The sequence below is a fragment of the Geotrypetes seraphini genome, chromosome 6, assembly GCF_902459505.1.
Source record: "Geotrypetes seraphini chromosome 6, aGeoSer1.1, whole genome shotgun sequence".
NCBI lineage: Eukaryota > Metazoa > Chordata > Amphibia > Gymnophiona > Dermophiidae > Geotrypetes > Geotrypetes seraphini.
The window spans coordinates 9,349,937-9,471,832 of NC_047089.1; the positions used below are offsets into that span (position 1 = coordinate 9,349,937).

General features: G+C 45.6%; 2 protein-coding genes across 3 annotated transcripts; one reads left to right on the top strand and one right to left on the bottom strand.

Moving 5' to 3' along the window:
• Positions 1-31,358: 31,358 nt before the first annotated feature.
• Positions 31,359-43,464, bottom strand: LIPT2 (lipoyl(octanoyl) transferase 2). The gene is made up of 2 exons (XM_033950619.1): positions 42,935-43,464; positions 31,359-31,715 (listed from the first exon to the last, which is right to left on the bottom strand). Exons 1-2 carry the CDS (start codon positions 43,452-43,454, stop codon positions 31,483-31,485), a joined length of 753 nt encoding a protein of 250 aa, XP_033806510.1. The 5' UTR covers positions 43,455-43,464; the 3' UTR covers positions 31,359-31,482.
• A 10,730-nt stretch (positions 43,465-54,194) lies between these two features.
• On the top strand, positions 54,195-118,017 carry POLD3 (DNA polymerase delta 3, accessory subunit). 2 transcript variants are annotated; one of them, XM_033949621.1, is made up of 12 exons: positions 54,195-54,439; positions 57,769-57,824; positions 58,544-58,646; positions 68,649-68,688; positions 69,567-69,699; positions 74,421-74,679; positions 87,815-87,881; positions 89,932-90,088; positions 92,329-92,441; positions 109,745-109,830; positions 110,246-110,324; positions 116,270-118,017. In XM_033949621.1, exons 1-12 carry the CDS (start codon positions 54,383-54,385, stop codon positions 116,458-116,460), a joined length of 1,341 nt encoding a protein of 446 aa, XP_033805512.1. In that variant the 5' UTR covers positions 54,195-54,382; the 3' UTR covers positions 116,461-118,017. The 2 variants fall into 2 exon arrangements, with proteins under 2 accessions (XP_033805512.1, XP_033805513.1); XM_033949622.1 differs by lacking the exon at positions 54,195-54,439 and adding an exon at positions 55,213-56,066.
• The last annotated feature ends 3,879 nt before the right edge of the window (positions 118,018-121,896 follow it).

Consider the following 121,896-nt stretch of genomic DNA (forward strand, 5'->3'; position numbering starts at 1 on the left):
TATATGGCAGTGAAAAGGCATGTGCTAAGAAGAGGCTGTACATTTACAGCGATGTTACAAATTATAACGGTGTTACATTTACAGCGTTGTTGAATATAAGGCCGTGAAAAGGCATATGCTATGGATGCCTGAGGGGCCTTTAGATCAAAACTGAGATTGGGTAAGAGGGTCATATCGAGGTAGGGAGGGAGCAGGGAAGGAGGGAAGGCAGAGTTAGCGGAATTTGTCGAAGAGGAAGGTTTTTAGTGACTTCCTGAACAGGTGATAAGGCGGGGAGTTGGAGATGAGGTCAGTTAGGCAATTGTTCCATTTGCCCGCTTGGAATGCTAGGGTTCTATCAATGAATCTCTTATAGAGGCAGCCTTTTAGGGAGGGAAAGGTGAATAAATGAGTGTTTCGTGTGCGAGAGGGGCCTGCTATTTCAAGATGCTCAGACAGGTAGATTGGGGAGGAGCCAGTTAGAGTTTTGAAACAAAGGCAGGCGAACTTAAAGATGATCCTTGCCTCAACTGGGAGCCAGTGGAGTTTGGTGTAGTAGGGGCTGACATGGTCATATTTTTTGAGATCGTAAATGAGGCGGACGGCTGCATTTTGGACTATTCTTAGACGTTTGATGGTGTTTTTATAGGTTCCGAGGTAAATAATGTTGCAGTAGTCTAATATGCTTAGCACCAGAGATTGAACGAGTAGTCGGAAGGCTTGGTGGTCGAAGTAACGTTTGATGGTGCGCAGTTTCCAGAGGGTGCAGAAACATTTTTTCACCTGGGCACTGGTATGGTCATCGAAGGTTAGAGTGCGGTCCAGGATGATTCCGAGGATTTTTATGGTGGGTAGGATAGGGTAATCTAGTCCATTCAGTTTGAGGGAGGTGTTTGTTAATTTATGGTTTGGACTCGCTAGGAAAATTTTGGTTTTTTCAGGGTTCAGTTTTAATTTGAATTTGGAGGTCCATATTTCTAACTTGGTGAGGATGGAAGAGATGAGTTGTTCCGTTTCTAGAGTGAGTGAGGTGATGGGAATAATGATGGTGATGTCGTCTGCATATATGAACGATTTTAGGTTTGAGTCGGCTAGGGATCGTGCCAGAGGGGCCAGGTAAATATTGAATAGGGAGGGGGAAAGAGGAGAGCCTTGTGGTACTCCACAAGGGTTACGCCAGTGGTGGGAGAAGGCTCCATTACTATGGACCTGGTAGGTACGGTTAGTTAGGAAACCTGTGAACCAGTTTATTACTGGGCCAGAGATGCCGATGGAGTCAAGGCACCAGAGCAGAAGTGGCATATCAAGGGGAGGGGGTGATCCTTCCTGGGTCTAGCCTATAAGGGGGTGCTCCGAGGGCTGGCATCATTGTCCAGGAGTTTCTTCTGGCAGCAGCAGCGTTCACAATTCACTGCTCTGCCGACATTGGGCCTTCCTCTCTGCTGGGTCCTGCCTTCGTGGAAACAAGAAGTAGGTAGGACCTGGCAGAGAGGAAGGCCTAACCCCGGCAAAGCAGCGAGATGTGAAGGCTGCATTGCCAAGGGGGGGGTGACAAAAGAGAGAGAGATATAAAAAGAGAGGGGGAGGGTGGGAGGGGACGGGAAGAAAAATACTGCAGGGAGAGGGAGGGAGGGAGAAGGAAGACCAGGGAAAGGAGAGGAGAAGAGAAGAGAGGAAAGAGAGATGCCAGACCATGGGGAAGGGAGGGAAGATGGGAAAGTAAGGAAGGAAAGGAGATGCCTGACCATGGAGGGGGAGGGAGAGATGCCAGGGAATGGGGGGATGGAAGGGAAGGACACATAGATGCCTAACCAGGGGGAAAGGAGGGAGGAAGGAGAGGAGATGCCAGAGCATGGAGGGGGAGGGATAGATGGAAGGAAAGGAGAGGAGAGAGATGCCAAGGCATGGGGGGAGGGAAGAAGACAGATGTCAGTTCAGGGGGAAAGGAGGGAGAAATGGAAAGGATTGACAGAAGATGCCAGAGCATGGAGGGGAAAAGGGGAGAGGGAGGAAAAGATGGAAGGGATGGGGAAAAGAGAGATGTCAGGGCATGGGGGTATGGAAGGGAAAGAGACAGATGTCAGACCGTGGGGTGGGGTGGGGTGGGAAGGAAGGAAAGGAGAGGAGGGGAGGGGAGGGGAGAAAGATGCCACAGCATAGGGGAGGGAGTGGAGATAGAGAAAAAAATGAAGAGGGGTGAAGCTGAAATGAATCATGTAAAAGGAAAAGAACCATGGGGATGACGCTGGAGGACCTTTCTGGACTAGCAGAAAACCGATTTCTTTTTAGATCTGTAACTCATCAAGCCACTAGGACTCGAACATGAGTCAGTGGCACTTAACCCACGTTACAGTGCTGCGTAGATCTGGCAGTGCTATAGAAATGTAAGTAGTCCTAGCGGAAGTATTGGTAGAGGAGGACTGAGTGTATATGATCTCAGAAAACACCTTAATCACTTACAATTATGAATCTACAGGCAGGTCTCAGAGAGATAAATGTAAAATAGGATTTATATCATAATGCAGTTTATCTTTATCATAACATTCAGCCTTCCACTTAGAGCTTCAGAAGGGCTCCTTATGGATTTTGGTTTTCTTTCCGTAAGATATAGAGTAGAGAATGACATGGGACAAATTTTTCCCCGTCCCCGCAAGAACTCAATTTCCCCATTTCGTCCCCACGAGTTTTGTTGCTGTCCCTGTCCCACTCCTGTAAGCTCTGCCTTAACTGCACAAGCCTTGAACACTTACGATTTTAAAACGTTGAGACTTGTGCAGATGAGGACGGAGCTTAGGCATTGGTGGAATGAGGCATTATGACATCACAATTTGAGCTCTAGAATGTTGCTACTTAGGATTCTAAAGTGTTTGAGGCTTGTGCAGATGAGGACGGAGCTTAGGCATTGGTGGAATGAGCCATTATGACATCACAATCTGAGCTCTAGAATGTTGCTACTTAGGATTTTAAAGTGTTTGAGGCTTGTGCAGATGAGGACGGAGCTTAGGCATTGGTGGACTGAGGCATTATGACATCACAATTTGAGCTGTAGAATGTTGCCACTTATGATTTGAAAGTGTTTGAGGCTTGTGCCGATGAGGATGGAGCTTAGGCATTGGTGGAATGAGGCATTATGACATCACAATTTGAGCTCTAGAATGTTGCTACTTAGGATTCTAAAGTGTTTGAGGCTTGTACAGATGAGGACGGAGCTTAGGCATTGGTGGAATGAGGCATTATGACATCACAATCTGAGCTCTAGAATGTTGCTACTTAGGATTCTAAAATGTTTGAGGCTTGGGCAGATGTGGACGGTGCTTGCAGGAATGGGGCAGGAACAGGAAGAGAACTCACAGGGACAGGACAGGAAAATCAGTTCCTGCAGGGATGTGGAAAAAGTGCCCCCGTGTCATTCTCTAATATATACCACTAACTTCATCATGTGATCTCAGGCTTTTTTTTATGTACCGTACGAGGGTGAATCAAAAATTAAAGGCAATTGTAAAATTGCACAATAACCAGAAAAGAGCTAGCGAAATGCAACATTTGTACTCATCCCTTCCCTGTTGGATAGAGGAGCACTCAGCCTTTAGTCATGTGGCAATCACAAGGTCAGAAACATGGATGCTCCACTGCGAGATTGCACCATCGAAGAACAACGTGGAGTAGTGCGCTTTTTTTTGGGCAGAGGGAGTGAAACCTGTGGAAATTCACCGTCGGATACTGACTCAGAGCAACAAAAGGTGTATGAGTGGATAAAAAGGTTTAAAGCGAAGGTTGCTCTGGTTACCCATCAAGTTCGCATACTCAAGGGCACATTGACAGGGTGGATGCCTGGATTAGAGAAGACCAACGGATAACGGTGTCTCAATTGGCTGCAAATTTACATTCACATATCATTTACATAGACGGTGCTCCTATCTGTAAAGTTAGGAATTTCTCTCCTCTCCACTCCTTCCTGCCCTCCACAGTCATCCCTACCCTCTTCTAACCTTCCTCTGTGACGTCGCCTAGAGCTTGTATAGGTATGAGCGACGCACAAATGGAAGAAATAAATAAATTTGGATACTAGCTATGGATCTGCATTAATCCCAGGCTCAAATACCTAATTTTAACCAGACCTTATGTATAGGTCACAACCTCCCCTATCCTCTTTTTTAGGCTTTTTTAGGCTTTGTCCCTTTCAATTCCCTCCCTCCTTCCTTCCTATATCCTATGCCCCCAGTGCCTTCCTATGTCCTTAGTGTCCCCAGAGCCTCCTTCCTATGTACTTAGTGCCCCCAGTGCCTCTTTCCTATGTCCTTAATGCCCCCAGTGCCTTCTTCCTATGTCCTTAGTGCCCCCAGATCCAGTGTCAGTTCTCCTTTGTACCTTTGTTCCAGGTCTCCCTCTCTCCCTCCTCTGTTATGATCTTGCCTCTCTCTGCTCTTCCTCAAGGGCTCTCCCCCTCTGTCTGCACCTCCCAAAGTCCTGCTTCTGCCTCCTGTCTTTCCCCTTTGGTCCAGGCCTTTATCTCTCTAGTCTTTCTTCTACTTACAACCCCCCCCTTCTCTGCTGTTTTCTCTCCTTCCTATGTCCCCTCACTGCATCCTAGCCTTTGTCCCATCCCCTCCCAAAATGTTTTTAAAACATTCTTCATCAAAGAAGCTTTGGATAGGTACTTGGAAGACAAAGGGATTGAGGGGTACAGATATGAGTAGAGGGAGATTATAGGGATGGGATTAGAGGTAAGTTACAAAATTAATCAGGGACCACTGTTCAGGCACTAGGCCCGAAGGGCCGCCGCGGGAGCGGACCGCTGAGCAAGATGGACCTCTGGTCTGACTCAGCGGGGGCAACTTCTTATGTTCTTATCACCCTCCTGATGTTGTTTTTTCCCTAAGTGTTCTCTTACTTTCTTCAAAGATTGTAGTTCACCCCTCTTCCCTTTTGTCTCCTAATTTTAAATTGTCAAACGCATTGAAGTATTTGATATTGCGTGTACAACAAACTTGGGACACAGGAAAGCCTGCGCGTGACGGGTCTCCAAACAGCTGACTGACCTGCTCAAGCAACAGCGTGTGGAGGCTACGACCCAATTCCTGAGAAGGTATGAAGGCGGTCTGAGTCTTCTGGAGAGAATTGTCACCGGTGAAGAGACACGGGTACGTCACTGCAACCCGGAGAGCGAAAGACAAAGCAGGATGACTTCGGGAGCAGCTGAAAAACGCCTTCTCTGCAGGAATGCAGAAGCCAGTTGAACACTACAACAAATGCATCGTCTTGCAAGGGGACGTGTTCAATTGCTCACAGTTACTTCTATTAAAGCCGTTCAATGGATTTTGCCTTTACTTTTTGATTCACCTTTGTATGTACTTAATAACATTACAATTGCTCTATTGATATAATCCAGGGGTCTCAAAGTCCCTCCTCGAGGGCCGCAATCCAGTCAGGTTTTCAGGATTTCCCCAATGAATATGCATGAGATCTATTTGCGTGCACTGCTTTCAATGCATATTCATTGGGGAAATCCTGAAAACCTGACTGGATTGCGGCCCTCGAGGAGGGACTTTGAGATCCCTGAATAATCCAATAAATTTATGAAGTTAATGGAAAATTTAGCTCATAGTTCAACGTCGGGGGGTGCACTGGTGCTTCCAACATGTTTCTCCCTCACGGCTTTTTCAAGGACGTCCCTCCAATTCACCACATCTTTCCATCCCATATGGAGCACTTCTGAAGATCTAAGGCCTAGATTCATTAAACTTACCGTTCGGGTACCGATGGTTTTGCGATCATTTCCTGACCCAATTGTTCCCCGACCCAATTCACTAAACAGCTGTGCGATCAATCTCCGGTCCGATCCGCACATGCAAATGAGGGGAAATTGCCTGCATAAGTAGGAAGGCAGCGATTCACTAAACAGAAGAAGGAACACCGATTGGGCTTGCCGATCCAAAAAAGAAGCGACTGCTGAGGACAAGTCGCTCACGTCCTTGCCGGCTGTCCTGCTCTCTGCCGCCCTGAAATCCCAGTATCAAAAATAAAACCATCAAAAGAAATCATCTCCCTTGTGCAAAAGGCACCCTGCTCTCTACCGCCCTGCCTCTCTGCGAGCCCGTGGTTTTAACCTGCGGGTTTAAAGCGGGGCTGCACCATGGCGTGTTCTGTCCTGTGTGTTGTTCCAGTCTGGCTGCAAAGCGTGTTCTGTTCCATTGAAATGATTCTCGTGGGGCCAGCGAGGGCAGCCACCCCTCCCCCTTTCGTCTTGACCTCAAGCTTGTGCGGAGAGCAGGCGCGGATCACATCTACAGGCAAAGAGGATAGTGTGCGCGTGCATCTGGATCGCTCTGCAGCGATCCGTGGGGGGGGGGGGGCGGCGCTGTGGGGCGTATGTCGTTTGCATGTGGACGCTGTAGTGAGTCGGTCGCCCGGCAAGACTCGGCCACAGATCACCCAACAACGGTGAGTTTAGTGAATCTAGGCTTTTGTCCAGGGATGTCAAAGTCCCTCCTCTAGAGCCGCAATCCAGTTGGGTTTTCAGGATTTCCCCAATGAATATGCATGAGATCTATTTGCATGCACTGCTTTCATTGTATGCTAATAGATCTCATGCATATTCATTGAGGAAATCCTGAAAACCTGACTTGATTTTTCCCTCATGGAGGGACTTTGACATCCCTGCTTTAGTGGAAGGGTGAATGTTAAGATAATGATTTAACACTTCTCCCTCTGTATTTGCGATTTCAGCATTCGCGGTTTCCATTATTCACAGTTTTTAGCTTGCTGGCTCCTCCCCCCAAATTAGATCAGCTTGCATAGAGAAATCGCTGATTCCAAGCGTTTACAGAGAAAATCGCTGATTCCCGGCACTTTCTTCACCGTGTTTTGCCTCTCCTTCGGGAACAGGCCAGGTCTCCCACCATGTTAATCGTGGTTTCACCATGATCACGATGGTTTTTAATAGAAAACAGCGAATAACATATGAACAAGTTATTTGCGGTTTTTCAGTATTTGCGGTTCTGTTAATCCCCTATCGCAGCGAATACGGAAGTCTCACCTGAGTCTTGCACAGGGGCATCATTACCTCCTTTATCCTCTCCCTATGCACCCAAGCATCCTTCTAGCTTTTGCCATCCCCACTCTGTTTAATCTGTTGTGCGATTCCCGGCGCTTTCTTCACCGTGTTTTGCCTCTTCTTCAGGAACAGGCCAGGTCTCCCACCAGGTTATTCGCGGTTTTACCATATTCACGACGGTTTTTAATAGAAAACAGTGAATAACATATGAAAAAGTTATTTGCGGTTCTGTTAATCCCCTATCACTGCGAATACGGAGGAAGAAGTGTACTGCATTGTGATATACACCATCTTTCTAGATAGCAGCATTTGTTAAAGTTTTTGGCTTGAGAAGAAAGTGAAGTCAAAACATAAATATAGCTCAGAGACATATAGCGAAGGAAACAAGATTTTTTTTTTTTTTTAAACAAGGTGCATTTGGCTGTAATAAACAGATAATTATTTTTTTTCTCCCCCCCTCCCAAAAAGAGAATAAAATCCTGCCTAACAACTAACATAGCTGAAAGAAGCGTCTGCTAATAGGAGAGGAACGGAGACTCAAGAGGAAGAATTAAAAAGGAAGCCACAGGCAGATCTGAGCCCCTGATGATTTTCACATTGCGGTTGAACATGGGGCAATCGTTCCTCCATCAGTTGAAAGCAGAGGTAGGCGGTTGCCTTGCCAGCTCATCTCACCACATGGTACTTACAGTTTGCAGCATCCTCCCGTCTGTGAGGGGGAGGCAGGGAGTGACCCTTGGGGCCTTCCTTTGACAGCTCTATTTGTAGAAGTGGGGGAGAAAAAAAAAAAATAAAACCTGGCTGAATTTTTTATTTCATGGAACTGCAAAAAAACTTTTCAACTGGAACCATGATCCAAGTTTATTATTTCCTTGATATACCGGCGATCAAAAAAAGTATCTCGACAGTTTACAATCAGTAAAATGCGATTCAAACAGAAATACAGTATAAGCAATTAAAATTTACAAAAAAAAATCCCCAACAATTAAAATTTATTTAAAAAAAAAAAAGATGGGATTATAAAACCAAGGGGGAACTAACATGACAAGAAGGAAGGAACAAGAGGTAGCATAAAACACATCGAGATTAAAAAAAAAAAAAGATAAAATAATGAAGGGGGAGGGGGAGGGGGAGACTTTTGGTGAAAAGAGCCTGATCCACCTTATAAGATTGTTTCTGTGCATTTTTTTTTGCACACATGTAAACCCCAACGCAGGCGTATTCAACGTAGCTTTTCTTCTTGGAGGCTACAGGTGCCACTACACCCCTTGGCACATCCCTCCCCCATCCCCTCAGCCATTTGCCCCCGCAGCCGGGAAAACTCCTTTCCAGCAAAAATCTGCTGCCTAGGCAAGTCACGGTGATGCCTAGCATGTTTTCCGATCCCGGGTGTGTGTGTGGGGGGGGGGGGGGGATTTGTGATTGTTTGCACCTCCCTTGACTCTGTATTTCCCCTTCTTGCTCCAAAAACCCACAACAACCCCCGAACGTCAAATAGAATTCTGAGTTGAAAGTTTAAGTCTAAGACTAAGTTGGAGGCAGATTGCTTCAAGAGCCTAACTCTGCTCAGCTCAGACCGACACCCTTTTCCTTCCACTTTCAGCGAAACCCAACCCCGAGTTTGCAACTCGCCCCTTACCAGCAGATGGGTTTGCAGAGCTTCTGGCCGCTCCGTCTGGAGAGAGAGAGAGAAACCTGCACTCCAGACTTTCCCCAAAGTGCTTAAAACCCCGCCTTGGGCTCCCTGCCAGGGAGGAAACACTTCCCCCTGCACTTAACCGCGGTATAGGCCTCCTACTGCACTGTTATACTGAAGGCTCTGCCCTGGGATCCTCACTGGGGCTGCTGGGATTTAGTGATGGTAGAGAATGAGATGGGGACAGGTAGAGAGCCCACTGTCATTCCTTAGCTAAAAACTTACATTTTAAACAGCAAAACTGCAGAAGCTGCTTTTGGATTTCAATGAACTACTGTTACAAGACATCATTTGTGCCTTATCTTTATCTAAGGTTTTGATTCAACGCTTATCCAGGAGTACAAAGCGTTGTACAAAATATTTAAAAATAACTGGAAGATAAACATTTCAATGTATTAGACATACGTAAACTAATTATTGGACATACATGAACAATGGGAAAAGGGGAGGGAGAACCCCAATTTTTATAGAAAGAACACATAGAAGGAAAATACGATAGGAGATGCCTTTGATGTGACAACGAAGGTCTTATCTGCTGATCAGACTCCCACCATCTGCAAGGTCCTTCCATCATGTGCCCAGCTGCTCAAGCATCTTACTGTTACTGCAACAGATTCATGCTGGCATCAAGGAGCATTTCATAGGCACTTATTTTCCTGTTCATCCACCACGCAGTTTAGGTTCTCTTCTACGCCCATGTCCGAAAGACAATCCTATTACCTTCCCAGATGATGTAAAAACGTAGGCAACTGAATCTTTGGGAAGGTTGTACCAAAGCCAGATCAAAATGGAAGGCTTTATTTGTGACTTGCACAGAATATTGTCCCTTTTTATGCTTTAATAAAAAGATTTAAATACAAAATCATAAGTGTTCGAGGCTTGTGCAAATGAGGACAGTGTTCATGAGGTTGGGGGCAGAGCTCACGGGGAGGGAGTGGGAACAGAGACAGAGCCCGCAGGGATGGGGACAAGGACCAACTTTGTCCCCATGTCATTCTCTAAAGCAGTGGTTCCCAACTCTGTCCTGGAGGACCACTAGGCCAATCGGGTTTTCAGGCTAGCCCTAATGAATATGCATGAGAGAGATTTGCAAATAATGGAAGTGACAGGCATGCAAATCTGCTCCATGCATATTCATTAGTGCTAACCTGAAAACCCGATTGGCCTGGTGATCCTCCAGGACAGGGTTGGGAACCATTGCTCTAAGGCAGTGATTCCCAACCCTGTCCTGGAGGAACACCAGGCCAATCGGGTTTTCAGGCTATCCCTAATGAATATGCATGAGAGAGATTTGCATATGATGGAAGTGGTAGGCATGCAAATTTGCTTCATGCATATTCATTAGGGCTAGCCTGAAAACCCGATTGGCCTGGTGTTCCTCCAGGACAGGGTTGGGAACCACTGCTCTAAGGGACGGATATTCAATAATACCTGGTTTTACTATACACAAGGCTTTGAATTTTCAGCTAAAACTTCATCAGAAGAAAACAAAATTTCTATGATTAGGTCCAGCTAAAGAGATCTTTTCAATTAGAAACACTTGGAAAGACTTTTGGACTTTCCGCACATATTCTTGGGGTAGAGGTGGATAATCAATTTACTGTAAATAAAATCGTACAAACTTCCTTTTTGCTATTAGGGAAACTGAGATCAATTTGAAAGTATTTTGAGTTATCAACTTTTTGGCTTGTAGTGTAATCACTGTTACTCTCAAAGACAGATTCTTGAAATGTTATCTAGACCAGTGATTCCCAACCCTGTCCTGGAGGAACACCAGGCCAATCGGGTTTTCAGGCTAGCCCTAATGAATATGCATGAGAGAGATTTGCATATGATGGAAGTGATAGGCATGCAAATTTGCTTCATGCATATTCATTAGGGCTAGCCTGAAAACCCAATTGGCCTGGTGTTCCTCCAGGACAGGGTTGGGAACCACTGATCTAGACAGACTGTAGAAATCTGATTATTAAAAAATTCAGAATTTAGCAATTAGGGTTATATACGCTTTGCAAAAAGATGACTTAATCAATCCTTGTTTTGGTTGCAAGAGCTCATTTCTAATATCTTGCCTTCCTTGCCCTAATATTTAATTTTTTGTAAACCGAATCAAGCCCCATCGTCGGGATGAATCGGTATATAAGACCAAGGATTGGACTGCACTTTCTTTTTTAAAATTCCTTTATCGGAATGCCCCATTATACTTGACAGAGCTTTTTCCATATTTACCCAAGCAATTATTCCAGAAACAGGTGATATTAAGTTTTCCTGCAGTGAAACTGTAAAAATTATGTACGTTGATTAAAACAATATGAGGTAGAATTATATATTGTAATTCCTGGATGAAATAAATGTTTCCAGTCTTTGCTATTGCAATCTGCATGGAACTGAATAGGAGTTTGCGGACCATGAATCTGAAAAGTAATGTAAGGCTGCCAACTGGGTCCAGATTCACAGGTCAGGGTTGATCCAGTCCTGGGTTTATCCCAATGCATGCTGGGACTTGTAGTCTTGCTTTTTTCAGGGCATGCAATGGGGAAATCAGAACGGCAAGTCGCTGCATGCAACGGGCTAAAGCCTAGACTGGATCAACCCAGCCCTGAGGTCTGAATCCAGCTGGCAGCCTTATCTAAAAGACTTCAGAGTCTCTATAGCAGCAAACAGCTGTAGTCCTTCCTTTCTTTGCATAAATTTGGGCTTCTTGAGGCTGCAATCTTTCTCCCTTGGCGTGGGCAATGTGGGATGAAGCAGCTATCGCCACCTTAGAGCAGAGCTCCTCCGAGGTGTGGTCAGCTTGCTCTTTTTCTCAGCAGCTGCATTTTGGGTTGTCTCACTTCTGGAGGGTTCCCTGAGATTGGCACAGGTTGGGAACCCCAGGACTAAGAGAAAGCCACTCCTCTGTGCCACATGATGGTAGCACAGTTCCCTGATAGGCCTCCTTTTCTAGTTAAAGAGTGGAAGTAGGTGTTACATATACCAAGTCACACACATTTGAGGTTTAACACACGCATCCAGGCCCCGTTTCTAGCTTACACGCATAACTATGGTGATCTCATTCATTGCGGAGGTGGGAAATTTCATGGCGATACCAGAAAATATTTCTTCACCGAAAGGGTGGTTGACCGCTGGAATAATCTTCCACCACAGGTAACTGAGGCCAGCAGCATGCCAGATTTTAAGAAAAAAATGGGATAGGCATGTGGGATCTCTTCATGGAGGAAGTTAGGGGGTGGGTCATTAGAGTGGGCAGACTAGATGGGCCGTGGCCCTTTTCTGCCGTCATTTTCTATGTTTCCTGCCCCCTACTCCTGCATCCTGGTCCAGCATCTTCCACTTTCCTGGCTCCCATGGTCTGCCAAATTTGCTTGAGGCCACCACCAATAGCACTGAACAAATGCTGCTTCCGGCCAGTGAGAGGCCTTTCTTCTGCCACTCCCACCTTCTCCGCCACTCCTTCTGGTTTCTGAAGGCAGGAGGGCAGGCCCCGTGTTGAATGGAACAGCATCTGTTCAGCATTACTGGCGGTGGCTTCGAGCAAGTTTGGCGAGCCAGGAAATTGGGAGATGCCAGCAAGGGAAGGGAAGGAGAGAGAAAGAGTGTCAGGGGAGGTGAGAAGAAAGAATGCCAAGATGGTGAGGGGGAGAGGGGAGGAAAAGATGCCAGGATTGTACTGGTGGAGGGGCAGTTAGAGAGAAAGCGATGCCAGGATGTGGGAGAGAGAAGAGAGAGAGCGAAAGAGATGCCAGGATGTGGGGGGACAGGAAGAGATGGCAAGATGGTGAGGAAAGATGGAAGAGGGAAAAGTGTTGGACCTCCAAAGGAGAGACATAACAGGAGCAAAAGAAGAGAGAGGAACACTTTGCTGAATCTCTGGGGAAGGGGGTGAGGAGGGAATCATGCTAGCCTGATAGGGACAGGAGGGAAAGGGAGAGATGTTGGGGGGCAGACATAAGAACACAGAAGATTGTTGGATTTTAAAAAATCTCTAGCTTTGGGATGGGCTACCCTTGGCATCTCTGTATTTATTTACTAAATTTTCTATACTGTTCTCCAAGGGGATCTCAGGATGCTTTATATGAATTTATTCAGGTACTCAAGCATTGTTTCCCTGTTTGTCCCGGTGGGCTCACAATCTATCTAATGTACCTGGAGCAATGGGGGGATTAAGTGACTTGCCCAGGGTCACAAGGAGCAGCGTGGGTTTGAACCCACAACCTCAGGGTGCTGAGGCTGTAGCTTTATCCACTGCACCACCGTAGAAATCAAAATGTAGCAAAAGTGAGCCAAGTCTAGGACAAACCAGCCATTGTGACATCACTGATGAGGTTGGCTCTTATTGGTGGAATGAGGCATTATGATGTCATAATAGCAGCTCTGGTTATCAGAGGCTGAAACTTTTCACACCATTTCTTTATTCATTCAATTTTCTATACTGTTCTCACAGGGGAACTCAGAATGGTTTACATGAATTTATTCAGGTACTCATGCATTTTTCCTTTTCTGTCCTGGTGGGCTCACAAATCTATCTAATATACCTGGGGCAGTGGAGAATTAGGTGACTTGCCTAGGATCATGATGAGTAGTGTGGGTTTGAACCCACAACCTCAGGGTGTGGAGGCTGTAGCTTTAACCACTGTGCCATGCTCTCCCCTCTCCCCTCACTCTATGAAGCTACAGGGAAATACTTTTAAATCCAATAGGAGGAAATTTTTTTTCACTCAGAGAATAGTTAAGCTCTGGAATGCATTACCAGAGGTTGTGGTAAGAGCAGATAGCATAGTTGGTTTTAAGAAAGGTTTGGACAAGTTCCTGGAGGAAAAGTCCATAGTCTGTTATTAATCTTTTCCTATAGTGTGTCCCGGATGATGGGACATTCCAAAAATGACATAGACAGTGGATAAACAGTCTGTATGGACTAATAAAGAGCCAGGAACACAAAATATTTGAATTTACAGACTTATGACTTATTTACATTATGTTTACAATAGCCGTAAATGATAACAGTGAATAATACAAAACTTTGCTAAACTAATTACGATTGGAACCAGCGTAACGTAAAATTTATTACGATAGGAAAAGGTTAAGACATGGGGGGAAGCTTCTGCTTGCCCTGGATCAGTAGCATGGAATGTTGCTACTCTTTGGGATTCTAGAATCTTGTTACTCTCTGGGATTCCGGAATGTTGCTACTCTTTGGGATTCCACATGGAATGTTGCAGTCTTTGGGGTTCCGGAATCTTGTTACTCTCTGGGATTCTGGAATCTTGCTATTCTTTGAGATTCTGTGTGGAATGTTGCAACTCTTTGGGATTCTAGAATCTTGTTACTCTCTGGGATTCCGGAATCTTGCTATTCTTTAGGATTCTGAATGGAATGTTGCTACTCTTTGGGATTTTAGAATCTTGTTATTCTCTGGGATTCAGGAATCTTGCTATTCTTTAGGATTCTGAATGGAATGTAGCTACTCTTTGAGATTCTGGAATCTTGTTACTCTTTGGGATTCCGGAATCTTGCTATTCTTTGAGATTCTGTGTGGAATGTTGCTACTCTTTGGGATTCTGGAATCTTGTTACTCTCTGGGATTCCGTAATCTTGCTATTATTTGAGATTCTGTGTGGAATGTTGCTACTCTTTGGGATTCTGGAATCTTGTTACTCTCTGGGATTCCGAAATCTTGCTATTCTTTGAGATTCTGTGTGGAATGTTGCTACTCTTTGGGATTCTGGAATCTTGTTACTCTCTGGGATTCCGGAATCTTGCTATTCTTTGAGATTCTGTATGGAATATTGCTACTCTTTGGGATTCTGGAATCTTGTTACTCTCTGGGATTCTGGAATCTTGCTATACTTTGAGATTCTGTGTGGAATGTTGCAACTCTTTGGGATTCTAGAATCTTGTTACTCTCTGGGATTCCGGAATCTTGCTATTCTTTAGGATTCTGAATGGAATGTTGCTACTCTTTGGGATTTTAGAATCTTGTTATTCTCTGGGATTCTGGAATCTTGCTATTCTTTGAGATTCTGTGTGGAATGTTGCTACTCTTTGGGATTCTAGAATCTTGTTACTCTCTGGAATTCTGGAATGCTGCTATTCTTTGAGATTCTGAATGGAATGTTGCTACTCTTTGGGATTCTAGAATCTTGTTACTCTCTGGGATTCCGGAATCTTGCTATTCTTTAGGATTCTGTATGGAATGTTGCTACTCTTTGGGATTCTGGAATCTTGTTACTCTCTGGGATTCCGGAATCTTGCTATTCTTTGAGATTCTGTGTGGAATGTTGCTACTCTTTGGGATTCTGGAATCTTGTTACTCTCTGGGATTCCGGAATCTTGCTATTCTTTGAGATTCTGTGTGGAATGTTGCTACTCTTTGGGATTCTGGAATCTTGCTACTCTCTGGGATTCCAGAATCTTGCTATTCTTTGAGATTCTGTGTGGAATGTTGCAACTCTTTGGGATTCTAGAATCTTGTTACTCTCTGGGATTCCGGAATCTTGCTATTCTTTAGGATTCTGAATGGAATGTTGCTACTCTTTGGGATTTTAGAATCTTGTTGTTCTCTGGGATTCAGGAATCTTGCTATTCTTTAGGATTCTGAATGGAATGTTGCTACTCTTTGGGATTCTAGAATCTTATTACTCTCTGGGATTCCGGAATCTTGCTTTTCTTTGAGATTCTGTGTGGAATGTTGCTACTCTTTGGGATTCTGGAATCTTGTTACTCTCTGGGATTCCGGAATCTTGCTATTCTTTGAGATTCTGTGTGGAATGTTGCTACTCTTTGGGATTCTGGAATCTTGTTACTCTCTGGGATTCCGGAATCTTGCTATTCTTTGAGATTCTGTGTGGAATGTTGCTACTCTTTGGGATTCTGGAATCTTGTTACTCTCTGGGATTCCGAAATCTTGCTATTCTTTGAGATTCTGTGTGGAATGTTGCTACTCTTTGGGATTCTGGAATCTTGTTACTCTCTGGGATACCGGAATCTTGCTATTCTTTGAGATTCTGTGTGGAATGTTGCTACTCTTTGGGATTCTGGAATCTTGTTACTCTCTGGGATTCCAGAATCTTGCTATTCTTTAGGATTCTGAATGGAATGTTGCTACTCTTTGGGATTTTAGAATCTTGTTATTCTCTGGGATTCCGGAATCTTGCTATTCTTTAGGATTCTGAATGGAATGTTGCTACTCTTTGGGATTCTAGAATCTTATTACTCTCTGGGATTCCGTAATCTTGCTATTCTTTGAGATTCTGTATGGAATGTTGCTACTCTTTGGGATTCTAGAATCTTGTTACTCTCTGGGATTCCAGAATCATGCTATTCTTTGAGATTCTGTATGGAATGTTGCTACTCTTTGGGATTCTAGAATCTTGTTACTCTCTGGGATTCCGGAATGTTGCTATTCTTTGAGATTCTGTATGGAATGTTGCTACTCCTTGGGTTTTGGCCAGGTACTAGGGAGCTGGATTGGCCACCGTGAGAACGGGCTACAGGACTTGATGGACCATTGGTATGACCAGTAAGGCTATTCTTATGTTCTTAATTATTAGGAAAGGGATGGTCAATAAGATCAAGAATATCATAATGCCTCTATCGCTCCATGATCTTACCTTGAGTGATACATTCAGTTCTGGTCACTGTATCTAAAATAAGTCATCACAGATTTAGAAAAGGTACAAAGAAGAGCAACAAAATGATAAAGGGGATGGAACTCCTCTTGTATGAGGAAAGACTAAAGAGGCTGGGGCTCTTCTGTTGGAAAAGATACGGCTCAAGGAGGATATGATTGAGATCTACAAAAGGCTGAGTGGTGTGGAATGGATAAAAGTGAATTGGAGTTTTACTCTTTCAAAAATTTCAAAGACTAGGGGACACTCCACGAAGTTACATGAAAATACTTTAAAAACATACAGGAGTAGTTTTTCACTCATTGAATAGTTAAGCTCTAGAACTCATTGTTAAAGGAGTTAGCGTAGCTGGGTTTAAAAAAGGTTTGGCCAAGTTCCTGGAGGAAAATTCCATAGTCTGCTATAGAAACAGATGTGGGGGAAGCCACTGCTGGTAGCATGGGATGCTGCTACTATTTAGGTTTCTGCCAGGTACTTGGATTGACCACTGTTAGAAACAGGATACTGGGTTTGATGGACCACTGGTCTGTCCCAGTATGGCTGTTCTTAATCAGTACTGCCCAAAGCCCTATTAAAAATCACAAAACCTGGTATGAACTGCAGGAAAAGAAAGATACCTGTGATTAACTTGTCTATGATAATAATACCCGTCTCCGACTCCACTCTCACACACAGTGATGATCTCACCCAAACATCACACGATGGTCTCGGGACAACAGATACTTCGGCCCTAACCTCAAAAAGAAATCCATCATCTTTCAATTTCTCCCTATTGACAGAGGGAGCTGTCTGTGGAGGAACAGCAGCTCCTGCAAAACAGACCCAAGCATTTCCGCATCCAAAATACATAAGAAGCAAAACTCATCTCGTTATCCAAAGTACACCATGAGTGAACCCTTGGTCAGTAGCAGGCAGGAGGCTCACATCTGTCTTTCCCAAGGGGTTTGTGTATCCCTCCAAGAAAAACAGATTATAACCTACTGTGACAGAGAGAGAGTTTGACATATCAGCCATATTATTTTACCAACACAAACTTCAATAGCCTTTTTGAGGGGCTGCCAGTAGCAAAGGGTAAGGATAGCCAATTCTCTTATACCCGAGTCTCCAAGAATTCATGGTAACATAGTAAATGACTGCAGATAAAGACCTGAACAGTCCATCCAATCTGCCCATTAGTTAGATCCATTAAAAATACATGATTAAATTGTCTCTTCTTTGATGTTTCTGGGTCGTAGACTATAAAGTCCACCTGGGATTGTCCTAGGTTCCAACTGCTGAAGTTTCCATCTAATCAAGACAATGTGACATCACTGCTGAGGTTGGCTCTTGGGCACTGGTGGAATAAGACATTATGACATCACAATCTCAGCTCTGGAATGTTGCTACTCTTTGGGTTTCTGCCAGGTAACATAGTAAATAACGGCAGATAAAGACCTGAATGGTCCATCCGGTCAGCCCATTAGTTAGACCCATTAAAAATACATGATTAGATTAAACTTGTCTGATCTTTGATATTTCTGGGCCATAGACTGTAAAGTCTGGTATTGTCCTAGATTCCAAATGCTGAAGCTACCGTCCCAGCTCACTCCAACCTATCCAACCATCCCGTTGTTTGCAGGATGTCTACCGTAAAGTCTGGCCAGAAACATCATCATGTTCCATATTAGTGGAGTTCCCATTGATGCCCGCCCCAGCCCATCCTACACCGAATCACCATATATGGGACAAAGAGTGCCCCCTTCTCCCCACCCGCCCGCAACTCTACAAGCAAGGCTAGAGAAAAATCATAGGCAGGAGTCCTGGGTTCTTGTGACGGCAGAGGGCAAATTCTCTAGCAAGAGTCAGAATATCCTGCTGTATATTTGCATAATTTTGCACACTGAATATCTGCTTTATTCTAGCTTACATAAGGTACTACATTTATAGTTGAAGAATGCTTCCGTTTATACTGCATTTGCATGCATTGGCGTAAGTGTCAGCGGCACCCAGGACGATGGCGCATCTCCCCTGCCGCAGGCATGCCCCCTTCTTGTTCCCCGTACTTCTCTGGAGTGAGCAGCATGCTGCCCATGTCGGTGTCGGCTTGCCCTTTAACATCACTTCCTAGGTGCAGGTCCTGGAAGTGACATCAGAGAGAACGCCGATGCCGGCAGCAACCTTGCACTGGGGAAGTAAAATGGTTACAGAGGAAGGCAAGGAGCACACGCGGAAAGGAGAGCAGCAGGGAGCGAGCAGACGGGTAGAGAGGAGGGATGCCACCGTGCCCTTGAACACTGACAGAGACGGAGCTCGACGTACCAAGTCAGGCAATTTGTTCCAGACATACGGTGCAGCAAGGTAGAAGGGACAGAGTCTGGATTTGGCTGTAAAGGAGAAGGGTACAAGTAAGAGAGACTTACCCAGTGAGCAGGGCACCTGGGGAGAAATGAGAGAGGAGAGATACTGAGGAGCTTAGGTCATTAAGAGGAGTTGGAACACCTGGCCTGTAGGGTTTTCAGGATCACAATAAATGCACATGAGAAATATCTATATATTTTTTTGTAAATCTTTATTAGTTTTCAATTATTAACAGTGCAATACAGTGAATTTAAACATAAACGAATCAAACAAAAGCACTTTAAATATACAAATATTTCAACAGCAAACATTTTCACCCCTCCTCCTCCCCTTACCTAATGAAAATAAAACCACACGTATAATTTCAATAAAATTGATCTAATGAAGAATAATTATAATGTTTTCCCACCCTGGATGTGTAAAGAGGACAGATAAAAAGAAAAGGTACACGACAACTATTGTGACTCAATAAATGATGTCAATGGGCTCCCCACCCTTTCAAATGCATTACTATAGCCTCAAATTTCAGCATTCATTCTAGAGAGTTGCGCGGGGACAGAAATCCCACCCACCCCCGCCAGGATCCTCTCCGTCCCTACCCGTCCCCGTCAAGATCCTCTCCGTCCCCACCCATCCCCGTCAGGATCCTGTCCGTCCCCACCCATCCCCGTCAGGATCTTCTCCGTCCCCACCAGGATCCTCTCCGTCCTCACCCATCCCCGCAAGGAATTACCTCCATCCCCGCCTGTCCCCATAAAAAGCAGCAATTACTTCTGACAGGATCATCAATTCCACAGTTTCTTTTGTGTTTGTGCTGCTGTTTTCCTTGTGGAATCTCTTTGGTGGAACCCTTTTTTTGTTTTCTGTTCAGGTAATTAAATTATAAATCCCCTCTTTTACTAAGACTGACGTATCCATTATATTATATGGACGAACCTGCTTCCAAAGCCTTCCATCCCCGTGGGAGTCCCATTGGCTAGAGGAGGGTCCCCGTGGGAGTCCCGTGGGTTAGGGGGGGATTCCCGCGATCCCCGTTCCTGTGCAGACCTCTAATTCATTCTTTCATATTGTAGCCATTTCTTTCTCATGGACGCTCATTGTGCTGGTCCATGAAAACCCAACTCACGTGTGCCTCCGGGAGAGGATTGAGAACTCGGTCCTGGAGTCCCCCCTTGCCAGTCGGGTTTTCAGGGTATCCGCAATGAATATGCATAAACTTGATTTGCATACACTGCCTCCATTGTATGCAAATTTCTTTCATGTGTATTCATTGTGGATATCCTGAAAACCCGACTGGCAAGGGAGGGGGGGGCAGTACTCTAGAACCGAGCTGAGAAACACTGCTCTAGAGGTCTTTTAGATAATAAAGGATCACGTTTAAATTAGGCATCACTGCCTTCAAGATCCTGACAGGGAATGCCCCCCCCGACATCCTACTCCAGGGTGCCTCCAACAGATATTCCACCAGAAATCCTTTCCACTTAAAATTCCCAGCATGCAACAATATAAAGCCTACCAGGCAAATTACCGTATCCATCCCAATACTGGAACCACCTACCACTTACACTACGATCTTGTGACCACGATCTCAGGTTCAGAAAACTTTTTTAAAAAGCATTTCTGTACCACGACAGAGAAGTAACTCAAATGGCAATCGTAAAAGCCCATTTCTGAACTGTCCAATGCAACTCCTGGGACATAACAATGAGCCAACGATGACCTAACTGTATTAATGGTGACCTGTCAAAAACACACAGGACTTTGGCGCACCGACAATCCCGCGATGGCACTTGCGCAGACATATGCGCCGCCACTTCTGCCGCTTTCAAGCCTTTCCATTAGCGCTCTGAGGGGGAGTGTGGGGAGGAACCCCCCCACTACATTTACAAGTCCTCGCGCTCCCGTTGGGGGGGGGGGGCGTGGGGAGTACCCCCACACTACTGAAAACTCCTGAACAGCAAAATCGGAAAGGAGAACAGGAGTTTTCAGTGTACTTGGGGGGTTCCCCCCCCAAACCCCCTCCAAACGGGAATGCGACGACTTGTGAATGTATTGGGGGGGGAGTTCTCCCCCATACACCCCCTCACAGCGCTAAAGAGAAAGCTTCAAAGCAGCAGCGCGCATATGTCCTGCACGCAAATGTCACCGCGGGATTGTCAGCGTATCACAGTCCTGTGCGCTTTTGACGGTATGCCATATTAATACAAATTATGTACAGCTGATGAACTGAAGTCAAAATCAATACAAGATGAACACTATAACCAGGGATCTCAAAGTCCCTCCTTGAGGGCCGCAATCCAGTGGGGTTTTCAGGATTTCCCCAATGAATAGGCATTGAAAGCAGTGCATGCACATAGATCTCCTGCATAGTCATTGGGGAAATCCTGAAAACCCGACTGGATTCGGCCCTCGAGGACCGGAGTTGCCCATCCCTGACATAGACACTCTAATCCAGGGGTCTCAAAGTCCCTCCTTGAGGGCTGGAATCCAGTCGGGTTTTCAGGATTTCCCCAATGAATAGGCATTGAAAGCAGTGCATGCACATAGATCTCATGCATATTCATTGGGGAAATCCTGAAAACCCGGCTGGATTGCGGCCCTCAAGGAGGGACTTTGAGACCCCTGCAACGATACTGTCCTGTAAAGCAACAGTAAATACCTTTAAAGGCTGTTGGTTGCCAAAACTCAGTAGGAAAGGTGGGAGAAAAAAGCCTCAGAAGTTACGAAGGAACATTCCAACGTAAGTATGAAGGAAGAGATTAACTGGCACACCTTCACTTATCTTTCATGGGCATAAACAAAGCTCCCAACTATGTCCAGCAATTCAAAGTTCCCGAGTATTTTTGGAAACTTCTAATAGAATTGTTGGACACAGCTGGGAGGGTTTTTCTATGCCAGTGTGTTACGCTCTTCCTTCATACTTACATTGGAATGTTCCTTCGTAACTACTGAGGCTGTTTCCTCCCACCTTTCCTACTGAGTTTTGGCAGCCAACTGCTTTTAAAGGCATTTACTGTTGCTTTACTGGAGGGTACAGTGTATATCTTGGATTAAGAACGGATTTACCTATCCTAGCAACTCTGTTGCATGTCCGTAGCTTCCTGGGTAACTGACCCAACCTCTCGTAATATAATCCAACCTTGAACTGAACAAGGAGAAGCAAAATAGAAAACCTGATTAACATAGCAGAACAAAGAGCTGTAGATTTTTTTTTTGTTTTTAAATAGTAAGAGCATAAAGACTTGATACTAGCTGGAAAGCAAAAAAGATGCCAATCTGTTCTAAGATTACGATCCTTAGAACAGATTGGCACTTCCGGCAAACTAATTCCGGAAGCGGCGTTAAGACGCCTTGAAAGAAGCTTCGGGGAAGGATCTCTTTAGGATTCTTTGAAAAAGTTGAAATCCCTCACGGGGGCCTGAAATTTGGACGGTGTTAATAAGTATTAACCACTCTGGTCCTAATGAAGCTCTCTTACTGTAAATAAGAGTGAAACGGAGATTTTCCGTCATTGTGGTCAGAGGGCCAGGTAAAAAAACGTACACCCGAGCTAAGTATCATTATGGTTACATTATAAAGTTGAAATAAGGATAAAAAATGGACTTAAGAAGTTGAATTACCAATGAATGGCATAAAAAATGATATAAAAAGTAAATGGTACAAAAAGAAAGTTTCCAGATACATTAAATTGAATAACAAAAAGACTTAAGGACCGATGATAGCTCGCAAAATAGTTATGAGCTAAGACTAGTTTTACCAGCTTATAACTGCGGGCACTTGAGATCCAAAGTCACTAATTCAATTTAATTCAAATCAAGTATATGGGCTTTGGGGTCTAGCATTAGCCTATCTTTTGGAAGGGAGTAGTGGGTTTCACAAGTCTTTTGAAGTGGCGTTGTACAAAGCCAGATGCCATCTTATAAACAAAACACAACATTTTAACAAGAGTTACAGGACCTTTTATTACGCTGTGGAAAAAGTGACCACGTGGGTCTTTCCCACACCCACAGGCCATTTTTTTACCACAGCCAGAAAATGGTCATTTCCATTTTCTCAATTAACGGTGATGCACTAATTTTGCCATTAAGAATGACTAGCATGTAAGCATTTAGTCTACACCTACTTTGTATGTGGCAAGGACTCATGCGCTAATCCTGTGCTAATCAATTAGCTCGTGATAATGTAGCTCTGTTAACTGATCCAGAGTCGGACTTAGGCGTCCTATCGAAAAGGGCCATCTAGAAACATAGAAAAAAGCGGCAGAAAAGGGCTATAGCCCACCAAGTCTGCCCATTCCAAGTATTTCAAGTTTCAAGTTTATTCATATTATTTGATTGAACGCTTTTCCAAATTACAAAGCGTTGTACAAAAGATAAAATAAGATTTAAAGAAATCACGTATCCCCCCCCCCCGAGTTTATTCCCTTAAAGATCCCACGTGAGTATCCCATTTTCTCTTAAAATCCGTCACGCTGCTGGCCTTTATCACCTGGAGTGGGATATGGGCTAGATTCACTAACCTGCCCGATCCGTGTCCGATCCGGGCAGGGCCGATCGATTCAGGAACCAAGAACATTCAAATGGGGCGATAGAAGGCACGCCCCCATCCGCTGACCTGGATCGCTAGGTAGTGATCCCGACGCATGCGCAGACCATGTACTTTGCCTGTAGATGGTCTGCGCATGTGTTTGCTGTCTGGTTTGTTTGTTTTTGTTTACTTTTATTACTGGCCCCGACTCACCTGCTCTCTACCACCCTTCCCCACAGCGCGAGCCCATGGTTTTAACTCGCGGGTTTAAAGCGGGTTAAAACCACTGGCTCATTTTGCAGGAAAAGGCGGCAGAGATCAGGAGAGTCGGGGAAGGCAGAGAGCAGGTCGCAGAAGAGAGCAGGAGAGCCGGTGAGCCAGAGACAGGGCAGGCAGTATTCCGAGTGGAGCCTCACCAAACACAGACAGAAAAAAAAAAAAAAAAAAATTAGCACCTTTCTATGCATAAGCAGGGCAGAGATCAGAAAAGCCTGATCGGAGCAGAGAGCAGGGCGGCCAGAGCAGGAGAATTGGGGCCGAGAGCAGTTTTTTACACAAGCGACTGCTTGTTCTTGATCGGCCAGCCAGTTGGCGTGTCAGGAAAAAAGTATAGTGAATCCTTCCTACTTTGCAAGCTGACTCCCCTCATTTGAATGCATGGATCGGGATCGGGATCGGATCGCTACACAGGTTAGTGAATCGGATTGGAGGGAAATCATGTCGCAAAGGGCTCGCAAACTGATCGGTTTGTTTAGTGAATCTAGCCCTATATCTTTTTTGAGATGTGTTCTTTATTAAATAAGCTGCTAAAACTAGCCTCCTCGCCCACTTCAAACTGAAATTTGAGAGGTTGGTGACCAATCAGAATCCAGCCCTAGCAACCAATCAGAAAAGCTAATTACATTGCAGTTGCTCATTGGCTACTAACACCCCCATGTATGTAATAAAACTGAGCCAAGTATAAGACAATGAAGCCACTGTGACATCACTGATGAGGTTGACTCTTATTGGTGGAATGAGGCAGTATGACATCACAGTCTCAGCTCTGCTTACCTAAGCTTGGAACTCTTCACCCTACCAGCGGGTGCTGAAAAGTTCTCAGCCCAACCAAGTCTTCTTGACGTGGATATGGTTCAATCAATGATCTGAAACAATGTCAAAAAACATAAAATTTAGTTTCTGCAAACTGGCACTTAACGAAATAAGATAACACTCTTCAGCTACAGTGGCAAAATAACGCTCAAGAATTTAGGAATTTGGGTGGTTGGGCTGAGAACTAGAGCTTTGGATTCTTTGCCCAGAAATAGCTAAGAAGAAAAATTTAAATGGAATCAGGTTGGGCAGACTGGATGGACCATTCGGGTCGTTATCTGCCGTCATCTACTATGTTACTTCTGATCACAGCAAAAGCTGAAACTTGGGATAGCCCCCCTGGTGCCCCCACCCACTGCACCAAGGCCATGAAGAGGAGACAATTTTGATGCCCCCCCCCTCCCTTGAGACATGGGCAGCCCCTTCACTTCCACAGATCTGGGTTTGGCCCTGGAGAGACCAGAAAACGTTTCCTTTTTCGCAAGGTATAATAATAGACCGACAGCACTGATTAAAGGAAAAATTAAGCATTTGTCCCCAACTTAGATCTCAACTCCAAAAGAAATCACAGTAATTTTTCTCTCTTCAGCCTCATAATTTAGAAAATAACTATGTTACCCTACAAGTGTTACTAGACTTAGCTTTAGGTGGTTTTGAATTGCTAACGTGAAGCCAGAAGCTAAAATCTACAATGAACATTTGAAAATCACTCCACCAAAACAATCTCTCGCTTACGGCCTCTTTTACAAAGCCGCGCTAGCGGCTGCAGCGCGGCAACGGCCCCGAAGCCCTTTAAATCTCTGTGGGCTTCGGGGCCGTTAGCGCAGAGCAGCCCCTAGCGCAGCTTTGTAAAAGAGGCCGTTCGTTGACACCCTTCAAATCACGTGAATTGTTTGTATCTTTACTTTGCTTTCTCATCAGTTAGTCTGAGACTGAAGAATCCGATTGGGTCGGAGAAATAGATGACCTTCTGCCCAATGTGCAATGTGCAGCGGCGGCCATAGAAGCAAACAGGATAAAAACATAAGAATTGTCGCTGCTGGGTCAGACCAGTGGTCCATCCTGCCCAGCAGTCCGCTCACGTGGCGGCCCTCGGGTCAAAGACCAGCACCCTACTGAGACTAGCCCTACCAGTGCACGTTCTTGCTCAACAGAAACTTGTCTAACTTTGTCTTGAATCCTTGGAGGGTGTTTTCCCCTATATCAGCCTCTGGAAAGGCGTTCCAGCTTTCTACCAGTCTCTGGGTGAAGAACATCCTTACGTTTGTACGGAATCTATCCCCTTTCTACTTTAGAGAGTGCCCTCTTGTTCTCCCTTTGGTCAAAGACCGGTGCCCTAACTGAGACTAGCCTTACCTGCATATGTTCTTCTTCAGCAGGAACTTGTCTAACTTTGTCTTGAATCCCTGGAGGGTGTTTTCCACTATTTGAATCCCTGGAGGGTGTTTTCCCTTATAAGACTCCGGGAGAGCGTTCCAGTTCTCCACCACTCTCTGGGTGAAGAAGAACTTCCTTACGTTTGTACGGAATCTATCCCTTTTTAACTTTAGAGAGTGTCCTCTCGTTCTCCCTACCTTGGAGAGGGTGAACAACCTGTCTTTATCTACTAAGTCTATTCCCTTCAGTACCTTGAATGTTTCAATCATGTCCCCTCTCAATCTCCTCTGTTCGAGAGACAAGAGGCCCAGTTTCTCTAATCTTTCGCTGTACGGCAGCTCCTCCAGCCCCTTAACCATCTTAGTCGCTCTTCTCTGAACCCTTTCGAGTGGTACCGTGTCCTTCTTCATGTACGGTGACCAGTGCTGGACGCAGGTGAGGGCGCACCATGGCCCAGTACAGCGGCATGATAACCTTCTCCGATCTGTTCATGATCCCCTTCTTCATCATTCCTAGCATTCTGTTTGCCCTTTTTGCTGCTGCCACACATTGTGTGGACGGCTTCATCGACTTGTCGATCAGAACTCCCAAGTCTCTTTCCTGGGAGGTCTCTCCAAGTACTGCCCCGGACATCCTGTATTCGTGCATGAGATTTTTGTTACCGACATGCATCACTTTACACTTACCCACATTGAACCTCATCTGCCATGTCGATGCCCATTTCTCGAGCATGATTTTGTCACGTTGCAGATCTTCGCAATCCCCCTGTGTCTTTACTAGGAATTATTTAAAAAGGGATGGTTAACAAGATTAAGAGTTTTATAATGCCCCTGTATCGCTCCATGTTGCAACCTCATCTGGAGTATTACGTTCAATTCTGGTCTTCTTATCTCAAGAAAGATATAGTGGTGCTAGAAAAAGTTCAAAGAAGAGCAACAAAGATGGTAAAGGGGATGGAACTCCTCTTGTATGAGGAAAGACTAAAACGGTTACGGTTCTTCAGCTTGGAGAAGAGACGGCTGAGGGGAGATAGGATTGAAGCCTACAAAATCCTGAGTGGAGTAGAACGGGTACAAGTGGTTCGATTTTTCACTCTGTCACAAATTACAATGACTAGGGGACACTCGAAGTTACAGGGAAATACTTTTAAAACCAATAGGAGGAAAATTTTTTCACTCAGAGAATAGTTAAGCTCTGGAACGCATTGCCAGAGGTTGTGGTAAGTGCGGATAGCGTAGCTGGTTTTAAGAAAGGTTTGGACAAGTTCCTGGAGGAAAAGTCCATAGTATGTTGAGAAAGGCATGGGGGAAGCCACTGCTTGCCCTGGATCAGTAGCATGGAATGTTGCTACTCCTTGAGATTCTAGAATCTTGGGATTCTGTGTGGAATGTTGCTACGCTTTGGGTTTTGGCCAGGTACTAACTAGGGACCTGGATTGGCCACTGTGAGGATAGGCCATTGGTCTGACCCAGTAAGGCTATTCTTATATTCTTAATTTCTGTGCTCAAGGTGGCAGTTCCATTAATGTTGATGAGCAAAAAAAAAATCGTGAATATCATTCATTTATAGACTCTATTTTCATTCTGGAGACAATATGAGTGCTCCGAGTGTTTGCAAACTCCAATTTCTCTACTTGCCAGGATTGCATCTAAGCACCACCTGCTGGCTACACCCTGAAGAGTGAATTTAGGGCTTTTTTTTTTTAAAGCAGCAGTAGCGATTCTCCCGCAGCAAATGCCCCAAAGCCCAGAGGAACTGAAAGCGTTTGCCACGGAAGACTCGCCACAGTGGCTTTGTAGAAGGAGCCCATAGTAATGATGTGCTTGCAGCCAAAATAAAAGATTCTTCTTCTATTACATTTTGGAACGAAAGCTGCAAAATGACCTTTTCTTAAGGTGCACTAAACTCTAAAGAGTCCTGCAGAAATTTTCCCGTTTGGGCATGGTAATCGCATGTAAACTATTTTTTGAATATTTTTAAGGGGATGTATAATGGGGCAGAGGGTGGGTATATCTGCATTAACCAGCTAGCATGCTAACATTACTATGCACTAACCGGGGAGGGACATAGCCTACTACTACTGTTATTTCTATAGGGCTACCAGACGCACGTAGCGCTGCAGAGACTCACAAAGAGTAAGAAAACAGTCCCTGCTCCAAAGAGCTTACAATCTAGACAGACAAACAGGATGTCAAGGAGAGAGTTAAAGAGAACGGTTAATCTTCTGTCTGGGTTGGAGGGCAGAGGGGAGTACAGGACAATCAACCATTGTGACATCACTGATGAGGTTGGCTCTTATTGGTGGAATGAGGCATTATGACATCACAACCTCAGCTCTGCTTCCCAAAGACTGAAACTCTTCACACTACTATGAATTATTTCTATAGCGCTACCAGACATACGCAATGCTGTACTAGAGTCACAAAGAAGAAAAGTGTCCCTGCTCGAAAGAGCTTACAATCTAGACAGACAAACAGGATGTCAAGGATACAGTTAAGGGAAGCAGTTAATCAGCTGGCTGGGTTGGAGGGCTGGGAGGGGAGCACAAGACAATGAAGCCATTGTGACATCACTGATGAGGTTGGCTCTTATTGGTGGGATGAGGCATTATGACATCACCATCTCAGCTCTGCTTCCCAAAGACAAACAGGATGTCATGGATACAGTTAAGGGGAAGGGTTAATCAGCTGGCTGGGTTGGAGGGCAGAGGAATAGGCTTAAGGATTGAAGGCTATATCAAAAAGCTGGGGTTTCAGTCTGCTTTTAAACAAGGTCTCAGCACCCCGAGGTCGCAAGCTTGATCCCAGCTTGCTACCTGTGACTATGGGCATGTCATCCTATGCACCATAGCCCCAGGCACCAAAATTAGACAGTGAGCTTGCCAGGACAGATAGGGAAAGATACCTGAGAAACTGATTTCTGCTATCGTACCAAGCAGCCACATGGGGTAAAGAATTAGAAAAACTAATTGCACACACAAACAACTATGGAGAATTTAGGAAACACCTAAAAACCTACCTGTTCTTAAAATACCTAGAAAACGAACCAGGACATCAACCCTCGTAACACCATCACAAACCTGATCTTGTAAACAGCTAACCCTAACTCTATTCAATTCATGGAATATTCAATTCAATTCATGGAATATTCAATTCAATTCATGGAATATTTCTACTTCTCTGTAAGCAGCATGGCACTTCTTGGCCTTGCAGCCCACAAACTGTTGTTACTACTATTAATGTTGATACTATCAGATGTACACTGCAATACTCCTTAATTCGTTGTATGTACAGCTTCTATTTATTGTATTTACAGTTTCCCTTTATTGTTAACCGCCTAGAAGTTGCAAGATTGTTGGCGGTATATAAGAATAAAGTTATTATTATTATTTCTATTCAATGTACTGTATACCACATTTATTTATTCAATTTTCTATACCATTTAAAGAATGACATGGGGACTGTTTCTCACAAGCTAACCTGCAGAAGAAGAAAAAAAAAAAAATCAGCCCTTTTCCACGGGTACAAGTGGAGCAGTAAATGGCCTTGTCCCCTGCAATGGATATACCACAAGTCGCCTCCCTTCCCACCCTTCTCGGCCTCTAGCCCCCCCTTGCAATCGTGGGTTCAGCAGCCCCTGCTCCCTCCCTATCACGGGTCCAACAGTTCCCCTCTCTCACTCACTCCCGATCATGGGTCAAAACCAGCAAAAAAAAAAAAAAAAACAACAAACAAAACCGGTGACTCCCATGGGTCAGCCCCTTTGTGCCTCCTGGGGTGGGCCTACCAGTCTCTTAGAAGCTTCATAGAAGAGGCAAAAATCACATGCAGGGCTGCTCCAGGACCTTCTTCCGGCCAAACAGGGGTTTTATTGATCCTTGCTCTGTATTATTTGTTTATAAAATGACAGTTGTGCAGAATATTGTTTCTTTTTATACTTTAATAAAATAAGTTCAATATAAAATCATAACTCTTCGAGGCTTGTGCGAATGGGATCATACGGTTTATGGCACAGGTGTAAAACTCAAGGCCCGCCTGGTTGTTTTATGCCGCCTGCGGTCCGATGCCCCCCAGTGTTACCTTGTGGCCAGCTCCCTCCTCCTCACAGCCATAGTAGGCACGGAGCCGCGTGCAGCGGTTCCTCGCGCGTCCCACACCTCATCCAGAAGCATTCCCTCTGACGTTGTGACGTCAGAGAAAAGGCTTCCAGCTCAGATGCTTACTACGGCTGTGAGGAGGAGGGAGCCGGCTACAAGGTAACACTGGAGGGCATCGGACCGCGGGCCATATGAAACGGCCAGGTTTGAGCCAGCCAGAAGGTTAGACACCCGCCGGAGAGAGGCACAGCATGGAGGGAAGGAGACAACAAAGGTAGAAGGAATGATTTTATTTTCAAATTATTTTAATCTACTGTCTATCTTTTGCACTGCTCAGGAAGAAATACATTTGTTTCTTTTTCTCTGGGGGTTGTTCTGCATGCAGAATCTTGAATCTTAGGATTTATTTTTTTTAAAATATATTAGTACTTTTAGTTTTTAGTCCCGTATTTGCATAGGAGTTATCTGTGTTGGAATGAATGTTGAGAAGCATACAGTGTGTTTTCTGTAGTTTAATTTTGTGTGTGTATATATGAAAAATGGTGTTATCATTAGCATTATTATGGAGGTGGGGTCCAGCCCGCAACTTAGCCTGTGTTTTGGATTTCAGTCCCTTAATGTGATCGAGTTTGACACCCCTGATTTATGGGGACGGGACCGAGCGCACAGGGACAAGGCGGAGATGGGGACAAATTTTTTTCCCCCATGTCATTCTCTAATATCGTTCTCCCAGGGGATCTCAGAACGGTTTAAATGAATTTATTTAGGTACTCAGGCAGATATATCAGCCCAATTTTTTAAAAATATTAAAAGCCCCCCACCCCTTTCCGGCAAGTGCCCCTACCCCGCCGCTTCAAAATTATGGCAGGAGGGATTCCCACTTTCTACTGCTATCGGTCCCACTCTCGACTTCTCCTCCCCCCCCAAAAAAAACCAAATGGCAAGGATGCCGACTCCCTCCTGCCACAGATGCCCCCACCCTGGTCCCCTCCCCACACCTGTAACAGAGCAGGAGGGGTGCTCAGTCCCTCCTGCTCCAATGTCTCCCGCAACGCATCTGAGGCATGGGTCAGGAGCATAGGAAAATCACCGCTGGACCACAAGGTAGGTTTTTTTTAAAGTCTGGGATGTCTCAGAGGCCGGGACAGAAGATGGGAGGGAGGTGAGATACGTCAGAGTTGGCCAGGACACAAGGGATTCCTCCTGTGCCAGCCCACTGCTAGAACACCAGGGCTTACAGCAGGTCTGGGGGAGGCCTGCAACAGGTCCGAAGGGGGAGGGGGAAGCGGGTGGGCGCTGACCCGACTATAAACCGGGACCCCCCATTTTGGGGCCCCAAAATCTCCGTTTCTATTCGAGTATATGCAGTAGTTTCTTTCACGCGCTTATTGAAGCCTGTTGCAAATAGAATTCTCTTGACCTCAACTATTGACTGTGAAATTGTTTCAGTTCTTTTAGTTTGATGATTTCATTTTTATGTGTTTATTATTATGTATGTATGTAGCATTGTTTCCCACTATGAGCAAGAGTAGGTTATAAATTAATGAACCAAACCGAGTAAAGAAAGAGCCAAGGTGACCAAAAATAACACATTTTGTTTAAAAGTACGTAAACACATTTACTAAACACTTTCCTCACAGGCACAAAATAGGATAATAACTTTAGTAAACAGGTTTCTAATGTCCTATGACATTCTGAATTAACTCATCTTTTCTTCTGAAAAGGTTAGAGTGCACTGGAATTGCTCTTCAAAAGCTTCAAGGAAAGGCCCGGTGGCTTCCTCGACTGTGACATTCCGGCCCAGCTCTCGGCTCAATGAAGTGACACCTTTCCCTTCTAGTCCACATGGAACAATATGCTCAAACCATGTTAAGTCTGTATTGCAATTCAGGGCTAGTCCATGAGAAGTTATGTATCTTCCACAATGGATACCTAAAAAAAGAGCAAGAGATCCAGATGTCAGTGTCACCTATAGAAGGATTAAGTTCTTACCTTACTAATCCTCTTTCCTGTGGAACAGCATATGATTCCAATTCCTGGTTGCATACCCCAAATTGCAAGTTGAATTGTAGAAGGCATCAATCATTTCTCTCAGCTCTGCCTCCTCACCTCCCTGGACACTGCCTTCTCTCTTCAGTCCGTACCAAAGCAAGCAATAACCCCTAAAAGAGGAAACAACAAGGAGGGGCTCAGGAAACTCCCTATTAACTTTGCTCTGCTCTGAAATAGGAACAAAAAAACAGTAAACAAACATTGCAACTGTAAAACTAAAGGTGGAACCAGCATTAACACTTATATAGCTCTGTGAAAGCAGTGTGCACAAGCAATGGAACTCTAACCCACTGCTTTACAATAATTTTCTTTTCTTCTCTTTTGGCTGCCACAAACCAAGCCACTGGAAATTCAACCCAGACTATTAAACAATGCAAGCTGTGTCCATCTCTTACAGGGCAGGGCATAAGGAATCATATGTTGTTCTACAGGAAAGAGGATTATCAAGGTAAGAAACTAATCCTTCCTTCTTCCACAAACAGCATACGATTCTTTATGGATGGCGTGGTCATCGCGAGGGTCACCCAGTGCAAGGCCGATGGTTGCCATTGCAGAAAACATGGTCCATCAACAGACTGGAATTGAGAGCCATTTGGTTAGCTCTCTGCTTTTTCCAGACAGGTAAAGCAGTCCGAGTATTCTAGGATAATGCTACAGCAGTGGCTTATGTCAACAAGCAAGGAGGAACCAAGAATTCTTCTCTGAAACTGGAAGCCCAGTTGTTTTGGTTGGCGGAAGTCCATCTGTAGGCGATAACAGCGACCTCCACCAAATCTCCCACCCAGTTGTAGGGTCAGCCTGTGCTCAACTGCCCGTGCTCCAAGTGTTAGAGCAGGCTGGTCAAGCAGGTGCTCTTTTAAAAAAGTGTGGTCCTCCTGGCTTCAGACTAGAGAATGACACGGTAGATGATACCCACGGCTAGCCATGGGCAACCAAAACTGTGGAGGGGGGAAAGGTGCTCACCACAGGTGCGGAGACAAGGCCATCCACCGCCCCATGGAGCAGTAAATGGCCTTGTCCCCGCAGTTAAAGGAGGGAACGCGCGTGGTCACCGATCGTGCGTGGCCCCCTCCCTCCTTCCTACAAATCTATCTCCCTCCCTCCTCCCTTACCTTTGCGGCGCGTTTTAAGGTTTCGGAGTACTTGTTGAAAGCCGCTGGAGCCTACGTGCATGTGTGGGCAGAGGCTTCTCCTCTGACGCAACTTCCGGTTGTGTCAGAGGAGAAGCTTCCGCCCACATGCGCACGCGATGCACGTAGGTTCCGGCGGCTTTCAACAAGTACTTTGAAACCTTAAAAAGCGCTGAGAAGGTAAGGGGGAGGGAGGGAGATGCACAGATCGTGCAAGGGGTGCCGAAGGGCAGTGAGGTGGCGAGAGGGAAGGGTGGATGCTATGGAGACATGGACGTGAAGGGGATGGCAGGGATGGAGCGGTGAAGGGGACAGATATTTTACCCGTGTCATTCTCTACTTCAGACCCCCAACGTCTGACCATTCTCCCAGGAAGAGCTGTCCCAGGACTACTGGGAACCTCTTAGCACATGGAAACCTCAAAAAAGACTCGATTAATACCCTAAAACAGAGAATGACAAGGTGACAAAATTCATCACCGTTCCCATCCCTGCGCATAACCGTGGTAAAAACCATCTCCATGGCGTTCTTTAAGGAGAGGGAAGAATCAGTGTATGAATGGGCCCAGCCACTGACCCTCAAGCCTTGCACTGAAGAATGCTGGTGTAGAAGGACTGAGATTAAGACAGACACTAAAGAATGAGCACGGGATTGTTTCCCACGGTTATGGGAACGGTGATTAATTTTGTCATCATGTCATTCTCTACCTGAAAATAACAAATCTAGTGAAGAGCAGAGAAAAAGGCAACTTCTCAGTTCACTTGTAGAAGTTAAGATTGAAGAGAAAGGGCACTGCCCAGGGAGGTAAGGAGACAGAGCTGAGAAAAATTATACCTACTACAATCCAACTCGCAGTTGGGGTACACAACCATCCGTAAAGAATTGTATGCTGTTTGCAAGCTGGAATTACAAGCAATAAAAAACATGAGGGCAGATAAAGGCCAAATGGCCCACCCAGTCTGCCCATCCACAGTAACCATTGCTCCCTCTAAGGACTGGCTGAGTGCATGCAAGTCTCCCAACTCTGGAACCAACTCCCCCCCCCCCCCCCAAATCAGACTACAGAACTCATTGATGACCTTCCGGAAAGCGGTAAAGACCCTCCTCTTCAATTAAAATTCAACCACAGTCTACGCCTCACCCCCCCCCTTAAACCCACCCTCCCCGCTAACCTCTCTTCCCCATTCGAAACTTCTACTTAAATTGCTGTACAGTCCATTTTTAACCTGTACTTAAATTAATGACTGTCTGCCAAGTCTCTTCCCTGAAGAAGCCCTTTCTGGAAACGTCAATCGCTCCTCCTAAACTTACTTGCTCCACTTCATCACTGACGCTGAAACCGTGGATTGAAGACAAAGTTTTATTATATTTTTCTTTCCAGCTTATGATTTATCTTTAATCTTATCTATTGTTTTGCCTTTTGTCTTTGTTTTGTTCTATTTCTATCATTTAAATTTCTCCAGAATTCTACTGTTCAACGGCTCCCCTTCTGCTTCTATTCCTTTCTCTCCTCTCTTCTACCTTCCAAAGTATTTAGATCAATGCTGTCTTGTTAAAATGTTTATTTTATTTTTATTTTTCCTCTAACTCTACTTTTCACTTCTCTATTACCCTCCAGGTACTTTAGTTAGATTGTGAGCCTTCGGGACAGTAAGGGAATTTTTCAAGTACCTTTCTTATTTCTAATCTTAATGTATATTTTCTGTAAACCGCTTAGAACCTAACGGATGTAGCGGTATATAAGAAATAAATTACAATTACAATTATTTAAACTACTGTATAGTCTTTGTATTGGCCAAATGTACTCCACTGTGAATGTTTGCTTGTAGACCGTTCTGAGCTACTGGGAGGACGGGATAAAAATCGAAATAAATAAAAAAAAAAAAATTATTTTTCATGTAAGCAACAAATTGTCCAGATTTGCATGCACTTTTTCTTAGCGACCTGTAAAATCTGGGAGCAAAACTCCTGGAATGGATGAGCGATTTGCTCACGTGCTCTGCTTAGAGGGAACACAGATTACAAGTATTTTGTGTAGAAGCTAAAAATTTAACAAAAGACAGCAAACACAAGGCCCGTTTTGCCTTCCTAGACCAACCTCTGCGTCATCGGTGGGCTTTCTCCTGACCTGCACACAGCTGTGGATTTCCTTACCCAAAGTTCTAAAGAGAATCTCGATCTGAAGCATTCTTCTCAAAGCAATAGGGATGAAATGCAGGGGCCGTTTCAATAAAGCTTAGTGCACGGATAAAAAACTAAAATGTGCGCCATTTTAGTGCACGCTAATATCCATTAGCACAAGCTAAGCCTTAGCAAAGGGGCCCCATAAAGATAAAATCCAATATACTGAAAAAATCCTAAATTAAATTTTGAGACCTACAAGCAATATATGAGCTCGATATTGTTATCTAGCATATTGCTTACAGATTTCAAGCTGTACACTAAGACCCACGATGCATTCTGAAAATCTATCAAAACCACTATGTTTGACAAATTCATCACCTAAACAGACCGATCCGCGCTCTCTACACTTTTTCCCCCTACAAACCCGAAGCAATCTTCAGGCAATTCTTACCCCTCTCACTTTCCTTCCCCCTTTAGAGAATGACACGGGGAAAAAATCTGTCCCCGTCACCGCCCCGTCACCGGCCCACCATCCTCTGCACCGCCCCGTCACCGCCGATCCCTTCACCGCCCCGTCACCGTCACCGCCATCCCTTTCACCGCCCCGTCACCGCCACTGCCATCCCATTCACCGCCCCGTCACCGTCCCCGCTGCATCCATATAAGCCTTTTTCCTTTCACTCCCTCCTTCCAATTTGAGCCGGGAACACTAGCGATCGCACGGTCCCCGCGGCCACTACCTGCCTGCCCGGTCCATCCTGGTGTTTGGCCGGCTCTCTCCCTTCTCCTCACCTTGGTTTGTGGGTTTTCTTTTTCGGCAACCTGCGCGCTTTCCCAGGGAGCCGCACACGCGCGGCTGCTCAGTGTTCGATCTTCTGCTCTGCTGCAACTTCCTGTTTCCGGTTGCGTCAGAGCAGAAGATCGAGGCTGAGCAGCGGCGGGTGTGCGCGGCTCTCTGGTAGCGTGCGGGTCGCCGAGGAGGAGGATCTGCGGACTGGGGTGAGGAGAGGGGAGAGAGCTGGCTGGACACTGGAATCGATTGGGCGGGCGGGTGTGAGCTGCGGGGACCGCGCGATCCTTCATGCCTCACTGCGGGGGACAAGACCATTCACCGCCCCGCGGGCGGTGAATGGCCTTGTCCCCGTCGCCACAGCAACTGCTAGTTTTCTTCCCCGTTTTCAGTGGGTGACCCGCGGCTAAAATGCGGTGGCCACGGGTAAACCGCCACCGTGTCATTCTCTATCCCCCTTTCAACCCCTCTTACATTCCCTCCCCTACAACCCTTTTCTTCTGCAACTTTCCCCTCATGCATTTGTCCAGCCTTCTTTCGATGTGAACCGCCTAGAAGTCGCCCGACTATGGCGGTATAGAAAAATAAAGTTATTATTATTTTACTAAGGTGTGCCAGCGTTTTCAGCGCACACACAAAACTACCACGCGGTACGCTTCTAGAATAACATCAGCTCAATGCTTCTAGCGCAGGGGTGTTCAACCTGCGGCCCAAGGGCCGCATGCAGCCGCGTGAAGTATTTTGTGCGGCCCCGGTTGAGGGCGAAGCAGTGTTTTCCTCTGCTGCCCCTGGGTGTTTAACCTCTTGCCGGCTCCTTCCTCTGTCTTGCTGCAGCGTTTGCGCAGCCCCAGAAACATTTTTTTCGGCCAACGCAGCCCAGGGAAGCCAAAAGGTTGGACACCCCTGGTCTAGCGCGTGCTATTCTGCGCATTAAGGCCCTAACGCACTTTAGTAAAAGGAGCCCTAAATATTTCATTGCAGTTACTGTGATCTCTGGTGTGCCATCCACATTAAAAAAAAAAAAACTCCTTGAAATTTTAGCCACAGCAATGTTTTAGGGAACACAGCCACAGTTCTTCCTGTTTTTAAACAAGTTTTAATACAAACGCCATGATGTTGCAAACCCGGAAAAGTAATAGAAGCAATACATACAACAACCCTGAGTGAGATCTTTGAAACAGAGCATGCCAGGCCAAACTGGACCCCTCCCCCCTCAATTATAGAAGATTTCCGACATAAGAATCTCAGATTAGTTCACACTTTGCTGCTCTGTCAATACTGTCCTGCTTAGCGATACTATCTAGGCCAGGGCTACCCAATTCCGGTCCTTGAGATCTACTGGCAAGCCAGGTTTTCAGGATATCCGCAATGAATATGCATGAGAGATTTGCCCGCACTGCCTTCTTGGTATGCAAATCTCTCTCATGCATGTTCATTGCAGATATCCTGAAAACCTGGCCTGCCAGTAGATCTCGAGGACCGGAATTCAGCAGCCCTGATCTAGAGTTACCCTATGGCTCCAGAAAAAGGAAGATGGATTGAGACATCCGGGTTTTACTTCCATTGCTTTTTTTTTTTTTTTTTTTTTTATAACCTAGCACCATCTATCCTTATGAATACCACCAACCGGGATAGCCAGCAGCTCTTACAATACAGTATCATTACTAGTTGCCTCTGCACTATACCACAGAAGCCAACTGTGAAAGTGCTGAACACTCCCTTATATTGAGCAAGTTCCTTGTTCAGGGAGGGTTGTGTTTGGCACCTATGCACTATTCAAATATCAATAGAAGTTGCTTACCTGTAACGGTAGTTCTCCTTGGACAGATGGATCTTACAGCCACACAAGTAGGTGACGTCCCCTTGACGGAGCCGACCCGGCAGTCTAAAAGCTGCAAAGCTAAAGAGCTTTGCACATGTGCCAGCCTTCCCCCCTACAGGGTCCCACCCCGTACCTATATAAGCCCACCCCCAACCGGCAAAATCCAGTTAGGTATAAAGCTGGCGGCAACAATAGGGGAGGCTGGGCGGGATTGTGTGGCTGTAAGATCCATCTGTCCAAGGAGAACTACCGTTACAGGTAAGCAACTTCTATTTCTCCCTGGACAGGGATCTTACAGCCACACAAGTAGGTGCCTCCCGAGCTGAAGGTAACAGAATAGCATCATGCTATTATAATAATAATAAAGATCTGTTACCTGAGACGGAGAGGAGGAGGGAAGTTGACGCCTCATACAGCCGCTTGCAGGACCGTAGAACCCAGTGATGCATCTGCTCTGGATTCCACATCCAGGCCGTAGTGCAGGCAAAGGTATGAATCCTGGACCAGGTAGCCGCGGCAGATCTCTTGGAGAGGAGCGCGGCGAAGGTTAGGCCAGGTGGTAGACATAGCTCTGAGGTCATGAGCCATGACATGAGGAGGGATTTCCTGAAGGGCCGGACTGGAGGCCGAGGCGTAATAGTACGCAATGAGCTGGGTAAACCAAGAGGACAATGTCCACTTCGAAACTGGTCTAGGAGATGAAGATGGCCGTATTGAGAGGAACACTGAGACGGGCGTTGGGGAGTCGCAGTTCTGTCCACAGTCCAGAATGTGGAATCTCGCCTCCTCTGGTGAAGAGTGAGGGGGTGGATGAAAAGTAGGCCGCACGATGGATTGGTTCAAATGGAAGGCCGAGACCACCGTGAATTTTGGATGTGTGCGTAACAGCACTTTGTCATGAAGCAATTGGGTATAGGGACTATAGAATACCAAGGCGTGGAACTCTCCAATGCGGCGAGCAGAGGTAATCGCAACCAGGAATAGAGTCTTCCAGGTAAGAAATTTGAGTGGTATCCCAGACCTGCATAGGAGGTCGGAGGGGAGGATGAAGATGAAGAAGTCCTATGAAGTAGCGTTTGACCACTGGATGGAGTACTAGAGAGATCGTGTCCACTGGAACATGATCCACTGAGATGGCCACCAGATGCAGGCGAATGGAGGTGTAAGATAGCCCGCAGACCTGCAGAGAGGTAAGGTATCGGAGGACCTGAGCCAAGGTAGAAGTGCTGGGGTGCACCCGATGGGTGGAGCATCAACTCTTGAACCGGGTCCCTTTGGCGTTGTAGGACCGTTGAGTCGCCGGAGCTCTGGAGGCAAGAAGGATGTGTAGAACCTCCGGCGGGAAGGCAGACTCCCCCGTCAGCGTGGGAGCAGTAGCCAGGCTGTCAATCTGAGAGACGTAAGATTGGGGTGTAGCAGTTGACCGTCGTGTTGTGTGAGAAGATACGGGAACTGCGGAAGAATCCAAGGAGCCTGAGACGTCCGGTTGAGGAGGACGGGGAACCAGGCTTGTCGCGGTCAATACGGCTTGATGAGGATCAGGGCGGCATTGTCTGCGATGGCCATTTGAAGGACTTTTCCAATCAGAGGAATCGGAGGAAACGCATAGAGGAGATGCTGGGACCAGTGTAGGAGGAACGCATCTTCTGACAGACAGGTTGGCTCTCCGTACCTGTAGTAAAATCTGGGACATTTGGTGTTCGTCTGGGATGCAAAGAGGTCGATGTGAGGAGTGCCCCATTTTGCAAAGATTTTTCGCGTAACTGTGACTCGAAGCAACCATTCGTGAGGACTGAGTTGCCTGCTGAGTCTGTCTGCGAGCTGGTTGTCCCTGCCCGGAAGGTAGACAGCCTGCAGGGTGGAGTGGAGCTGGTGAGCTAAGTTCCAAATGGAGACTGCTTCGCGGGATAGGTGAGCGGAGCCCATCCCTCCCTGTTTGTTCACATAGAACATGGCAACTTGGTTGTCGGTGCGGATTCGTATGACCTGATTGTGTAAGTGGTATTGGAACACTTGCAGAGCGAGATGGATGGCATGCAGTTCCAGGAAGTTGATGTTGTATCGAATCAATGCAGGGGAGCAAGTGCCCTGCGTGGACCAAGTGAGGAGATGAGCGCCCCAGCCTTTCTTGAAGGCGTCCGTCGTGATCGTGAGAGTAGGCTGAGGAGGATGAAACGGAATCCCGTGCGATAGGGGATCCACGTGCATCCACCATTGCAAGTCCTGAAACACTTGTGGACAGAGGTTGAAGGTACTGATTTCAATGGTTCTTGAGAAACCATTGGATTGGTCTCATATTTAGGCGCGCAAACTGCAGCACTTGTACTGTGGCCGCCATGTATCCTAGCAAGGTGAGAAACTCCCTGGCTGTGACCCAGAGCCCTGGGTACCAGGGGGACCTTAGCTGTTGGATGACGTGTGCTCGTAGATCCGGAAGGAAAGCTATAGGTTGCTGAGTCTGAAACATTGCCCCGAAGGATTGCTGAGATTGCGATGGAAGGAGATGAGACTTTGGAAATTGAGAAGAAACCCCAACTGTAGAAGGAGGTTGATGGTTCCGCTCAACGCCTGGATTGTGAGGCAGGGCGTCATAGCTGAAATGAGCCAGTCGTCTAGGTATGGGAAAATTAGATAGGTCCTGTTACCCATGGTAATGACGACTGTGATGACACATTTGAAGACCCTTGGTAATGACGATAGGCTAAAAGGGAGAACAGTGCATTGGTAGTGCCGGTTCTGAAACACAAACCGGAGGTACAGTCTGTGTGAGGGATGTATGGGAATATGGAGATATGTATCCTGAAGGTCAATGGACGTGAGCCAAGCACCTACTTGGATCAGAGGAGTGATGGCTGATATCGAGAGCATGCAGAACTTCTCCCTCAATATGAATTTGTTGAGGTTCCGTAGGTCTAGGATTGGGCAGACGTCTCCCGACTTCCTCGGTATGAGGAAGTACTGGAATAGAACCCCTGGCCCCACTGGTGTTCGGGGACCGGCTCTACTGCTCGAATGTCCCGCAACCGAGCCAACTCCTGTTGCAACGGAATCAGGTGAGAAGGTTGAAGTGAGTGGTGTGCACCACGGAGGAGGAGTCAGGAATCGAAGGCGGTATCCATGTTGGATGATGCGCAAGACCCAGGTGTCCGTGTTTATATCTTGCCCGGCTTGAAGAAAAAACTTCAACCGACCTCCCACCGGAACAGCTGGAAGAGGAGGGTTGTCAAAGGAGGGTTGGGGCTACTGGCCCGTAGGTTGAGATTGTATTGGTGCCGATAGGGTCGAAACTGCTTCTGCGTATGTGGAGTAAACTGTCTAGCAGAATAAAAACGACTTCCTGGGATTGAACTGCCGTTGAGAGGGTAGTTGCTTCTTGAATGGCTGTTTTGAGTGCGCTGTATCTTCCTCCAGAGTATCCAGTGTGGTGCACTCCTCGTTAAGTCCTTCGATCAGATCCTTCACCTTGTCTCCAAACAAGTTGTCTCCGAGACAAGGAGCATCTGCCACCTTCGCATGAATATCCACCCCTAGTTTAGAGCATTGTAACCATGCCGGTCTGCGGGTGGAAATCCCTGTAGCCTGTTCTCCGCATGGCGGTATCAAAAGGCATCGTCGGCTAATCGGATAAGGTTCTTGGAGCAATCTTCGAAGTTGGAGAGGACGGCAATAAGAACCTCCTGCGTGGGCACCGGGAAGGTCTCAACCAGGTTTCTCATACCCTCCATGTTAGAATAGAGGCATTGGGTGTATGGATAGTAATTCGCCCAGACAGCCTGGAGTTTTGGTAAGCTCGTTAACCAATGGAGTCCGTGATGCACAGCTCGCGGACCAGTTGAGTCGGTGCAAAGTATTTGTAGGATTGTGAATATCGGCAAGGCAGAGCGGACCACCAGGGATTGATGAGGGAGTTGAGATGCCCACCCCCGTCACTTCCTGGACTATGTAGTTAAGTTCCAAACTGTCGTGACCCGGAACGAGTAGGGCTTGTTCCAGATTGCTGTCTGAGAATCAGTCCCAGTAGCATGCAGGGGCAAATAGACCACTTCTTTAGGGATAAGAAGATACTTAAGGACCTGAAGTCTCTTTCCCGGTGGTCCGGCTGGGCCGTGTGACTCCCAGCTTCGGCACCGTAGGAGGCAGACCCTGCGGCTCCGATGCCCCTTGCAACCAGGCGGAGGGGAGAGCGGAGGCCGCGGAGGGTGTGAGGCAGTCCCTGCGGCTCCGATGCCCCTTGCAACCAGGCGGAGGGGAGAGCGGAGGCCGCGGAGGGTGTGAGGCAGTCCCTGCGGTCCCGATGCCCCTTGCTAACAGGCGGAGGGGAGAGCGGAGGCCGCGTTAGGGAGTTTTGCTTCCTTTGTACTTCGCGCAGGGAGCGCAGGAAAACCTCCGGTGGAGGGGACCCAGGCAACGGACCCCCCAGGAGTCGTGCGGTTCCGTCGTCGCACGTGGAGCAGCTCCCAAATCCATTTTTCATATTTTTTAAAATCGTTGGAATAAAAGTAAGTAAGTAAATAAAGTTGAAGCGATAAGAGAACGGGTGGACCCGTTCAGACTACCGAGTCGGGTTAATCGCGGAAACTTTAAAAACTGGATTTTGCCGGTTGGGGGTGGGCTTATATAGGTACGGGGTGGGACCCTGTAGGGGGGAAGGCTGGCACATGTGCAAAGCTCTTTAGCTTTGCAGCTTTTAGACTGCCGGGTCGGCTCCGTCAAGGGGACGTCACCTACTTGTGTGGCTGTAAGATCCCTGTCCAGGGAGAACTAACTACATAGAGCCATTACTGGCTATGGCCAGTGATTATCTGGCTCTTCTTTAACCACGGTGGCCTATAGCTTAAAACACAAAAACAGATCGCCATAGCTCAATATCAACCAATAAAGGTGGTAGAAACAGAGACGGTCTGAATTCAAGAGGGCCTGGGATAGGCATGTGGGATCTCTTGGAGAAAGACAGAGATAATGGTTACTGCGGATGGGCAGACTGGATGGGCCATTTTTTATCTGCCATCATGTTTCTATGTTTCTAGAACCATAAAGCTCTATGACCTCACAATGCAGGTGTAAAGAGTCTTAGCCAATAGGAAGAGGAGATGCAAATGTTAGGAGCCTTAGCCAATAGGGAGAGGAGTGGATGGGCAGACTGGGTGGTGCCGAGTTACCCAGTCCTGGTTTTCCCTGAACATCGCACAGCACTATGGGACTTGTAGTGAAAGCAGCGCTCGCAAGGGCTCACCGATGGCGCCGATCTTGTCGTCGCGCACCCAGACGCCCGTGTGCGCGCAGCGGCGGGCCTGCACTCCAAAGCGGTTGCACAGGCCGATGGCGGCGGCCTCCAGCTCGGCCACGTAGAGGCGCAGGGGCCGGCGGAGGGCGCGCAGGTCCAGCAGCGGGTAGCAGACGAGCTGGCCGGGCCCATGGAAGGTGGCCAGGCCGCCGCGGTCGGTGCGGTGGAAGGCGGCGCCCAGGCGGCGCAGCCGGGCCTCCTCGCGCTCCGGGTAGGGCCCGCGCCGCAGCCCCACCGTGTACACAGGCTCGTGCTCGCAGAGCAGCAGCGCGTGAGGGGGCGCCTCGCGGCCGTCTCGCGCCTCCAGGTGGCTGCGCACGCGGCGCTGCTGCTCGCTCAGCGCCTGCGCGTACGGGAGGCGGCCGAGCCGCAGCACCTGCACCACGGGCCGCGGCGGCTTCATGACGGGCGCTGGACGAGGGGGCGGGGACGGCCCCGCGCGCGCGCTCCTATTCGTCAACGATTTCATGTAGGGAAGCAGCACTTTGATCCCTGACCAGGATTTGGTCCCTCTGCATGCCGGGAGTCGTAGTTCGGAGAATGGATTGTAACTAGACACAATGACACGGTGACAAAATTTATCACCGTCCCCGCGGATAACCGCGGGAAATAATCCCATTTCATTTTTTAGTGTCTATTTCAGCCTCAGTCCTTCTACACCAGCATTCTTCCCTCTCTCCTTAAAGAATGACATGAAGATGGTTTCCCACAATTATCCGCGTGGACGGGAACACTGATGAATTTTGTCACCGTGTCATTTGTAACCAATGTAGCTCCCTGCATGCCGTGCAGAACCGGCTCATTCTGGCTGGTGCTTGGAGCTACATTAGGTAGAACATAAGAATTGCCGCTGCTGGGTCAGACTAGTGGTCCATCGTGCCCAGCAGTCTGCTCACGCGGTGGCCCTTAGGTCAAAGACCGGCGCCCTAACCGAGACCAGCCCTACCTGCATACTTTCTGGTTCAGCAGGAACTTGTCGAACTTTCCCCCTGCTTTATGAAGCCATGCTAGTGGCTGCCGTGCAGCAAAGGCCTCCAAGCCCTTTAAATCTCTATGGGATTCGGGGCCATTACTGCAGCACAGCCGCTAGTGCAGCTTCGTAAAACAGGCCCTTTGTCTTGAATCCCTGCAGTGTGTTTTCCCCTATAACAGTCTCCAGAAGAGCGTTCCAGTTTTCTACCACTCTCTGGGTGAAGAACCTCTTTACATTTGCACGGAATCTATCCCCTTTCAACTTTAGTGAGTGCCCTCTCGTTCTCTCTACCTTGGAGAGGGTGAGCAACCTGTCTTTCTCTACTAAGTCTATTCCCTTCAGTATTTATAATGTTTCGATCATGTCCCCTTTTTTCAAGGGAGAAGAGGCCAAGTTTCTCTAACCTCTCACTGTACGGCTACTCCTCCAGCCCTTTAACCATTTTGGTCGCTCTTCTCTGGACCCTTTTGAGTAGTATTTAGCTCCTACAGCAGGCATTTTAAAAAAACCACCAACTGCAGCGGCAGAATATTGGCCTTTGTATTTTTTAGATAGCAGAATGTGAGAAATGTACAAGGCACTATACATCCAGGTATACTACGAGTTTTGCCAATCAATTTGTTTATTGATTAGCTGCCTTGACATCAGGACCCCTGATCTCCTGTCTTATGGCTATGGCAAGGGTTCAGTACTTTGGCTCTTGCTTCACAACTGCCGTGTCTCACGGAATCATGTGAACTAGGAATTTTTTCTCACCCTCAACCCCTCTGCTCCTTCCTGTCTCCTATTGCCAACTGGCAAAAGGAGGAGAGCAGTTGTGTCTTAGGCTGCATCCTTTTCTGCTATCCAAAAGTCACAGCATCAAGGTTTGACTCCTGAATCACTGTGGTGTTCCTCATAGTTCAATGTGTGACTATAGTTTCTGATGGAGAAGGGAGGCATGGTCTGAAGCACTTCTGCTCTCCTTTTTCCTTTGTCAGCTCCAGCTGGCCGTTGTGGCAGTGAGTGCAGTGGGGTCAGGGAGTAAGGAAGGACCTAAAGCGGGAGAGGTGAGGGAAAGAAGAGGACTGATTGGAAAAGTTGAGTGAGGAGTTGAATAGGGGAACAATAGGACATCAATTTACCAGAATGGGGTTGTATATGAGAGAGATAATTCAGTACAATGGGATGAAAGCAGCTGAGACAAAGAGGAGACTTTGTGCGTACATGTGTCTGTGTAAGAAAGGGAGAGGGAGAGCACATGGAATTGGAGGAGGGGTTTGAGGTGAGGACCCAGGATGGAACTGCAGAGGGAAATAATAATCTAATATAATAAAACGGTAAGCCGCGCATGCGCACTTACTATGCGTGCGTCCGTTTTCCGTGAGCTGTAGCACACATAGGAAGTGTGCATGTGCGGCTTACGGTCTGGCCTCACGCGAGGCAAGACAAGTGGCATGTGTGCCCTTCCCTGCTCTCCACCGCTGCCGGCCGCTAGCACCCCCTGCCCTCTCCGTCGCCTCCCGGCTCCAGCGGCGTAGGCAGCACTATAAACACGCTGCTTTGCGCCCTTCTCTGCCGATTTCCTCTGCCGCGTATCTGATGGCATCATCGGAGACAGACGCGGCAGAGGAAATCGCCAGTAGAAGGCCGCGAAGCAGCGTGTTTAAAGTGCTGCCTACGCGGCTGAAGTCCCAAGGTTTGTCGGCGGTGGGAGGGTCAGGAGCAGGCCGGATCGACAACGGCAGTCAAAGAAGGGGGAGGGGCCGAACGGAGCAGGTAAGAAAAGGGGGAGTGGGGGAAAATGCTGCTACTGTTTCTATACAGGAAAGGGGGGGGGGATAGGAGGGAAATGCTGTTGCTGCTGCATAGGGAATTAGGATGGAAATGCTGCTGCACAGGGAAATGGGGAAAAATGACAGACAGACAGCGGGAGGGAGGGAGACAGAAAGAAAGAAAGACACAGGGAGAGGGACAGAAAGACAGACAGAGAAAGGGGGCCAGAGAGAGAGTCAGCGGGAGAGGGAAAGGGGGCTGCTTTGGGGGGAGGGGTGTGCTTGGGGCAAACAGCTTTGCTCTGGGGGGGAAGACAGAAGGGGTCATGGAGAGACAGGGAGAGGGATAGGGGGCTGCTTTGGGGGGAGGGCTGTGCTGGGGGGAGGCAGAAGGGGCCAAGGAGAGAGAGATAAAGAAACACAGACAGACAGACATCTATTCTAGCACCCGTTAATGTAATGGGCTTAAAGACTAGTAATAATAATAATAATTTATTTCTTATATACCGCTATACCAGAAGTTCTAAGCGGTTTACAACACAGGACTACTTCCTGCTCACCAATCTAGAATCCACCCTTCCCTTATCCTGCCTCCCCTCCCTTTCCTCTCATCCATTGATCCTGGATCCTCTCTCCCCAATCTTGGATTCTTTCCTATCTCCTGATCGCGAGTTATTACCCCCCCTCCCCCCATTCAAATCTCAGCATCTCCTTCCTTCTTTCAGAAACTCTGCCACTGAATTTTCCAATTCTTGCTACAGAATCTACCCCTGATTTGTTGCAGGATCCTGGGGGGGGCTAAGATGACGACCTCTTAGCTTCTTTCCTGTGTGGTGACTGTTTTTAACTAATAGCTGTCCTGCAGAACGGTATTTCTGACAGCAGCACAAAAGCACTGGGATCAGTAGCACTATTTTTGAGCACTGATTGCAGTTATTTTTATTGATTGAGTCAAATTTATATGTTGCCTGTTTCTCAGATCATAGGTAGTTTACAATATAAAATGAATCACAAAAATGCATCATGAAACACAGGGGACCTTTTACTAAGTTGTGCTAAAAAGTGGTCTACTATGTTATGACTATCTAGGGTTACCACACATCCGGATTTCCACAGACATGTCCTCATTTTGGACGACATGTCCGAGGGTCTGGACAGGAGGGCATCTGCGCATACATATTTGCCCTCCTGCCCGGCAAAAGCAGGCAGTGGGGGCAGGGCTAGGGGGGGGGGGGGTCCAGATTTTACTAAAGCAAAATCTGGTAACCCTATGACTAGCGCATTATTTTCCCCACACACTGCTTTTAGCGTGGCTGTAAAATGGCCACGTTTCCTATTGCTCCCATTAAGGGCTATGCTCTAATTTCCCAATTAGCGTGATCATTAGCGTGGGAGACCTTATTGGCACCTGTTGTATTTTCTAGATGGCAAGGGCTTTTGCACTAACCACATGTGGCGATACAACTGCGATAACCAATTCGCACTGGGTACGCCTACTCTCCGTCCCCAAACATGCCCCTAGTGTTAAAAAAAAAAAAAAAAAATTAAAAGTGTTTTTTTAATGCGTGGGAAGTACTTTCTGATCTGAAAACTACCGTGGGACACCTGTGATGAGCATGTGTCAGTCCTTACTGCAGCTTAGTAAAAAGGACCCAGAATTTTCATGGAACCCCTTCAATATCTCTCTGCATGATTACGTTATTTTTGCAAGGTGGAACCTTAATCAGCACATATATTTCTGCAAGACAAGGAGAAGAGGCAGCAAATAAAAGCAAAAATAATGCACATGAAATATTTGCAGTGGATAGGGAAGTCAGGAAATGTTCGGCATCTGAAGCTCATAACAGGAAACTAATGTGAGAGAAAAAAACCCAAAACAAAAGATGGCCAAAGAGGGGTTTTTTTTTCCTTCAAATGATGAGCAGTTTAAGACATAGCGCTTCTTCCGTAAACTAAGTAGCAACTGCTTGCCAAGGGCAACATTCCTCAGTGCCGGAAAAAACTACAGAACAATATAAACAGCAGGAGGGAAGAGGACGTCTAGCCTTTAATGTGCAAGCAAACAAACAGGAGTTCTGTTTAGCAAAGGAATTGTTGTTTCCACCAGGGAGACAGCATCTACCTCATGCTCCAACTGACCTGCGTCATGTAACATATCTTGAATAGGCTGGAGAAGTGACTGCAACTTCCTCAGTGTGAGATAAACATATCTTGGCCTTTGCTTGACCAGTGGGCACGTTATTAGGGAAGACAGCTGGCCTTAAAGTCACTTGCACCTGCACTTACATACCAAGGACACAGCAGTGTAGGAGTTTGTTTATCCAGCAATGACTTCCAATGCATTGGCTTTAAGCAGGTTTAATTCCAGGGATATTTGTTCTGATCTCAGTCAGAAAGGCCTGGGTCCTAACCCAAGTTTCTTTTCTCTGCAAACCTCATCTGTAATTTAACAAACACTGCTCGTACTTTTTCCCTTCTCCCTCCCTGAGACCTTGCCATACATAATGAAGCATGAAACGGTGTGGTCCAAATGAGCTGCAGCTCTATTTCTGAACATATTCAGCTCAGCCAGTAAATAAACACAGACTGATTCCAGAGCTTTTACTGCCCCCTAGAGGTCAACTGAATTTCGGTTTTGGTTACTGGATCAAAACTGGCTCCAAATTCTTTTGCCTAATTTTGGTTTTGGCCAAAAAAGGCAACAGCCATGGTTTCAGTTTCAGTCAAAAATCACTATAGGGATAATTAACTAATTCACTGTTAAGTGACTAAAGGTGCAACTACAAATCTTGAAGAAAGTCACTCCATTAAGGTCAAAAATGGATTAAACCCAAATTTAATTTGTTTGCATATCTGATGGAACTCTGCTCAGAGACATGAAGGCTGAAAACTGCCTCACCGCCCAATCATCGCAGTGTTCAATGCAATTTCAAATTGATACTCATAGTAGTTTATTATACTGTCTCGAGCTATAAAGGAACGTCTCTTTTTAAATCACTTAAAAGTATTGAAAATGCTGAGACTTAGCTTGGACTTTTTTCTAGTTCCGACGTGCCACGTAGCATACAATGAAAGCAGTTCATGCAAATAGATCTCATGTATATTCATTGGGGAAATCCTGAAAACCCGACTGGAATGCAGCCCTCGAGTAGGGACTTTGACACCCCTGAATTAGACTCTCTGTGGAGATACAATATCAGATGTCACTCCAAATGTGCAACAAAGTCAGCCACTGTAAAAGCACTGTTGCTTTTAGTTTCAGTTTTCATAAGCTAAGGTCCATGTGGGTGGAGGCTATTTTGCTTGAAAATACAATACAGTATTTCATTATTTAAATTATTATTTACATAAGAACATAACAATAGCCTTACTGGGTCAGACCAATACATAGAAACATAGAAATAGACGGCAGACAAGGGCCACGGCCCATCCAGTCTGCCCACCCCAAAGACCCTCCCCTACCTTTCTTTGTGAATAGATCCCACGTGTCTGTCCCATTTGGCCTTAAAATCAGGCACGCTTCTGGCCTCAATAACCTGAAGTGGAAGACTATTCCAGCGATCAACTACCCTGGCCCATCAAGCCCAGTAGCCTGTTCTCCCAATGGTCAATCCAGGTCATTAGTACCTAGCCAAAACCCAGAGTCCATGCTACCGATCCAGGGCAAGCAGTGGCTTCCTCATGTCTTTCTCAATAACAGACTATGGACTTTTCCTCCAGGAACTTGTCCAAACCTTCCTTAAAACCAGCTACGCTATCCACAAAACCCGAGAGGGACACAAGAGTGGGGAGTGTGTGGCACAGTGGTTAAAGGTGCAGCCTCAGCCCCCTAAGGTTGTGGTTCAAAACCAGACTGCTCCTTGTGACCCTGGACAAGTCACTTAATCCCCCCATTGCCCCAGGTACATTAGATAGATTGTGAGCCCACCGGGACAGACAAGGAAAATGCATGAGTACCTAAATACATTCTTGTAAACCATTCTGAGCTCCCCTGGGAGAACGGTATCGAAAATTGAATGAATAAATAAGAGTGGCTGTGAGGGACCTCAGGGCATCTTGGGCATGGTTTTCTCCAGAATTCATCAATATGCTGTATGAAGCATATTTAACAGCGGTCGCATGGAACCCGCAAAGTTCTCAGCGATGCTGGTGCCAGGGGTCTCTCCCCATAAGGATGCAGTTCCCCTTCAGCAGAACCATGCACAAGAGATGGGAGTTCAGTCAGAGGAGGACTGGGATGATATGGATTCAGTTTCCATGCCTTTACTTTCCCAGTCTGGGTCCTCAGTAGTAGAGGATTCTGCATCATGTCTGGGACAGCCATATCCTGAACAGGTGGAGGCTCCGTATTCTGGAGAGGACCCAACTGTATGCAGGCTATTTAAACCCTCAGCATTTTTGGAGATAACTATGGAGTCTTTCCAAGAGTTAAAGATAGAGACTCCACAGACCTCAGCTACGCAGTGCTCACTTATGAGCAGCAGTAAGGCTAAGATCACATGCATTCCCTCACATCGGGACATTTTTAAAAGATTAACAGACCTTTGGGAGGTCCTGGAAAGGGTCCCTTTGGGCGGCCAGGGCTATAGCAAAACTTTAGCCAAAATACGGCGGCCAAACTGATTTTTGGAAAAAAGAAGTTTGAACACGTCTCACCTTTGTTGAGGGCACTTCACTGGCTGTTCATTTTAGAATTGAATTCAATGCGCTAGTATAATTTTTAAAATTGTACACGGTACGTAGTTTTCATTTAATTCCCTATGACTTACAAGATCAAGATTATCTCAAACACTGAAACTCTCATTTCCTTCTGGCAGAGGTGTTAAGCCATGGGATATATTTCCCGTTCTTTTACATACATTTGTGCGACTATCTGGAATACACTTTCTTATGAAATCAGATCGGATACTCTCTCTTCATCTATTTAGGAAATCCCTCAAAGCTCTTCTCTTTCAGTAGGCCTTAGAAGAGCACATGACTAATCTAAATTAGTATTATGAGTGCCAAATAACTTGGGACTCCTTTTCTGTCCTTTTGTTCCTTGCTTTATAACAATAATGTAAACCGAGTCGAGGCCCAGTATCTGGGGATGATTTGCTATATAAATGTAAGGATTGGATGGTGATTTTAACCAGCTATTTATCCCACCAAAGGTGGATTCCATGGTGGTGAAAGTAGCCAAACACCTCTCTCCCCAGTGAAGATGGAGTGGTGAAAAATACCCAGGACCACAGGCTGGATTTTGTTCTCAAGAAACAATTTGAGGCCGCAGCTGTGAGATTAATGGCAGCAGCATCTTACGTAAGTTGCGCCATGATCCGGAAGCAGATGCCGGAAGGGATCAGTGGTTTCTCACATTGGGAGTGGATTATGCTCTATATATTTTCAGGGTGTTGAGCAAAGTTTCTACATATGCCATTTCCGCCCAAAGAATGCTGTGGATCAGAGGGTGGGCTGAAGACTCATCCTCCAAGGCAACACTGAGCAAGTTACACTTTGGAGAGGATAATCCTAATCATTTTATAAAGCCAGTAACATAGTAGATGACGGCAGATAAAGACCCGAATGGTCCATCCAGGGCAGGATTAACCAGTAGGCACATGCCTAGGGCCCGAAATGGTCGGGGGGCCCGATGAAGGAGGGCATCAACATTGTTTTTTCCAAATGGCAATGGACCCCTCCATCGATTAAACTAAACTAAACTAAACCTTAAGTTTGTATACCGCATCATCTCCAGAGAAGTAGAGCTCGATACGGTTTACAGGAGTTGGTATAGAAAGGAACTACAATGAAAAGTAGAAGGACTTAGAGAGAGAAGTTTAGAGGGACTTCGTATATCAATGAGGGAGGGGTCATTGCACTTTAGAGAAAAGCCAAGTTTTCTAATGTTTTTGGAAGAGTTGGAGGGAGGTCAGGCTTCGAAGCGGGGTAGTGTTCATCTGTTTGAACCTAAAAGAAGGCTACATAAGAAATCTAATAATGCAGTAGGAAGGAAATGAAAATCAAGCAAGTATTAAAGATGCAGAAAGACAGTATATCAAGAAACTAATAAACACAAATATCTCCCAGAAATCACTTGTGAACATTTCTTAGTGTACATAGAGCAATGTTTGTGGTCAAGTGATTTGTGAAGTGTTCATTTCTGTTAGAAAGATGATTTAATCATCTTCAATCACCCTTTGGAAACACTAGGTTCTTCAGGGGCAGGAAGGATCAATCTCCGATCTCACTCTCTACCTATTGATGCTATGGTGGGCAAAATACCAGTAGGGCCATAGCCCCAGTGACTTACCCCATTCCATTTTTTTATGAGCTCTGCAATCCAAAGTAGGCTGTTATATGCCATCCTGTGATAATAAAGATAAGGGCACATACCCTGTACTCCTGCACAGCCTCTTCTCAGGACACGTTGCGATAATGAACATATTAATGCACAATGGGGATCGCAGCGTAAATCTGTGAATCCGGACTAGGGTTACCATATGACTCCAGAAAAGGGATGGATTGAGACATTTATTTATTTATTTAATTCATTTTCTACCCGTTTTCCCCAAAGAGTTCAGAACGGGTTATAGGTTAAATATACATTTAACAGGTTATGATTTCCACTAGTAGTCAGGTACACTGTGTTTATTGCTTTCTTTGACGCATGTGCAGCCTCTCAGCGTCTTTCAGTTTCGGTACGTCGACCTGTTCTTCAGCAAGACAAAGAATAATGCGCATGTTGTCCCCTGAGGAAGGCAACTTAGTTTGCCGAAACCCGGATCCTGGTTGGGACTTTCCTAGAATCCCTTTCATCTGGGACTCCTAATGGTCTTTTTAAAGACTTAGGACTTTTATTCTGTTTATACATCTTGTTGTTTAAATAAATGTAACTATCAGTTGGTTCAGACATCTCTGTTGCCTCTTCTGTTGTATTGTTGCACTACATTTGCCATAAATTACAGTACAAGTTTACGATACAAGTTTTCATCCTAACTTGACACATACTAGGGGGTCTAATACTAATATACATAATATTCAGTTTACAGGTTACAATTTGTCATAGTTATCTTTATACGGTGCAAGTTTTTTCCTAATTTGACACACATAGGGGCTCATTTTCAAAGCACTTAGACACACAAAGTACCATAGATTTTAATGATACTTTGTGTGTCTAAGGCTCTCTTTTACTAAGGTGTGCTAAGTGTTTTAGCGCATGCTAAATCAAAGCGTGCGCTAATGCATCCATAGGATAACATGCACGTGTTAGCGTTTAGCGTGTGATTAGCGCGCACTAATATTGTGCACTAAAAAGCATAGCGCACCGTAGCAAAAGAGGAGGTGTTTTGAAAATGAGCCTCTTTAAGTGTACAGGTTAAATCTGCCATAGTTAACAGCGCAGGATTTTGCACGTTTTCCTAATACGACACATACTGGGATCCGGTACCAATATACATTTCTTTGTAATCCATCGGTCAAGGGATCTGATCGGCGGGGGCAGTCGATTCCAGTGGCTGGGTATGGAAGTAAAACCCAGATGTCCCAATCCGTCAGAACATGCTGTGTTAATATTTATTTTGATTTCTATCCTGTTCTCCCAGAAGCTCAGAACGGGTTACAAGTGGATATTCACAATCGTTTGAAGACAGACTAGTCATGACAACAAATAGGTTACAGTAGACAATAACGGAGCTTATTCTAGAGACCAGACTAGTCATAGCGAAGAGTACTAGGAGAAGTATATTGAGGAGGCAATTTTTAATGGCCCGGTGGGTGGAAGAGGAAGGTCTTTACTGCTCTGCGGAAGGTCATTAGTGAGTCTAGCGACCTGTGTGGGTAGTCGGTTCCATAGCTGAGGTAGGAAATGGCTATAGGATCTTTTGTACGCCGTAGTCATTTGGAGGAATCTCCTTGTGGGAATGCTGAGTCTTTGTTCTGCTTTGGGGTGGTTAGGGGTGTATAGGCGTAGCTGGGATGCTATGTAGGCTGGGTTTTTTTGGTGGAATCTCTTGTGTGTCATGACCAGGGCTTTGAAGATGCATCGCTTTTTTTTTTTTCTTTATAACATTTTATTGAAGAAATGCAATAAATACATAATATATAATACAGTAAAATAGTCATTACATTTAAATTTACCATATTAACTTCTAATAAATGTTTATCATTCCTTCAAAATAAATTTTTCAAATTACCTATTACATCTCTCAACATATTCCCTCAATTTCCGACCCCCCTTATCCTCTACCTCCCCCTTTCCCATTGTTTTAATATTATTACAACATTATAATAAATGAATTAAACAGAAATACAGATGATCACACACACTTTGCATTCCCGTGCAACCTCCTAGGTGAGAAACCACGTGGCCCCGTCCTGCCCCCCCCTGCATGGATCTGAAAGTTGAAATATTTGACACATCCCGTCATGATCACGGCTGTTATCAGGGCCACTAATAAAACGACAGCAAATGGTCCAGGAAAGATGGTGTCGGGCCTCTGCGCATGCGCACCCCCCGTCGCTCACCGCGCGCGAACCCACCCGGCAACCGTAGCGCTCCGGCGTGCCGCGTTTCCATAGCGACGCACTGCGACCCCTGACCCGCGCCGGGCCGTTCGTCAGGCCGCCCTTTCCCGCCAGCGACGGGGCGACGCTTCTCCCGAGCGGGAAAGGCGCGAACTGGCGCCGGCCATGGACGAGCTCTACCTGGAGAACCTCGACGAATTCGTCGCCGACCACAACAAGATAGTTGAGTGGCGCGAGGGGGGGGGAGGAGGGGGAGCGCGCGCTATAACGAGCAGAGCGCGCTCAGATGCACGCGCAGGGGCGAAGGACCGACGAGCAAATGACCAGGGGGGGGAGGGGGCAGAGAGAGGCAAAATAAACTGAGGCGGGATAAGAGGCCGGTAGGAAATAGAGTTTGTGAGGGAGGATCCGGAGGATCCGGGGTTTTCATGATACTAACTAAAGTTTCTGGAAGGGCTGGAATTGGGCTTTTCGCATTGAGCAGAGTTTGTTGACTTAACCCTGCGTTTTGTTATGTAGGCGAAGTGGCACAATGGCCTAGTGCCGTGTTCTTCAACCTTTTTACACCTATGGATGGAAATAAAAGACCGGCAAACTACTAGGACTGAAATTTTAAAAAAACCATCTTCGCCCCCATCCCCACAGCTCAGTCCCCATCCCGGGCCAGCCGCGGTCCCCACAAACAAGTGCAGCTGGCGCTGAAGATAAGGAGCAGCCAAGCCAGAAGGAAGATGGACACTGATTTTCACGGACCGGGAGGAAATCTTGGTGGACCAGCGCCGGTCCATGGACCGGTGGTCGAAGAACACTGGCATAGTGGTTAGCGCTGCAACTAGACAATGATACGGGGACAAAGTTTTCCCCACGGAAACTCATTTTCCTGTCCCTGCCCCATCCCTGCAAGCTCCGTCCTCATCTGCACAAGCCTTAAACACTTTAAAATCATAAGGCTCAGCTTACAGGAATGGGGCAGGGACAGGGACAAAACTTTGGGGACGGGGAAATTGAGTTTCTGCGGGGACGGGGACAAATTTGTCCCCGGGTCATTCTATGGTTATAACCTCAGCGCTGCAACTTGTGATCCTGGTTAACACTCTGTTGCCCTAGATATGTTCGCCAGTGTTGAGTAGCTTGAAACCTCACAAGTAACCTCCTTTTTTTTCATTTGTTGATATTTTTTCGTCTCTGAGCTACAGCAGTTTTTGTAAAAGTGTGTTTTCGTGATCAGCTATTTTTCATCATGTGCAACCTCAACGAGCGGCGCTAAAGCGTGAAATTCTGTTTTAAATTGGGTAAGACCACTACAGAAAGTGGCTTATGGGGAACATGTTATGAGTTGTGGAAGGTGTTTTGAATGGTATTCACTCTTCAAAATTGGTCATGAATCAGTGGAAGATTATTCATGAACTGGAAAGCCATCAATGTCAACTGATGCTGATCAAGTGAGGGTTCTTGTGCACCCTAATTGGCAATTAACTGTTAGAGAATTGGCCGAGGAATGCAACATCTCCATTTGTTCTTGCCGCAACATTCTAACAGATAAGTTGGGGATGTCTTGCGTTGCAGCAAAGTTTGTTCTACGGTTGATGACTGATGACCAGAAGAACAATTGCAAAAAACACAATGACTGTTCTTCCCCAGCCACCTTACTCTTCTGACTTGGTCCCTGCTGACTTCTTCTTGTTTCCTAAACTTAAATCCATGCTGAAAGGAAAGCGATTCGACACAATTGAAGACATAAAGCAAAATTTGATGCAGCTACTTTTAGCAATTTAAGGACTGTTTCCAGAAGTGGAAACTACGTCGGGAAAAATGTTTACGTAGGGAAGGCGACCCAAAGGAATAAGTTGTAAGATTGTTTAATAAATTTTTATAAAATCAGCCCTGGAACATTTTGAACAGACCTCGCAGGTGGGATGTGTTGTCCCGTATTTTAGGTGTGGAAGTAGATAATCAACTCGATATGAAAAACAGATTAATAAAGTAGTGAAGAACTCCTTTTTGATTTTAAAGAAATTGTTTGAAGCCATTATACCTCTTTTTATGTAGCAGCATTGGCTGCTAATTGACTCAGATATATTTTAAGCTTTGTATCTTTGTTTTTAAATTTTTGTATGGTGACTTGACTTCTTATATGCAAGCTCAGTTTAAACAGCTTCAGAGTATATCTACGAACAGGAAGGCAAAAATATTTATTATGGTTTCCTTCCTTTTAATGCTATTAGATTTCACTGGGTGCATAGTACTTTATCTTATCATGCAGCATCAATGTGGAATTTTCTTCCTTTATTTTTAAGACAAGAGTCTAATTACTTTACATGTCAGAAATTGATGAAGACATTTTTATTTATAAAGTTTGTGCTGTGAATAATTTGATGCGTTCTATTTTTATATTGATGTCTAGTTACTTTTTTTAATTGCAAATAGGTATATGTGGGTTATATGTTTCTTTTAATGTAATACAAAAATATTATAACTTCAGTCATTGAGATGCCCAGTTCCTACTCATAAGAACATAAGAATAGCCTTACTGGGTCAGACCAATGGTCCATCTATCCCAGTAGCCTGACTTAGCAATTTTGAAAAATGCCATTTTAAAATGTAATCATTTCACTTGTTTGTTTTTCCAGTTCCACTGCAGATCATTGGGGCTTTACACTGTATTACATTTTTCCATTGGGAAAACTGACCATTTAATCCTATTCTCTGTTTTTGGTCCTTTTAACTGGTAGGACATTACCTCCTAGCCTATGGCTTTTAATTTCCTGAAGAGGTTTACGGATAAAGAGACCAGAATTGAACGCAATACTGCAGATAAGGTCGCACCATGGAGCAATACAGGGGCATTATGACATTATGATTATAAAGGAGCTTGTGGAGGATTAAAAATATTTCTTTTTTGCTGATGCCTATTCTAATAGATAGTTGGCCAGTTCCTGGGAGTATTCTGCAAAACAGGGAAAGTTCTAATCCTAACTTTCCCCCCTACTTTTCTATCATAATTGTGCTTCTACCTCTTACCTTATATATTGATGTAATATCATTTGACATTAATGGAACCCATTTTAGATTGTATGCCACTCAGAAGGTTATTACCCATGGAGCGGGATAGAAAGATATTAACAAACTTGGAAACTTGGACTTGTTTTAAGATTTAGCTCGCACCTTTTCAGTAGTAGGTCAAGGAGTGTTATATTCAGGTGCAGAAGGTAATTTCCCTATCCCTGGAGGTTTGACATTTAAGTTTGTATCCGAGGCAATAGATGGTTGTGACATGCCCAAGGCCACATAGACCTACAGTAGGATTTGAACCCTGGCTTCCCTAGCTCTTAATTATTACGCTGCTATTTTGCTGAGCTGGATTGATTTGATTTCTTTTATTTTTGTTCTTATTTGTTTCCATATAAACTGCATTGAACAGCCCTGGAGGCTGGATTTATGTGGCATATAAATAAATATAATTGTTCAAACAAAGTGAAACCATTGAATTTTCTTGGTGAAAGTATGTTTGGTAATGCAGACTTTTAATACAATCTCTTTCTCTGTTCCAGGTGACATACAAATGGCTAAGTCATACACTGGGTGTTCATGTAAACCAGGCAAAACAGTAAGTGTTATCAAAGTATGTTAAAAGGACAATTTTCAAGACCCTGGTGTCGAGGTCTGTTCAAGCAATCACTCACATACAGACATGGAGTGCCTCAAATTTATCTTACTGCAAAGCAACAGAGAAGCTCTCTTACCTAAGGTTCTATAGCATGGCATAAACGTGTAATCTTCAAAATTTTCCTCTCTGTGTCTGTGATCTGTTTTGATAATAATAGGTCTTTTGGAGTAAAGAGTTTCTCATATATCAGGGCAAATCTATTCCCTTCACAGTAAATGACAAAAGGGACTTGTTATTAAAGTGCACTAAACAGTTAAAGTTTGAATTACATTACATTACATTAGTGATTTCTATTCTGCCAATACCTTACGGTTCAAGGCAGATTACAAAAGAAGTTATCTGGCCATTTCCAGAGGAATTAAAGAGTAGAGTGAGTTGCTTCAGAGAATTGGGATGAGTCTTGCAGTGTTAGTTTGTCTTCAAGATGTCTTAAATAGGATGGTTTTTATTTCTTTTCTAAACAATTTGTAGTCTGGAGTCGTTATCAGTAAATTGGAAAGTTGGTGCTTTGACACAAGTTCATCATAATGGCATGACAGCTAGCATTTGGAGAAGGCTTGCAGCATGCAGATGAACTAATTTGTCCCTGCCCATGTGAATAGAGTGCCGGATGTCTTCAGTATGATGCTGTAAATAAGCAGTTCTTCCTCTCTTTGCAGGATGCTTTATGAGTATGTAGAAAGGAAGCGAAAGGAGAATGTGGGAGTTCAGCTGCATGTCACCTACTTGGTGACTGGGAAGCTCATTCAGAATGGATATACTGTAAGTGCCTGGGCTGTCACAGGCAGTCATTGTAAAGCCCTGTGCCTGTGGCATGTGTGGCTGATGTCTTATACTGTATAAGTGGGAGGGTGCTGGAGAAAGTTTCTTACATATCGATGCATATTTAATATTAGTTTTGGATCTTACTCAGAAGAGGCTCTCAATGCTTGCGTAATAACACTCAGTGCATTGCATATACATTGTTGATGCTGACACTCAGAAAATAAAGTTAAAGGAATAATGGCTATCATAAAACAGGTTTTTTTCTTTAGCACCAGTTTCTAAATTTCTACTTATAATGAGAACATTCAATAGAACCGAAATGTATTCAGTAGACCAATCTCTTTTTGCTCTACTTCCGGTTCTCATTCATATTTCTTTATATGACCCTCAGAAACACTATCTCAGACTCCATTAGTTCATTGTCCCAGGCTTTAAGTGTTGTTTCCTCAGTGGACCCTTTTGATTTTATAATCAAAAGTATTTAATTAATCCTGTCTTATCCCTCTCATCCACATTACAACCCTCATTACAGAGCATCTTTTCCTTTTGAAATTCTGCCTCCTGTGCACAAGGCCATTCAAATGGAGTAGTGTGAAGCTTTCTTAAGGAATGAACAGCCTTGACAAAACTTTCCAGTGAAACATGTTAGCAAAGTTATCCCTGTAATGAAGACCACATATAAATAACTTCAATAAGAGTAAACGCTAAGTCACTTATTTTTATATTTAAACATTCATTCATTGTATCTGTGTACATATTTGATATTTTTACTACTGTTAAGCTGTTAACAAAATGTAAGTCTTATGTTGAATTACACCTGCTGTATACCACCTTGGGTGAATCTCTTCATAAAGGTGGTTAATAAATCCCAATAAATAAAATAAAATATGGGAAGATACTGATGCAGTATGTATAGTGATCACTAGGTGGTGCAGTTTCTTCACAAAAGAGCAAGTGGCTGCTCTCAAATCTTTGCTCTTCTGCCATCTGCTGGCTTAGGGACATATTGGTCTGATGGATGATAAGGAATATTTCTTAACCTTTGCTGATTATCCCCTTCCCCCTTCTCCCCCTTTTTTTGTCAACTGATCTAAACAGACAGGAAAAGCTGTATGCTAATGACATTAAAATACTTCCATGGCCTAAGTGCACAGGAGGCAGAATTTCCAAAGGAAAAGATGCTCTGTATTGAGGGTTGTAATGTGGATGGAAGGGATAAGACAGGATTAATTAAATACTTTTTTTTTACAGATAGGGTAGTGGACATATGGTGCAACTTCTCAGTGGAGTTGTTGGACACGGGGACAATATTTGAATTTTAAAAAGCATGGGGTAAGCACAGAGGATCTGAACAGTTGGTGTGGATGGGCAGCTCAAATAGAAAAGAACAGCAGATAAGAAGCATATTATTGCCTATGTTTCTTTTTTTTTTTTTTTATTTAAAATATGTGTTTATTAACAGTGAAGCAACACAAACAGCCAGGATTATTCAACAATTCCAGAACAGACAATCAGATAACGCAAGGTATACAAAAACAGCTGATATAGTCAGAACAAACCTTCAACATGAAATACTGGAAGTGTCCCCACCTGGAGTCAGTGCAAACCCCACCTTTTTCATATTCTCCCAAAGGTCCAGAAAAGTCAGCCCCCAGACCCCACTCGTAAACCCACTCACACCATTCGCTCTCATCCCAGGATCAGCAACATTATTGCCTATGTTTCTACACTTCTCATGCACTCTTCCAGGACAAGCTGTTCTAGATATTTATTTATTTATTCTACTTATCTCAGACTACAGTAAATATGGACATTACAAGAATAGAATGATTATTGTGTAAACACAAAACAAATAACTCACCTAAATTCACATCTTAACAGTCAATAGATCAGACCTTCCATTAGCCATACATATTGGGGTAAGTTCTATAAATGGCCCACTACTGCCTAACCAGCCAATCGGGATGCACTTTAAAAAAAAAAAACATCCTGAGGCAGGCAGCCTACATTGTAAGTGCCTCCAGGAGCCTAGGGAGGCACGTAGGCCTGCCTAAGCTCGCCTAAGGCTAGGCGTGGGCGTGGCTTCGCCCGGAAGTGGCCTTAGGCAACCCTACATGTCTCCCTACATTTCAGCTAAGTTTCCTCCAAATAGATCACTCCGCTCCCAGGAGGAAACACATCTGCAAATAACCCCTGGCTGTTTCCTCCAACTCCAGAGTACCAGATGCTGATCCTATCCCCATTTCTTACCAAGCTACTGGAATCGACTGCCTCTACGGATAAGATCCCTTGATGAGCAATAAAATCTTCACAATTCCCTTCATGGTAGTATGTCTTATCCCTCCAGCCTTCTGTTCCTTAGCATTGTTAAATAGACTACAGCACATCCTCTTCTAGTTTAAATGACTCCCATTCTGTCCCTCCAAACAATGTATATTAAATATATAGGGATCTAGATCACACTGTATATGTAAACTTAGGATGAACAATCTGTATTGTTTGTACGTCAACTATGTGTTAATTTAGGATGAACAAACTAACCCACTTTGACTGTTCTTATGTATGTTAACCTGTAGCCCATTCTGAGCTCGTTGAGGAGGACGGGATTAGAGAATGACACTGGGACAAATTTTTCCCCGTCCCTGCAAGTTCTTTTCCTGTCCCTGCCCATTCCTGCAAGCTCTGTCCTCATCTGCACAAGCCTCAAACACTTTAAAATCTTAAGTGTTTGAGGCTTGTGTGGTTAAGGCAGAGCTTACAGGAATGGGACAGGGACAGCGACAAAACTCGTGGGGATGGCACAGGGAAATTGAGCTCCTGCAGGGATGGGGACAAATTTGTCCCTGTGTCATTCTCTAGACGGGATATAAAATGAACAAATAAATAAAAATCTGTTTTAAAAAAAAAAAAAAAATCCTGAGGTAGTGCTGGTCTGAAGGGTTGTTTCCCTTTAAGAAAACTGTATTTTACTGTATTTTTTCATGTAGCCAGCACTTTTTTATAGCTAGGTCGCATATGGAGCAATTGTGCCCTTCTCCGGGGGAGTAGGACACAATTTTAGTCCAGCCGCGAGGCACTCGCGGCCGGCCTGAACTCGGCGGTTTGGGTCGGTGAGGTGGTGGAGCTCCGTCGGCAGCGGCTGCAGGCGCCCAGAGCTCCCCGCCGATGGTGCCTCGCGAGTCGGCTTGGAGCAGTGGGGAAGCCCGGTCTTCCACAACCGCCCACGGAGGGATTCCCCGAAGGATTCCCTCTCAGCTGATTTTTTGACAGCTGATGCCGGCTTGCCTGCTTTAGCGGCTGAGACTATTCAGGTTTCTCAGCCGCTTCAGGCTATGGAGGGAGCTTTTTTGGCGGGAAAACCGCCATCTTCTCTGTCTGGCCCCTCCATTTTGTCTTCCCACCTCAGGTGACCTTCCCCCGTTTTGACTATGCAGGGGCAAGGTTCTGCTGGGTCCCCTGCTGTGGCAGGGAGTCCCTTGGGACCCTCGGGGGGTTTTTCTCCTGAATTTTTCTTTTCTTTATGCAGAGCCTATTTTCAGGCGGCTGGGGGTCCCGGTTGCGCCCAGGGGGTTTCGGGGGGTGGGTTTTCCTCCGCGCTCCCTGCGGCTTTGCCTCTTTCATCTGGCGTGACGTCCCCTCCGCCGCCTCCCTTGTCCAAGCGTCCGCGGGTGTCGTGGGGACGAGAATTTGTGGTCGGAGGAACGGGTCGGGTCTGGAGGAGGACCTGGACCCTTCTGAGGAGTTCCAGGACTCTCTGGAGGGGACGGAAGCTGGCGGCGGGTTGTCGGATTTCCCGTTCTCCAGTGACGAGGCGTCCGTGGTGCGCCTTTTTCAGAAAGATGAGCTGCCTGACCTTATTCAGCAGGTTTCTTCGGTTTTGCGTTTTGAGGACGCGCCGCCGGAGACTCCGCGTGTGGGGGACCCCCTGTTACGGGGGATCCGTTCCGTTTCCCGCTCTTATTCCTATGCATCAGGATATTCGGATATTATTCTGGAGCAGTGGAAAACGCCGGAGACGCCGTTTCGGCTGGCGCGCAGCATGGCTCGCCTGTATCCCATTCCGGAAGGGGATCGGGCTACGTTAGCTTCGCCAGTCGTGGATGCGGTGGTCTCGGCAATTTCCAAGCGGCATACCGTGCCTGTTGAGGGCGGTTCTTCCTTGCGGGACTCTGAGGAGCGCAAATTGGAGAGCATCCTTAAGCAAAATTTTCAGGTCTCTGCCTTTGGGGTCCAGGCGGCTATTTGTGGGGGACTGGTCGCTCGCGCGTGTTTCGGTGGGCGGAGCGGGTCTTGGATCGAGAGTCTGACGACTGGTCTCTGGTGGATCAGGAGGTAGCGAAGATTGAGATGGCGGCCTCATTCCTCTCAGATGCTCTATATGACTTGGTGCGGATTCTCGGCTAAGTCTATGGCTTTTGGCGTGGCCGCAAGGCGTGTGTTGTGGCTGCGCGCTTGGCGGCGGATGCTGCGTCCAAAGCTAAGCTTACTAAATTTCCCTTTCGGGGGTCGTTTTTGTTTGGAGAGGACTTGGATAAGTTGATTCAGACTTTGTCGGACTCGAAAGTTCCCCGTCTGCCGGAGGACCGTGCCCGTCCGGCGTCTCGGGGGGGTGCGGCCCGGGGGCGTTTGCGGGATTTTCGCTAAGTATCGCCCTGGGCGTGGGGCTGCTTCTTTCCAGTCTCCGGGATTTTCCCGGGGTCGGTTCTTCCAGCGCATGCAGCCCTTTCGGGGGGCAGGGAATCCCTCCGCCGGTTCCCCCGCTTCCCGTCCTGCACAAATGACGCCTTGCCGGCGCCCCCTTTGGTTCCGGTGGGGGCCCGGCTGCGTGAATTTTTCCCCAAATGGGCCGAGATCACGTCCGATCAGTGGGTCCTGGAGGTGGTGCGGGACGGTTATGCCCTGGAGTTCGCCCACTCTCTGCCGGATTTTTTTTTCCTCGCTTCTCCATGTCAGACTCCGGGGAAGACGCAGGCTTTTCGCCAGACCCTTCAGCGCTTGCTAGATCTCAGGGCAGTTGTTCCGGTGCCCCCTCCGAGTGGGGCACGGGCAGGTACTCCATTTACTTTGTGGTGCCCAAGAAGGAGGGGACCTTTCGGCCCATCCTCGATTTGAAAGGGGTCAACAGGGCTCTCAAGATTCCCTCTTTCCGTATGGAAAACTCTGCGGTCGGTCATTCTGGCGGTTCAGCCGGAGGAGTTTCTCACTTCTCTCGATCTGACGGAGGCCTACTTGCATGTTCCCATTCGGGCCTCTCATCAGCGTTTCCTGCGCTTTGCGATCTTGGGTCGGCACTTTCAGTTCTGTGCGCTTCCCTTTGGGCTGGCCACGGCTCCTCGGACGTTCACCAAGGTGATGGTGGTCGTCGCGGCAGCCTTGCGGTCGGAGGGCATCCTGGTACACCCCCTACCTGGACGACTGGTTAATTCGGGCAAAGTCGTTGCAGGAAAGCTCCCGGGTTACTGCTCGGGTGGTGGAGTTTCTCCGGTCGCTGGGCTGGGTGGTCAACCTTTCCAAGAGTCGGTTGGTCCCGGCTCAGCGTCTGGAGTACCTAGGGGTGCTGTTCGACACCTCCTTGGGGAGGGTCTTCCTCCCAGAGGGCCGGGTGAGCAAATTGCAATCTCAGATTCGCCTGCTTTTGGCGTCCCGGTGTCCTCGGGCGCGAGATTTCCTCCGGGTCTTGGGGTCGATGGCGGCGGCCCTGGACGTGGTGAGGTGGGGGCGGGCCCACATGCGGCCTCTCCGGTATGCTCTGCTCCGGAGGTGGTCTCCCCAGAGGCACGGGATGGATGTTCCGGTCCCCCTGCGAGGCTTGGCGCGCCTGCAGTCTGCGTTGGTGGCTCCAGACCCCTCACCTAGTTCAGGGGGTGGGTCTGGATCTCCCGCAGTGGACGGTGCTCCTGACGGATGCGAGTCTCCTGGGTTGGGGGGCTCAGTGTTTGGGTCACTCAGCTACAGGGCACCTGGTCCGCGGAGGAGGCCGCCTGGTCGATCAACGTGTTGGAGACCAGAGCGGTCCGTCTGGCGCTGTTGGTTTTCCACTCCCTGTTGCTGGGCAAGTCGGTCAGAGTGCTGTCGGACAATGCCACGGCGGTGGCTTAGGTCAATCGTCAGGGGGGCACCAAGAGCACTCAGGTGGCGCAGGAGGCGGCTCTGCTCATGGTTTGGGCGGAATCCCATCTGCTGGACCTCTCGGCCTCTCATATAGCCGGAGTAGAAAATGTTCAGGCAGACTTCCTCAGTCGTCACTTTCTAGATCCAGGAGAGTGGTGTCTCGGCGCCGAGGCGTTTCAGTTGATAGTGCAGGCTTGGGGGCAGCCCCTGATGGACCTGATGGCCACGGGTGGGCAACGCCAAAGTGCCCCGCTTCTTCAGTCGTCGCAGGGACGGTCTGGCCGAGGGTCTGGATGCTCTGGTCCAGCAGTGGCCAACGGAGGGGCTGTTGTATGTGTTCCCTCCTTGGCCGCTGGTGGGCAGAGTGCTTCTTCGCATTGTTCACCATCCGGGTTTGGTGGTGCTGGTGGCGCCGGATTGGCCTCGCCGTCCGTGGTATGCGGATCTGGTGAGGCACCTGGTAGCGGATCCTCTTCCTCTGCCTCTCTCGGACGACCTTCTGATGCAGGGTCCCATTCCCATGTTCGACCCGTCTCCCTTCTGTCTTACGGCGTGGCTCTTGAAAGGGGTCGCCTTAGCAAGAAGGGATATTCAGACAAGGTGATCTCTACACTGTTGGGGTCCCGGAGGCTTTCTACCTCTCGGGCTTATGTGCGGGTTTGGCGTCTCTTTGAGGAATGGTGTCGGGCGCGGGGAGTGACCTCTTTTCCGCGCTTATCTGCCTAACATTCTGGAGTTCTTGCAGGATGGCCTGGCTTGTCTTCTCTCCGGGTTCATATTGCGGCCCTGTCGGCCTTTCGAGGGTTGGTGTCAGGTCAGCGTTTATCGGCTCTTCCTGATGTGATTCGGTTTTTTGCGGGCGGCCAAGTTGCTTAGGCCTCCCCTACGGCCCTCGGATCCCTCTTGGGATCTTAATCTGGTTCTCTCTGTTTTGGTGCGTCCGCCTTTCGAGCCCTTGGACGACTGTTCTTTTGAAGGACCTTACTTTGAAGGCGGTCTTTTTGAGTGGCCATTACTTCTGCTAGGCGTGTTTCTGAGCTGCAGGCTTTCTCTTGTAGGGCTCCCTCTCTTGGAGTTTTCTAGGGAGCGGGTCGTCTTGCGGCCTGTTCCTTCCTTTGCTGCCGAAGGTTGTTTCTCCTTTTCATGTCAATCAATCGGTGGTTCTCCCGGTCTATGGGTGGTCGGGAGGGCTCTTCTGAGCAACGGCAGCTGCGCAAGTTGGATGTCGGTCGGGTCCTTCGCTCTTATGTGCAGCGGACCCAGGAATTCCGGAAGTCCGATCATCTCTTTGTCCTCCTGGCGAGGTCCTCGTCGGGGAGCCGGGGCGCTTCTAAGGCTACTATTGCGCGCTGGATCAAGGAGACGATTGCTTCCGCTTATCTTCTGAAACAGCAGCCTGTTCCGGAGTTTCTCAAGGCTCATTCCACTCGGGGTCAGGCGGCTTCTTGGGCTGAGTCGTCGCTCGTGCCTCCAGTGGATATTTGTAAGGCTGCGGTTTTGGTCCTCCTTGCATTCCTTTGTTCGTCAATTATCGGGTTGATGTGCAGGCGCGTCGGGACGCGGTGTTCGGTGAGCGTGTACTGTATCGGCCCTTCGGGGGTCCCGCCCGTTGAGAGGGACTGCTTTGGTACGTCCCATTCGTAAAGTTAACCTCTACTGGTCTGGAGAGTGCTAAAGAAGGAGAAATTAGGTTCTTACCTGCTAATTTAACTTTCTTTAGCTTCTCCAGACCAGTAGAGGTCCCCCACCCTGTCTGTTGTTGTTAGTTGTTGGGGCTGTTGCGCGGACTACTTGGGTTCTAGCTAGGTACTTGGGACCTGGGTTGGCCACTGTTGGAAACAGGATACTGAGCTTGATGAACCTTCAGTCTGTCCCAGTATGGCAATTCATACATTCTTATGTTAATAATATAAATATTCCTAATAACTAAACACACTTCTACTTGTCATCAAAAGCAAAACAGGTGCATATGTGTGTCATAAACACTAATACAGGGCACTACAACAAGTGCCCAGAGAAGAAGAGCGACCAATAAAATGAAATATGAGGCAGAAAAAGCCTCGGATGCCAATCTCCATCCTACAGAGACAGGTGACAGGCACAGCAGGGTAAAAAGGCTCATGGGCATAAAAACCTCCTTGTATACAAATTAAATTGGTGCTCTGTGCAATGCAAGTAAATCCACTGAAATTTCAAAAATTAACAAATAAAGACTTATATGTATTAGATGGTCAGCGTTTCACATTCATGGCCGCTTCAGGGTGTAAACACACTGCACAGACCTGTATTATCAGAAACGACCTCAACATTGCCATACTGGGACAGACCAAAGGGCCATCAATCCCAGGATTCTGTTTCCAACACTGGCCAATCCTGATCCAAGTACCTGGCAAAATCCCAAACAGTAAAACAGATATTACGCTGCTCATCCTAGAAATAAACTACCATAGTACTGCTACTATTATTTCTATAGTGCTACCAAACATGCAGCACTGTACAGAGTCACAAAGAAGACAGTCCCTGCACCAAAGAGCTTACAATCTAAACAGACAAACAAGATGTCATAGATACAGTTAAGGGGAACGGTTAATCTGCTGGCCTGGCTGGGTTGGAGGGCAGAGGAGAGTACAGGACAATCAAGCCATTGTGACATCACTGATGAGGTTGGCTCTTATTGGTGGAATGAGGCATTATGACATCACAATCTCAGCTCTGCTTCCCAAAGACTGAAACTCTTCATACTACTTTTTTAGTTTTTTTTTTAGTTTTAAGTTTTTTATTGATTTTTTCACATATCAACAAGTGTTATAAATTTTCCATACATTTATCTTAACAATACACTTGATATCTCTATAATGTATTTTATGTAAACCATATTTTATATTATTTTTCTTATGAATTTATATAACATATACATTGTAATGATTTTATCAATTATTATTTAATTATGAACCCTTTTCCCTCCCTTTATCACATTAATTTCTCATAAGACTATCATTCATTCATTATGATATATTTTTATAATGTATAATAAAGAGAATAAATTCTTTACCCCTTCCCTCCCTCCCTTTTTTAACCATTATCTTATTATGGGAAAAAATTAAAATCAGTCATTGCAAAAATCTGTTAATGGTCCCCAAATCTTCTTGAACTTATTCATATATCCATACTACTATGAATTATTACGATGGCACTCCCAGACGTACGCAGCGCTGTACAGAGTTACAAAGAAGACAGCCCCTGCTCGAAAGAGCTTACATTCTAAACAGACAAACAGGATGTCATGGCAGGCATCAGGCATGTGTCTGATTTTCGCATGGACCTTAATCCTTTCTTTGCCAGTCCATCTCTGTAACTTGTCACTCACTGCTTCCTTTCCTCCCCTTAGCCCTGCAAATCCTTTTCCTACCTTTGCACCCTCAGCAACATGTTCTCTCTCTTCCCTGAACTCCATCTGTTTTCTCTTTCTTCCATAGTTCCTTCTTTCTCTACCCTCTCCAGTCTCTACTGCATCTATTTATTCCCCTCTCTCCATCTCCCCACTGCTTCCTTCCCATCGGATACACTAAAGGTTTAGGCACTGCCAAGCACAGCATTGCTCCTACCTCCTCTGTGCCCCCAAACAAGGAACTTGTGGAGCTAGATCAGGTAGAAGCCATGGAGTAGCAGGTGCCTCGTTCATTGAGCAATGTTGGCACTTAGAGGCTGGAGGATTATGTTAGCACTGCAGCAATGCTGCCCTAGTTAGGTAGCCTACCTAGTGCTACAGCTAGTCCTGCTCGCTATTGTACACCTGGATGTGCATGTTTGGCTATGGATAACCATAACCATGTGCTGGTAAACTATTTTATGAAATGTGAGCTTTGAGAATTTGTTTTTCCTTTCCAGTTCCACAAGGTGGCAGTGGTGAAAGAAGAACAGCTGGAAGGTAAATGTTATGCCCAGTGGCGTAGAGAGGCTGAGAGCAGTGTTCCCTCTAAGCTGCGCTGGCGCACAAAATATTGCCTCGCAGCGCACAATGTCACGTCACAGCGCACGGCATACGGAGATGGCAGGGCGGCGAGAGGAGAATCGGGCGAGTTGGTGCTGGCGCCCGATATTTTTAGCGCACAGCGAAAAAAATTTTGCTCACACCACCCGCCCGCTTAGAGGGAGCACTGGCTGAGAGGCGCCCCCCACTTCAACACGCTCCTTCCTTGCCCCCTCCTGCCACTCCGTTTCCCTTCCCCCGTACCTATGTGGCATTCTTGGCGCAAGCAGCAACCCCGAAGCTGCTGTCGCACCAGTGTTGGCTCTTCCTCTGACGTCACTTCTCGGACTCGTGCCTAGGAAGTGATGTTGGAGAAAGAGCCGATGCTGGTGCAACAGCAGCTTAGGGGTTGCTGCTCGTGTTAGGAATGTCACATAGGTACAGGGAAGCGGCGTGCAAGTGCAATGGTGGAGAGGAGGACAGGTGCCTGTATCCTCACCAAGATGGTGCCCAGGGTGGACTGCCCTCCCCCATTACTACGCCACTGATGATGCCATTTTGTATGTGATGCTTCTCGCCTCCGGAGAGTCCAAATCACTCTGTATAGAGCAATTAGATTTGTAGTTCTTTAAAGGTATGAGGAGATATTTATTCTAAGTTAAAATAAGTCAGTGTTAAATTACAACCGAGTATGTTGTTGTGAAGAGTCTGCAGCTGTGAAAGGAATAGATCTGGACAGGACTGAAAAGAAAACCCGGCTTTGCCACCAACACACTGCAACTGATGTTGCCCATTTGGGATCTGTATTTACCCAGCATTCTCCTATCAATCAACAGCACTGAAATCCAGACTAGCACTGACAGCCAGCGTGCACGTGTACAGCATACAGAAAGCTGTGCTGAAGGACAGTGGACCTCTTTATAACACAGACTATGACATCATCAAGAGCAACCTTCAGAACTGCAACAAGTGAGTACGTGACCCTTGAGGTTTAAATTGTACTCATATAAAGAGGCGAAATCATACACAGCTCCTACTAGAGAGTTGCGCGGGGACAGAAATCCCACCCGTCCCCGCCAAAGTCCCACCCGTCCCCACCCGTCCCCGTGAGGACTCCCACCCGTCCCCGTGAGGACTCCCACCCGTCCCCGTGAGGACTCCCACCCGTCCCCGCGAGGAATCCCTCCATCCCCGCGAGGAATCCCCTCCGTCCCCGTGAGGAATCCCCTACGTCCCCGTCTGTCCCTATAAACTACAGAAATAGTTATTTCATTTAATTATGCTACTGAATTAAAGGCTCTGGTAGAAACCCATTTAAAAATAAGCAAAAAGACTTTATTAATTTGGAAATATTAATTGGGAAGAATACATACTTTGTAAACGGGTTTCTACCAGAGCCTCTAATGTTTATAAATTTTTATCAACACAACTAATATACTACTTTATCCTTAAGCAAAAAAAAAAAATAATAATAATTTTTTTCCTACCTTTGTTGCCTGGTTTCTGCTTTCCTCATGTTCTCATTTAATTCCTTCCATCCACTGTCTCTGTTCTTTCTGCGTCTTCCATTTGCTCTGTTACTGTGCCTCTCCCTTTCTCCCCCCTCCCAAATTGGTCTGGCACCCATCTTTTTCCCTCTGCTCCCCCCATAGTCTGGCACCTCTGTCTTCTTCCCTGCCAGCGTCTTCTTCCCATTCCCTCTTCCCCATTTCCTTTCAGTGTCCTTCTCCCCCACCATCTTTCCCATGTCCTGTCAGGCAGCATCCTTCTCCCCTCTCTGCCTTCCCCATGTCCTTTCAGCGGCCTTCTCCCCCCTCTGTCTTCCCCATGTCCTTTCAGCGTCCTTCTCCCCCCTCTGTCTTCCCCATGTCCTTTCAGCGGCCTTCTCCACCCCTGTTTTCCCCATGTCCTTTCAGTGGCATTCTCCACCCCTTTGTCTTCCCCAGTGCTTTCAGGATCCTTCCCCCCCCCTTCCTCCCGTTTACCCCATGTCCTTTCAGCGTTCTTTTCCACCCCTTTGTCTTCCCCAGTACTTTCAGCGTCCTTCTCCCCCCTTAAGCGTCTTTTCTTCTCCACTCCACCTTTCCTCCCTCCCTGCCTCCACCTTTGTGGCGCTTTTGCACCCGACCGACAACAGAACAGGCCCGGTCGGACAAATCTCCCTGTCCTGTAGCCGCGAATCTAAATTACCTTCTTACAGCAGCTGAAGTAGTGAAGCTGCTGTAAGAGGTAATTTAGATTCGCGGCTACAGGGCAGGGAGATTTGTCGGCCGGGCCTGTTGTCGGTCGATCGGGGGACCTGACCGGCTGTGCACATTCTCCGGGGCGGACCGCCCCCCTCCCCCCTCTTTCGTACGCCATTGCCTTCTTCCTACCTGCCCTGCCGCACACAGCCGACTGGAAGTCTTCCTGATGTCAGCGCTGACGTCGGAGGAAGGGAGGGCTTTGCTTAAGCCCTCCCTCCGACGTCAGCGCTGACATCGGGAAGATTTCCGTTCGGATGTGTGCTGCGACAGGGCAGGTAAGGAGAAGGAGACTACCCTCGCGGCTCGACCAACCCCGCTGCAATCCAACCCCGCAGGAACCCCGCGACCCTCGGAGGCGTCCCCACGGGATCCCCGCGACCCTAGGGGGCGTCCCCACGGGATCCCCGTGACCCAAAGGGGGAACCCGCGGGATCCCCGCGGGTCCCGCGGGATTCCCGTCATCCCCGTTCCCGTGCAGCTCTCTAGCTCCTACCATTAAGTCAGTGTGTTTGAGGTTATTGAAGTTGCTCAAACTCTGACAAAGCAACTTTTGGTGCAACAAAAAAATCTCTCAAAGACAATTAGCCCAGCATTGATTAATAATACACACTGAATATATTAGTAATGGGAGAAAAAGACCTCGGAGACCTGAATGGAATCTAATCTTCAATTTATATACTGGGTCATCTCCCGAAGGAGCTCGACTCAGTTTCCAATTGATTAAATTAGAATCACATAAGAGTAAGCCTATGGAAGAAAGCCTAAGAGTGAAGTAATTATAAGTGCATCATTTCAAAGACAACACTGAAATTAGAATCAAAATATAAAGTTAATTAAAAGACTAAAAAGATTAGGGTATGTGTTGCTACAGTACTTCAGCAGCTAAGCTTTTCAGATATAATGTAAACAGCCAAGTTTTTAGATCTTTCCGGAATTGTAGAAACTGTCCTAGCAGTCTGGTGGAATCAGGAAGCCCATTCCAAATTTCAACCTGTTTGAATGCCATAGATTTGCTAAGCCTCCCAGCACATTTAAGTCCTCTAGAAGAAGGAAATTATAGTTTATATATTGTTGTATTCCTTATATAACAGGATCTAGTAGCATTCCAACATAGAGGGATAGAAGGATCAAATATACCATGAAGGAATTTAAAGATAACACATGTGCACTTGAACTGTATCCTATAACGAACTGGAAGCCAGTGAAGTTTTCTCAGTAATGGGGATACATGATCATACTTCCTCTTTCCAAAGATAAGTTTAGCCGCTGTGTTTTGTATCAACTGCAGCTGGTCTAAACTAACCTGTTTAATACCCAAGTAGACAGAATTGCAATAGTCCAGGCCAAATCTCTATCATTTGTTTTTTAAAAAAAAGGTCTCAACTGTTTTCATCTGCTACAATTTTATATAAGCTTTTTCATTTTTCTAAACTTTCTCAAACAAAATAACTCGGTGAAGGAAACACCATTAAGATGAAAATAGCACATATGGGCGGGACCATTTAAACTAAATAATTTATGGAGCAATTGGTTGAGCAGACTGGATGGACCACTGAGATCTTTATCTGCCGTCATTTACTATGTTATGTTACCCAAAGAGACCTCCATTGTACTCCCATACTTGAGATTCTTCAGGAGACCAGTGTCAAATCGATTATCTTGTAAACTTCACTCATCCAAGATGATGATTTGGTTTCTGTTTTGTCCAAATGAAGAGGAGAAAGGGGAAAAATACTAATATGCTCCTCCCTCCTTATTCGCGGTTTTGACTATTCACGGTTTTGAGCGTGCTGGCTTCTCCCCCCAAATTACATCATCCATGGCCAATTTATACAACTAACCCTCAAATCTAAATTTTTAAGATAAGGAGCACCCTCAGCGTGAGTTTGAAAGCTTTAAAGAGCGACTCAAAGAGCAGCTCTGGTGCTTAGAATAGCAAAGCCAGCAAACACTGAGCAGAGATTGCCACTCACTGCCAGCCGCATACCATCATCTGGGTGCTTCTGTGTGCTTTAAAGTGCAAGTCAAGTGCAAAAGTGTGCAATAAATGAATATATATAAAAGTTCACTGTCCTGCAATGCCCCGAATGCCTAATAGAGAATGAAAAAATTAGTCACTTGTTGATGTGGGTTGATGGGGGCTGGGCACTGTCCAATAACGTCATGGTGACATAGGTGACAGGATGATAGGACCACAGCCTCACTAGATTTGGTAGCTGTTTAGGTCTATTACAAATCTTGGTGTTAAGACGTGATGAGGGGGGCTTAGATACTCATTTTGTATGCTCCTCTACCCAGGAAGAGGAAACGGATTTGTATAAGATGCAATATCATATAGGCTTCAGCCTTAGCAGTGTAGACCACAACAACTGAGCAGACTGGATGAACAGGAGAGAAAACTTTTTCTATGCATTCAAGGGTAAAGCCAAATGTAAATGGTAATAATTTAAAAGGGAGGATAGATTTATGGAAGTGGGGCGCAATAAAAAAAACAAATGGTTCTCTCTGTTTTACGAACGTTGCTGCGTATAGACAATTTAAGAAGGCCATTATAAGCTGGCTAAACTAAACCTTAAATTTATATACCACATCATCTCCACGGATGTTGTGGAGCTCAGCACGGTTTACAAGAACTTAAAATATAGGAAGAGAAGGAAAAAAAAGGTTTATATGAACTTATATATAGAAGAGAAGAGTAAGGGGGGATAGAATTACATTTTAGTGAAAAGCCAGGCTTTCAGTTGCTTGCGGAATAATTGGAGGGAGCTCAGGTTCCGCAGCGGGGTAGTAAGGTCGTTCCAAAGACCTGTGATTCTGAAGAGAAGGGATTTTCCCAGTTTGCCTGCATAGCGAATACCGTGTAGAGAGTGTGGCTGTTTGTTCTAGCATCTAGTTAGCATAGCGTCCTGTAGATCCCAATTGAAGAAAGGAAATTCTGTATTGGGAACAGACAGAGAGTCGTTCATTTCCCCTGTCTTTATGTATTTGTAAGGTTAACTGTGTCTGGTTTTAGTTTAATGACTTTTCATTCTGTGCACCCCTATTGTGATGTGTTTGTAGAACGACTTGACCCGTCCTTTTATCCTAATTAGAACAATATGAATATTATGAATTGCCATAATATAAAATGTTGAATTTATTTGAAACACTTGATGTAACATAAGAAAATGAATAAAGATTTATAAAACCATTAAAAAAAAAAAAAAAGAAAGGTGTCGAGACAAATCTGGCAAAGTAAATGGCAAACGCTTCTATCATTAAATCTAGGATTCAGAAAAAAAGCAAAGTGTTGGATCTTGATTGCATGTACTAGTTGGCACACACGACAGCATTGGCTCTGGATTAACTAGACTCGAGCCTAGTGTATGTTGATTTTTCTCTGATTATCTTGTTTGACAGTATGGAAACAGCATCTTGTTACAAAAGATGCTTTCTCTCGTCTAGGTTCAGTGCTATTCAGTGTCCAGCAGCAGTGCGCAGGCCTCTAGCCCAAGTCTCCCAAGCGCAGCCGCCTTCCCAGGCATCCGGAGACCCACTTGCTGGTGGCATGCTGGCTACAAATGGGCATGGCCCACCACTGGCTGCCAAGGCCACATCCCAGCAGCCTAGAGGAATCCTGGGAATGTTCAATGCCAAGATGGCTTCCAAAGTCCAGGACAGACCCAAGGAATCTAAAGCGGAGCAGCATGAAGTAGCAGCTTCAGTGAGTTAACTAGCTATTCTCTCTCTATCTGCATTAAGTGATAATTCAGTACCTGCCTCAGAGTATGGAGGTGCTAAGGAAAGGAGGGCAGAATGTATAGAGTGGGATTTATTATTATGGCGTTCCAGAGCTTAGGGCTAGATTCACTAACCCCCGATTCCGTGTCCGATCCGTGCCCGATTGCATGCAGGCCGACAAATTCACAAAAGGCCTGCATGCAAATGGGGATGATCATTAATATGCCCCACCGCATGGATCGCTAGAGAGCGATCTCGACGCATACGCAGACCATCTGTAGATGGTCTGCACATGCATCTAAGAGCTGCAACTTTTTTAAAAAACTGTTCATTTTAAACAGCCCAGCAAGCCTGTGGTTTTAAGCCATGGGTTAAAACCACAGGCTCGCAGTGCAGGGAAGGGCAGGAGATCAGGGTTGAGACGGGGCAGAGAAGCAGAGCGGCAGAAGGCAGGGCAGTCGGAAAGAACCTCAGCGACTGGTCTTCAGCAGTTGCTTACTTTGGATCGGCCAGCCCAGTTGGTGTTCCTTTTTTTATTTTAGTGAATCGCTTCCTTCCTTCCTTCCTTCTTTCTTTGCATGCCAATTCCCCTCATTTGCATGCACAGATCGGGATGGGATCACTATACAGTTTAGTGAATCGGGTGGGAGGGAAATCAGCTCGCAAATTGATTGGTACACGATTGGTTTGCTTTGTGAATCTAGCCCATAGTGTTTAGTGAGATAACTGGATAGGAGGGCTCTTAACACAGTTAAATCTCACCGTCTGGCCCAAATTGGATATTCAGTAATATCCAGACAGTGCATTGCAGTTAGTGCATGGTAACTTGCTGTCACTATTGCAGAAAGTATGGATACAATTATCACCTCCTAAGTGTATCTTTATCTCTCCAGTAACGGTACAGAAACATGTTGGGAACCCTCCCAATAGGCTTCACATTTATCACACAGTAATTTGGGCAGTTACTGTATGATAAAAGTGGGCTATAACATTCTTATTAAATAAGTGCAAAACTTTACATACATAAAAGACCAAGGGGGGGGAACTCTTTTACTAAACTAATGGAACGTATCATTTCGTTTAGACATCTCATCTCCCTCATACTAGAATGTTTCTGTGCAAACTGAAGGAAAGGTTGCCAAAAGGGCATCTAGCTTGGATCCTTTTCCCCTGGCAGATGTAGCAGCTTTTATATACTGTAGCAAACAAGCCAGATGGGGGCAGAACCGAGCTACAAGGGGAATTCAATAATTTATCTACCCAAGTATGAAAGAAAGTAGCAAGCGTGTTGAAACAAGTCTGTGCGTATTGTGTCATGTCATCAAGGTTACTCATGCACAGTTTTGGCTGAATGTGAGTCTAACATTCCAAGAGACAGGTTATCAGGAGAGTCCTCGTGCGAATCAAGTAAGAAATTGCTAGATTTGGAGCACCATTCAGTGTTTAAAATTTCTCACAAAAGAAGGGGAAAAAGCCATAGGAGATCCATTAATGCAGTGTTTTTCAACCTTTTTTGGGCAAAGGCACACTTGTTTCATGAAAAAAATCACGAGGCACACCACCATTAGAAAAAGTTAAAAAATTTAACTGTGCCTATATTGACTATATATAAATATACTAGTCTTATAGCCCGTTACATTAACGGGTGCTAGAATATATGTGTGTGTGTGTCTGTCTTTATTTATTTTTCTCTCTCCTTAGTCGCTTTCTGTGTTTTTTTTTTGGGGGGGGGAGGTTTCCTTGGCTGTCCACAACCACCCCTTGCCTGCTCCCCATCCATTATCCCTTCCTTTTACCTCCCCTGTGTCCTCCACCACTCCATCACTGCTCACCTTATCCAGCAGCAGCCCCTTTGTTTTACATCCCCCCTGTCCATCATCACCTTACATTAACGGGTGCTAGAATAGATTAGTCTTATCCAGTATGGCTATTCTTCTTATGTCTTACCCCCTCTATTCAGGCTCCCATTTCCCCTTTTACCCTCCCTATTTCCACCTTTTTTCACCAACTTAAAAATCTGTCCCCTTTCTCTGTCCTTCACCTCCATAGAACTCCCTCTTCATTCCCCCTTCACTTATTCTTCCAGCTCCTGTCTTCAGCCCCTTTCTCTCACATGCCCCCTTTTGTAGCCCCCCTTCTCCCATCTCATCCTTTTTTCATCCCCAGCTCCCTTCTCTCACATATTCCTTTATAGCCCCCAAACCCAACCCCCTTCTCATACCTACTCTTCCAGCCCTCGGCTGTAGCACCGGCTTCTCCACCCGGACCCTGAGCACGCGCCGCGCTCCGCCCCTTAGCTACCCGGAAGTACCGGGCTTCACTCGCCTGCTCCCAGTGGGCCAAGAGAGAGGGGGGAGTGGCTGCCGTGGTGATCTGGCCGACTCCCTGGTGACAGGAGCCGCGGCGGCACCTTTAAAGTGAAAAAATAACTGTGGCAAGGGAGCCGGCCAATTGGCAGTTCAAGTTGGAGCTTTGGTCTGGCCTGCTCCCTGCCCGCCTTGCCATATTGTATTTTTTTATTTGAAAGACGCGGCGGTGGCTCCTCTCATGATCCCCACCTGCGTCGGAAGTCTGACCCAGGCGGGGATCGTGAGAGGAGCCACCGCCGCTTCTTTCAACTAAAAAATACAATACGGCAGGGAGCAGGCCAGACTGAAGCTCCAACTTGAACTGCCAGTTGGTCGGCTCCCTTGCCACAGTTATTTTTTCACTTTAAAGGTGCCGCCGCGGCTCCTGTCACCAGGGAGTCGGCCAGATCACCACGGCAGCCACTCCCCCCTCTCTCTTGGCCCACTGGGAGCAGGCGAGTTCAGCCGAGTAGAGGAAGCATTGATTGAGTTTTTCCCTATGTGGAGAAACCGCCGTGACAGGAGAGCAGGGAGTGAGTTTTTCCTATGCGGTTGTTTGGGGGGGGGGGGGTTGTGAACAGGAAGTCGAGCAGAGGCGGGAGTGAGCTGTTCAGCTTCCCCTATCTGGGCAAACCGCTCTGGCGAAAATGGAGTGAAGTGCCGCGTGGGGCCGTAGTAAGCGCGGGGCATGCTGCAGTCTTGGCGGCCACGGACATACGGATCACGGAAGCACGCTGATAAGACTGCGCATGCGCCGCCTACGGTTTTATTATATAGATAGGAATCAAATAAACACAAAGAAAGTATTTTATAATGCTGCCACCGCCACTGGGGAATAGGCTGCCACTGCCGCCATCGGGAACAGGCCGGCACCGAGTTCTCCCTGCTTCTCTTCCCCGCAGGGCCGACCAACTCTCGCCACCCGTCGTCAATTCTAACGTCGGAGAGGATGTTCTAGGCCAGCCAGGCAGCGATTGGCTGGCCCAGAACGTCCTCTCCGACGTCAGAATTGACGCGAGTGGCGAGAGTTGGCCGGCCCCACAGGGAAAAGCAGGGAGAACTTGGCGCCGGCCTGTTCCCGATGGCGGCGGTGGCACTCAAGTGGCTAAAGAGCCGCAGTTTGCCGGCCTAGGGACAACACTGGAGGGTAGCCAGCTGTGCACCCCCTTGGGACGTAAACCCGGGGTGGGGCAGACCGCCCCCCCCACCCTGGTATGCCACTATCTGTACCTCACTCCCTCCCTATGACCAAAAATTCTCCTTTCTTCTATTCCCCGTGTACACAACCATCTCTTTCCCTCCCTTCCTCTCTCCAAAGTCCATGCCTTCTGTGTCCAAACACTCATTCCCTCCCCCACCTCAGCATCTCTTTCCCTCCCTTCCTCTCTCCCAAGTCCATTTCTTCTGTGTCCAAAAACGCATTCCCTCCCCCACCTCAGCATCTCTTTCCCTCCCTTCCTCTCTCCCAAGTCCATTTCTTCTGTGTCCAAAAACGCATTCCCTCCCCCACCTCAGCATCTCTTTCCCTCCCTTCCTCTCTCCCAAGTCCATTTCTTCTGTGTCCAAAAACCCATTCCCTCCCCCACCTCAGCATCGCTTTCCCTCCCTTCCTCTCTCCCAAGTCCATTTCTTCTGTGTCCAAAAACGCATTCCCTCCCCCACCTCAGCATCTCTTTCCCTCCCTTCCTCTCTCCCAAGTCCATGCCTTCTGTGTCCAAAAACCCATTCCCTCCCCCACCTCAGCATCTCTTTCCCTCCCTTCCTCTCTCCCAAGTCCATTTCTTCTATGTCCAAAAACGCATTCCCTCCCCCACCTCAGCATCTCTTTCCCTCCCTCTCTCCCAAGTTCATGCCTTCTGTGTCCAAAAACCCATTCCCTCCCCCACCTCAGCATCTCTTTCCCTCCCTTCCTCTCTCCCAAGTCCATTTCTTCTGTGTCCAAAAACGCATTCCCTCCCCCACCTCAGCATCTCTTTCCCTCCCTTCCTCTCTCCCAAGTTCATGCCTTGTGTCCAAAACGCACTCCCTCCCCCCTTTTGTGTTCCGTGTCTGCCTCCCAGCCCCTCTTTGCAACTTTCTCTGCAAAACGAAGCTCAAGCCGCGAGGCTTGTCTTCTGCTTCCTGCCTGCCCTGCCGCGCACAAATAGCCGAACAGAAGTATTCTCCGACGTCAGCGCTGACGTCGGAGGGCAGGCTTTGCTTAAGCCCTCCCTCCGACGTCAGCGCTGACATCGGGGAACGCTTGCGATCGGCTATATGTGAGCGGCAGGGCAGGCAGGAACAGAAGACGAGCCTCGCGGCTGGAGATGTATTGAACTCCGCGGGTCCCCCGTCCAGCTCTCTCCTGTCCACGTGGGGCGGACCGCCCCTCTCCCTAGACTGGTGGTACTGCCCTGATGGCGGCCCTGACCGTACGGCACACCAGGCAACATCTCGCGGCACACTAGTGTGCCGCGGAACAGCGGTTGAAAAACACTGCATTAATGCATGGCTGCGGTTTATGGTGAGTCTGCCCCATCATCCTTCAAAGCAAAATTTTGGAGCAAGCGGTTTAAATGGGGTAGAGAGTCCATTGAAGATGACCCTCACGCTGGATGGCCTGTGAAAGCAACTTCCACAGAAATGTGTGAGAAAGTCAAGGATTTAATTTTGTCAGACAGATGAAATTAAGGTTTCCCAAATAGCTGAAGAAATAGGAATCTTGGCAGGCACAGTTTTGAAAATAATTAATGAAATGTTAGGCATGTCCAAGGTTAGTGTAAGATAAGTTCCAAGAATGTCAACCCTATAGCAGAAGGCCATAAGGTTCCAGTGCTGTCAGGAGAACTTGGAAATACTCCGTGAAGACCAAGTGAATTTTTTTCATCGTTTGGTGACTGGAGATGAGATGTGGGTCTATCACAGAAATTCTGAGTCCAAAATGGAGTCAATGCAGTGGAAGCCCAAGTCATCCCCCACCCCAATAATGTTCAAGATAGAAAAATCTGCAGTCAAAGTCATGGCAGTTGTCTTCTGGGATGATGAAAGACTTTTGCTTCTGGAGTTCATGACACAGAAGACAACCATAACCGGGCAGAGATACACCAACACGATGATCACTTTACGGGAGTCAATCAAGGAGAAAAGACAAGGAAAACTCACAGCAGGCTAGTGCGCATGTCACCACAATCACAGGCTGCCATCTGAGAATGAACCATCCACCCTACGGTCCTGACCTGGCTCCCTCGGATTATTTCCTGTACCGAGTTTTGAAGAAATCTCAAGTGATGAAGACATCAAGGAAGCTGTGACGTCCTGGTTTGAAGGTCAAACAGAAGAATTCTTTTCAAAGGGGTTAAAGTTATTGCAGAAAAAGTAGTTGAATTGTATGGAGCTATCAGGGGACTATATTTAAAAATAAAATAAAAACTTTTTAAAACTCCTTTTCTTTCTTACTGCGGCAGATAAATTATTGAGCGTCCCTTGTAGTAAGGTTACAGGCAAAGGAGAAAGAAGCATATTCTTGAGAACAGGACAAATGATCTGCAGAAGCTTTGCAGACAGGACCAATCTGGAGAATATTCAGGCAGGTGTTCAGATTTCTATAACCAAAATTTTAGAAGCCTAAAAAGTATGTATCCAGATTGGGGCTGTATCAATTCCAATCAGGTTAAAGCTCAATGGATATTATATGTATTTGCCTGAATATTCAGTACAGCTCTAAATTAAAGAAGCTTACAGAGATGTGTACATTGATGGGGACACATACCTCTTGGAGCTTCAACGTTTGCTATGTACTTTCTGTAAAAAGTTAGAATTTTGCATATTTTGTGGTAACTGATGGCAAAGTACACACCACATCAGATCCTGATTTCTTTTTTTTTTTTTTTTATATATTATTTTTTATTTTCAAATTTTACATAAAGTGTACAATATAATAAAATACAATTGATAAATATACAATATCACTTTTATATCTAATACATTATATTCTAAGTATATTTATCCCAGGACAAGCAGGCAGCATATTCTTGACTGATGGGTGACGGCACCGACGGAGCCCCGGTACGGACAATTTTAGAGTGATTGCACTATAAGAACTTTTTAGAAAGTTCTAGCTCGGCCGCACCGCGCACGCGCGAGTGCCTTCCCGCCCGACAGAGGCGCGCGGTCCCTCAGTTTCTTAGTTTCCGCGGAGCTAAGAAGACGCGTTTTCAACGGCTGTTGAAATTTTCTCCTAACTTGCCTTCCCGCTCGCGTAAACGTTTTGGCTTAAATTGCCTTTTTTCTTTCTTTCCATTTGTAAAAAAAAAAAAAAAAAAAAACTTTCATTTTTATTCTTCAGTTTTCGGTTTTCCCCGGCGGGGCCTTCTGCCACCATCGAAGCCTCGGCCTTCGATTTGGCGGAAGCCGTTTTTACTTTCATGCCCCCTCAACCGGGTTTTAAAAAGTGCCAGCGGTGTGCTAGGCCTATATCTCTCACGGACCCACACAACTGGTGTTTACAGTGTTTGGGTCCTGAGCATCAGGCCTCTTCTTGCACCCGCTGTGCTACTTTAAAAAAACGGACATTGAAAAATCGCCAAATTCAGCAGCGATTGTTATTCGGTGCCGAGATGTCCGACCCCGTTCCTTCGACTCCGGCTTCGGCACCGATTCAGTCGGCACCCTCGTCTTCGACGCCGCGTGATTCCACACCGGCATCTCAACAGTCAGGTAAGCCGGCTAAGAAGCCTTCCCCGCTGGAACGTCTTCCGGCCTCGAGTGCAGTGAGTCCAATCCTGCCGCCTGTAAGACGCCAGCGGAAGCGCTCCGCCCCTATAGAGGTGAGTCCCTCGACATCGGGCTCCTCATCTCCGGGGCGTCGAGCGGCACCGCAGGTACCGCAGAAGAAAAAAGCGGTACCGGTGCCATCCCTCGATGACCGCATTACGGCCATCCTTCAGGTGCAGCTTAAGGAGCAATTAGAACGACTCCTTCCTGCTATCATGACACCGAACCTTCCGGTGCCAGTCCGCACCGAGCCACCGGTACCGGTTGTGGATCAACCCGTATCGATACCGATTGTGGAACCCGTGTTACCCGCTTCCACTGTCTCGGTACCGCTTCACCTAACCTCATCGGTATCGATGCCAGTCCTTGCACCGGAGCCGAGAGCTCACCATCAATCGGTGCAGACTTCGGCACCGGTGCGACCGATAACTTCTCCTGACTCGGTATCGATGAGGTCGGGTAAGTCGGTGCGCAAAACCCGACACATGCAAACGTCGACACCTGAGTCTCGGGACCATTCTTCCCATGTCAGGGACCCTGATCTGTGGGGAGACTCAGAGGAACCCTTTCTTTCTGAAGGCGAATGTTCCTCAGAGGAGGAGGATTCGGCTGTCCCTGACCCATCCTCCAAACAGGCCACTTCCTCTTTCTCTAGTTTTTTGAAAGAGATGTGTGAGTCCTTGTCCATTCCTTTGGAGGCTGAATCCAAAAAGTCTAAAGCTTTTTTGGATGCCCTTGATTTTGATCAGCCTCCAAAGGAATTTTTGAAACTTCCCCTTCATGACATCTTGAGGGAAACTTTCTATAAGAATTTAGAGACTCCTTTAACTGTCCCAGGGGCCCCACGTAAACTGGATTCTCTATATAAGGTAATTCCCATTCCTGGGTTCGACAAACCTCAACTTCCACATGAATCCTTATTTGTCGAATCCACCCTTAAAAAGACTTCAGGAGCCAGTGTATATGCATCTGTCCCTCCTGGCAGAGAAGGAAGGGCCATGGATAAATTTGGTAAGAGGCTCTACCAAAATGCTATGTTAGCAAATAGGGCTAGTAATTATGCTTTTCATTTTTCTTTTTATTTAAAGCATCTCCTTACCACCATGGCTTCTTTCGAAAAATATCTTCCTTCACGAAAGCATCCCGCTTTTCACACATGCTTGTCGTCTCTTCTACAATTACGTAAGTTTATGGTTAGATCCATATATGACACCTTTGAACTTACATCCAGAGCGACAGCAATGTCAGTAGCTATGCGTCGTTTGGCCTGGCTTCGGGTATCCGAGCTTGATGTTAACCATCAAGATCGGTTAGCCAATGCCCCATGCCTAGGGGATGAGCTCTTTGGGGATTCCATGGACTCAACCACACAAAAGCTCTCTGCTCATGAGACGCGCTGGGATACCCTGCTCAAGAATAAAAAGAAGCCTCCTCCGCCAAGACCATACAGGCAGCAATCGGCCTATCAACGCCGCTTCACAGCTCGTCCATTGACTACCACTGCTCAGCAACCTAGGCGTCAGAGGCAACAACAACGTCAGCCTCCCAGACAACAGCAGCAGCAACAAGCTGTAAAACAACCTCCTCAGCAGAAGTCACAGCCCTTTTGACTTCATTCTCCACAGTATAGCCAGTATCCCTATTCCTGCTCTCCTGCCTCAGCCTATAGGAGGTCGACTTTCTCTGTTCCTCAGCCGGTGGGAAGTAATCACATCGGACCAATGGGTCCTCAACATCATCCGCCACGGCTACTCTCTCAACTTTCAGACTCTTCCACCTCAAAGCCTGCCAAAAGAGTCTGCTTTGAACAGTCCTCAATCGGCCCTCCTTATTCAGGAGGTCCAATCCCTCCTCCTTCTGAACGCTATAGAGGAAGTTCCTCTAGATCAAAAGGGGCAGGGATTCTACTCCCGTTACTTTCTAGTCCCCAAAAAGACAGGAGATCTCAGACCTATCCTGGATCTTCGCGATCTCAACATTCATCTAGTAAAAGAAAAATTCAAGATGCTTTCTTTAGCCATCCTTTATCCCCTTCTAAATCAAAACGACTGGCTATGCTCCCTCGATCTCAAAGAGGCTTACGCTCACATACCGATCAATGTAACCTCAAGACCATATCTCCGATTCATGATCAATCATTGTCATTACCAGTACAAGGTGCTGCCCTTCGGTCTTGCCTCATCTCCAAGGGTATTCACCAAATGTCTCATTGTGGTAGCGGCATTTCTACGCTCTCACCACCTGCATGTATTTCCTTACCTGGACGATTGGTTAATCAAAGACACTTCTGCTCGAGCAGTCCTTCTGGCCACCAACCAAACCATCCAGTTTCTACAACTTCTGGGATTCGAGATCAATCTACCCAAATCTCATATCATTCCCACTCAGAGGCTTCAATTCATTGGAGCGATCCTGGATACACTCCTCATGAGAGCTTTCCTGCCATCCAATCGTCTCCAGACTCTTCAGTCTCTATGTCACCAGGTGCTTCCTCTGCCGTCCATCTCAGCAAGACAAATGATGGTACTCTTGGGGCACATGGCATCCACAGTTCATGTCACACCTCATGCCCGTCTTCACCTGCGCACTCCTCAATGGACCCTTGCTACCCAGTGGTCCCAAGCGTCGGATCCTTGCTCACGACACATATCTGTGACATCATCTCTTCGTCAGTCTCTTCAATGGTGGTTGGTATCCTCAAATCTATCCAGAGATCTTCTGTTCCATCAGCCTCCTCATCAACTAGTCATCACCACCGACGCCTCTCTGTACGCATGGGGAGCTCACCTGAACGAGTTCCAGACTCAAGGTCTTTGGTCAGCCCAGGAAAGGAAGCATCAAATCAATTTCCTGGAACTCAGAGCGATGTTTTACGCCCTCAAGGCCTTCCAACACCTTCTCTTTCCTCAGGTCCTTCTGTTGTGCACAGACAATCAGGTTGCGATGTACTACATCAACAAACAGGGTGGGACAGGCTCTCGCCTTTTATGCCAGGAAGCCCAGAAGATCTGGAATTGGGCCATAAATCACCATCTCTTCCTGAAAGCTATATACATTCAGGGGAAACAGAATTCCTTAGCGGACAAACTCAGCAGGATTCTCCAACCTCACGAGTGGACACTCGATCCCGTAACTCTGCAGTCTATCTTCGATCAATGGGGCACTCCTCAGATAGACCTCTTTGCAGCTCCTCACAATCATCAGCTGCCCCTATTCTGCTCCAGACTTTACTCTCCGCACCGTCTAACAGCAGATGCTTTTCTCCTCGACTGGTCGAATCTGTTCCTGTACGCCTTCCCTCCTCTGCCTCTCATGTTGAGAACCTTGTTCAAGCTCAAGAGGGAACGAGCCACCATGATTCTGATTGCTCCGAGGTGGCCCAGGCAACATTGGTTCTCCCTTCTACTTCAACTCAGTTCCAGGGAACCTTTTCTTCTTCCTCTGTTTCCTTCTCTGCTTACCCAACAGCAGGGAACCCTTCTGCATCCCAACCTCCAGTCTCTACACCTGATGGCTTGGTATCTCTCGGGCTGAACTCGACTGATACTCTTTTGTCTCAGCCCGTTCGTTCCATTCTGGATGCCTCCAGGAAACCAGCCACTCTACAATGTTACCATCAAAAGTGGACGAGATTTTCTTCCTGGTGTCTTCTTCATCATCTTGATCCCACTTCCCTAGCAGTGGAGACGTTGTTGGATTATCTTCTTTCTTTGTCTGACTCTGGCCTGAAGTCCTCTTCCATCAGGGTCCACCTCAGTGCCATTGCAGCTTTTCATGAGCCAGTCCATGGAAAACTTCTTTCAGCTCATCCCCTGGTGTCCAGGTTCATGCGTGGGCTTTTCAATGTGAAACCACCTCTTCAAGCCCCTCCGGTTATCTGGGATCTCAATGTGGTTCTTTCAGCTTTAATGAAACCTCCATTTGAACCTTTAGCTACTTCCCCTTTCAAATTTCTCACTTGGAAAGTACTTTTCCTTATTGCTCTTACCTCTGCCAGGAGAGTCAGTGAGCTTCATGCACTGGTTGCAGATCCACCTTTTACGGTTTTTCACCATGACAAGGTGGTTCTGCGTACACATCCAAAGTTTCTCCCCAAGGTTGTTTCTGAATTTCATCTCAACCAATCCATTGTTCTACCGGTTTTCTTTCCAAAACCTCATTCTCATTCTGGGGAACAAGCTCTGCATACTTTGGATTGTAAAAGGGCTCTTGCTTACTATCTGGAGCGTACGAAACCCCACAGATCAGTTCCCCAGCTTTTTCTGTCCTTTGATCCGAATAAATTGGGACGTCCTGTTTCTAAACGTACGTTGTCTAATTGGCTAGCAGCGTGCATTTCATTCTGTTATGCTCAGACCGGACTGACACTGGAAGGTTCTGTCACGGCCCATAGAGTCAGAGCAATGGCAGCATCTGTAGCTTTCCTCCGTTCCACTCCTATTGAGGAAATCTGCAAAGCTGCTACTTGGTCCTCAGTTCACACTTTTACATCTCATTATTGTCTGGATGCATTCTCCAGAAGGGATGGTCACTTCGGCCAATCTGTTTTACAAAATTTGTTTTCTTAATGGCCAACCTTCCCTCCATCCCTCTTTTTGTTAGCTTAGAGGTCACCCATCAGTCAAGAATATGCTGCCTGCTTGTCCTGGGATAAAGCACAGTTACTTACCGTAACAGGTGTTATCCAGGGACAGCAGGCAGATATTCTTGCGTCCCACCCACCTCCCCGGGTTGGCTTCTTAGCTGGCTTATACTAACTGAGGGACCGCGCGCCTCTGTCGGGCGGGAAGGCACTCGCGCGTGCGCGGTGCGGCCGAGCTAGAACTTTCTAAAAAGTTCTTAGAGTGCAATCACTCTAAAATTGTCCGTACCGGGGCTCCGTCGGTGCCGTCACCCATCAGTCAAGAATATCTGCCTGCTGTCCCTGGATAACACCTGTTACGGTAAGTAACTGTGCTTTTTCTCCCTCTCCCTCCCCCTACCCTTCTATTACTTATATTCATACATTATATATTGTATAATATATTATAACATATTATGTATAAAGTTATTTTCAGTACCCCCCCTTTATGTGTGTCAGAAAAATCATATTTAAAAGAAGAAAAGAAGAAGAAAAATTCTGCTATTTATTCATTACAATATTTTGTCAATGGCCCCCATATTTTTATAAATTTTGTATATGTCCCTCTTTGTATTGCTATTGTTCTTTCCATTTTAAATATATGACATATTGTATTCCACCAAAATGTATAATTTAGATTGTTATAATTCTTCCAATTATTGGTTATATGTTGAATGGCAACCCCTGTCATAATTAATAAAAGCTTGTTATTTTCTGGTGAAATTTGACTTTTTTTTCTCATCATCATTCCAAATAATATTGTATCATATGATATTGATATATGATTTTCCATCAATTTATTAATTTGTGGCCAAATTGAATTCCAAAAACTTTTAATATAGGGACAATGATACAGTAAGTGGTCTAACGTCCCTGGTTCCAGATTACAGTGCCAGCATTTATTTGATTTAGAACTGTCTAATTTTTGCAAACGTGTAGGGGTCCAAAAAGCTCTATGTAATAAAAAGAACCAAGTTTGTCTCATAGATGCTGACACTGTACATCTTATTCTCCAAGACCAAATTAGTGGCCATTGAGATGCATTAATTTGATGCTTAATCTCAATGCTCCAAATATCTCTTAGACCATTTTTTGGTTTTTTATTCAAATATCCAGATATTAATTTATACCACAATGCGGCTTGATGTCCTAGGAAGTCTGCTTGAAAACATAAGAACTTTAAACTATATTGATTATTCAATGTTTTCCATTCAGGGAACCCAACCTGAATGGCCTGCTTCAATTGCAACCATTTAAAACTTTGTGTTTTACTTAGACCAAATCTATGTTGCAATTGTGAAAAATCCAGCAGTTTACCTTCTGAAATAACATCATCTAGAGATCTAATGCCTGCAATAATCCTGATTTCATGAATGTATCTGTGTGATTACTTGCAGGTAGTCAACGTTAAACCATTAGGGAAAGCAAATGCAGCAAACAATTTCTTTGGAAAAGCTTCCTTGAGTGAGTACTGCATGCTCGCAAAGTCTCCCCCAGTGAAATCAGAGCATGGTCACCAGTCCCTGAAAAGCTACACTGTGCTAGAATATTCTTCCCATGTTACATGTATGTTAAGTAGTGGGGGTGGTTGGTTTGTTGTAAGTTACAGTAGACTGAACAGTGAAGTAAAATGGAGCCATTTGGGCCTGGATTCTCTGAACAGCGTCATTGTCGGCAGACGTCTTAAAAACAGCGGCTGATCACATGTCAATCACATGTTTAGAGAATGGCCAGAAATGTGGGGCCAAGGCTTACATTTCTGGTGCCTATTGTGGCAGTAAGCGCCTGGACATTTTACCATTTTAAATGGTGTTTCCCTCTTAACTTAGGTACCAGTAGGGTGCCTAAGTTAAGGTGCTATTTATAGATAATGGGCCTTAATCAATTTACTGGATAAAGTGTTCTACTGGGAGCAGGGATAGGGAATGCCTATAGGGTCTGTTAGTTCAGTTCCTTTGTAACTTTTAAATATAGGATAATCGGACTCCTGCCCAATCTGGGATTTCCATCCTGAAAAAAACTGGTGATACAGTATATGAAATGGAGTTCCATTTTTAATTTTCTTTTTTCTCTGGTTGTAATTTTAAAACTTTCTTAGTTTGTAGACCTTCTCTTGGTCATTCAGGGGAGACTGATATTTTTATGTTCCTGTTTATGGTGTAGTGGGGTTTGTGCTTTTTTTGGGGGGGTGTTGCTTTTACTGTGGGTTTTTAAAAATTTATTATTTCTACGTACACCATGTGGGGTGGCTTAATGGGTTGGGACTGCAGTTATGAATTTGAAAATTCTAGTATTTTGAGCTGATGAAGGTTTGGTCTAGTCAGTTATTTATTTCGTTGTATACGTACAGAGAAGGGTGGGACGACTTCCTTAGGAGGAAAGGCAGGTGCCCATTAATCAGAATGGTGGTTTAGGTATACACTGTTGAGACTGTGTATCTTAGCTGATGACCTGAAAATGAGCAAATTTTTGAATAAAGAATTCTTTACTGACTTGTGAGGAGAGCGTTGAGAGAATTCCTTAGGCCCATTAAAAAGGAAGGGGGGTTGCTGTAAATGTCTTCTCAGCCTCATGTTATGCACACTTTAAATGATCAAAGCGTATATCACTTATGAATGGAGGAATAGCCGATTGCAATCCTAGGGAACTGGATTCAGTTCTCACTGCATCTCCTTGTGACCCTGGTCAAGTCACATAGTCTGTTATTGAGAAAGACACGGGGGAAACCATTGCTTGCCCTGTATTGGTATCATGGAATATTGTTACACCTTGGTACTAGTGACCTGGATTGGCCACCGTGAGAACGGGCCACTGGGCTTGATGGACCATTGGTCTGACCCAGCATGGCTGTTCTTATGCTCTTGTGTGCGCCATGTATAGGACAATCAAGCCATTGTGACATCACTGCTGAGGTTGGCTCTGAGGAATTATGACATCACAATCTCAGCTCTGGAATGTTGCTCTCATTGGGTTCCGGAATCTTGCTATTCTTTAGAAACATAAAACATGATGGCAGATAAAGGTCATATGGCCCATCTAGTCTGCCCATCCACAGTACCCATTATCTCTTTCTCTCTCAGAGAGATCCCATGTGCTTATTCCAGGCCCTCTTGAATTCAGACACAGTCTCTGTTTCCACCACCTCTTCTGGGAGACTGTTCCACGCATCTACCACCCTTTCCGTAAAAAAGTATTTCCTCAGATGCTGGAATGTTGCTACTCCTTGGGTTTTGACCAAGTACTAGGGACCTGGATTGGCCACCGTGAGAGCGGGCTACTGGGCTTGATGGACCTTTGGTCTGACCCAGTAAGGCTATTCTTATGTTCTTAGTTACCATACTTGCAGCTCCTCAGGGCATTTAGGAAAGTTCTTCATAGATATGGATCACAGAATGATGATGTAAAATCTGAACAGGTCTCTTGTGTCCAGAAAAGCCTTTCAGAATATTAGAAAAATACCTGTAACAAAAATAGCAGTGGTTTGACATTTCACTAATCTTGTCTTTATTCACAGAGAAGCTTAAAGCCACTTCAGAACAAGAAGAGGCAGTAGAGGAGCTGAAACCAGCGACATCCCCTTCAGCTTTCAAGGCGGAAGTGAAACTCTCATCCAGAGAGGTTCCTGAGAAGACGCAAGAGCCTGTGAAAGCACAGGAAAAGGACAAGAAGTGGTGAGAGCACGAGGAAAATAAAGATGAGACAGTTACCATGCCATCACTCGAATACTGTGTACAATTCTGGTCATTTAATCTCGGAAAAGATATAATGAAATTAGAGATAGGGCAACAAAAATGATAAAAGAGGGTGGGACGACTTCCTTAGGAGGAAAGGCTAAAGCAACTAGGGCTCTTCAGCTTGGAGAAGATGATACAGCTGAGGGAAGATGTGAATTGCTGCTTTACTCTTTCCAAAAATGCCAGGACTAGGGGGCATGCAATGAAGCTAATAAGTAGCAGATTTATTTTTTTGTTTAAATTTCTTTATTCATTTTTTCATATAACAACAAGTGCATCAGAAAAATACATATAATCTTATAAACACACACTTGATTTTCCTTCATGAATACTTTAAGTACAATATATCATATTTATATTCATATTTTTATAATGTTTTAGATAATATATAAATCATTTAATATGTATGACAAATATAAATAAAATAACCCCCCCAAGCCCTCCCTTCGTATTAAGTTATAACTTTTGGTGGAATTCGGTATGCCATATATATAAAATGGAGCGCACAATAGCAACACAGAAAGGTTATTTTGGTAAATTTCTGAAGATTTGGAGACCATTAGCAAATTTTTGTAATGATGAATAACATTTTCCCATAATAAGAGATTTGGTAAGTGGGGATGTGGGTGGGTATTATTTTATTTACCTTACAATATGTATGAATTAATTAATGTATTTTTAAGTATTAGGGTAGAGTTTCTGATAAGTAGCAGATTTAAAATAAACTGGAGAAAATATGTCTTCACACAATGGGTAAGTAAACTCTGAAATTCATTACCAGAGAATGTGGTGAAATCAGTTAGCTTATCAGGGTGACCCCAGTTCTTGCTTTTCCGTGGAGCGAAGAGGCCCTGTTACTAAAGCTGCATGTCTTTTTGCTTTTCAGAAGTGCCTTCCCTGTGCGTTTTGTGCTTCGGAACTACTTAGTTCATATTTTTGGGCATTACTCCACCCGTCAAGACTTAGGTTACCAATTTTACCCTCTAGACCTGTTGCATCTCACTCCATTTCTCTGTTATGCGCTTTAATCCAGCAGTTATCCTGCAACATCTGCTCTGTTGGTCTCGGTGACTGAACCATATTAATGAAATGTGGGTTTTCAATCGGACGGAAAGAAGAGTTTGTTGCATAAATAAACTGAGCATTTTTTTCATTAATTATCTTTTAATCACAAACTTATATGATGGTTCCTGGGTGATCGGAGTTTTTCTTTCATGTAGGTGATATACTGTGAAAATATGATGTATATGATATGGCCGAAACACTATTCTGGACAGATAACTCTGGAACTGTAGAACAGGAGGATGGTGATCTCAAAGGCAGATAGTTTCCAGAATCTTTTAGGTTGATGATTAGATTTCCATAAATAAAAATGTCAATCTTGTTGTTTATTATTGATACCATTTCTGTTTATTTAGTATTACTCATTGTATTCACTGCCAGTCAGTACTGACCAAAAAAGGGAATATTTGCTTGTTTCAACTCTTTATTTCTTCATAACAGCTGTATCAAAATAATGGTAACATGCAGTAATAAAAAATATAACTTTGCTCAAATATGGTACAGATGGCAGGATGGCATGCAAACTCCGACTCACATGATGCACCGGGGCGGGGCCTAAGGCCTTGGAAGCATTACTGAGCACCCCTCCTGTTCTGTTACAAGTACGGGGAGGGAACCGGGAACGGGATGGGGGCATCCCTTGGGTGGCAGGAGGGAGTTTGCATTGCCATTTCTTTTTTTTGTGGGGGGGAAGTCGGGAGTGGTACAGATGGCAGGAGGGAGTGGGAATCCCTCCTGCCATAGAGGTGGCAATGGGCATTGACAGCAGCGGGCATCAGCAGGGGTTCCTTTTTTATATATTCTGCAAAAGCGCATTTGTGTTTTAAAGGGCAGATGAGGGCAGGAGAGTCAGTAAGGAAGTGAAGCATCTAGTCCTCAGCAGTCGCTTCACTTCGGATCGGCAAGCCCAATCGGTGTTCCTTCTTCTGTTTAGCGAATCAAGGGCTTCCTACTTTGCATGCCGTTTCCCCTCATTTGCATGTGCGGATCGGAGATTGTTTGCACAGCTGTTTAGTGAATCAGGTCAGGAAATGATCGCAAATTCATCGGTACACGATTGGTATGGTTTGTCAATCTAGCCCTTTAAATCTCTCTCACTCTCTATCCTATGGCAGTAAGCTAAGGCGAGGTGAAGCGTCAGACAGTGACAATGACCAAGATGTGGAAAGTCTGAATAAGAAAAGGAGGAGAATCATACAGCCTCAGGCTGATAGCAGCGAGGATGAAGGTAAGAGAAAATCCAGTGGAAAAGTGGATTAACGCAGCTTTTCAGAGGACATTTTGGCCTATTTTCTTTTTCTGCATTACAGTCCTTTGGTGGTAAAAATAAACCCCAAAGAAACAGCAGGCCATTGGTGGGACTGAGTAAAGACTAGTCATTTTTGAGAGTAGAGGGGATTGTGGTGATGTGTGGGATGATCTGCCCACACTAGCAGCATGGAAGGGGTTCCTCCTTTGAGGAGGCTTCTGGGCTTTGGCCAAAAAAGGGCTGAAGTCATATACACTGTGCCGCATGGGAGGTTTTTCTCTACACTGCTGCTTTTTAGAACAGCCTCTTGCAAAAGGATGCTTTATGATAATATAATGTGTAGTAGCCTGTTTACAGTTCTCCTGTTAAAGATAAGAGCTGCTTCCCATCAGCACATGAAACTATAGATTATAACCGAGAGACTTTTAAATGTGGAAATTGTTATGCAAAATGTGCCACCATTATACAAAAATAAAAGTAAATGTAGAGAGTGATCGTATATATACATTTTCATCTATTCATTGGTTTGTTTAGTTTTTTTGGGATGAGTTGACATGGTTGATACTCCATGTCCGTATAAGTCAATTGTTGTGTTCACTGGGCTTCTACTAATTGAAAAAGACATCACAAATTTGATTTGATCACATTCCTGCTTTCTCAGCATCCTTACATATCACAAAGCTTTTATACTGCAACAATCTTGTCAATGGTTTTCTTTGACTCCTGCCTATTGTCCTCTCTGGTTACGACTAGAACGAACTCTTTGCAATACCTCACCTTCATTAATTGCACTTTTGACCTCTGTCACCCCCCTCCATAAATCTAATCCCATCATATCTCAGTCAGTGTCCTGCTTCATAGAATTAGATAAATTATTAGATGTATCCATCTGCAACTCTACTGCTACCTCTCTATGGTTCAATCCTCTTTATTTGATTGGCAATAAGCCAATATATTGGCCTACCTGGGCCCAAAAAGGGTTCTGGTCCTTATCAGATATTTGCACACCTTCCTTACAACTTCGCAGAGCTACAACATAAATTTGCTCTCCCGGCCTCATCTTTTTTTCAATGGTTACAACTGACTAGTGTAATCAAAAAATCAAAAGTTCTACATACCACTGTTTTGGGAGTTCCGTCCCTGACTTCCCTATGTCCTAAACTGCTCTCTACTGGACATCTGGCATCACAAATATATAAATTGTTTCTCACATCCCACGTTACCACTGATGCCTCCCTATGTAGATCTTGGGAATTTGATCTAGGATTTCCTATAAATGATAGGCAATGGACAATCCTTTGGTCTAAAATTATTCGAACGATTCCTTCTGCCAACTCGATTCAGTCTTTATATTTTCTGCATCATAGGACTGTTTGGACTCCTCAAAAATTGCATGTGGCTGGTCTTGCTCCCTCAAATAAATGTTGGAATTGTAAATCATTACCAGGTACCTTGCTACATATGGTATTTGAATGTTCCTCATTAAAATGATTTTGGACAGATGTCTGGTCCATTTTCCAATTAATATTCCAATTACATTCTGATTTATCTTCAGATATCATAATACTAAAATCAGAGGCTCCCTCCATTACTATTTCTAGACCTCAACATTCTTTGTTTGATACACTCCTTATCATTGCGTTCAGACTTATACTTTCTAACTGGAAATCTTTTGACTCACTTACTGTCCATTTTTGGTTCCAATCGGTCTTATTACAACATTAAACGCGAGTTATTGATCTCCTCCGAAATACCTCTTTCTGCTAATGTTCACTCTAAATGGGCCACGTTTACAGATTATTTGTACTCTCTTTGAGAACACAATACATCTGAGCATATTATTGCTCTCTTTTTCAACTTTCTTCCTCTTTTCTTCCTTCTCTTCTTCTCTTTGGCCTCTGGGGATCTCTCTTTTTCCTTCTCCCCTTTTTCTCTTTTTTCTTTCCTCTGATTTAAGATCCTCTTCCTCCCCTTCGGTTTTTTCTTTATTACTCTCCTCTCCCTTTCTTTCCTCTTCCCCTTTTTTATCACTCTCCTCCCCTTTCTCTTTTTGATTATCACAAGAATCTAATGGCAATATTATTGTTATATATGTATATATATATATACACATAATTTTTTTCTTTTATATATATTTCTGGAATTCTTTTGTCTTGATTATGGTAACCATTTATTGTTGACCTGTTTTGTTTATTTTTTATTTCTGTATTTTTGAAAATCGTCAATAAATTTTCAAGAAAAAAAAAAAGAAAATCCACTAGAGGACTTATGGGAGCTCATTTGCATAAGTTAATTTGCACAATATTTTGCCGCATTTGGGTAGGTAGAACTGCTGTTTCAGCCGCCATGCTGAAACATCTATTCTACCTACCTATACTTGGCGAGACCAGGACAACAGCATCAATCGTGTCACCAGCCGCAGAAGCCTAAAAGAATGTTTCATTTGCACAGTTTGAGTGGGACTTGTTTGCTCTGTTTGAGGCTCTCTACTTTCTGAACAAAAAAGACTTTTTACCTGTGAGTCTTCTCTTGTGTAAATTTTGGAAAAGACTGATTTATTCATCCTTTGGAAAATTCACCCTGAGTGTATGAGAGAAACCTTTTGTTGAACTAGAGCTACACCAAAGCACAAATTCTTCTGGACTAGAAACTTTTTGGGAACTGTTGAGGACAGCTTGCCTGGAGGACATGCCACAATTTACACCTGCACATGTCCTTTTTGCTGCTGGTTAGAAGGTCTAAAGAAGGGGATTGATGGTTAGCTCACTGAAGGAGCAAGTGGCAACTCTGTCATATTTTCAGAGGCATCTATAGGATACTTTGTTAGCTTGTCACTTTGCCATGGTGCAGTTTCTCAAGAGGGCAAAACATCTTTGGCCGCTAATTGCCTCCTGCTTCTTGCCAAGGGATCTTAGTTTTGTTCAGTGGGCATTAACACCTATCCTAATTGAATCCCTGCGTCAAGCATTGTTGAAGGATCATATGCTCAAGGTGGTTTTCTTGATGCCTATTTGTTCAACAAGAAGAATTTTGAAGTTGCAGATATTGTTTTGCAGAAAGTCTTTTCTGGGGTTCAGAGGGTGTTGCTCTGGATGGTTCTCCGGTTTTTTTGCTTAGGGTGGTGATGGTGGCATTTTGTTATCAATCAGCTGATTTCCTAATTTCTAAAAGTAAAAAAGATCATTAAGGATTGATTAAGCTGATTTCCTTGCTGAAATTTCCTCCTTCTGCATTGCTAGACGTATGTAGAGCTCTGATCTACTTGAGTTACAAATACATTTTGGAAATTGGTTAGGTTGTTTCTCCTCTTTTGAGGGTCTGAAGAAAGGAAATGAGCAGTGACCAAGACAACAATAGCAAGATGGTTCAAGGAGGAGGTCGTAATGTTTGTTTATTACATACTTTATCCCAGGACAAGCAGGCAGCATATTCTTGACTGATGGGTGACGGCACCGACGGAGCCCAGGTACGGACAATTTTAGAGTGATTGCACTCTAAGAACTTGGAAAGTTCTAGTAGGCCGCACCGCGCACGCGCGAGTGCCTTCCCGCCCGACAGAGGCGCGCGGTCCCCAGTTTCTTAGTTTCCGCGGAGCTAAGAAAACGCGTTTTCTTCAACGACTGTTGAAGACTTTTTTCATATCCCCTTCCCGCTCGCGTAAACCCTTAAGGAAATATTGTTTCCTTCATTTTCTTTTCTTTAAAAAAAAAACAAAAAACTTTGGGTTTTTTTTTCACTTCTTTCAATTTCGCCCCGGCGGGGCCTGTTGCCACCATCGAGGCCTCGGCCTTCGATTTGGCAGAAGCCGTTTTTACCTTCATGCCCCCTCAACCCGGGTTTAAGAAGTGCCAGCGGTGTGCACGACCAATTTCACTCACTGACCCACACAACTGGTGTCTACAGTGTCTTGGTCCTGACCATCGAGCGTCTACCTGCACCCGCTGTGCGACTTTAAAAAAGAGAACTCTGAAAAATCGGCAGATCCAGCAGCAATTATTGTTTGGTGCCGAGATGTCTGACTCTGCGGCACCGGCACCGACATCGGCCCCGTCTCAGTCGGCACCCACCTCGTCGACACCGCGCGATACCGCGTCGGCTTCGCATCCCTCAGGTAAGCCGGCTAAGAAGCCTTCCCCGTTGGAGCGTCCTCCGGTCTCAGTAGCAGCGAGCCCAGTCCTGCCGACCTCGAGGCGTCCACGGAAGCGCTCCGCCCCAATAGAGGTGAGCCCCTCGACCTCGGGTTCCTCATCCTCGGGGCGTAGAGCGGCACCGCAGGTACCGCAGAAGAAAAAGGCGGTACCGGTGCCTTCGCTGGACGAGCGGATCGCCGCTGTCCTGCAGGTGCAGCTTAAGGAACAGTTGCAACAACTCCTTCCTGCACTTTTGGCACCGAGCCTTCCGGTCCCGGTCCGGTCTGAGCCACCGGTACCGACAGTGGAGCAGCCCCTTCTTTCGGCATCCACTTTGTCGGTACCGCTACATTCTGCTTCCTCGGTCTCCATGCCAGTCCTCGCACCGGAACCGAGAGCTCAACACCAGGCTGTTCAGACTTCGGCACCGATGCAGCCCTTAATGTCTCCCGGTACCGTGTCTATGAGGTCAGGTAAGTCGGGACGCAAATCCCGACACCTGGAACCCTCCACACCGGAATCTCGAGACCGCAGTTTTCAGGTTCGGGATCCTGATCTGTGGGGTGACTCAGAGGACCCTCTTCTCTCTGAAGGGGAATGTTCATCTGGTGATGAGGATCCTTCTGCTTTAGACCCATCCTCTAGACCAGATGTAACCTCTTTCTCATCTTTTTTAAAAGAGATGTGTGACTCTCTCTCTATTCCCTTGGAGGCTGAGTCAAAGAAATCCAAAGCTTTTCTTGATGCACTGGATTTTGACCAACCTCCAAGGGAATATCTCAAATTACCTCTCCATGACATCTTGAGAGAGACGTTTTACAAGAATTTAGAGACACCTTTGACCATACCTGGAGCCCCCCGCAAGTTAGACTCCTTATATAAAGTCATCCCGATTCCTGGGTTTGACAAACCACAGCTCCCACATGAGTCTCTATTAGTGGAATCCACTCTAAAGAAATCCACGGGAGCTAGTGTATACGCCTCAGTCCCTCCTGGCAGAGAAGGTAAAGCCATGGACAAATTTGGCAAGAGGTTGTACCAGAATGCGATGTTAGCCAACAGGTCAGGGAATTACGCTTTCCACTTCTCATTCTATCTCAAGCATCTCATACAAAATCTGACTGCTTTTGAGAAGTACCTCCCTGACCGTAAAAAATCTGCCTTTCGCCAAACTTCTTCATCGCTCTTACAACTTCGAAAGTTCATGGTCAGATCGATCTATGACACCTTTGAGCTGACTTCTCGGGCCACAGCTATGTCGGTGGCCATGCGCCGACTGGCATGGCTCAGAATGTCAGAACTTGATATCAATCATCAGGATCGACTGGCTAATGCACCTTGCCTGGGGGATGAGCTGTTTGGAGAATCCATGGACTCCACTACTCAAAAGCTTTCTGCTCATGAAACTAGGTGGGATACTCTCCTCAAAACAAAAAAGAAGACCCCACCTACCAGGCCTTTTCGTCAGCAATCGGCCTACCAGCGTCGATTTGTGGCTCGTCCTTTGCCACCGGCAGCTCAACAACCCAGGCGTCAGAGGCAACAACAAAGGCAAAACACTAGACCTGCACAGCAGCAACGACAGGTGAAGCCTCCTCCTCCACAAAAACCTTCACAACCCTTTTGACTTGGTTCTCCAGGACATAGCCAGTATCCCTCCATCTGCCCATCTTCCGCTGCCTATAGGAGGACGCCTTACTCATTTCATAAGCCATTGGGAAATCATCACCTCGGACCAGTGGGTCCTCAACATCATCCACCACGGCTACTCTCTCAACTTTCAGACTCTTCCTACCCAAGGTCTACCAAAAGAGTCTGCTTTGAACACTCCTCAGTCTACCCTCCTTCTTCAAGAGGTTCAATCCCTCCTCCTTCTGAACGCCATAGAGGAAGTTCCTCTAGATCAAAAGGGGCAAGGATTCTACTCCCGTTATTTTCTAGTTCCCAAAAAGACAGGAGATCTCAGACCCATCCTAGATCTTCGCGATCTAAACAAATGCTTGGTCAAAGAGAAATTCAGAATGCTTTCTCTGGCCACTCTTTACCCTCTTCTCAATCAAGGCGACTGGCTATGTTCCCTCGATCTCAAAGAAGCATACACTCATATACCGGTCAATCTGGCCTCCAGACAGTACCTACGCTTCATGATCAATCGTTGTCATTACCAATACAAGGTGCTGCCCTTCGGTCTTGCCTCCTCTCCAAGAGTGTTCACCAAATGTCTGATTGTGGTGGCTGCCTTTCTACGCTCTCACCACCTTCAGGTCTTTCCTTACCTGGACGACTGGTTAATCAAGGCCAATTCATCTCAGACTGTTCTCCTGGCCACCAACCAAACCATCCTGTTTCTTCAACTTCTGGGGTTCGAGATCAATCTACCCAAATCTCATCTCATCCCCACTCAGAGACTTCAATTCATCGGAGCTGTCTTGGACACAGTCCTCATGAGAGCGTTCCTGCCATCCAACCGTCTTCAAACGCTTCAATCTCTATGTCAGCAGGTGCTTCCACAACATTCCATCTCTGCCAAGCAAATGATGATACTCTTGGGTCACATGGCCTCCACAGTTCATGTCACACCCCTCGCACGTCTTCACCTGCGCACTCCTCAATGGACCCTAGCTACCCAGTGGTCCCAAGCGACGGATCCTTGCTCACGACACATATCTGTGACATCATCTCTTCGTCAGTCTCTACAATGGTGGTTGATATCCTCAAATCTCTCCAGAGGTCTTCTATTTCATCTACCTCCTCATCAACTTGTCATCACCACCGACGCCTCCCCTTATGCCTGGGGAGCTCATTTGAACGAATTCCAAACTCAAGGACTTTGGACAGCCCAGGAAATGAAACATCACATCAATTTCCTGGAACTCAGAGCGATGTTTTATGCCCTCAAGGCCTTCCAACATCTTCTCTTTCCTCAGGTCCTCCTGCTGTGCACAGACAATCAAGTTGTGATGTACTACATCAACAAGCAGGGTGGGACAGGCTCTCGCCTCTTGTGCCAGGAAGCCCAGAAGATCTGGACTTGGGCCATAAATCACCATCTATTCCTGAAAGCTATCTACATTCAGGGAGAAAAGAATTCCTTAGCGGACAAGCTCAGTAGAATTCTCCAGCCTCACGAGTGGGCACTCGATCCTTTCACTCTACAGTCCATCTTCGCTCAGTGGGGCACTCCTCAGATAGACCTTTTTGCAGCTCCTCACAATCACCAGCTGCCCCTTTTTTGCTCCAGACTTTACTCTCCTCACCGTCTGGCAGCGGATGCATTTCTCCTCGACTGGTCCAATCTGTTCCTGTACGCTTTCCCTCCTCTGCCTCTCATGTTGAGAACCTTGTTCAAGCTCAAGAGGGAACGAGCCACCATGATTCTGATTGCTCCACGGTGGCCCAGGCAACATTGGTTCTCCCTTCTACTTCAACTCAGTTCCAGGGAACCTTTTCTTCTTCCACTGTTTCCTTCTCTGCTTACACAGCATCAAGAGACCCTTCTACATCCCAACCTCCAGTCTCTGCACCTGACAGCTTGGTATCTCTCGGGCTGACTTCTCATGATACTCTTTTGTCTCAGCCCTTTCGTTCCATTCTAGATGCCTCCAGGAAACCAGCCACTCTGCAATGTTACTATCAGAAGTGGACACGATTTTCTTCCTGGTGTCTTCTTCATCATCTTGATCCCACTTCCCTGGCAGTGGAGACATTGTTGGATTATCTGCTTTCTTTGTCTGACTCTGGCCTTAAGTCTACTTCCATCAGAGTCCACCTCAGTGCCATTGCTGCTTTTCATGAGCCGGTTCATGGAAAACTTCTCTCAGCTCATCCCCTGGTGTCCAGGTTCATGCGGGGTCTTTTCAATGTGAAACCACCTCTCCTGTTATCTGGGATCTCAATGTGGTTCTTTCCACCTTAATGAAGCCTCCATTTGAACCTTTGGCTACCACTCCTTTCAAGTTTCTCACTTGGAAAGTACTTTTCCTTATTGCTCTTACCTCTGCCAGGAGGGTCAGTGAGCTACATGCACTAGTTGCAGATCCACCTTTTACGGTCTTTCATCATGACAAGGTGGTTCTGCGTACACATCCAAAGTTTCTCCCTAAGGTTGTCTCTGAATTCCATCTCAACCAATCCATTGTTCTGCCTGTCTTCTTTCCGAAACCTCACTCTCATTCTGGGGAACAGGCTCTGCATACTTTGGATTGTAAGAGGGCTCTAGCTTACTATCTAGAGCGTACGAAACCCCACAGATCAGTTCCCCAACTCTTTCTGTCCTTTGATCCGAATAAATTGGGACGTCCTGTTTCTAAACGTACGTTGTCTAATTGGCTGGCAGCGTGCATTTCATTCTGTTATGCTCAGACCGGACTGACACTGGAAGGTTCTGTCACGGCCCATAGAGTCCGAGCGATGGCAGCATCTGTAGCTTTCCTCCGTTCCACTCCTATTGAGGAAATCTGCAAGGCTGCTACTTGGTCCTCAGTTCATACTTTTACATCTCATTATTGTCTGGATGCATTCTCCAGACGGGATGGACACTTCGGCCAATCTGTTTTGCAAAATTTGTTTTCCTAATGGCCAACCTTCCCTCCATCCCTCTTTTTGTTAGCTTGGAGGTCACCCATCAGTCAAGAATATGCTGCCTGCTTGTCCTGGGATAAAGCACAGTTACTTACCGTAACAGGTGTTATCCAGGGACAGCAGGCAGATATTCTTGCGTCCCACCCACCTCCCCGGGTTGGCTTCTTAGCTGGCTTATCCTAACTGGGGACCGCGCGCCTCTGTCGGGCGGGAAGGCACTCGCGCGTGCGCGGTGCGGCCTACTAGAACTTTCCAAGTTCTTAGAGTGCAATCACTCTAAAATTGTCCGTACCGGGGCTCCGTCGGTGCCGTCACCCATCAGTCAAGAATATCTGCCTGCTGTCCCTGGATAACACCTGTTACGGTAAGTAACTGTGCTTTATACCTCACACTATGCCGAAGGTCAATGTGGTTTACAAAATATAATAGAAAAAAAAAAGAATGCTTTCGGATGAAAGGACAAAGGTCCGACTAATCACTCTGAAGCATTCATAGAAAAATTTTTTTAGGAACAAACCCCGTGTACTTTCCCATCTGCAACCCTTGATCTAAGACCTCTATGACGAAAGTAGAACGTTGAATGTAAGCTGAAAGAAATGGTCCTTTTAACAATGATTTAAATTTGGAAAATGAAAGTTCATTGAGGTTGTTCCATAATGAAAATAAAAACTATGCTGAGGCGGGAGTTCTTAAGGGCCATCTTGTTCCTGAGAGCCTTAAGTCTTATTCTGCTAGAGGTGTGGCAATGTCTTGAGCTGAAGTGCATAGTTTCAGCTATAGAGATCTGTAAGGCGGCTACATGGGCTTCTCTGCATTCTGTCACTGGCTAGATGTATGAGCCAAAGAGGATGCCGATGCTAAGGCTTTGGGTTTGGAGTCTCACCCAGTGTATGGAGTGCTTTGATACATGCCACACATCTGGACTGGACTGGTGAATAAGAGAGAAGAAATTTGGTCTTACCTGCTAGTTTTCTTTGAGTCCTACCAGTCTATTGCAGAATCCCGCCTTATTTATTTTCAAGAGTAGGTGTTCAAATTTTAACTCACAGTAATAGTTGAATATGGATTGATGCCCTAGGGGAAAGTTTTTAGTTTTGATACAGGAATACCAGAGCCAAGCAAGCTGCATGGTGCTTCTCATAGGGCAGAATTCACAGCCTTTTTGTTCTTTGTCTCCATCTGCTGGTACAAAGGCACAACTGGTCTGGTAGGACTCAAGGAAAGAAAATTAAAAGGTAATATTAAATTTCTACTTTTTTCTAAATATGTATTTGTTCTTAAATAAAAACCTGAAAGAAGAAATAAACATTGATGAACTTTCAGGCATCAGATTTATTTTGTCAATGCAGTGGCGGTCAATTGGCCAGGGACAATGCATCAAAACTCCTTCTGGAATTTTGTAATCATGGGCTATAAATCAGCCATTAGATGTCACCATTGTGTAATGATTGACTGTCTTCTCCACAGCATCACCATCTCTATCTAGCTCAGTGAATGGAACAACTGACCTAGGAATAGAACCCACATCCTTGGAAAAACAAGACGAGGGTCATTAAAAGTTCAAATGGGCCTTGAGAGAATATAAGGAACAGTGAGAATACAAAATAAGATGGACCATCATCTCACAACACCTAAAAACATATCTGTTCCTGAAATATTTAGGCAACTAACCTGTACAATTGTACTCTAATCTAATCTAAACCTTAAGTTTATATACCGCATCATCTCCATGAGAATGATGCGGTATATCATCATCTCCATGAGCTCGACATGGTTTACAAGAACTTAAAATAGTGGGTAGAGAAGAAGAAAAAGGATTACATGAACTTATGTGTAGAAGGGGGGAGAGAAAGGGGGGAAGGATAGAGCTACAATTTGCTGAAAAGCCAGGTTTATCCCAGGACAAGCAGGCAGCTATTCTTGACTGATGGGTGACGGCACCGACGGAGCCCCGGTACGGACAATTTTAGAGTGATTGCACTCTAAGAACTTAGAAAGTTCTGGCAGGCCGCACCGCGCACGCGCGAGTGCCTTCCCGCCCGACAGAGGCGCGCGGTCCCCAGTTTCTTAGTTTCCGCGGAGCTAAGAAGACGCGTCTCTCTCAACGGCTGTTGTGAGAGGATTTTTTGTGAACTTCCCGCTCGCGTAAACTTTTTGAGGAATATTATTTCCTTTCCTTTTTTCTTTATTTTCTTTCTTAAAAAAAAAAAAAAAAAAAAACATTTTGTTTTTTTGCCTGTTTTTCGGCCTTGCCCCGGCGGGGCCTTTAGCCACCATTGAGGCCTCGGCCTTCGATTTGGCTGAAGCCGTTTTTACATTCATGCCCCCCCAACCCGGCTTCAAAAAGTGCCAGCGGTGTGCACGACCAATTTCACTAACTGATCCTCATAATTGGTGTCTCCAGTGTCTTGGTCCCGACCATCGAGCGTCAACCTGCACCCGCTGTGCAACTTTAAAAAAGAGAACTCTTAAAAATCGAGAGATTCAACAAAAATTATTGTTTGGTGCCGAGATGTCTGATTCTACACCGGCACCGACATCGGCACCGGCGCAGTCGGCACCCACATCATCGACACCACGCGATACCGCGGCGGTGTCGACTCCAGGTAAGCCGGCTAAGAAGCCTTCCCCGTTGGAGCGTCCTCCGGTCTCGATGGCAGCGAGTCCAATTCTGCCGACCTCGAGGCGCCCACGGAAGCGCTCCGCTCCAATAGAGGTGAGCCCCTCGACATCGGGGTCCTCATCCTCGGAGCGTAGAGCGGCACCGCAGGTACCATTAAAGAAAAAGACGGTACCGGTGCCTTCCCTTGAGGAGCGTATAGCTGCTGTTCTGAAGGAACAACTTAAAGAACAGCTACAGCACCTCCTACCTCCAGCCCTGGCATCGAATTTACCGGTACCAGTCCGGTCTGAGCCACCGGTACCGATAGTGGACCGTCCTATTTTATCGACGTCCACTCTATCGGTACCGGTACAGTCGGTTTCCTCGGTCTCCATGCCGATTCTGGCGCCGGAGCCGAGAGCTCACCATCAAGCTGTACAAACTTCGGCTCCGGTGCATACTGTAGCATCTCCCGGTACCGAATCGGGCAGGTCGGGGAAGTCTCTTCACAAGTCCCGGCATTTAGAGCCTTCCACTCCAGAGTCTCGAGACCGGAGTTCTCAGGTTCGAGACCCTGACTTATGGGGTGACTCGGAGGATCCTCTTCTTTCGGAGGGAGAATGCTCTTCTGGTGATGAGGACCTGTCTGTTTTAGGAGCCTCCTCTAAACCAGAAGTATCTTCCTTTTCTTCATTTTTGAAGGAAATGTGTGATTCTCTCTCCATTCCTTTGGAGGCTGAGTCAAAGAAATCCAAGGCTTTCCTTGATGCCTTGGACTTTGACCAGCCTCCAAAGGAATACCTTAAACTACCTCTCCATGATATATTGAGAGAGACGTTTTATAAAAATCTGGAATCTCCTTTAACTATTCCTGGAGCTCCTAGAAAGTTGGATTCCTTGTATAAAGTCATTCCTATTCCTGGGTTTGACAAGCCCCAATTAGCTCATGAGTCCCTTTTAGTTGAGTCCACTTTGAAAAAGTCCAAAGGGGCTAGTGTATATGCCTCAGTCCCTCCTGGCAGAGAGGGCAAATCTATGGACAAGTTTGGTAAAAGGCTATACCAAAATGCTATGTTAGCAAATCGATCAGGAAATTATGCATTCCATTTCTCTTTTTATCTTAAGCACTTAATACAAAATATCACTGCTTTTGAGAAATATCTTCCTGATAGGAAAAAGTCTGCTTTTCACCACACTTGTTCATCTCTTTTACAGCTTCGAAAATTCATGGTAAGATCTATCTATGATACTTTCGAGCTGACCTCCAGAGCCACGGCCATCTCAGTGGCCATGCGAAGGCTAGCCTGGCTTCGTGTTTCAGAACTGGACGTTAATCACCAGGATAGGCTAGCCAATACACCTTGCTTAGGGGATGAGCTGTTTGGAGATTCCATGGACTCCACTACCCAGAAATTATCGGCTCATGAGACCAGATGGGACACGCTTCTTAAACCTAAGAAGCCTCCACCAACTAGGCCCTTTCGTCCACAATCAACCTACCAACGTAGATTTGTGGCTCGTCCTCTGCCTCAAACTGCTCAACAACCTAGGCGTCAGAGGCAGCAGCGTCCAGCTGCTAGACAACCTCAGCAACAACAGCAGGTAAAATCTACTCCTGCACAAAAGTCTACTCAACCCTTTTGACTTGGTTCTCCAGAACATAGCCAGTCTTCTCCCTCCTACTCAACTTCCACAGCCTATAGGAGGACGTCTTTCTTATTTCATAAGCCGTTGGGAACTTATCACGTCAGATCAGTGGGTTCTGAACATCATCCACCACGGCTACTCTCTCAACTTTCAAACCCTACCTCCTCCAAGTCAACCAAAAGAGTCTGCTTCGCACACTCAGTCTTTCCTTCTTCTCCAGGAGGTTCAATCCCTTCTCCTTTTGAACGCCATAGAGGAGGTTCCTCTAGATCAAAAGGGACAGGGATTCTACTCCCGTTACTTTTTAGTCCCCAAAAAAACAGGAGATCTCAGACCAATTCTAGATCTCCGCGATCTCAACAAATGTTTGGTCAAAGAAAAGTTCAAAATGCTCTCTCTAGCCACTCTTTATCCTCTTCTAAATCAAGGCGACTGGCTATGTTCTCTCGATCTCAAAGAAGCATACACTCATATACCGGTCAATCTGGCCTCCAGACAATACCTACGCTTCATGATCAATCGTTGTCATTACCAATACAAGGTACTACCCTTCGGTCTTGCCTCCTCTCCGAGAGTATTCACCAAATGTCTGATTGTGGTGGCTGCCTTCCTGCGATCTCACCACCTTCAGGTCTTTCCTTACCTGGACGATTGGTTGATAAAGGCCAATTCATCTCAGACTGTTCTCCTGGCCACCAACCAAACCATCAGGTTTCTTCAACTTCTGGGGTTCGAGATCAATCTACCCAAATCTCATCTCATCCCCACTCAGAGACTTCAATTCATAGGAGCGATCTTGGACACAATCCTCATGAGAGCGTTTCTGCCGTCCAATCGTCTTCAAACGCTTCACTCTCTATGTCAGCAGGTGCTTCCACAGCGTTCCATCACAGCAAAGCAAATGATGATTCTCTTGGGTCACATGGCCTCCACAGTTCATGTCACGCCTCTTGCACGTCTTCACCTGCGCACTCCTCAATGGACACTAGCTACCCAGTGGTCCCAAGCGACGGATCCTTGCTCACGTCACATATCTGTGACATCATCTCTTCGTCAGTCTCTACAATGGTGGTTGGTATCCTCAAATCTGTCCAGAGGTCTTCTGTTCCATCAACCTCCTCATCAACTAGTCATCACCACCGATGCCTCCCCTTATGCATGGGGAGCTCATTTGAACGAGTTCCAAACTCAAGGTCTTTGGACTGCCCAGGAAAAGAAGCGTCACATCAATTTCCTGGAACTCAGAGCGATGTTTTATGCCCTCAAGGCCTTCCAACATCTTCTTTTTCCTCAAGTTGTCCTGTTGTGCACAGACAATCAAGTTGCGATGTACTACATCAACAAACAGGGTGGGACGGGCTCTCGCCTCTTATGCCAGGAAGCCCAAAAGATCTGGACTTGGGCCATAAATCACCATCTATTCCTGAAAGCTATTTACATTCAGGGAGAGGAGAATTCCTTAGCGGACAAGCTCAGCAGAGTTCTCCAACCTCACGAATGGACAATCGATCCGGTAACTCTACAATCCATCTTCGCTCAATGGGGCACCCCTCAGATAGACCTCTTTGCAGCTCCGCACAATCATCAGCTGCCCCTATTCTGCTCCAGACTCTACTCACCTCACCGTCTGGCAGCGGATGCTTTTCTCCTCGATTGGTCCAATCTGTTCCTGTACGCTTTCCCTCCTCTGCCTCTCATGTTGAGAACCTTATTCAAGCTCAAGAGGGATCAAGCAACCATGATTCTGATTGCTCCGAGGTGGCCCAGGCAACATTGGTTCTCCCTTCTACTTCAACTCAGTTCCAGGGAACCTTTTCTTCTGCCTCTGTATCCTTCTCTGCTTACTCAGCATCAGGAAACTCTCCTACACCCCAACCTACAGTCTCTGCACCTGACAGCTTGGTATCTCTCGGGCTGACTTCTCATGATACACTCTTGTCTCAGCCTGTTCGTTCAATTCTGGATGCCTCCAGGAAACCGGCCACTCTTCAATGTTACCATCAGAAGTGGACACGGTTTTCTTCATGGTGTTTTCTCCATCATTATGATCCCACTTCCCTTGCAGTGGAGACATTGTTGGATTATCTCCTTTCTTTGTCAGACTCTGGCCTCAAGTCCACTTCAATCAGAGTCCATCTTAGTGCTATAGCAGCTTTTCATGAGCCAATCCATGGAAAACTCCTCTCAGCTCATCCCTTAGTGTCCAGGTTCATGCGGGGTCTTTTTAATGTGAAACCACCTCTTAAAGCCCCTCCTGTTATCTGGGATCTTAATGTAGTTCTTTCCGCTTTAATGAAGCCTCCATTTGAACCCTTGGCTACTGCTTCTTTCAAGTTTCTCACTTGGAAGGTGCTTTTTCTTATTGCTCTTACCTCTGCCAGGAGGGTCAGTGAGCTCCATGCACTAGTGTCAGATCCACCTTTTACAGTCTTTCATCATGACAAGGTGGTTCTGCGTACTCATCCAAAGTTTCTCCCGAAGGTTGTTTCTGAATTCCATCTCAACCAATCCATTGTTCTGCCTGTCTTTTTTCCAAAACCTCATTCTCATTCTGGTGAACAGGCTTTACATACTTTGGACTGTAAGAGGGCTCTGGCTTACTATTTAGACCGTACTAAGCCTCACAGATCATTCCCTCAACTCTTTCTGTCCTTTGATCCAAATAAATTGGGACGTCCTGTTTCTAAACGTACGTTGTCTAATTGGCTGGCAGCGTGCATTTCATTCTGTTATGCTCAGACCGGACTGACACTGGAAGGTTCTGTCACAGCCCATAAAGTCCGAGCTATGGCAGCATCTGTAGCTTTCCTCCGATCCACGCCTATGGAGGAAATCTGCAAAGCTGCCACTTGGTCCTCAGTTCATACTTTTACATCTCATTATTGTCTGGACACATTTTCCAGACGGGATGGACACTTCGGCCAATCTGTTTTGCAAAATTTGTTTTCCTAATGGCCAACCTTCCCTCCATCCCTCTTTTATTAGCTTGGAGGTCACCCATCAGTCAAGAATAGCTGCCTGCTTGTCCTGGGATAAAGCACAGTTACTTACCGTAACAGGTGTTATCCAGGGACAGCAGGCAGATATTCTTGCGTCCCTCCCTCCTCCCCGGGTTGGCTTCTTAGCTGGCTTATCATAACTGGGGACCGCGCGCCTCTGTCGGGCGGGAAGGCACTCGCGCGTGCGCGGTGCGGCCTGCCAGAACTTTCTAAGTTCTTAGAGTGCAATCACTCTAAAATTGTCCGTACCGGGGCTCCGTCGGTGCCGTCACCCATCAGTCAAGAATATCTGCCTGCTGTCCCTGGATAACACCTGTTACGGTAAGTAACTGTGCTTTTCAGTTGTTTGCGGAATAACTGAAGGGAGCTCAGGTTCCGCAGCGGGGTGGTGAGGTCGTTCCAAAGACCTGTGATTTTGAAGAGAAGAGATTTTCCCAGTTTGCCTGAATAGTGGATGCCGCGTGGAGAGGGGAAGGCTAGTTTAAGCCTTTGGGCAGTTCTGGAGGAGTCGGGACTGGAGGAGTTGAATAACTGATCTCTACTGCTGTTAATAACTAGCTTCTAACTTTGTTAATTCTGCTTAATTTGTAACATCTTTTAACCATTGTAAACCGCATAGAACTTCATGGTCCTGCGGTATATAAACAGTTATTATTATTATAGTTAAACTCAACACATTAAACTCTGGCTTCCCTGGTTCTCAGCCTAGTGATTTTAACTATTAGGATACTCTTCCACTCCATTTTAGTAGAGTTAGGCTTGTTTTATGAGCCTCCTGGAGAGCCGAGGTATGCAAAGCACACTGGAGGGTAGAAGTAGCAATACACAAGGCCATTGTATCTCAATTTAAATTCTTGTTGATTTGATCTGGGTCATTTCTCTGGGATAATATATGAGAAGGGGTCTAAAAGCAGGAGACGGGCAGTTGACCCCTTGAGTTTCCTTACAACCTTATTTTCAAATGTTTATAATTCTCTATGTAGGCTGTGGATATTTCTTTTTTTTACACCTTCCATGCTGTGTGTCACAGGCAAATAACCAAGGACCAGTGTATGATCTGTAGCTATTTTTCTAAACTTGTCTAATGCAACTCTTGGGACATAATGATGAGCCAGCGATAACCTACTTGAACTTGTAACTATGGCCTAACTGTACTGATTTACCTGTACTAGCAACTCTATTGAATGTCCCTGTCAAAACTGTCCATTGTAACTTCCTGGATAACTGACCCAACCTCTTGTAATGTATTCCGACCTTGAACTGAATAGGTAAAGGCAGAATAGATTACCTGATTAATATAACAACATTTTATTTTTCTTACAGGAGCATCTGTTGTCCAAAACATTAAGGCACCATCTCCTAACACTGAAGTTGTTCAAAAGACTGAGCCACAACCACAGCCGTCAATGGTAAGAATGCATGAGAGAGTTCCAGATACCTGGCGCTGCGGAGACTCTTCTGTAAACTCTGGATAGTATGCTTTATTACATTGTCAACACAATAGAACATTTTAATAGATAGCATAGGATGTCAGCAAAGATTGTACATATATATAAGACAGAGTAACAAAATAAGGGGACTAATTTAAAGAAAGTTGCACAGGAGGCCTTAGAGCTGCTTGATTATCATCTTAGCTGGGATAGGAGTGGAGAAACAGGTCCTGCTATAGTATATGCAGCCAGTGTCACCACTTGTATGTGTATAACTAGCCAAGTTAGTTACTGGGTGACGAGCCAAGCTTCATTTCTTATGGATTATACTAGATAAGATTTCTGAGGCTGAGCCCTAGTGTAACTGCATATCTCTTGTGTGAACATGCCGTAGCTGCAAAGGAGAGAAAAAAAGAGAAGACGTAAGCGGATGCTGAAGACCAAGACCTTTGTGGATGAAGAAGGCTCTATAGGTAAGGAAGTGGCCCTATACTTGTAACTGCACCTGCTTCTCTTCTGACTGCAACGTTTATGACTTGTGTAAAGTGAACCTCGGATTCTCCTCGCTCCTCTGTCCCAGATTGTTATCAAGTACTGATACAATAAAGGTTCTTCCTCTTCCTCCTGTAGAAGCTGAAATACAAATGTGGAATCAGAACTGATAAGAGGATATCTGTGTAATCGCAGGCCCATAAATAGTTTGTACTTGTAGACCTTAAAGCCCATTATAAAAATCACAAATGCATGATCCAAAAGGAAATAAAACAAAAATAATAACCTAACCAACACAGATACAACCACTTAAGTTGCAGGCCCAGTTTTTAAGGGAAACTTTTGTAGGGTTTCACTTTAAAAATCCACAGATGGCTGGTGCTACCTGGATTTCTTACCCTGCATTCTCACTTTTATATTGTCTATATGGATTTAAAGTAGTTCTGAATTTCTATAATGATGAGCTTGCTGAGAGTGAGAAATTATACAGGGTAAAGAAAATGAAATCCAGCCCACTTTGCATCACATCTTTTCCCGTCAGAGAGAGAGGGAGTTTTCAAGGGGGAAGATGTCTGCAGATAAGCACCTGTGTATCCATAGAACTCCATTTGAAAACATGTCTGCACATTTGAAAGCATGTTGTGATCCTTCTTGTTAACGCCGTTGGTTGATTTATTTTGGTGATAGCCAATTCCAGCGAAGGGTGCTTGGAAAAGGATTTGGATTACCTCCAATCCACTAAATAGAGATCAAATCAGATTGGTTCCCAATAGCTCATTAGAATAGAACCGAGTAATTGAGCATCTATATAATAAAACGCTAGCCGCACATGCGCACTCCAACTTTCATGTTCTGTATTCCCTTTTCCATGTTCTGTAGGTCTGTGGCCAAGCAGGAGTGCGCATGCAAGAGTCCCCAGCTCCTACATACACTCGCAGCACTGGCCGCCATTGCTGGACTCCCTGCTCTTCGGTAACTCAGTTCTCCCGACGTCTTGCCGCCCCTCCCCCTTCCCGTGGTCCCGACTCCAAACCTGCTACATTCGCAGCACTGGCCGCCATTGCTGGACTCCCTGCTCTTCGGTCTCAGTTCTCCCGACGTCTTGCTGCCCCTCCCCCTTCCCGTGGTCCCGATTCCAAACCTGCCTACTCCAGCAGCCTGCAGTACTCTGCACACGCTGCTTCGGGCCCTTCTACTGCCCTGATTTACTCTGGCATGTCTCTGATGACATCATCAGAGACGCGGCAGAGTAAATCATGGCAGTAGAAGGCCCCGAAGCAGCGTGTGCAGAGTGCTGCAGACTGGAGTCGGCAGATTTGTCGGGACTGCGGGAAGGGAAGGGGGGGTGGGCGGCAACGGACTAAAGAAGCTGGCTAGACCGTGAAAAGGGAAGGGGGGGAAGGGAAAACGCTGCTGCTGCACAGGGAAGTGGTGTGGAGGGAGGGAATGCTGCTGTGGCTGCACAGGGAAGTGGGGGGGGGGAGAGAAATGCTGCTGCATAGGAGGCTGGAAGAGAGACAGACAGATAGAAAGAAAGACAGACAGCGGGAGGAAGGGAGACAGAAAGAAAAGAAGAAAGACACAGGGGCAGGGAGAGACAGAAAGACAGACAGACAAAGGGGGCCAGGAGAGAGACAGACAGAAAGAAAGATAGCGGGATGGAGAGAGAGACAGAAATAAAGAAAGACAGACAGACATATATTCTAGCACCCGTTAATGTAACGGGCTTAATGACTAGTTTCTAAATAATAGAATAACTGTAATATATTAGATTAGTGGGATGCACCAAGCCAGTCAGATATCAGGATAATCCCAATGAGTTTGCACAAGAGGGATCTGTGTATGCTAATCCATTTCATTGTGGATATCCTGAAAACCTGGCTGGCTTTTTGTGATCCAATGACTAGGCAGATAACCATTAGAATAGCAGTGTTTTCCTGGAGATTTACCTCCCACCTCATTTTATATTCCCTCATAACTTTTCCTTCAGTCATTGCAGCAGTAGTCCCTGGCCAGTTAGCGCCTCTTAGAACCTTGCAATCTTTAGCTGTCACTAGGTGTCGCCATTGCACAATTATCTGCTGCCTCTCCCAGCATCCTCAGCCTTGACTGACCTGAGAAGGAAATCCAGGTCCTCTGCATAATAGTCCATAGCATTGCCACCAACTCGCAAGACCAGCCCAACAGAGATAGTTCTGTACAGATTTCACTGCTGTAATTTCAAAGTTTGGTGGAAAGGCATGTATATCTTGGGAAAATATGCAGCTTACACTGGGAAAGTTACCAAGACCCCTTTCGTTGCTAGAGTATTAGGGGTCTTGATGGTATTAGGCACCCTTTTATAGGAGTAGGATCTGGGTAGAGTGTTTACTACAGAAGAATGGTCCAAGATTTTCTTAGAGGTTAAGAAATCTCTTTATGAGCTGGTGCAAGAAAATGCCTATAAAGTGGTTACACAATTGTACCACCTGATTTTTACATAGATAATGGACCTTTGTTTCCTATACAGTCCAAAACCTAAAGCCAGTAGGGAGAAAATTCTTAAAACAAATATTATAATAAACATTAGTAATTATTGCAAAAATAAGAGAGACAGGTAAACACATGGTTGGTTCAGAAAGTTCTAGAATGTCTTGTTTTTATTTTGATTTAACTGTATAATTGTAACCTGTGTTGAACTTGGCATTTAAGCTGATTATGCTGATATTAGAAAATCTTACAAGGGCTACCCAACCCACAAGCATCTATAAATTTATAACTGACCAAGGCAAAAAGCTGAAGAAAAAGACCTCAGAAGAGAGTTACAATGTGTTCATCAACTACATTACTCAAAGCTCAGCTCATCATTGGTCAGGAAAAACCGCACTTAAAATGAATTTAAACATTGGAGAGTTGTTGAGTCTGTGTTGAAATTGATGAACTCTTGGATGCAGGATTTCAAACTCAAGCTTAACCCTGATAAGACAAAGTTCTTTGTTATGTCGCCACATAAGATTATTCACGAGCTATCGATTAGTATAAATTGTACCTTGTATATAATTCAACCAACAATTAAAATACTGGGAGTTATTTTGGATCAGCACCTGACCATGATGCTGTGGTGGTAAGAGTCATTACACGTTCTGGAAACTACGTACCATTAAACCTTTTTTTTATTTTTTTATTTATTCATTTTTGAATTCTTACAACAAGTGAATTAAACATAATACAAACAACTTTCATATATCATTTGTATTTACAATCAAATATTCTTGTAAAATAAAATAAATACCCCCTTTTTTATCAATATTCCTAATTCCATATAATATACATTTCCCACCCCATCCCCACCTGTCTACTACCCATGATCATTAGAGTAGTTAGTCAATGGTTCCCATATTTTTTTTAAATTATGAAGATTCCCTTGTTGTAACGCTAACATCTTTTCCATCTTGTAATTTCCCACATTTTTAATTATGATTAAGCAGCACACAATGGTGGCTGTGTAATAGATCTGTATATTGAGTTCAAATATGTTTATTGATTTTCAAATATAGATCTGTATATTGGAAAACACATTAGTGCATCTGGTTCTTGAACTTATTGCACACAAATGAAATCATATAGAGACCTGTGTACAACACATGCAGACTTCATGAAAAGCCAAGTGCCTTCAGATTTAGAAAATCAGCCTATGCACAATAGTTCTGATGGTGAAATACAAGTTAACCTTTTTTTGATTTTTCTGCTTTTAAACTTCTGGTACAATCTTTAATACTGAGTCTTTTGGATTATTGTGTAATATTGTGTATTTAACAATTCCCAAGAAAGACATGGTTTGACTCATACTGATTCAGAATACAGCGGTTAGAATGATCTACGGTCTTAAAAAAATATGATCATGTGACTCCATTCTATTGTGAGTTGCAGTGGCTGCCAATGGAAGCTCGTGTTTTCTTTAAGTTGGGTTGCTTTTGTGATAAGGTTATGTATGGTACCGTTCCATTTTATATGGTTAATAGATTCTCTCTAGCATCATATAAAAATAGAAAATCTCATGCCCTATTTAACATACGAAGATAAGAATTGCCGCCGCTGGGTCAGACCAGTGGTCCATCATGCCCAGCAGTCCGTTCACATGGCGGCCCTCTGGTCAAAGACCAGCACCCTGACCGAGACTAGCCCTACCAGCGCACGTTCTTGTTCAGCAGGAACTTGTCTTTGTCTTGAATCCCTGGAGGGTGTTTTCCCCTATAACAGCCTCCGGAAGAGCATTCCAGCTTTCTACCACTCTCTGGGTGAAGAAGAACTTCCTTACGTTTGTACAGAATCTATCCCCTTTTAACTTTAGAGAGTGCCCTCTCGTTCTCCCTACCTTGGAGAGGGTGAACAACCTGTCCTTATCTACTAAGTCTATTCCCTTCAGTACCTTGAATGTTTTGATCATGTCCCCTCTCAATCTCCTCTGTTCGAGGGAGAAGAGGCCCAGTTTCTCTAATCTTTCGCTGCACGGCAGCTCCTCCAACCCCTTAACCATCTTAGTCGCTCTTCTTTGGACCCTTTCAAGTACTACCGTGTCCTTCTTCATGTACGGCGACTAGTGTTGGACGCAGTACTCCAGGTGAGGATGCACCATGGCCTGGTACAGGGACATGATAACCTTCTATAATCTGTTCGTGATCCCCTTCTTTATCATTCCTAGCATTCTGTTTGTCCTTTTTGCCGCCGCTGCACATTGCGTGGACGGCTTCATCGACTTGTCGATCAGAACTCCCAAGTCTCTTTCCTGGGAGTACAGGGCTGTAAAAGCAAGACATTTCTGGACCATACTTTAGCATTCCAAGCAGCTTCACATGATGGAGAATTTCGATTGTTATTGCTTGGAGCCTGGTCTTATAAACATTTCAGAACTCAACTGAAAACTTTATCTTTTTTTCAAAATACTTGGTTAAATAATTTCTTTCTGTCATTCTTAAATTGTCTTTAGTTTATAATCTTTTGTAAACCGCTTAGAACTTATGGTTATGCGGTTAAGAAGCACGATGTTATGTTATGTTGCCAGTTTAAGTTCCTATAATTCGCCAGTGTTTCTCTTCACCTTTTTGGCTTGGTCACTTATCATTTATAGATGCTTGTAGGCATTTTACAGCAACCTGTGGGTTGGGTAGCACTTGCAAGATTATTTGCTAATAAACATTAAGGTCATACCCTTCCCCTTGTAAATGTTTTTTTTAATAAAATAAAAAGTGTGTGTAAAAAGGGCTAGCATGGTTAATTCCATTATACAGTTTGAAGATATAGAGTAGAGAATGACACGGTGGCTGTTACCCGCAGCTAGCCTCGGGTAACCCGCCGAAACAGTGAGGGGGGGAAAATGCTCACTGTGGGTATGGGGACAAGGCCATCCATTGCCCCGTGGAGCGGTGACTGGCCTTGTCCCCGCTGTTAAGGGAGGGAATGCGCATGATCACCCATCACGCGTGACCCCCTCCATCCCACCTACCGGCCGAATCTATCTATCTCCCTCCCCCTTACCTTCAGGTGCATTTTAAGCTTACAGAGTAACTTGTTCAAGCCACCAGAGCCTGCCTGAAGTGTGGGCGGAAGCTTCTCCTCTGATGCAACCGGAAGCCTATCACTTCCTGGTGATCCTGTTCTTTTATCAGGCTGGTTGTATGTGCCCTTGTTCTTTGCCAGTGGACAGGAGCAGAGGGTGAATAAAGCTCACTTCATGTCCGTCCCTCAGCATCAACACATTTTACACTACATGCATGGGAGATGACATATCCATGGTATTAGCTGCAGCCTTTACTCTTTACTACCTCGGCACAATCCGATAGTAAATTGGTGTTAGAAAGTTGGTGAAGAAGCATTTCTGTTCTCTCTCTATATTAAAACAAATGCTGCTGTGGAGATCTTAACCACCCATACCTTCATTTTCTTCCAGTGACTGAAAAGGTTTATGAAAGTGAGTCCTGTACAGACAGTGGGGAAGAATTTGTAAAATCAAAAGTAGCAGCAGCTCAAAAACCAATGCCCATAGCAACTATGAAGCAAGACGCCAAAGCGACGAAGAAAGGGGCAAGCAGCAGAGGCACCAAGCAAGCCTCCATCATGGGCTTCTTTCAGAAGAAATGAACAGGTGGACTGCTGGTTGGTTGGAGGAAGTAATGGAAGATTACTTGCTAGTGATTTCCGTTCACGGAGGCAAAGTCCCCACGAGCTCTTTGGTGAAAAGTATCTTGTTTACTGTGTAAGCAAGCACTTCGATTCTAGTACCGTCATATATCCAAAAGTGTTCATCTTGTTAGATCTGTTGTGGGTTTGAGTTCTTCATTTTCTGTAAATATTCACTGTTGGGGAAAGTCCATTTTTTAGATGGATTATTAAAACTTCATGTGATGAGATGGGGCCTCTAGTCACATCTAATGAATCTCATTTGGATTAACCAGATGGGCTGCATTTGATCAGAAGAAGGAAAACTTTATGGAGACCTAGGAAAGTGACTCTCCTGGTTCTCACCTACTGCTCTGTCCTTGGTGTTTTGGGGAGGTTGAGTCTTCAGAATTGCTTTGACATTCAGTGAAATGCTAATTTAAAGGAAAACCTTCTTCTTGAAATGTATTTGTGTATGCTCCCTTCAACTTTTCTGTTTTTTAGTCTGTGAAGATGATGGTAGAATGTCAATACAGTGTTAAGGGTGCTGAAATCTTAAATTTGATTTCAGTGCATTAAAACAAATTTAGCACATTAAAATGTGGTGGTATCAATTGTCCTGTAAGTTTTATAATATGAAAATGGAAATATGTACTTAGAGAAAGTGCTTAGACTGATATGGAAACCCTTCAGAACTATGTAAGGAGTTTTGTGGCACTGAAGTGAGTGTCTGTATTAATGATGTCATCTTTCATCACTACTAAACTCTTGCAAAAATCTTCACTGAGGAAAACTTCTAATTTGGCGTGCTTCTGGCTTGATATTGAACCCAAAAAGTAGTTGCTATGTTTGTGACTGATTGGCTCCATTTTTCCTCCACCAGTCTGCGCTTTCTTTTTATCCCACTACATGATTTTAATTGATAAAACTTGACTTGCTTTCTAATTAATTCAATAAAGCACCCAGCAGGAGCCAGGGACCTTCGGCCAAGTCACTTCTCTATGCTGAGGGGTTGAAGAGGTGCTCGGAGATCTTAGCTGTAGGATTTCTTCCATCCCAGTTGCACTGGTTTTAACAACTGACATTCTTTTAAAGCTATTTTGTGAAGATATGCCACTGGAATTTTTTCATCCACTTCAAGGTAATACTTTAATAAACCCAAATTCAATTAATATCACCACATTCAATGTTAATTCAGGAATTTTTCTGTACATGGCCAATGAAAGCCTGTTTACTATGAGTGACCCCTTTGCGGGAGAGGGGTCCCCAGAATTAACTCATTAGCACTTTCACGAAGCAGTAGGGCTTGGGCCTTTGTGAATGTTTCAAGCATTGTCATGTAAAAAAATACACGTACTGTCTAAATAAGCAAAATTCATATATAGAGTCTAAGTTGTGTTCATGTGCTGAAAAGGACAGTCAGGCAGATTTTATCTTCAAATTTACTGTATTTTTCTTCTATTGGAGGAAGTATTTTAAAATAATTAAACATTTTATCTTTATGCAAAATATAAATAAAACATTTGTGGTTGGATGTTATTTTAGTGTTTTCCTTACAAGTACAGTATATAAATGAATTTTTCATATTAATTACAAGCTTAGCTTCACCATTATATTGCAGTCTTCCTTGTATGCAGCATACACCATTGTGTGGATACGAGGCCCTTAACTGCTACAGCTAATCACATTTTACAAGATTTTTACAGCTTTCTCTTCTGATAATCAGGGGGCTGCAAGCATACTCTATGGCCGGGAGAGTTTTACCAGTCAGGTTTTCAGAATGTTCACAATGAATATGTATGAGATAAAAGTGTATGCGCTATCAAAATTATATTAAAATCTTCATACTTCGTTCTGAAGTGCCCCAAAGGAATTTATATAAATGTCTGTCCACCAGATCTTCCAAGATTTACAAATGTCTATGCGGAAAACCCCCTTCCTGGTCCAAGCCATGTTGAGAAGTCTGGAGTAGAGAATTTTTCCCTGTCCTCGTGGGAAATGATTTTCCTGTCCCTGCCCCATTCCTGCAAGCTCCATCCTCATCTGTACAACCCTCAAACACTTAAAAATCATAAGTGTTTGAGGCTTGTGTGGTTAAGGCAGAACTTAGGAAATTGGAAGACTGGGCAGATGAAATTTAATGTGTACAAATGGAAAATGATGCGCATTGGGAAGAATAACCTGAATCACAGTTACCGGATGCTAGGGTCCACCTTAGGGGTTAGTGCCCAAGAAAAGGATCTGAATGTCATTGTAGACAATATGATGAAACCTTCCGCCCAATGTGTGGCGGCGGCCAAAAAAGCAAACAGAATGCTAGAAATTATTTAAAAAGATGGCTAACAAGATTTAAGAATGTTATAATGCCTCATCTGGAGTATTGCGTTCAATTCTGGTCTTATCTCAAGAAAGATATAGTGGCGCTAGAAAAGGTTCAAAGAAGAGTGACTAAGATGGTAAAGGAGATGGAACTCCTCTCATATGAGGAAAGACTAAAATGGTTAGGGCTCTTCAACTTGGAAAAGAGACAGCTGAGGGGAGATATGATTGAAGTCTACAAAATCCTGAGTGGAGTAGAACAGGTACAAGTGGATCGATTTTTCACTCCATCAAAAATTACAAGGACTCGATGAAGTTACAGGGAAATATTTTTAAAACCAATAGGAGGAATTTTTTTTTCACTCAGAGAATAGTTAAGCTCTGGACCACGTTACCAGAGGATGTGGTAAGAGTGGATAGCGTAGCTGGTTTTAAGGAAGGTTTGGACAAGTTCCTGGAGGAAAAGTCCATAGTCTGTTATTGAGAAAGACTGCTTGCCCTGGATCGGTAGCATGGAATGTTGCTACTCCTTGGGTTTTAACCAGGTACTAGTGACCTGGATTGCCCACCTTGAGAACGGGCTACTGGGCTTGATGGACCATTGGTCTGACCCAGTAAGGCTGTTCTTATGTTCTGCACTGCCTTCTATCACCTTCTATGCCTTTTCTCACAAGAGGCCTCATGCAAATGAAACTACTACTAAAGCCTTCCTCAGCCTGGGATCTCAACATCATTTTTGCTATATTCCTGGGGAGTCCATTTGAGCAATTAGGTGTCACCTCAATTAATAATCTCACATGGAAAACCATCTTTCTGTCAGCTATAACCACAGTGAGAAAAATCAGTAAACTCTATGCACTAGCTATAGAGTGGAATAAAGTTGATCTAAAGTCCTTTCTGCAAAGCTGAATCCATGGGCTATCCTCCATAGGGAACCCCTGTATGTTTTGGGATGAACTCAAGAGTAATAGCACTTTCACCAGGATCTCTTCTCACCACCCTGAACTGCTTCATAGACTATCTAAGTGGGAGGCACCAGGCGAAACATCAATCTCCCGCCGTCACCACTTCCTCCATCATATTGGGTGTACTTCTCCGCCGAGAGTCGAAGAGATTGCCTGCACCACCAAGCCCACCACTGGGGCCAACCAGCCGTGAAGGAAACAGCCGGCACCAAGCAGGAAGACATGGAGCCATCAGACGGCAAGACGAAGGAGACTTCCAATAGAGCAGTGTCTCTCAAACTAACAGTGGTGTGCTCAAAGAAATTCCAGGTGTACCATGAAAGATTCCAGAATTTTACCTTATTTTAAAAATTCCCTTCATAAGTATACACGAATAGATGACATGTCTGCCAATGTTATGAGCATCTGTGTGTGTAAGGATACAACCGCCAAGTCAAGCATCACTCTTTGACGTGAATGGTCCTTGAAAACTAACAGCAAGTAATTTTAGTTTGATTTTTTTAATGCTTTGTTACCGTTTGTATCTTTTTATCTTTGTAAACTTGGATTTTCGGCTCTGACAAAAATTAAATTTAAAAAAAAAGAGAACTGAAGATGGTGGATGACACCACATTCAGAAAAAACCTGAAGACCCACCTCCTTGACAATTCACTGTTTCAGCTTCTGTATAGCACACCTCTAGGTCCCTCCTCTTGCTTCCCCATGCCCTCGTTCCCTACTACTTTCCCACTTCCTCTTTGATCTGTCGCCTTGATCTTGTATAGGTTTGTGTGACTCGCAAATGGAAGATTAGATTAGATTAGAAATGCGTGTTTGCTTGTCGACTATCGAGCGGCATTTCGAGTTAATTTGCACTCAACAAGCACATCCGTCGCATTGATTAGCAATTCTAGTCTATCTACTTTAGTTTCATCGTTATTACAATTACCCAAACATAGCTTAAAGAACTTTAAATAAATAACTCTCAAGTTTAATTTTTTGGCTTTGCAACTTTATAATTTTGATTATAATGTGCCGCAAGAAACATTTGCTCCGTTTAGTGTGCCAGAGCTAAAAAATGTTTGAGAGACACTGCAATAGAGGGTTAAGTGACTTGCCCAATATCCCAAGGAGCAGCAGTGAAATTTCAACCTAACGTCCTGGGTTGTCAGGCTGGCACTCTGACCACTAAGCTATTTATTCCTCCACTCCATAGTTTATGTGCTTTATAAAGAGGCTCAGAAACCCAGATGTCTATCCATCTTCCTTACTTCCATTGCTTTCAATGGAAGTAAATCCCAATATCTCAATCTGTCCTCTCTTTTCTGGAGCCATATGGTAACTCTAAGCATGGGGGAACAGAGGCCGATGCTGGCCAGACTTGTATGAGCTGTGTCCTGCACGTAGTGAGGGACAGGTGAAGGTTTGACAACTCCAGTGTGTTGATCATTTTGTCACTTCAAGTGGGTGAACCAGTAAGTTGAATACTGCCAGCAATACACCGTGTATTGTCTCCATTATGTTTCAGTGCTTGTATGGTGGTGAGTTCACAAGCAGCATTTAAACATGGGTGACCTGGACTTTGCAAATTCGCTTTCATCCACCTAGACCGGGGTGTGCGCTTTTTATCCGAAAGACTGTACTCATGGGTAGGAAATGTATATTGACTCAGTGGCTTTCGCCTCAACCTCCTTCTCTACAACAGTGGCGATCACTCATGTTACATCAAATGTTGTTGGAACGTAGGGACATTATGGACTTGACAGCAAAAAAGGGAAGGCTGTTTCGCCAATGCTGGTACCTATTTAGTTTAACTTGTGTTACGAATATTCAACAACAACTTTGGGATGTGTGACCTGATTTTCACTCCTACATGGTTGGTTTTCTTTCATTAAGTTTGCCCAGGTGGGGTGGGGAGGGGATGTTTGGGTGGGTTGGGGATTTGGGAAAGTTTTGTTATCTCCCAAAATGTTAACGTTGTCTGTATTTCAATGTGAACTTGCTGATATAATAAAAATTACTTTCCAAAAAAAAAAAAAAACATGGGTGACCTGGGCCACACGGAATGGTTTACCTTGTTGGGTAAACTGGATGAACCAGAAGGGTCTTTTTCTGCTGTCATATACTGTGTGTTACAAAAATATTGGAGATGGAA

What these genes read in the sequence shown, in the direction of transcription:
- LIPT2 (XM_033950619.1), bottom strand. Translation starts at nt 43,454, where the DNA reads ATGAAATCGTTGACGAATAGGAGCGCGCGCGCGGGGCCGTCCCCGCCC. An exon ending in CGACAAGATCGGCGCCATCG is followed by an intron (nt 31,716 to 42,934) that starts GTGAGCCCTTGC and finishes CTCTTTTTTTAG; the next exon opens with GTATCCATTGTGGAAGATAC.
- POLD3 (XM_033949621.1), top strand. Translation starts at nt 54,383, where the DNA reads ATGGACGAGCTCTACCTGGAGAACCTCGACGAATTCGTCGCCGACCAC. An exon ending in TGATAGCAGCGAGGATGAAG is followed by an intron (nt 92,442 to 109,744) that starts GTAAGAGAAAAT and finishes TTTTTCTTACAG; the next exon opens with GAGCATCTGTTGTCCAAAAC. An exon ending in CACAACCACAGCCGTCAATG is followed by an intron (nt 109,831 to 110,245) that starts GTAAGAATGCAT and finishes AACATGCCGTAG; the next exon opens with CTGCAAAGGAGAGAAAAAAA.